Source organism: Mus musculus, chromosome 4 (genome assembly GCF_000001635.26).
Source record: "Mus musculus strain C57BL/6J chromosome 4, GRCm38.p6 C57BL/6J".
In the NCBI taxonomy this organism is placed as follows: domain Eukaryota; kingdom Metazoa; phylum Chordata; class Mammalia; order Rodentia; family Muridae; genus Mus; species Mus musculus.
In genome coordinates this window covers 98,263,383-98,387,881 of record NC_000070.6, presented here as the reverse complement: position 1 = coordinate 98,387,881, position 124,499 = coordinate 98,263,383, and the positions used below count along the sequence as shown (strand labels likewise).

Here is a 124,499-nt window from a genome sequence, read left to right as displayed (position 1 = left end):
TAGGAAAACTTTGTCTCAAAAACAAAACAAAACAAACAAACAAAAGAGTACCTGTGCTCTTACACAGGTCTTTGGGTTGATTCTAAGCACCCAGATGGTGGCTCACAGCCATCCATAACTCCAGTTCCAAGTGACCCAACAAGCATGCACATGGTGCACCACATGCATGCCAGCAAAACGTTCAGGTACATAACAAAAAAATGAAATCTTTAAAAATGCTTAAAGGAAGAGTTGGGTGCTTTGAATAGGTATGGTCTCCATAGTCTCAAGTGTTAGAATGCTTGGTCATAGGGAGTAACACTGTTAGGAGGTGTAGCCTTACCGGAATAGGTCTGACCTTGTTGGAGAAAGTGTGTCACTGTGGAGGTGGGCTTTGAGGTCTTCTATGGCGAAGCTATGCCCAGAGTGGCACATAATCTCCTTCTGCTACCTGCATATCAAGACGTAGAACTCTCGGTTCCTTCTTCGGCATCACATCTGCCTGCCTGCCTCCGTGCTTTCTCCCAGCCTCAATGAAATGTTTTCCTTTATAAGTGTTGTCTTATCATGATGTCTGTTCATAGAGATTAAACCCTAAGAAAGACAGCCTCTGTCTGTGTGTGTGTGGAGGGGGGTGGTAGTGATGGCTGTATATGTCAGAATGTGTGCACAAGTCTGCATGTGAAGGCTGGAGTGAACCTTGGGTTTATATATCAAGAGCCATCCCCTTTGCTTTTTAAGATAGGATTTCTCAAGGAACTTGGAGCCAGTTAGGCTAGGCTGGCTGTCTAGCAGGTTCCAGGGTCCAAGAATCAGTCTGTCTCTGGCCCCCTAGTACTTGAATTAAAAGAATAGCAATACATATTGCCACACACCTAGGTGCTTGTTCATTTCATGGCTTTTGGGGATCAAATTCAGGTCCTTGTACTTTTGAGATAAACACTTAGCGGAAGCCACCTCCTGAGTTCTGAACAGACCTTCAGTGGTGAGTCAGTTCATTTTAACTGGAGCCCATGTGGTTAGGGTACAGCAACAAAGTATACAATATGAAATGGGTGTGAAGCAGGAGTACAGTTACAGGAGAAAATCTTGTGCAGATGGACTAAGCATGTAGAAGATTCCTGATGTTATTACCAGAGGAAAATTTTCATATAGTCAAGTAAAAAAAAAAAAAGATTTGAGGAAAACCTTTTATCTCATAGAGACATATGTTAGGCTGTTATTCCTCAGATATTTTCTGTGTGGAAAATTAATCTTCAGTGAAAGTAAAATACACTTATATAAAAATCTTAGGAACCAATGTAGCTGGGCATGGGAGTGCATTCCTTACACGTAAATGTTTGGAAGCCAGAGACAGACAGGTTTTTCTGAGTCCAGGGCCAGCCTGGGTTTCATAGTGAGTTCTAAGCTAGCCAGGCTACATAGTGAGACTGCTATTCATGTCCTTTGCTTTCAGTAAAAGTCTGAAGAGTTTCTGTGGCACTTCATATAATAAAGAAACTAGGAGTTAAATATGTTGAGACTTAACCGAGGAAACTCAAATGGCCAAGAAACACTTAAATGTTCAAAATCCTTAGGCATCAGGGAAATGCAAATCAAAATGGCTCTGAGATTCCATCTTACTCCTGTCAGGATGACTAAGATCAAAAACACTAGTGACAGCTCCTGCTGTCAAGGATGTGGAGCCAGTGTCAGCACTCCTCCACTGCTGGTGGGAGTGCAAACTTGAAGAGCCACTTTGGAAATCAATATTGTGGCTCATCGGAAAACTGAGCATTGATCTACCTCTCTTGGGCATATACTCAAAGGTCACTTCATCCTACCACAAGGACACTTGCTCAGCTCTGTTCTTCAAAGCCTTATTAGTAATAGCCAGAAACTGGAAACAAGATATGTGTTCCTCAGCCAAAGAATGAATAAAGACAAAATGGTACATTTACACAGTGGAGTATTATTCAGCAGCTGAAAACAGTGACATGAAATTTGCAGGTAAACTGATAGAACTAGAAAAAAAAAAACCATTCTGAGTGAGGTGACTCAGACTCAGAAAGACAAACATGGTGTGTACTCACAATGACTATTAGCTGTGAAGTAAGGGGGGGGGGGGAACATAAGTGAGGATGCAATGAGCTCTCAGGGAAGGGGAAATAGAATAGACTTCCAGGAAGGATTGGGGCAGGTATGGAATAGGAGTGATGAGGGTCGGGGAGAAAAGACTGGGAGAAACTGTTGGAATTGAGATGTATTTCAGGGTCAGCTAGAAACCTAGTGCAATGGAAACTCCATAAAATTTATGAGAGTAACTCTAGCAACACCTCCTAGTCAAGTAGGACATGGATCCTGAGCAGGCCATCTTCTGTAACCCTCAAGTGGAGGGATTTAGGACACCAACCCAGTCACAAAACCTTCAAGCTACAGTTTGTCCTGACGTGAGAGTGTTCTGGGACAAAAGCCTAGCATAGTTGCCATCAGAGAGATTTCATCTAACAACTGATAAAAGCAGATGCAGAGTCCCACGGCCAAACATTCGGCAGAGCTCAGGAGTCCTGCAGATGAGGTGGGAGGAAGGGACTAGAGGCAACAGGGACACCACAAGAACACGATCCACAGGATCAACTGACCAGGATTTATGGGCACTTACAGAGGTCAGGGAGCCTGTAGGAATCTGACCTAGGTCCTCTGCACATAAGTTATGGCTGCGTAGCTTGATGTTTTTGTAGGAATCCCAGCAGTGGGATCCCTGACTCTTTTTTCTACTCGTGGGGGAAACAAGACATACTTTCCTCCTACTGGATTGCCTTGTTCAGCCTTGATCTGATATGAGCTATGTGCCTGAATTTATTGTAGTTTGTTATGCTGTGTTTGGTTGAAGTCTCTGGAAGGCCTCCTCTTTTCTGAGAGGAGGCAGAGCAGGGGCAGGATGTGTGTGTGTGTGTGTGTGTGTGTGAGAGAGAGGGGGGGGGTTGGGGAGAGAGAAAGAGAGAAGACTGGGGAGGGGAGGGAAACTAGTTGAAATGCAATCTATGAGAGAAGAATGAAAATAAAAAATGAGGCTTAAGTTTCTATCAAATTTAAATAATGTAGCAGCTATGTGATCATGGTAATTTATGTGATCATGAGACTGCAAAACAGAGAAGTTACTTTATTACAGACGTAAGAGGCTTGTAAGAGGAAGTGACACATCATCAATACTTTAATACATCATCAATTCAAGAGTCAATTTTCTGTCCATGGGATGCAGGGGACTATGTCCAGGGACTTGTGCTTGCTAGGCAACTCTACCACTATCCCAGCTCAGGAGTCAAAAGTTTTATAGTTTCATTGCTGTCTTACAGAATCCTTTTAATTCTTTTAAATTTACATATTGTGGAAGAGAATAAAGATAATCACTAAAGCCATAAAATAGATCCAGTAATGGGATTAATCAGCAAAGCATCAGCAGTTCTAAGTAATTGTTTTAAATCTGTATTAAAATTGATACACAGATCAGCAGTATTCTTGCACTCAGCAGGAAACCATCTAATTCTATCATAATTTCAATAATCCTGAGGCACAGAATTGCTTCCTTTAGTCCTTTGGGTTTATGTTGTATTTTAAAAAATCACTAGAACATTCTGAGTCCAAGTAGTAGTTAAGTGGAAAGGTTCTTTTATCATTGTGTAAGATGTATAACTGATATTCTGTCTTTTTCAATATTTATTTTTATTTTATGCATGTGAGTGTTTTGTCTGCTATTTCCACCTTGTGGGTCCCAGGGATTGAATTCATTTGTCAGGCAGAGCAACAAAGGATTTTACCCATGGAGCCAAATATGTGCATAGAGCTTGAGAAGGCTAGAAGGGGACCTTCAATCTGGAACTGGAATTACAGGGCTTTAGCCAATACATGGGTGCTAGGAACCTAACCTGGTTCTCTGTAAGACCAGCAAGTGTTCTCAACTCCTAAGCCATCTCTTCAGCCCAATATTCTGTCCTCGAACACTTGTCCACTATATAATGTCTACAGCAATCTAGAATTGCACTTGGGTCACTTCTAGATAGTCTAAATCTAAATTCTTCCAACCCTAGGGAAACCCTCATCCTTTAGAGCCTCCAGGATCAACACTGGTGCCCACCAGGAGCTGGGGCTCATCAGAAGGAGCAGTTTCTGTCTCCTTGTGAGGGTTCTCAGGGAAGCTACTAGAGAAGACTCCCAAACGTGTATTTTTTTATATAATTATTCAGTTTTTTAAAAAGTGTGTGTGTATGTGAAAATCCGTTTTTTTTTTTCCATCATGTGGGTTCCAGGGATTGAATTTAAATAATTTTCAGGCTCCGGAACAAGTGCCTTTACACTCTGAGCAGTCTCCCTGGGACATGGGCATGTTTTTATTATTATTATTATTATTATTATTATTATTATTAAAGTTTCCATGCTTGCTTTGGCAGTACATATACTAAAATTGGAACGATACAGAGATTAAGATGGTCCCTGCTCAAAGATAACAAGCGAACATATTTAAACAACAACAACAACAACCCTCGAAAACCTCGCTGATGTAGCTGTGCCAAGTTATCCTAGGGAGTAGCCTTTAGAAGCCCTAAGCTGCGCCACGGTTGCCAGGCCCCTTTAAGGCCCTTCCTTCTCTAGGAGGCGGAACCGGAAGCGCGAGGACGCGGTGCCCAACATGGCGGCCGCCTGGCCCGCGGGTCGGGCTTCCCCAGCGGCGGGGCCTCCGGGCCTTCTCCGCACCCTGTGGCTCGTGACGGTCGCCGCGGGACACTGTGGGGCTGCTGCCTCTGGCGCTGTCGGGGGCGAGGAGACACCCAAGTGTGAGGACCTCAGGGTGGGACAATATCCTCCGGAAAGCCGCCGTTCTCAGGCGGTCAGCTGGACCCCGGGCTGTGGGATGGGGACCGTGGCCTCCGCTGTGGCTCTAGTGACCATTGGACCCCGGGAGGTGAGGAGGGCTGTGGGGACGAAGGGCGAGCACCGTGGGCTTTCCCTGGACCGATCAGTGGTTGGCACTTCCTTCTCCGATTGACCATGGATTTTACCGGCTTGCCCACTTACTCACACACACACACACACACACACACATCTAGGTTGTGTCCCAGACACAAAAGATGCGAAAATTGTTCGACGCGTTCCTGAAAGTTTGCAGGTGTTGAGGGAGACAAGTAATTACTAGTGAACCAATGCATGTGTCTCACTTGTCATTAACGTAACATATATCACCTACAGCCATCCTCAGATGGCTTCACTTTGTGATTTTAGACAACTTATTATTATGTTTTAAAATTAGAGATCCTCTTGGATGTTTTAAAATGTAATATTTGTATTAGTTCTTTGTGAGAATTTCACCCAGTGGATTTTGATCATATTCAACCTCAAACTCCTTCTACATTGTCTTCCCTCCCACTCCCCCTTAACCTCGACCCCTACCACACACACTTAAAAAAAAAAAAGAAAACTAACACAGGGAGTCAGATATGTGCTGTTCATATCTACAGTGGTATGGGGCTATTCGCTGAAGCATGGTTGCCTTACCTGGGACTTAAACCTATGACTCTCTAACTTAGCAGCCATCAACTGGCCATAGTTAGGGGTGGGGGCTTTTGAATGAGCAAATAATTTAAGTCTAAAACATACTTATACCAGTGACTACCAACTTAAGGGAGCATTTATGCTAATTTAATTACCACAACAGTTTCGTTGGGTGTTTATTTACAGATGAGAAATCTGATTTAGGAATGGGTGAACTGTCTTATTACATTAGCGCACCGCAGAGCAACAAGGTGAAATTCGTGTTATACTCAAAAAACTATGTTTGAACAAAACTTTGGGTACTGACACAGTGCCTCAGACATTTGTGTACAGATCCTCAAACCTGCAGAAGCAAGAAAGAGTCTTAAGAAAAATCTTACAATTAAGAGAATCTGCCAGGCAGTGGTGGCCCAAGCCTTTAATCCCAGCACTCGGGAGGCAGAGGCAGGCAGATTTCTGAGTTTGAGGCCAGCCTGGTCTACAGAGTGAGTTCCAGGACAGCCAGGAGAAACAGAGAAACCCTGACTTAGAGAGAGAGAGAGAGAGAGAGAGAGAGAGATCTGTGAGTTAAGGAGAGCATGCATTAGATTTGCACAGATTACCTCTAATTTGCTTTGCCAACCCCATTATGCAGGGAGTTGCTGACATACTGAGTTTATCATTGTCTTAGGAAAGATGAGAGTGTCCTTCTAAGAAGTATTTGAGCTGATTATGAGCTATTGAACCCTTGTGAGAAGTGACTGAGCCTGTAGAACTCTGGTGACAACTGAACATTGCCTTAATGACAACTAACTAAAGATGACCTTTCCAGAAGTGATTCAGAAGTCCAAATAAGGGTCCACCTGTGACTAGAGACACCCTGTATGCACCATACCTATCCCATTGCAGTGTGAACCATACAATCTTTGGACAATAAAACTTAGAAACATTCTTATTGTTCTAACATCTATTCGAGAGTGGTTTTCAGTAACTTAAGATCCTACTGGAGCCACTGACCACAGAGATAACAACTACAACAGATGCACAGTATCCCAGCTTTGAGTCAACAGATCTGATTTGGCTGCCTGTCACTTACATGACTGGATAAGCCACTCAAAGTTAAACACTCAGCTAGTGCTTCTGTGGCATAGGAATAACAATATCTTCCTCATCTGTTTGTGTTACATGGAATTAAGTGTGAATTAGTTGAATCCAGAGCTCTGGAAACTGATCTGTTTTTAAAGTTAAAAATAATTTGGTGAAGATTTTTAATTTGATGCTGCTTTCTGTCTGTTCCCGGATTGATATTCTTCGAAGATGGCATCATCTGCTAGAACTTTTGATAGAAATTTATTTTATGACTTCTATACAATAATTTAACTTTCAACTATTTTCTAGGGAACACTAAAAAAGTGTATTTGGGTGTTTTGTTTTGAGATAGGGTCTCAACATAGCCCTGTCAGACCTGGAACTCATTCTGTAGATGATGACCTTGAACTCGAGAGATCTTCCTGCCTTTGCCTCCCAAGTGCGACTAAAAGCATGCACCACCACAGCAAGTTTAAAAGTGTAATTGTGTCTGAGTTTGTTGATTAGTACAAACTTAAAGCCTCTCTGTACATGTGAATCAGTAGGAGTATGTAAGACATTTAAAACATAGTGTTTTATGCTAGAAATATAATTCAAATTTCCTTAACTTTTTAAACATATATTTGTAAAGAACCAAAAATAAATGATGCTACGCAAGAACCAGTTAATTGTACAAACTACACAGCTCATGGTAAGATTTCTAGAATCATGTCTTTGAAATGTTTTATAAAATTTTACCTATTTCAAGTAACAGTGCATGACCCCTAAGGGTAATTAATAAATGTGTTTTATGTTGTGTTAGATAATATTGTTCAGTTTTTAGAATAATTTAGATTTGGAAATTGATTAAAATTGTCAACATTCAATTAATTAGTTGGTTAACTAACTAATTAATTTTGTGCTTGTGATTGAACCCAGGGGTCCTTGCATGCTCCTGCAGAGTTATAACCAGTGTCACTATTTAGGTTAAGAAACAAGTTTTCTTAATTATATAATCTGGGGTGTTTTTATGCATATTTATTGTATAGCATTAGAATCTGTTATATAGATCATGCTTTTAAGTTTTTAATTAAGTTTATGTTTAACTGATTTATAAAAACTAACTGTTGTATATTAGTTGTCTGATAAAATGGTGTGTGTGTGTGTGTGTGTGTGTGTGTGTGTAATACTTAAGTCAGGATAACTGTATTTATCCCTGTATTTCCTTCTGCTTCCCAAGCTTTGTTATAGAGATATAAATACAGTTATTTAGTTAGGTTTTGTGCTTCTGTTTTTTTCTTTCTTTCTCTCTCTCTCTCTCTCTTTATTTTTTGGTCTTTTCGAGACAGGGTTTCTCTGTGCATTCCTGGCTGTCCTGGAACTCACTCTGTAGACCAGACTGGCCTCGAACTCAGAAATCTGCCTGCCTCTGCCTCCCAAGTGCTGGGATTAAAGGCGTGCGCCACCACTGCCCTGCCTTCTCTCTCTTTTTAAGACAGGGTGTCGCTGTGTAAGCCTTGAAATCACAGCGATAGATCTTCCTGCCTCTTCCTCTACAGTGCTAGGATTAAAGATGTGCCCTAGTATGTTGTCTTAGTCACTGTTCTGTTGCTGTATAGAGGCACCATGACCAAGGCATGTCTCATAAAAGTGTTTACTTGGGGACTTCCTTACCGACTTAGTTCTTTAGCATCATGGCGGGGAGCATGGTGCAGATGCAGGAGCAGAAAGCTACATCATGATCCACAGGCAGAGAGCAAGACATTGGGGTCTGGAGTAGGCTTGTGAAACCTCACATCCTACCCTTAGTGGCATACTTCTTCCGACAAGGACACATCTCCTAACCCTTTTTAAATAGTGTCGATTACTAGTGATTGAGCATTCAAATATGTGAGCCTACGGGGCACCATGATGGAAAGGCTTGGTATAGGAAAATTGTTCATATTTTGGCAGCGTAGAAGCAGAGCAAGGACAGATAATGGGATAAGGGCGAGTCAGAGTCATGTTCCAGTGACCTACGTCCTCCAATCAGGTCCCACCCTATGAAGGCCTTTTAGAAGTGAGCTTAGACAGTGCACTTTACTTTTAATTGTTGCAGTTTGGTTTTGCTTAGATTTGATTGTGACTGTGCCCTGGCTCTTCTCATTTGGAGTAGAAAAGTATTTAACTTGTGTTTGAATTTATAGGAACACACAGTTGAGAGATTTTGAATATTTTAGATAGACTAGTTATTTTAGGGACTGAATATTTGACACAAACTCGGGTCATTTTGGAAGAGGGAATCTCAGTTGAGAAAAGCCTATGGTGAATTTTCCTGATTGATGACAGATGTGGAAAGCCCAGTTCACTGTGAGCTGTGCTACCCCAGGGCTGGTGGTCCTGGCTGCTTAAGAAAGCAGGATGAGCAAGCCATGAGGAACAGCAGTAAGTAGCACTCTTCCATAGTCTCTGGATCAGCTCCTACCTCCAGGTTGCTCACCCCAACTTCCCTTAGAGATGGAGTATGCTGTGGAACGGTAAGCTGAAGTAGACCCTTTCCTTCATGGTTGATTTTGGTCATGGTGTTTATCACAGCAAAGAAACTCTTAAGTCAGTGTGTGTAAGTGCAGATGCACATGAGGTCATAGGGCAGTTTTAGCACTTTGCCCATCTTTTTGTGGGCTCTTAGGGCTTGGAATCTGACATTGAAGCCTAAGTGTTTACAGAGCCTTGCTCCTTTCTGCCTCTAGAGCACAGTCCCTTTCCCTCTGCTGTACCGTCACTGATGGTAGCCAGTGATTCTTGGCATTGCTGTTTTGCACTTGTATTGGCTAAATCCTTGCCTCTACCTCCATGCATTCTCCCTGGGTGTCTTTACCTCCTCCCTTCATGTGCCCAGTTCCCTTCTTTATTGAGACAGTGTCTTACCGTGCAGCTTTGGCTAGTCAAGACCTCACCATGTAGACCAGGCTGGTCTTAAATTCACAGAGATCCTCTTGCTTCTGCCTCCCCAGTGCTAGGAATTAAAGGTGTTGTGCTACCAGATCTGGCCATTTTCACTTTTTATATAAAAGGTTAAGGCCTACTCTTAATAATGTCATCTTACCTCGATAAATCCACCAAGAACCAATTTCCAAATACGGAACCATTTTTAAGGCATAATTCAGTTTATAACAAATACTATTATGTATTTACATTATATATTCTTTTTCCTAAGATGGAAGTAAGTTTTTAAAAAATTTTACAGAAGAGCCTGTTCTCAGATGATGATGAACATCAAGTTCTTCTGGTTTTCCAATTTTATTTTAAAGAGTACTATAGCATTGTAAATTTTTTGTTTGTTTGTTTTTTTGGTTTTTCGAGACAGGGTTTCTCTGTATAGCCCTGGCTGTCCTGGAACTCACTTTGTAGACCAGGCTGGCCTCGAACTCAGAAATCCGCCTGCCTCTGCCTCCCAAGTAGCATTGTAATCTTAATGCAGTATTTAATGTTCTTTAAACTACGTATTTTTGCAGCTATTTAAATTCATAGTAAAAATCCAAATATCAGATATATGAAGCCTTAAAAAATATTTATGACTGAATAATGCATTAGAGCAGAACTGTTTGAAGCCTGTCCGTTGAGCTGGCTGTGTAGCCAAAAGGGTGACTTTGAACTTCTGATCTTCCTCCCTCCACCCGCTCAGTGCTGGGGCTGCAGGCATGTGTTACCATGTTGGCTTTGTTATCATTGGATAATTCATTATGGGGGCTGTTGTGCACAATGGGCTGTCTAGTAGTATGTGTGGCCACTATCCCCCATGCTAATAGCAGCCCACCAGTAGTTGTAACAGAATGCCTCCAAGAATTACCTGCTGTCTTCTGGGGACCAAAATCACCCCAATTAAGAATTATTGATCTAAGCCAGACATGGTGGCTCACACAATCTTAACACTTGGAGCCTGAGGCAGAAGCATGATGAGTTTGGGTACAAATTCATATTCTATCTCAAGAAACAAAGAGCAAAAGACAAATAACTATACTGTCCTGTCCATGTGTGGTGCCCGTGCTAGTTCAAGTGCTCAAAGCCTGAGGCAGGAAGACTGTTGGGGGCCAGCCTGTGCTACAGAGTTCTAGTGTTCTCCCCTGCTCTCGCTCTGTCTTGGAAGATTCCATCCAGGGCCCTGCTCATGCAAGCCAAGTACTTCACCTGACCACAATCCTTGCCCTTTGTCTACCTTAGCACTGTGTAAACCTTGTTGTATGTCTTGAGTCATAGTGAAATCAGTTGTGAAAAAAACAATTGTTTTGTAAAAGTTTGTATTGAAAGCTTTTATACTCTGAGTCCTTTGTGTCATGATTCAGAACAAGTCACTGCAGTGGGTCACAGGTGAATTGATATGTTTTCTTTCAATAACTGTACAGCTCTGGCCTTAACTACAAGAAGTCTCAATTATATTCTCTTTCCTCAGTGTAATATCCTAGCATGATTACTTCTGTTCTTTTTCTCTTCCCATTCATTTTATGTACTAGTGTTGAACTGAATTGAATCTGTGTCTTTTATCTTGCATGCCACCTTGTTTTAGATTTTTAAAGTGAATTAAATAAATAACAAATAAGTAAAGTTTATGGATTGTATGGTTTGAACTGCGAGGAGTCCAGTGGATATGGGCCTCTCATAGAGAGGGTTTTATTTATTTATTTTTTGATAGTTTTCATGTACTACTCTGCCCTGAAAAACAAAACAAAAAATTGATTTGTTGGAAACTTTAGAATAGTTACAAACCAAACAGAAAATATATTTCTTTCATAATAAAACCATCAGGTCTCAGTGTGTATTTTATTACACAAAGTTCTATTTTTAGCATTAAAAAAAACCCTATGATTATTGATGCTAAATATAGAGGTAAGTATTTGCTAAAACTATCCTAAAAGTATTAGTGCTTTTCATATTCACTGAGAGGATTTATCTCAGTAGTAGAATGTACATGCATGCACACAGATATTGAAGAAAATGTTTTTTCAGATAGGCATGGTATCACATGTCTTTAATCCCAGTTCTTGGAATTAGAGGTGGAAATATAATGGACTTCAAGGTGAACTTTTGCCACATGCAAATGAGTTTGAGGCCAGCCTACATGAGACCTGATCTCAAACAAAATGTGTTGAGTACCTATTAATGCTGTAGACTTTGTGGTATGTAGTTTCATATATTTAACCCCAGTGGCCCTATGATGTAGGTGATCTTAGTGTTATTTTTACCTATAAGGAGGCCAAGTGCTGAAAGAGACAAAAATAACCCAGAGAAGGTCATCCTTGATTCTAAATTCTTCCTTACACCACACAGCTGTACAGAAGCTTGGGTTTTAGGATGGTATCTACCAGGCTCGGGGTAACATCTGTACTGCTTGTCTGTATTGTGTCTTGGGTTATGAGTATAGATTTATATTGCTAAATGCTGAAATAACACTATACCAAGGCCTAGAATATATATCTATATGTTATTCTATACAATATAATACATATACACACACACAAATATATGTATGGCAGCCATTGTCTACAATAGTGTCATCAGTTACTTACCTTGTGTTGTGCAAAATACCTGATAAAACAAAGAGGGTTATTTTGGTTGCCCGTTTCAGGGGATGGAGTCCGTGGTGGCAGGGTAGGTGTGATGGCAGGGGCAGGAGGCAGCAGAGCCCACTCACTGTGCAGGAAGCAGTAGTGAGTGCTGCTGTTCAGCTGACTCCCTTTCCCCTTTATATCGCCATCTACCGTCCCTGCCTAGGGAGTGGCACTGTCCACACTTAGGGTGGGGCTGCCCTAACCAGGTCAACTTTAATTCAGGTAATGCCTCATATATGCATGGAGTTGACAGTCAGGATTAGCCACCACAAATAATTAATAAAAGCTGGGGATATAAACCATAGATCCTGTTAAAATAACTTGATAATTACCAAATGGATTGCCATCAAAAATTTAAGTATCTGAAAGATGAAAAAATTTTAAATCAGTAATATTTTGCAGTTCTTCCTTTGTTATCAGATGCAAGAGACTGAACTAGATGGGCCATGAGCACATCTAAAACAGTATAGCAATATTTGTATTATTATATAAAGAGAACATTATATTTATATTTATCTTCCATATAAATGCATTTCTCATATATATATATGTGTGCATATATATGTATGTATGTATATATATTATAATTCTTTAACTTCTGGTCTAAATTAAAGTCTTCTGTTAGATGTTACAACGGGGGGTAGTTTGTTGTAATATTATAGGTCCTTTTGTGCTTTGCCAGTCTTGAAAAACAATTCATTTTTTTTTGTCATTAGTTCAATGTTTTCCAGCACCCAAAATAACTTGTAAGGATTTGAGTGGTAATGAAACACATTTTACTGGAAGTGAAGTCGGTTTTCTCAAGCCCATATCTTGCCGAAATGTGTAAGTACATTACTGAAAATTAAAATGTTGTATCTTGATTTCATGGAGTGAATGATAATGAAATGTTATGGGAAGTCCTGCAAATATAATATGTGTCTTCTTGCTAATGTCAGATAACCTTCAATTTAAATTCATCAGCCAGAAGCTGGGTTAACTTGTGAGGTAATAGAGGATAGAAATTGACTCAGACCTCATAAAGGAAGTTGATATCACCAAGTGCATTATGAATAAACTTTTTTCAAAATATAAATGCAAATGGGCGTTTACTTATTGTTTCAGAAAAGCAGTGTTGTTAATTGTTTGCCTACTGTGTTAGTTACTTTTCTTACTGCTGTGACAAAATCCTGTACAAAAGCAACTTCTAAAGAAGGGTTATTTTCTCCCACAAGTAGAAGGGTCCAGGGCATCCTAGCAGGGACAGCATGGTGGAGGAGCTCAAGGCAGCCGCGTCCCTTGTGTTGGTAGTCAGGAGTGGAGAGACATGAAGGCTGGGCTCAGTTTATTCTTGCCTTTTGAGTCACTCCAGAACCCTGGCCCATGGAATGTGCTGTCCACATTTAGGGTGGGTTTTCATACTTAAACCCAGCCTAGACACTCTTCTGTAGACATGGCCAGAGGCTTGTCTCCTGGGTAATTCTATATCCTGTCAAGTTGATAGTATTAACCATCACACAATGGTTTCATTCTCTGTAAAAGATGAACAGTAACATGAGGCAGAATTCAGAAGTGGATGAGCATGTGGTAATAAAGGAATGGCCTCTATTTAGAGAGTGTTTTGTTTTTTTCCTATTGGAAAGCTTGCATTCAGTTTTTCTGCTGTGAACTAGAGACATGTCTACTTTTCCTACCTTCTTTCACTTCTGGCATCTTCTATATTAATTATAGGACTGTAAGTGGTTGTATTTTATTTGATGGTACATATTTACAGTTGTGTTAGGAAATAAGTAAAATTTGGATTTTTCTACAACTTTTTTCAGAATCCTTAGAATTAGCAATGTAAAAATTGTTGAAAGGAATTGCTTCCTAGCACTTAGGTATTGTTTGTTCAATTTTTAAATTCTAGGTTGGTACTTCTACCTCATGCATCACAAATGACAGAAAAAATAATATTATGTTCTGGTACAAGAAAGATTTCATGGCCCTTAATACAACTAAGAAACACATCTGCTGAAAATGGCACCTCTCTCAGATTGCCTGTCACAGTTATTATTCTCGCTACTTAGTTTCAAGTTAGTCTGAATTTTATTACAGTGTCTCAGGTTAGATTAAGCTGAGAGAGACTAAGCATTGCTAAATATGGCTATAACACACTGATATCAGTTTTAATAATGTGATCATTAAGGGAAACAGACACTCTAGCCTACCAGCCAATTTATTCCCCTCACAGTAAAATGAACAGATTCCAAATACACCTTTTTGATGAACATTGTATCAGAACTTGAGATCCAACAGTAGTTTTAATGTAAGAGCTGCACACCCAGCGTGTCCTATTGTGCCACAGTTCCTTCATCAGGATGCACAGCGTGTGTGCAGCAAAAGGCCAGCTGGGAATAAGCTCACTGGTGAACTCGTTTTGCTGGGTGTTTCCTTCTCATTGACGTGGGTTGTTTTTTTTTTTTTCCGTACTCTTGCTGACATATTTTTGAAAGTATATAATATTAATATTTAATTAAAGTTACATTTCAGTATTACAGGTAGCTTACTCTGTAAGTCTAGTAACCACATCTATTGATTACTAAGTCACTTAACTATTTATACTGGTCATCTATGTTAACTGAAGCAGGCTAAATTGCTGTAAATTTCAGTAGTTTAGCACAATAAGAATTATTTTTTCGTGAATGATGTGATCTAGTTTGGGTGGCCTTAGAGTTCTGGGTTATGATATGAGCAGGTGCTGGTGGTCCTACACAGCCATGCAGGACCCATGGCTTTGGTTCCTCTAGAGTCCTTTCCATTCACATAATAGTTCAGAGAGAGGAGATGGAACCCTTTGTAAGTATATTTAAGGATGAATACCAGAAATAGCATGTACTTCCACCTTCTCCCCATTGACCAAAACACAGTTCTAGCTGCACTCAATTGCGAGGCCAGCTAAGAAATGTGGTTTAGGTGACTGGAAAATTAGAAATGGTTTGGTGAATGACTATGAGTCTGCCATTCCAGGTGGCTCTTCAGCATGATTTGTATACATAACTAACTAATTGCTGTAGTGTTTCTTCCCTTTACCCAACAAACTTTTGCATAATGGTTTCTACAATACTTACTCATCAGCTATTAGACTTTCTGAGTAGACTCATTCTGGAATTTACCAGCAATACTTGCTTCTCTATCAAATGTTATTTATACACCGTAGTAAAGTCACTCTACAACATTGGCAGTTTCCTTCTTTAAAATGCCTTTGCTCTGATACTGTCTCAGTGAATGGCACCTGTTTTTTAAGGCATTGTTTAGTACTTGGTGGGCAGAGGCAGGAGGATCATAAGTTCAAGGCTAGCCTGTACTATGTGGTACGACCCTATCTCAAAGAAACATAAGACAGAGAAGCCAATCAGAAGCTTTGGAGTCATTCTCTCCATTTCCTTTAATCTCCACTGTAAGTCTGTTGCTTCTGCTTTCTTAGTGTCTGCTGAGTTCTTCACTTTCTTCTCCTGGCCTCATACCTGCCGTGTAGCCAGAGTTGACCTTGCAATCTTGATCCCCTTGCTTCCATCTTCAAATGCTGAGATTATAGCCACAGACCCTCAATCTCAGGACACTAAGGATTTCCTGTATGCTTGTAACTTAACTGTTTAATTTGTGTCTCCATCCTAGACTTAAAAATAAATCTACACTTGTATGTTCAGCTGATTTTTATTCGGCGCTGTTGGGGATCTCATAGATAGCGCAAATTCACATGTCCAAACTAAATTTGATTTCCTTTTCAAGAACCATCTACCTGCCTTTTTCCCTTCAACTTTCTTCACCTTTCTAATGCTTATGATAAAATCTGGAGTACTATTATTGCTTCTTTCCTTCTTTTTTTTCATACCCTAAATTTAAAATATCAGGAAATTGTACATACGTTCAACATATCCAGAACCTGATGACTCTCAGCACGTCTTTTGCTGTTACTCACACAAGCCGTTATTATTTCTCACCTGAGCGTTGGAAAGTATTAAAACACTTTGTCGTCATACTCACTCTTGAATGTGTTACAGGACAGTGTATATTTCACATTCCACTGTTTTGGGGCTTGCCTCTGTTGCTTAATTTGGCTTAAGGGTAATGGGTGGCAGACATAAAGAGGCTTAAGTGTGTTTGTGAAATCAGCTTTTCTTTTGCATTTTGATGAGAGTCCTCAAAAAAAAAAAAAAAAAAAAACTTGCTGCAAATGTCTGCCATGTTTTCATCTTGAACCCTAGAAAATCTTACTGACTCAAAGGGAATCTGTAGCTGTGATCAAGCTCAGGGCACTTCAGCCCAAGTCAGCTGAAGAAGGTGCCGCCATGTTGAACTGTACTGACCCACAGCCAGGCTGCCCGGATGGGTGTTAGAATAATAGCTTGCTATTTAGGCCATTGAGTGTGGAGCTTGTTTTATGGGATGCTTGTGACAGTCGTTGACAATTCTCCATTACAGTCTGTTTTTAGTGTAAGGACCACAGGATTTGAAAGTGTGAAGCATAGTGTGTCACAGTGTTATCTCATTGAAGTGTCCATTTCTCATCCTGTCAGAGGGTTAACACACTGCAAGTGTCCATTTCTCTCACAGTGAACGCTGGAGTGTTAGTCGTGGGTAGCAGCACGGGCACTGCTTTCTTGTGTCTCATGGTAGCTGCTCTTTTTCTTCCTCAGTCTGCTTCTGCTACACCGACCTTAGTCCGCCCCCAGCCCATACAGTGTACTGCTTTGCATTGGCTACTGCTTCTCTTGGGGACTGATACAGCATCCTACTTCACATTAAGTAGCCCCCAGAATTCAGGACTTTCTCTATACTTTGGCATTCTGGATTTGACAAATACCTGCTCTACCTTTTCTTGTTTCAGAATATCTGTAACTTTCTAACAAACTATACAATTAGATTTTAAAATGCCTGGATCGTTGCTTTTTGCCACTAAAATCTAAGTCTCTGAGGGAGAGAGGTCTATGTTGCTTTTATTCATTAAGAAACACATAGTGCATAGCATTCATCGTATACTATAAGCTTAGCATAGTGTTACTTAGCCTCCAAAACGGTAAATGAGTGAACAGATGAGTGAGCCACTGGGTGAATAAGTAATAACTGACAGATGTGTCCCCTACAACGTTCACCGGTTGGCAGTGCATGGCTGTGACACCGAGATTTTAATTCTATGCAGGAATGGCTATTCGTACAAAGTGGCAGTTGCATTATCTCTCTTTTTGGGATGGCTGGGAGCAGATCGATTTTACCTCGGATATCCTGCCTTAGGTGAGTATCCTTCACCCAAACATGAAAAAAAAATCCTTGTGAAACTTATTCAGAGTTTGTGTTAATGAACATTTGCCTATGGTTTAAGTCTCTCCATGTACAAGATTTGTGTGAGTTGCATAGGTACGTTTTTCTCTGAGTTTATACTATGCAGTTCTATATAAAGCAGGCAATATTGGCTGTTCCTGAGTAGTCTCCTTTTGGAAAACACACTTGAGTGTGAAGGCTTATCACTTGACTGTTGTGTTATGCTAGGTCCACAGTGCCTATGTAGTAAGCCTTTACGAGTGTGTTTTTTCTCCCCAAGAGTGTCATCTGCCAGAGTCACTCACTGTCACTGTTGCCCTGCTCTCGCCCTGAGAATAGCCGCAGCTCCTCTCAGGGCACATTGGGTTTTGGTGATCTCTAGGTTGGTTCCACAGCTTGGTTGTTGTGAACGATGCTGCAGGGATATGGATGTGCAGTGTCTCTGTGCTGTGCTGACTCGGAGTCCTTAGGATAAATATGCAGAGTGGTGTGGCTGGGTCACATGGAAGATGCACAGTGACCTTTGGGCTTTCATGGAATCTTTGGAGTTTGGGAAGGTGGCCTCTTTCAGTGTTAGTTCTTTGAATGCCTGAGCACAGGAGGTCTTTCTGTCTTCTAGTATCTCCTAGTAGTGTTTCGCTTTTTTCTTCAGTGTTTTAAATTTTCATTAGACCATTCTTATACTCCCATGGTTAGGTCTCATTTAAGGTATTTTACTTTTTCTTGAGGCAAATTGAGACTACAGTTATATTTTTTTCCTTAACATGTTTGTTAATAGAATACAGGAAGGCTTGTAGTTTATTTTTTTTCTTTCTTTTTCTTTTTTATCTTGTATTTTAAATTTTGGGTTTTTTTCCCATTAATTTTTTTATTTATTCACTTTACAGCCTGATCGCAGCTCCCCTCCTTCTTTTCCTCCCAGCCCCACCCTTATACCCCCTCCCCACTCTCCCCTCTCCTCAGAAAAGGGGAGGCTCCCATGGGTACCCACACACCCTGGCAGTCAAGTCACAGCAAGACTAAGTGCGTCCTCTCCCACCGAGGCCAGACCAGGCAGTCCAGCTATGGAAAGGGGAACACAGTCAGAGCCAGCCCCTGCTCCATGTTAGAGGACCCACATGAAGAACAAACTGTGCATCTGCTACATATGTGTAAGGGGCCTAGTTCCAGCCCACACATTCTCTTTGGTGGTGCTTCAGTCTCTGGGAGCCCCAATGGGCCCAGGTTAGTTTACTTTGTAGGCCTAATTGTGGTGTCCTTGACCACTCCAACTCCCTCATTCCTTTCCTGCCACTCTTCCATAAAACTCCCTGAGCTCCACCTGATGTTTGGCTGTGAATCTCTGCATCTGAAGACAGTTATGCTTGGCTCCTGTGTGCAAACATAGCAAAATGTTATTTTTCCCTTTTATATTGTATATTTTCTTTATTTACATTTCAAATGTTATCCCCTTTCCAGGTGTCCCCTCTGGAAACCCCCCATCCCATCACTGCCTCTGTGAGGGTGTTCCCCCACCTGCCCACCCACCCCTGCCTTCCTGCCCTGCCATCTCCCTACACTGGGACATCAAACCCCCTCAGGCCCAAGGACCTCCTCCCACAGATGTCCAACAAGGCCATCCTCTGCCACTTATGTGGCCAGAGCCATGGGTCCCTCCATGTGTATTCTTTGCTTGGTGGTCTAGTCTCTGGGAGTTCTGGGGAGGCTGGCTGGTTGACACTGTTGCTCTGCCCATGGGGCTGCAACCCCCCTCAGCTCCTTCAGTCCTTTCCCAATTCCTCCATCGGGGACCCAATGCTCAGTTCAATGGTTGTCTGCAAGCATCCATCTCCATATTTGTCAGGCTCTGGTAGAGCCTCTAGGAGACAGGTATATCAGGCTCCTATCAGCAAGCACTTCCCAGCATCCGTAATAGCATCGGTGTTTGGCGACTGTATATGGCATGGATCCCCAGGTTGGGCAGTCTCTGTATGGCCTTTCCTTCAGTCTCTGCTCCACACTTTGTCTCCATATTTCCTCCTGTGAGTATTTTGTTCCCCCTTCTAAGAAGCACTGAAGCACCCACTTTGGTCTGCCTTCTTGAGCTTCATAAGGTCTGTGAATTGTATCTTCAGTATTCCAAACTTCGGGGCTAATACTCACTTATCAGTAAGTGCATACCGTGTGTGTTCTTGTGATTGGGTTACCTCACTCAGGATGATATTTTCAAGTTCCATCCGTTTGCCTGCGAATTTCATGAAGTCATTGGTTTTTTTTTTTTAAAGATTTATTTATTATTATACATAAGTTCACTGTAGCTGACTTCAGACACACCAGAAGAGAGTGTCAGATCTCATTATGGGTAGTTGTGAGACACCATGTGGTTGCTGGGATTTGAACTCAGGACCTTTGGAAGAGCAGTCAGTGCCCTTACCCGCTGAGCCATCTCACCAGCCCGAAGTCACTGTTTTTAATAGCTGCGTAGTACTCCATTATGTAAATGTACCACGTTTTCTGTATCCATTCCTCTGTTGAGGGACATCTGGGTTGTTTCCAGCTTCTGGCTATTATAAATAAGGCTGCTATGAACTTAGTGGAGCATGTGTCCTTATTACATGTTGGAGCATCTTCTGGGTATATACCTAGGAGTGGTATAGCTGGGTCCTCAGGTAGTACTATGTCCAATTTTCTGAGGAACCTCCAGACTGATTTCCAGAGTGGTTGTACCAGCTTACAATCCCACCAGCAATGGAGGAGTGTTCCTCTTTCTCCACATCCTAGCCAGCATCTGCTGTCATCTGAATTTTTGATCTTAGCCATTCTGAGTGGTGTGAGGTGGAATCTCAAGGTTGTTTTGATTTGCATTTCCCTGATGACTAAGGATGTTGAACATTTCTTTAGGTGTTTCTCGGCCATTCAGTTTCCTCAATTGAGAATTCTCTGTTCCCCATTTTTTTTTTTTTTTTTTTTTTTTTTTTGGTGGACAACATGACTTTTTTTTTTTTTAGATTTATTTATTTATTTATTTATTATATGTAAGTACACTGTAGCTGTCTTCAGACGCACCAGAAGAGAGCATCAGATCTCATTACGGGTGGTTGTGAGCCACCATGTGGTTGCTGGGATTTGAACTTCAGACCTTCAGAAGAGCAGTCGGGTGCTCTTACCCACTGAGCCATCTCACCAGCCCTCCCCATTTTTTAATAGGGTTATTTGGTTACTTGGAGTCTTAACTTCTGGAGTTTTTTGTATATATTGGATATTAGCCCTCTATCAGATGTAGGATTGGTAAAGATCTTTTTCCAATCTGTTGGTTGCCGTTTTGCCCTATTGACAGTGTCCTTTGCCTTACAGAAGAAGCTTTGCGATTTTATGAGGTCCCATTTGTCGATTCTTGATCTTAGAGCATAAGCCATAGGTGTTCTGTTCAGGAAATTTCCCCCTGTGTCCATGTGCTTGAGGCTCTTCCCCATTTTCTTTACTATTAGTTTCAGTGTCTCTGGTTTTATGTGGAGGTCCTTGATCCACTTGGACTTGAGCTTTGTACAGGGAGATAAAAATGGATCAATTTGCATTCTTCTACCTGCTGACCGACATGTACTTGATTAGCCTGCATGTATTTTATTGAGAATTTTTGCATCTTTGTTCATCAGGAAGATTGATCTCTATTTGCTGTTATGTCTTCATCTGGCTTTGCTATCAAAGTAATACTAGCTTTGTAGAAAGATTCTAGAAGTATATTCTGTTTCATGACATAATTTGAGAAGGGTTAGTTTTAAGATTTATTTATTTATTTATTTATTTATATTTTATGTGTGTGACTTTTTCCTGCATGAATGTGTGTGTACAGTGTGTATACCAGTACCCTTGGAGATTAAAAGAGGGCATCAGAGCTGGGCAGCGTTGGTGCACACCCTTCCTTAATCCCAGTACTTGGGAGGCAGGGGGAAGTGGATCTCTGGGTTCAAAGCCATCCTGGTCTACAGAGCCAGTTCTAGGATGGCCAAGGCTACTCAGAGAAACCCAGCTCCCCCTGGGGGCAAAAACAAGAAGGAGAAGGGGGCATTGGATTCACTGAAACTGGAGTTGCAAGTGGTTGTGAACCACCATGTGGGTGCTGGGAATTGGACTTGGTTCTTACAAGAACTGCTTAACTGCTGATGCAAAAATTCTGGGCTCAAACTGGTGGAGATCCATCTCCCCTGCCTCCCGAGTACCGGGATTAAAGATGCGTGCCAGCACTCTTGATTTTGACTAAGGAGCTAGGAAACAGAAACTTTAAAAGCTCTAGGACGAATTGTATGCATTTGAATTACTACTCAAATTTTTGGAATTTTTAAATTTTTCTTGGACATTTTTTTGTGGCTTGATAGTATAGAGTTGAACTTTCTACTCTGCTCAGTAAGACTTATATTACAGAATGTATTTTATCTGTTCAGATCAATAAGGGGCTTTGGTGCTAGAAGGTATTCTGTAGCTCTGGGGTACTCAGGTTCGCTTGTGCTGCGACCCCTGTGCCTGCTGGCCAGGCACACGGAGCTCTCCTCTGGCCCTGGTGTGCGGAGGTGTAAACATTTGTTTTTCTTAAGTTTTGTGCGAGTATATTGCTTTTCATTTTCCTTAATATTTTGTTATTGTTAGGAATTTTTAAGCTATGTTGTGACATTTTATGTACATGAAGTTCCTTTAAAACGTTCTTGTATTTTTTTTAGGTGAGATTTGAAGTTTTAAGATTATTCTTTTTCTCATCATACTATAGAGTATATAATAGTTTTGTAGAAAACCTGAATCTCTTTAAGTATTTATGAGACTTACTGGACTGTAAACTACTTTTCCTATGTTTTCCTAGGCTTGTTAAAATTTTGCACCGTAGGATTTTGCGGAATTGGGAGCCTAATTGATTTCATTCTTATTTCAATGCAGGTAAGTTAGTTTCATTCTGGAACATAGACTGTCTTTACAGTCAGTGAGGAGTTTGGTGGTCTGCTGGTGGATACACTTAGATATATTAGAAAATAAATGCTTTACAGCTTTTCTGCAGATGCTGGACCTAAGTGGTTGCACTTTTAGTAAATATTTCTCAAGCTGTAGCTTTAAAAGCCGTAGCATACTTATTTCAAAAGGGACTCCATGTTCAGAAATGACTGTAGATACGGGTTCAAGTGGGTTAGAGATTTCCTTACTGAAGAATTTTCTGAAACCTTTCTGATTTTATGACATATTCTGGAATGAGCCTCTAAGGCAGGTTGCAATGGTTTCTCTGACTTGCCATTTATTTGCCTGATAATTGTGATCATCTTGTCAGTCAATGGGACTCTGGTGTACGTACCAACATGCCGGGGGCAGAAGTCAGGCAACATGCCGGGGGCAGAAGTCAGGGCTTTTGTTTTGTTTTTTTTTGTTTGTTTTGTTTAGTTTTATTTTTGAAATGCATAGACACTCTTTAAATTGTACTATGTGTAAATGACAGAAGTTGTAATCTAATCTAGTTTACTGGATACAGAACAAAGGAATATATACGTACTCTGCATGGTTTCTAGTAATAGAATAGCCTCAAGCAAAACCAAGTGCATTCAGATTCCATATTTCCTGTGATAGCCTCACCTTCTCATGCTGCAGTGGGTATGGTGAGTGGTACAGTTTATGACATGCCGCCCTTAAGCACTTAAAAGTACCCCCGATATTTTCTGTGATTACTCGTGAAACTTCTTCAATTATTGGCAAGGATGACTCCTGGCAGATAGCAGTTTGGCAAGTAGGTATGGAGCACGTAGTATTCTGAGTGAGAATGTCAGCGTGTACTTAAATCATTACGTGTTGCTCTGTGTTTTCACTCAGCACTGCCCATCTTCCGCTCTGGCTGCTTGGCAGTATTGCTGTTTTAAAGCCAGCCAGCATACTGTGAGGAAGGGCAGCATATGGACCAAAGCTAGAAGAGTTAAACATGGAAAATATTCGGTTTTCAAGTTAGACTTTTCTTGCCTTTTCACACAAGCCACATGCCTGGTCAGACATCCTGTGTCCTCTGACTCTGGAACGGGTGAATGTATGAAGAGCCAAAGGCTCCTATGCACAAATGATCTTGAGCTGAGGCTAAGCAGTACTGAATCCCAGAACAACCTGGACTACACTGGGAAACCGTGTTTCAACAAAACAAACAAACAATAAAGCTCAACCTGTATGTAGTGGCACACTTGTTTAATCTTAGCACCTGAGAGGCTGCAGGAGTTCTAGGTCAGTCTGGGCCACATAAACCCTGCTCAAAGAAAGAAAAAGAAAACAACAATTAGTGCTTATCTGTCCATTTGTTTGCGCTCTTTATTAATAAATGCTCTGTCACTGACCTACATTCCCAACTCTTCATTTTGTTTCTGAATCCATTCATGACGTTTGAAATTTACAGAATAGTTGGTTTATCTAAGGAGCCTGCTGTCAACAATTCAGTCTGTTAACTGGGGTCTGTATATGTTGCTGAAGTGTAGGTAATGAAGTACTTAGCTACCTACATTTTTTAAAAATTTAATTTATTTTTATTGAAATGCCACTTGAATATGCATAATGAAAAATTTGTTTTACAACAATAAAATCAAATACTTAAAAGTTGCAGACACATTAATAAAATTCAGGTAAAGTAAACTTTTTGTATGCAGTAAAATATTTAACAAAGTTGTGGAACTGTCTTACTTAAATGGATAGTTCAAAATCATTAATTACATTCAGTAATGCTGAGCAACCGTCACTGTATATACTTTAAGTATATTGGATGTATGCTCTATCTATCTATCTATCTATCTATCTATCTATCTATCTATCTACCTACCTACCTACCTACCTACCTATCCATCCATCCATCCATCCATCCATCCATCCATCTTGTCATCCTCTCTCTCTGTGTGTATGTGTGTTTTCTTGATTATGGAACTAGGAATTGAAAATGTTTACCCAAGTGTTACATAGCAACATGAAAATGCCTTAAAATCATAGTTTACTGTCACAATAATTTTAGCTAGATCTGGTGGTTCAGGCCTGTAATCCTGGCTACTTGGGAAGCTGAGGCAGGAAGATTGCAAGTTCAAGGCCTACCTGGGCTCTAGTGAGATCTGTGTCAGTTAATTAAACCTTGTATCCAGATAAAGTAAAAAGACCGGAGAGACTGCTTGGTAGAAAGGCCGACAAGTATGCAGGAGCCCCTGACTTAAACCCCTGGAACACAAACAAACAAGCAAAAAAGGAGGAGAAGAGTTCTCAGCTATGAAGATGAGTAGCACAATACTATGAGATACAATTTTAAGCAGTAATTTTTAATCATTTATTTGTATGTATATGAGTGTTTTGCTTGCATACATACCTGTGTACCAGATGCATTCCTGTGCTCACAGAAGCCAAAAACAAGGGTTGAATTGTGTGGTACTGAAGTTACAAAGAGTTATAAGCCACTCTATGGGCACTAGCAATTGAACCTGAACTCACTGGAAGAGCAGCCACTGATTAATTTCTACAGCTCCTGTACATATTTATTCAAAGAATTTCACATTTTTAAAATTAATTAATTTATTTATTATATGTAAGTACACCATAGTGTGTCTTCAGACACTCCAGAAGAGAGCATCAGATTTTCGTTATGGATGGTTGTGAGCCACCATGTGGTTACTGGGATTTGAACTCAGGACTGGAAGTGCAGTCTGCACTCTTAACCACTGAGCCAGCTCACCAGCCCCGAATTTCACATTTCTAAGAATAAGTACAGATCCAAATCACATGGCAGCCCAGTGTGCCTGTGAGTGGGAGGGTGGGTTGGGGGGTTATGAGTGTATATTGATGTGGGGAGGATTGTCAAGAATTACACCAAGAGCATCAAGGATAAAGAGCAAGACGTTCTCTGCAGCGCACCCCCATTTCCATGGCTATGCCAAAGGAACCTGTGAGTGTTACTTCTAATGCAAGCAAATTGTAGATCTTGCTCTGGGGACGCCATCTTGGTTTGCAGTGTGGGCCCTGACCTGGTGTGATTGCTGGCTGGAGATTGTTGGCCAGCTGGCTCCAGAAGCTTGCAGCTTGTTTTCCAGAGTGTAAGAGTCTGCTACCCCCAGTGTCTGAACTTAATTATTAGAGCAGCTACAAAAACTGCTGGGCTTGAGTTTGTGGCTTTAGGGCTTTGTATTTAGGAGACATTAATGTGTAGCATAGAAAGTTCTTAATTTAAATTTTCTAATTAAATTTTTTAAAATTTGAGCATGTGCTTATGTATGTGTGTGTAGGCACATATCATGACATACATGTAGAGGGCACAGAACAATTCTGTGGAGTTGGGTCTCCTTCCGTTGTGTGTTCCAAGGAGCCCTGGCTGTCTGGGTAGACAGGAAATGCATTTTATCCACTAAGTCATTTCATTGACCCGAAAGTGACCCTAAGAATGTGTTGGCCCTCTTGTTCACCTGCTTGTAGGACAAAGAGCTTTGAAGAACTAACATTAATAACTCAAGGGAAAATAAATGCTCTATAATATGATTTCTAAGATATATTGAACCACATTCTTGTAAACTGTTGTGAGTGCCATCTTCATATAGGAAGGGGAGGGGACTCACACTCTGCCTTTCTATAAGTCAGTGGCGATAGACACAGTGTAATTCAAGTCAGTGGCTGACACACTGTGAAGCACCTGCGCTTAAAACCAACTCACACGGCCTTATTAGAAATGCACGATATTAAAAAGTCACCCAATCATCTATCACCCTATTCTAACATTTGTGTATTGTTTTCAATGAGTAAATGCAATTATCAGGAAAAATAGTACAGGGAGACTGTAAAGCCAAAGGCTCAGCTCCAGAAGGAGCGCACTCTCCCAGACAGGTTTCTGCAGTGCTATTTGGCCCCTTTCCACCAGCTAAGCTTCACTTTTTTGTTTTCTTAATAAAGTCTCAGAATGTCGTCTTCTAATTACCCATTCTTCTCTTAGCTTAATGTTCCTAGTAATTCCTCATGACCCTAGCCACAAAAAATGTCACAGATGCATTCATTTTTACTTAAATTTACACATAGCATCCATAAATGTCAGACAAGTTAATTTAATCTTTAGGAATTAAGTCAACACGCACAGCAGCTGCTGACATCCATAAGCAGCTGGCTGTGTAGGTATTCGTTGAATCCACTAGAGAGATCTCCCTGTTGGCTGGCATGGTGATAGTCTGCTGCCTTTCTGGAGTAGTGTAGGAATTAAGTATTTGTTGAGCTGAGCTTTTGTTTGTATGAGATGGATTCTCATCATGTAGCCCAGGCTGGCTTTAAGGTCCTTCATTCCAGCAGTTCAGCTCCTGTGTATTCTTGCCTCAGCCCCCACTGCCAACCATCGGGGACTACAGCTGCAGACTCTACGTCCAGCCTTCTTAGTTTTTGCGGCTGAATGAACTATATATTTATATTTTTAAACTGAAGTCCTTTTGTTTTATGTGTATGAGTGTTTTTACAGAGAGTGTGTGTGTGTATACACCACATGTGTGTCTGGTGCTTGGCAAGGAGAGAAGAGAGTGTCAGCTCCCTGTGAGCTGATGGTGTGGATGACTGTGAAGCCACTGTGTGGGTGCTGGCAACCATGGCCAGGTCCTCTGCATGAGCAACAACTGCCTTTAACTTCTGAGTCATCTTTTCAGTCCCTGTTTGTTTATTTTTGTAAAACAGGTTTTTTGTGTGTAGCTCAGGTTGACCTTGAACTTGTGGTGATCCCCCTGCCTCCACTTCTCAAGTGTTAGGATTACAGTTTCTCATCACAACTCCCAGCTCTGAAATCACTTTTAAATGAGACGTGTTCGTGACAGCTTTTTTTACTCCAGTTGTATAACCCTTAGAAGAATATTTTTAAGTCTGTACCCTCTGCATATTTTTAAATTGACATTTAAGTTTTCCATCATAAATTTAAATAGTTTCATGGAATGTAATTTTAAATATTGACATGTTTAAATTAAACTGTTACATCAATTTTTAAATGTATCCAACAGTCTATAAATACCACAAAATTTAAATGTCATCTACTTTATAAAAAAAGTAATAAACTCTTCACAAACTATAATAATTTTGTTTTTACTTAAAATATTAAATGGCTTCATGTAAAGGTTCTGGAAGATGAGCTCTGTAACCAGCATGCAGACTGACACGGCCCTGAGGTAGACATACTGACAGGGCATGTGCGATGCACCTGTTCCAGCTCACTGCAGGCCCAAAGCATTTTGCCAGGCTGTTTTCTTCCCACATGAAGACTTCCCCACTACTTCCAGATACAATGCTGCTTTAACCACCTGAGAAACAACAGCCAACCCTAGCTTACTGGCAAACTTGGGAAAACTACCTTCAACAGTTATCAACAAGCACTGTATTGTGTGAGGTCTCTCAGCAGCGCATCCTTTTACTGTAGCAGTCTGATCTCTGGTTTCTGTCAGGTGCATGTGCAGGCTCCTTCCTTCGAGCTAGTCCCATTCTATGGTAGTGCAGGCTCTCATTTATTCATCTGTAAAATAAGCACAAGGACTCTCAGAGCCTTGAGACTTAAAAGTGCATGAAGCTACTGCTACACCACCCTGTTGCCACCGTGCCTGTCCTGATGCTGTAATGCTATGGCACTGCAGGACACCATGTCCTTACATATCCCTACAGTTTCCCTGTGCCATAGACCTGTAGGGAATACTGGTGTAAGCAGCCACAATACCAATAGCAGGGCATCCCGGCCTCATCGGCTTCTGTCAGGAGTTTTCACCCTGTGTTTGGATCTGAGGCAGCTGCTCATCCGGACTTTAGAGATAAACTCCCATGGCTCAAGGTCAGCCCGGGCCAGGTATTTTACAGTCGCAGTTGAGACCAAAGCCAGAGTTCTGTATAAGTTAGTGTCTGATTGGCCCACCAACCTCCAGGGACCAAAAATCCTCAGAGTTTTTTTTTTTTTTTTTTTAAATACTTGGGGGCAGTTGTTATTGTAATTTTTGGGGTAGGCTTTGATGTTAGCTTTTTTAGTATGATCATTATCTTTTTAGCATGATCATGATAATGATGGTACTGCTTGGAGAAATGACCACAATGAGAGGAGACACAGAACAGAAAATAGTGAAATATGTCTACTGAAGCCTGGTGCTAGTGTTAGTTTTACAGAGTATTGATACCTATACAACTTCCTAACTTAGCAAATTCTTGTTTACTACTGTTAAGGCTACAGTTGTTGTTGTTGTTGATATATGTGTGTGTGTGTGTGTGTGTGTGTGTATATACATACACACACACACACACACACACACACACACACACACACACACACACGGAGGGTCATGCCATGTAGAGGTTAGAAGACAAGCTGCTGCTAGAGTTGTTTTTCTCCTTTCACCAAGTAGGTTCCAGAGATGAAACTGAGGCTGTCAGGCTTGGTCAAGGCTCCTCTGGGCTTGCTGAGCCATCCCACTGGCCTGCTCTGGGCTTGCTGAGCCATCCCACTGGCCTGCTCTGGGCTTGCTGAGCCATCCCACTGGCCTGCTCTGGGCTTACTGAGCCATCCCACTGGCCTGCTCTGGGCTTGCTGAGCTATCCCACTGGCCTGCTCTGGGCTTGCTGAGCCATCCCACTGGCCTGGAGATTTCTGCCTTAAATAATAACCTGTAGAGTCTTGTTAACTCTACTGATGTGGTTAAGAGTGGACGGATAATGATGTAGTGGACACGCGTATTGTTTAAATAAATATATTTTTATGATTTTGTGTGATTATTTTGCCTCCATGTATGTCTGTGTGTCATGTACATTCACTGCCCGTGGCCTGAAGAGGGCATCAGATCCCTTGGTACTGGAGTCACACATGGTTGTGAGCCACTGTGTGGATGGTGGGAGCCAAACCTGGGCCTTGTGTAGGATCATCAGTCTTCACACCTGCTGAGCCTCCCTCCATCCCCGGTGTGGGAATGTTCTCTCAGCATCTTCCCTTGGCAGTCTAGGTAATCGTAGTCAGTTTCACTGCCATCTCACCTCCTTCTGGGAGTCTGGCCTAGGCAGTCAGAGGAGATTTTATTTACTTGGATGTAGTCATTATCCAGCCATAGTCATCAGCCACAAACATACCTGGGGAGAGAAGAGTATTGGAAAAGGCTGAGGTGGGAATACATGGTTCAGGCATTGCCAGCCTGCAGGGAGAACGGGAGCAGAGCATAGGGGCGGGAGGCCAGAGCAAGGGGCACACAGTATGGAGGTCGCACAGAAACCCAGTCCTGGCAGTGTTTCTTTTGATCCCAGGAGCCTCTTGCCACTTCACCTGCTTTGCTTTTTTCTTAGACTTGTTTTATTGAGGGGGCGGGGAAGGGAGGTGTTTGAAGGTCAGGTGGGTTGGGCCACTGAAGTAATTTTATTGCTTACTAACAAAGATAAACTCAAATATCTTTTGTAAGAAGACTAACTTAACATTTTTATCTTTTCTAGATTGTTGGACCTTCAGATGGAAGTAGTTACATTATAGACTATTATGGAACCAGGCTTACAAGACTCAGCATTACTAATGAAACATTTAGAAAAACCCAGCTGTACCCATAAGTGTTTAAAAAGATAAACAGTAAGTACTATGTGTGTCTCTCACTTTAACTCTGTGTTTCTCGTGGACTTATGAGACTGGAAGAGCCGTGGGAAGGTTGGAGAGATCATTTGAGAGGCTCCAAGCCTCTCTTTTACCTTCATCAGAAAGTTCAGATCCACATGTGTGGAAGCGTCTCCAGTCCACTGAAGATATTCTTACACTGCTCAAGCGCCTGCAGTGTCCTATACAGAGTCTTTCATAAGAAAAAAAGAACAAAGAAAATATTATACGGTGCTAATGGTGAGGTGAGCCGTACGGCTTCTGTGAGAAGTGCCTTCATTGGCCATTTCTCTGGCCAAGATAGTCTTTTGCTTGATTCTTGTTTTGAGAAGGATTTGTTGTTGTTGTTGTCGTTGTTTTTAAGAAACTAATTTTTTAACAATTTCACACACGTATATGATCACACTCCCCTCCTCTCACCTTCCTCTCTTATCTCTTCCCATCCCCGCTGATTCGCCTCCTTCCTCCTTCACAGGCCTCTCTCCCATTATCCTGTCTTTTTACTTTTGCTTTGTGACACTTTGGATGGGGCACTCATTAGCTTAGTGATCACACTGCTAGGGACAAGGATTCCTTCCCCCCATCAGCCATCAACTGCCGCTAGCTCTCCCGGGCTCCAGCTTCTTTCTCCCATTCACGACTCAATGTTTATAGCCTTGTTTCTTTTCTTTTTTTCAGTGCTTGGGATTGAACCTAGGGCCTAGCACATGCCATGCAAGTGTTCCACAACTGAACTCCATCCACATCCTGTTTCTTGGTTTTTTTAGATAGATATTAGTAAGTAGATAGTTTAGAGTGGCCTGGAACTGGCTATGTTGCTCAATATGATCTCAAACTCCAGGTCCTCATGTTTGCACCTACCAAATACTAAGATTGTGCACCAACATGCCCAATATTGATATTATTATTATTACTTATTATTATTTTTGGTTTTTTGAGACAGGGTTTCTCTGTGTAGCCCTGACTGTCCTGGAACTCACTCTGTAGACCAGCCTGGCCTCGAACTCAGAAATCTGCCTGCCTCTGCCTCCCAAGTGCTGGGATTAAAGGCATTCGCCACCACTGCCCGGCTTGATAGGAATTTTAATCTCCTTTTTTTCTTCCCTAAATTCAAAAGCTGGAACATCTAAACTTTTAATGTCTTTAAGTACTTAATCCAAGCTAATAATTAGGTCTACCCATTAGGTTACTGATTTCAGCGTTTAATAGGCCTACTGGCTAGACTGAGAAGTTGAAGTCTTCCTGGCTGAATATCTGCTACTACAAAGACTTACTCCAATTGCTGTATTAGTCTAGTCTAGTCCAGTGCTGTCCAGATTTTCTCAGAAGGACATGGGTAGGTCAGGAGTATATCTTCTGGTTATAGGATTGAACAGTGACCATCTCTGCAAAATACAAAACTGGCTCTATATAAAGTTTCCAGATTTTCACTATATAGCCCAGGCTGGCTTGAAACTCATTATATGGCTCAGAGTAGCCTCAAACTCTTCATTCTCCTGTCCCAGCTTCCTGAGGGCTGGGATAACAGGCATAAACCACCATGCTTGGCTTAAAATTCTTTCTTATAGAGCACATAGTACTCTCCCAAAGGACTTGAGTTTATTTCTAAGTTACTGCAGAGTCTCCAACACCCTCTCCTGGACACCTAGAGCATCTGCATTTGCATGGGCACTCCCCCTCCCCTGTTCCATGCATAAACATATAAAAATAAGATCAATCTTTAGATAGTCCTAAATACATTTTTCTATTTTTCTAATCTCTCTCTCTCTGTGTGTGTGTGTGTGTGTGTGTGTGTGTGTGTGTGTGCGCGCGCGCGCACGCGCGCGCGTGTGAATGAATGCATGTGCTTACCATGGCATATCTGGAAAAGTCTATTCTCACCTTCTGCCACGTGCATTCTGGAGATTGAAGTCACATCATCAGGCTTGTTGGCAAACACCTTATCCACTGAGCTGTCTCATGCACCTTGTGACCTTTTTAATAGCATATAACACTACTGTAAGAGTAAGGGGGAAAGTATGTTGATAGGATAAGGTGTTCCGATATCTATCATGAGCTAGAAGCTAAGTCAGTGATGGAGCACTGCCTAGCATGCATAAAGGCCTACAGTGCATCCCCAGTCGGGAAGAGAAACAAGCAGAAATGTGTCTGCGTAACTTGATGGGAACATTTTTAACCTTCATTTCTTTGTTTTTTTGTTTCTGTTTTTGTTTTAGGATTTGAGCCTCCCTGATTTCAATCAAGAGCCCTGTGTGTGGAATTCCAGATTTTTCTTTTCCTTTAATATCACTTTATGGGTTCTAGATGATGTTTTGACATGTGCTCAACCTTGATTTGTTGATTTAGTTAAAATATACTATTCCTAGATTTATTTAACAGTCTTTCTTAAAATCAGTATACTATTTTAGTGGACTTCTGTCTCTATGAGACAGCTAGTCCATTACTGTTACTATTGTATTACTGTCATGTTCTTTACATGTCACTTGTCATTTTTATTTGTGAAAAATAAAAAGATAATTTATTCACATTTTATTGACCTGTTATTAAGAAGACCATTACTAAATGGAGCTGTCTTACTCATTGTGGTCCTTCGAAAGCAGTTAATTCATGGTGTAAACAAACAGGGTTCATGCTGTGTGGCTTGCAGGCCCTGTGTGTCAGCCCACCTGCAATGCTGCAGCGCTCATTGTGCTGTATCCTAGGAGCTAAAGATGGCCAGTGTATGGGACTGTGAGGCACTTCTGGTCTCTAAAGTGTGAACTGTGTCCTATTGCTTGGAGAGTGACACACCAGCTATGGAAGGCCACGTGTGACTACTGCAGCTCACTGCAGTTACAGTGGATACTGGATGGACAATGTGGGAACACCAGCCAGCTATCACTGCCTGCCCTCTGAGCATAGCCAGGCAGCTGCCAGTGTGAGACCTCCGAGTGACACACTGGGATCTGAAGGAAGCAGTACCCGAGTGTTAGCACCTGGTCTTCTAACCACATTAGAGGGGCTTAAAAAGACGAAAATCTGTGAAATGTCAGGTCCTTTTAATGCCACCCCAGCCTGCCATTAGCAGTAGACATGCCAACGTAATGACTTCTAGGTCCATGGCTCCCCAAGGTTAACACCTTCTTCCTTGAGTAGTGTATAACTGCTCAGTGTGGTAGATATGCAGTATAATACCATTTTATTTCACAGCAGTTTGAGATGAAAACATTACCTTGATTCCTGTATGAGAGTGTGGTCATTGATTTCACTGGATGGGAAAGGAAATGCTTTTTATTTTTTTAAAAGACAGAATCTCACAACTCAGGCTGGCCTTTGAACTTACTGTATAGTCCAAATGACTTTAAAGGTTTCTTTTTGTTTTTGTTTTTGTTTTTTGTTTTTTCGAGACAGGGTTTCTCTGTGTAGCTCTGGCTGTCCTGGAACTCACTCCGTAGACCAGGCTGGCCTCAAACTCAGAAATCTGCCTGCCTCTGCCTCCCATGTGCTGGGATTAAAGGTGGGCGCCACCACCACCTGGCGACCTTAAAGTTTTAATACTCCTGCCTCTACCACCCTAGTGCCAGTTGATCATACCCACCACCATACCCAGTTTATGTGCTGCATTGATCAAACCCAGGTCTCCATGTACGATAGACAAGGAAATAGTCTACCTACTGAGCTGCATCCTAGGCCCCAGAGTGTCCATTCAAATATGCTGTACTGCAAAAGAGTTGCTGACTTTATTTTCAGTGTATCTTCCATGACCAGAACATCCCTCCCTCCCTCCCTCCCTCCCTCCCTCCCTCCCTCCCTCCCTCCCTCCCCCCTCCCAGTGCTTCGTATCCACTAGGTAACCTTGTGCATGCTTAGTAAGCTATGAGCTACATCCTTAAGTCTTCCCCCTTATTTTAATCTTAATGCATAAGAGAATGTCAAGTAGTGTGTTTGTTAGGCACCCCGAGAACTAGAATCTATTTTTCTTTCTTTTAGGAATCTTTAATTTTTTTATACTGACGGCCATCTTCATGCAATATACAGTGTACTTTGAGCATTCCCCCCTCACACACACACACAACCACCACCCTCCTCCACTTCACTCCCATTAGTTTCCTTCGTTCCTCTAGATCAGTGGTCCTCAACCTTCCTAATGCTGTGACCCTTTAATACAGTTCCTCATGTTGTGATGACCCCTAACCATAAAATTGTTTCCATTGCTACTTCATAACTGTAGTTTTGCTACTGTTATGAATAGTAATGTAAATATCTGTTTTCTGATACTATTAGGCAACCCCTGTAAAAGGGTCCTTCAACCTGCCACCCCCAAAGGGGTCAGGACCCAAGGTTAAGAACTGCTGCTCTAGACAGTATCTCATCTCCTCTCATGTCATCTGTATTTAAGGGAAGATGTGAGATCTGGTTTTCCTGAGATTTAGTTTGTGCTGTATGACAGTCTTTCATCCATTTTCCATTAAGTGATGCAACCTCATTTCTTTAAATGTAATCGTATTTGTGAATGTTATGTGTTAGTATAGTGTGTCCCTGTGAGTTTGTACACACTGCATTTGTGTATAGGACAGAGTATTAAGATGCTATGTGTTCTTTATTGCTCTCCACCTTTTTGCTTTAGAGATGGGCTCTCTTGCTGAAACGGAAGCTCTCTGTTTTGGCTAGGATGTTGACCAGCCAATGAACCTTCAGAGGATCGACATGTCTCTGTACCCAGTGTTAGGGTTGTGGGCACTCATGCCTATATCCAGCTTTTTGTGTGCGTGCTGGAAGGTTCAGTGCAGGGCTTGATGCCCTCAGAGGAGTCACTCTTAACTACTGAGTCATCTCCCTAGCCTTTCATTCTTCATGGTTGCAAAGATTCTACACCTTATCTTCTCTGTTTATATATAGGCAGGTTTCCCAGCTTGCTGTTCACAAAGGAGGATGGGTGTGCATTTTCCCAGTGATTTGTTGACTTGGAGTTTGGGGTAATACATGGGAGTGGTATAGCTGGGTCATTTAGTAGGTCTTTTGAGTTTGTGGGGGAATCTCCACATTAAATTTCACAGTAGACTTACTTATATTCGAATAGTGGATAAGGACTCCTTTCTGTCCACATCCTCACCATCATTTTGTTCTGGTTTTGTTTTGTTTTTTTGAAGCCAGAACATTTATTTTATGATTGATTGGAATCCTCAAGATGAACTGGGTGCTGCAACAGCTTTCCTCTTGGGTTTAGGTGTTGTTCCTTCATGGAGTCCGTATCTGAATCTGCAATAGACAATTTTTAGGTACCTCATCTGCCCAGCACTGGTAGCGTTCCATCTCTTAGCCTTGGCACTCCAGTTATACTTTCTCTTCTGCTTGGCAGGGGAGCCACATTTGCAATGGGTTGGCTTCTGAAGGTGGTAGGCCTTAGAGCCACACCAGTGGCACTGTGTGTGTGTGTGTGTGTGTGTGTGTTATTGTGATGCTTTCCAAAGGATGGCGTTCCCTTCTCCATCTTGCTTCCACTACTGAGGCCAGAGAACATTATTTGTTTTTTTTTTTTTTTTTTTTTTAATGGCTCTAAAAGATATTAAGAAACATCTAACAGCAAGAAACTGGCCGGGGAGAAAATGAGTTCTGGAAGTCCAGGCCTCCCTCTTTGGGACAGGGCATAAACAGGGCACTCCCAGGGCTGTGCCACATTCCTAATCACTCCGCCTGTTCACCAGCAACCTTTGTGCTCTTCCTGTTTGCAAAATGGACACAGATGAAGAAGTTTTGGAAAACACGAGAAATCACAAAGAAAATAAAGTTGTTCCTGTTAGTTTCTATGTATGTTTATACATCCTCCATGCAGAAATGATAGAACGGGCAAACTCTTATAACAGCTTCACCTTGTAAAGATTTTTCTATCTCAAATATTTTTTAAATGTATCTTACATTATTTATTTATACAAATAAAGATTATATGCAAATAAAATTACTGTTTGTATATGTGTGATGGTTTGTACATGCTTGGCCCAGGGAGTGGCACTATTTGAAGGTGTGGCCTTGTTGGAGTAGGTGTGTCACTGTGGGTGTGGGCTTTAAGATCCTCATCCTAGCTGCCTGGAGTTCAGACTTCCACTAACAGCCTTCAGATGAACATGTAGAACTTTCAGCTTCTGCACCATGCCTGCCTAGATCCTGTCATGCTCCTGTCTTGATGATAATGGACTGCACCTATGAACCTATAAGCCAACCTCCAATTAAATATTGTCCTTATAATGTTGCCTTGGTCATGGTGTCTGTTCACAGTAGAAAAACCCTAACTAAGATAATATGTATCTATTACATGTCTTATCTTGTATGCATGTATATATACATATATGTGTGGGTGTTCTGTGTACATACGTCATTGCCAATATATGAACATGAGAGGACAACTTGTAGAAACTTCTTCCCTCCCAGGATCAAACTCAGATTATCAGGCTTGGCAACAAATGCCTTTAACCACTCACAGAACCATAAATAAATATTCTTTTTAAAACTTTTTTTTGAGACAGTGTTTTACTGTCCTACCTGGCCTGAAGCTCTATGATGTAGACCATATCAGCCCTTAAACTCCCAGTGACCTATTCACCTGCTTTTGCTTTCTGGGTACTTGAATTAAAAGCATGTGCCATCATGATTGGCTACAAAATTAATCATTGTAGAATATTCTGTCTATGCCAAATTTATGTCATCCTTTATAACTTTATTCTAGCAATAGTGACCATTTTTTACTAGATTTGCAATCTATCTCCAGTTGCTAGGCTTGCAGGACAAACACTGATACAGAGTCATTTCATAAGGCCAATTTTTGGTTTGCTTTTTGTTTTAATATTCAAACCTGGTGTCAGGTAAGAGGGGTAATGGAGAAGAAATGAAGTTTAATAATCCAAACCTAAGTTAAACAAAATCATGGTAATTCCCAGTTTCCTGGTGCAGATGAAGTGTGAAAAATGCATCGCAGAAACCTTGGACTTCTCTCTGCTGTCCAGTAAAGCCACTGCTTATACTGGTGGACTTGCTTAGAAGTAGTTCTTTAGTTCTTTAGAGAGATGGGAACATCTCTCCTTGTCAGTATACCATCAGGCCAGTTCAGTAGTGTCAGTATACCAAACAAGAATCAGCAGCGGTGGCATGATCCAGCAGAAATCCAGGCCTCATCAACAGTGACACCAGAAGTGCTCTGCCGAGCCTTTCTCAATCGAAGTGAAGATCAAATGAAGCTTTGCAAGAAGGCCAGCTATGCAAGAGCTCCTGTCTCTTAAGTCCTAGTTATACTCTCTCCAAACATCACGTGGCCTCCCTTGGGTCTTGCTGCAGCAAAAATCACATGAGTATGCGTCACCTGACACATCCAGAAACTTCCACCTCATCTCATACATACAGTCATCTTTTTTTTTTCTGCTGAGAGGAAAAGAGGGGCAAATAAGTTTGAGAAAACGAAGAAAATTACTGATTAGAGAGGAATAAACATGGATGAGGAGAGAGAGCATAGCACATGGCAATAATCCCAGCATCTGGGAAGCTGGGACAGCAGCATCAAAGAGGTGAGGCCAACCTCGGATACAAACTGAGTCCTCAGCCACCCTGGTGTGCATATTAAGGCCCCCTGGCACATGAGCCACTGGTGCTCGTGCCAAACAGGTTCCCTCGCCACCGAGCTACACTTTCAAGTCTCTGAGTTCTGAGCTGCACGTCATAGCCAAATGAGGCTTACCATAACAAGAACAACTCTTCCCTGTGTCTTGAAGCCTCATGTTGATTCTTCCCAAATATACCAGTTTTCTTAAAGCTGAGGTACTGTCTAATAGAGGACAACAACTTTACATTTCTGGAAAATATTTTTAGGGAAAAACACTTATAAAAAATGAAGGTGTACAAATCTTAAAATTTCAAATGTTAGCTTCTTAAAAGTTGTTCCCCTTTCTGAGGGGAGGCAGAGGGGGCATGCATCTGGTTGACAGAGGAGGGGAGGGGAGAAAAGACTAGGGTGAGAGGAGGGAGGGGAACTCCCATCAGGATGTAATATATGAGAGATGAATAAAAAAAAAGTGTTCCCCATGTGCAAATCACTGTGCGCATCATGTTTCTTAAATGACTTGAGTCTGCTGTTTTGTGATTTGTAGTGGTGATTGTTTTGTTTTGAGACATACATGCCAAAATTTGGTATTTCATGAATACTAACACGAGGTTAAAAGATTATTGCCAAGATTCAAATGCTCATACTTTATCTATCATCTATAGCACGTTGATGATTGTTGTGTCTGGCCAGCAGACCACAACCTGGGTTCTAGCCTGGAAAGGCATTTTGGAAACCTGGAAGAGAAGAGGGGCTAGGTGGCGAGAGAAAAGAATGTAGCCAAGACAGTTACTCTGATCAAGGCTCAAACTTTATTGTTGCGACACTAGTTATGAAGGAAGGGGGAGGGGACCCGATTCCCGCCGAATAATCTCTGGTCCAGTAGAAAGGTGCACGTGTGTGGCTCCGCAGGTTCCAGCAGTGGGCGTGGCAGAACGAATGAGCAGGAAGCTCCACCCCGAGCAAGCAGGTTTCAGGCTGGGGGAGGGGAGACTACAGATGATCCAACAAGGTAGCCACATGAGATTTGTATTTGTATGGCAATGGGAAAGAGTCAGTAGGACCAGACTGCTTGGCTGGGCTTACTTTTGCTATGAAGGCAAATGAAGTTATCAATATCTGTAGGCGGTAGAGTTACAGGTCAGTCGTTTGACTAGTCTTTAACAATAGAAATGCTTTCTTCTCACACATACATTTGACATGGTGGAATTGACAGGCAAAGTAGAGTGAGGAACCTACACGTGTTTTATCTTGGTCTTCCCTCCTCTTTTCTCCAGATATATTCACCGAGCTTTTTGCCATGATCATTGAAAGTGGATGCCAAAATCCACTTTAGGGAAATTTGATCAGAGTTGGCATCCCGGTGGCAAAAGGAAAAGCGCAGCCCTTAGAATCAAATGAGCTTGAGTTTGTACCCTGTCTGCTACTTGGTGACTCATTCCACATGTTAGTTACATGTGACCATTATGAGTGCCTCTTGTCTTCATGTGGATAGAGCTTGTGACACCAGTTGGGTTATATTGAGTGGCTATATGATGCTGTAACAGTTGTCACTCTTGAACGCAGTGTAAAGGGGTGGAATAGACTTGGGAGTTAATAAACTCCACCTAGAATGAGCCAGTTTCCTTACACCTTCATTACAGTGTGCTTATGCAATGAGCAAATAAATCATCAGTTGGCTTAAAAGTCTCTATGGAAGGGAAGTCACGGGATGTGCCTTCTTTAGACGTGTTTACCTAAGTTGTCCTTATCTCTATTTCCTTATCTTCATAATTGTCCTTGTCTGCAGCTACTGGGTGTAATAAAGACCAAAAATGGCTCTTTTCTCAAGAATTAGTCTTAGCGGCACCTCACCCCTTTGAGAGTCCTTGAGTAGAGGGAGACTGCTGCTTGCAGCGCTTGGTACTGCTTTTAATCGGAAGTTCCCTGGAGATTTTTATCTAATCAATTTGTAAATGTTGCAGTGAGGCAGCCGTCGACTCTCTGCCTAAATTACCTTTTATTGCAAGCAGCCTCTGTGCATACAACACACTGTTGCTTTTAACTTGTCAATGCTATCAGACTGTGCCAAACATGCAGAGATTAAAACTTGAAAAATGATTGAGGTTAGAGCTATTTGGACTGCATATGCCAAAGAAAAATGTTTTACCAGAACCCTCCAGAAAATGTGGGTTTTAGAGGCTTTAATCACGTGAGCTAATATTCTGTGCAAGAGGGTGTGACAAGACAGTAAGGGGTGAGCAAGACAGCTCGAGGTCTCATCTCTGATTTTTCAGAAGGTTCAAAATTTGAATCATGATACAGTTATGAAAATCTTTTTGTAGAAAATCCAGCTAGAGCCTAAAGGAAGGTGGCATGGCTTCTCTATCCAGTCTGCAATTGAGAAATCTCGGAGTGTGAGACGTGACAGAAATTAACCTAATACTGTATCACATCTTTTTAGAGATTTCAGAAAGAAAGAGATTTATCCTTTATTAATTCTTATATGTTGAGCTATTATGCACATCTATGCTCTTACCTTTCAATAATATATTCTCTGTCCCATAGCGACAGTGATGAAATTAAATGTGTCACGATCCTGATACTTCTCCAGAGGCCATCTGTCATGCTTCGTACACGCCGGTGGGCTTCTTCCTCCAGGTGCTGTGCTTGCTTCCTTGAGACCTGCTTTCCTAGGCTCTCGGGGCTTGTACCCACACTTGTGCAGGTCTCTGCTGCGATGCCTGGTCATTCTCTAACATCCCGCCCTGTCCTCTTCTCTGAATGTCTACTGCTTTATTCTTTCTCACAGCGCTCACTTACTGTCATCTGGCATCATAGCTGGCTTTTTTTCCCTGTCTCCCACAGTATACTGTTGACTTGACAGGGCTAGAATTTTGTCCTAGACACTGCAGAATACTCCACACTTAGGATGATGCTTTGGACGTAACTGTTCACAAGACAATTTTTGAGTGAGTAGGAACGCTAAAGTTAGTTAATAGGAATGGCTTCACGGGCTAACAAAAATTCATTGTGTTTATAGCACTTTTCTTTTGTCTTCAGTCACCTACTGATGCAGCTCTGGGCCTATGAACTACAGTAGCCAGAATGGCAAGATAGCCCCAAAGGTGCAATAGTGACACATATTCTGGCCATAACCAACAGCTGTTTAATTGGACTATAAGGCCTATTCAATAGGAGGGAATTAGTGCCTGGTACTGTACTGTGGCCAAGAACCCATGGCTGGTGAGTCTGTAGAATCGAAGGTAGAGCCCACTGCTGCCGCTTTCCTAAACCAGGATGATTTCTAACTGTGGTCTAAATACTCACCCTTAGCACAGGTAAGTGTAGCTTTCACGCCTATCAAAGAAGGTTTTCTTTGTAGCAGATGGAGATGATTACAAATAGCCAAAACATCAAAATATGAATAGCAACTGAGCATGGGTGCCCTGCCCCAACTCCTACATCTATAGCACAACCCCTACATCCACAGCTCAAGGAACATCGTTGAAAAAGGGACAGAAAGATTGCAAATGCCAAGGGACCAGAATGTCTTGTCATGAGACTGTGTCTTGTAGACATGGCTTGGAAGACACACCCATGAAATCTCAACCGTATGGCTGCTTAAACAAGCTGAATAGTGACAACACCAACTAACATGCCAATGTAGATGTGGAGAATTTCACAAGGATCTACCCCTACAGGGTAGAAGAGCTACAGGCAAGTAATGACTGCCCAGAGAGGGAGAATCACCGCTTCTCAGGAATGGGAGCTCTGATTGGTTATCCAATACCAGTGGCCAGCCCCAAATGCATACACGGACGTGTGACCCTAAATGGACTTAGCAGGCTGTATTTATATATTTATTAGTATATATAGTATATTTATAGTATACACACACACACACACACACACACACACACACACACACACACACACAAAACAATCACACTTAAAGAAAAAGAGGCTTTGAGTTTTAGAGGGAATAGGAATGTAGGAGGAGTTGGGAGGAGGAAAAGAAGGGGAAATCTCTGTAAATACAGTACACATATTTGAAATTTTAAAAAAATATGCAGGGTCAAAGGTGGAAATCAACAGATAAAGCAAACAGAAGCCACAACAATCAGGTGTTGATGTGCTCTTGCGTGATAAAAAGGGACTTACAACCAAAACAAGTCAGCATAGATCAGGAGGGGGACTGCAGGATAAGGAAGGAGCAAGTCTCTGAGAACATAACTATTTCGAGAGCTTTCAAGTTGGCAGATGACGCTCAGGTACCATCTGCCAGAAGCAAAACTCCGTGTTCCGTCTATTGACAACTTGTAATACAAGCCCCGCTTTGCCTGATGCAGTCACTCAGCCCCTTCCACAGCAGTCCTCCCCGTTCCCCACAGAGCTCTGCGGATCCCTCTTGCCTGAGTGGAGATGTGCTCCTCCGCAGAGAGCGGCTGAGATTACTGTGGGTGCGAAAAGAGGCACCAGATTGTGAATCTTGGAATCAAAGTTACTGAGTCTGCCTTTTAGCAATTACTTGATTGTTCTGGATGTTTAATTTCTTCTTTTGTAAAAATGAGACTAATAATACTCACTTAGCGGAGGTTTCATGAAGATTAAATAACGTAACAAATGTGAAGATGCCCTTCAGGATGAAACGGGTCCTCTGTCAATGCTACCTTTCCCATAGGATAATTAAGTATTTTATCTTCTTATTTTTCTTCCCCTGATTTTCTCCAGGCAGGCCTTGATTATTATTTTCTTTCTCTGTCTCCATGTTTACAACAACCGTTCCTTTGTCCGCCCAGTTTTAGATAGAGAGGGAGTGTCCACAAGCTGGCAGCCCATGACCCAACGGTGTGTCACCGTCCAACTTCACCCCAAGGAGTCCATCTTTCTTGTGTTCTATTCCTCATTCAGCGAGTAATAGACCACTTCCCATCTGCCATATATTCTCTAATGGTGTTAATTCTAGATGGGTCTGTCCTGTGCTATTGATTATTTCAGGCCAGCGCTGTCTTAGAGGCTTATACCATTTTCTATGTTTCTCAGCACCAGGGTGAGAGATGGCACAATGTAGAGGCAATGCTTCTCTGCCAACTGCTAACTCTGTGAGCTTGATCGGGCTATATCACTCTTTACATTTTGGATTTCTTGACTATAACTGCAGCATAATAAGAACTATGTAGTCTTGAGGATCAAAATAAATATGACACGCCTGTGAAACATCTTGTACTGTGTGTTCCCCTAAGTCAGTGGTTCTCAACCTGTATGTTACAACTGCTTTGGGGGTTGAATGGCCCTTTCCCAGGGGATGCACACCAGATGTCATACATATTAGATGTCACGCATATCAGATATTTACATTATGATTCATAACAGATGCAAAATTACAGTTATGGAGTAGCAATGACATGATTTTATGATTGGGAGTCACCATGATGTATGGAACGGTATTAAAAGAGCCTCAGCGGACCATCTAGACACTGCCATATCCAGGGATCCATCCCATAATCAGCCTCCAAACGATGACACCATTGCATACACTAGCAAGAGTTTGCTGAAAGGTCCCTGATATAGCTGTCTCTTGTGAGACTATGCTGGGACCTAGCAAACACAGAAGTGGATGCTCACAGTCAGCTAATGGATGGATCACAGGGCTCCCAATGGAGGAGCTAGAGAAAGTATCCAAGGAGCTAAAGAGATATGCAACCCTATAGGTGCAACGGCATTATGAACTAACCAGTACCCCGGAGCTCTTGACTCTAGCTGCTTATGTATCAGAAGATGGCCTAGTCGGCCATCACTGGAAAGAGAGGCCCATTGGACATGCAAACTTTATATGCCCCAGTACAGGGGAACACCAGGGCCAAAAAGTGGGAATGGGTGGGTAGGGGAGTGGGTGGGAGGGTATGGGGGATTTTTGGGATAGCATTGGAAAAGTAATTGAGGAAAATGCCTAATTAAAAAAAAAAGTCTCAGAATTAGAGACCTTTTGATTGTTGACAGCTGAGAACCCTTGCCATAAGTGTGTAGTGAGTAGTAGCTACCAGTTTGATTATTTCTTATCGGTAGTAATTGCTATATGACCTACTGTTGGGGGTAATTGTATTCATTTACAAATGCTGCTTGTCTTAGTTAGGGTTGTACTACTGTGAACAGACACCATGACCAAGGCAATGCTTATAAGGACAATATTTAATTGTAGACAGGTCACCTTTGTGATTGAGGTATCTGGGTTGGGTGTTTACCTTTCTTTGGTAGAGTACAGAATACCTTCTAGTACCATGAACATGAGTTAGTAGGTGTTTTAGTCACTGTTCCTTTGCTGTGAGGAGACACCATGACCAAGACAACTCTTATAAAAGAAAACATTTATTTGGGGGCTTGTTTACAGTTTCTCAGGTTCGGTCAATTATCATCACAGCAGGTAGCATAGCAGCATGCATAGTGTTGGAGCAGTAACTGAGAGCTATATCCTTAGCCACAAGCTGAGAATGAAAAAGAAAGACACAGGCTAGTGTGTGGGCTCTTAAAAACCTCAAAGGCCACTCCCAGGGACACAACAAAGCCACATCTCCTCATCCCTCTAATCCTTTCAAATAGTGCCACTCTCAGGTGACAAATATACGAACCTATGGGGGCCATTCTTATTCAAAGCATCACTGTAGGGGCGAAGGCTCTGCTTAGGTACCACCAACACAGATGTCAGGATTCTTACTCAGCTTCTAGGTCACGTCTACTGTATTAAGCAATATAATCAAAGGTTCTAGGAATCTGCATGTGAATATCTTCTGGGATCATTTATTGTGCCTGCTATACCAACATTGTAAAACTCATGTGACCGAGGAGATGGCTCAGTGGGTAAAGCATTTGCTTTGTAAGCCTGACGATTTGAGCTTGAATGCCTGGAACTACCATAGACAGGGGTTGGTAGCATTTCTCAATATACCCTTAACTAGGAGATGAGGCAGGGGGACATAGGAAAATCTCTGGTAGGTCACTGGGCTGGTTAGGGTTTGTTTGTTTGTTTGTTTTCAAATTGACACAAACTAGGGTCATCTGGAAAGTGGGAACCTCAGTTGAGAAAATGCTTCCATTAAATTGGCCTAGAGATGTGCCTATGGGGCATTTTCTTGATTAATGATTGATGTGGAAAAGCTTACCCTACTACAGGTGATGTTACCCCCCACCCCCCCACCCCAAGCAGGTGATCCTGAGTTTTATAAGAAAACAAATTGAGCAAGCCATGCCAAACTGGTAAGCAGCATTTCCCCCATCATCTCTGCTTCCTTTCCTGTCTCCAGGCTCCTGTCTTGAGCTCCTGCCCTGGCTTTCTGTTATAGCAGACTGTGATTGCAATGTGTAAGCCAAATAAACTCTTTCCTCCCCAGTTGCTTTTGGTCATGGTGTTTAATCCCATGCAAACCATGGCACTAATGTAGTCCAGCTAGCCTGGCATACGGAGTAGAGAACAATAAGAGACTAGATTCTGTCCCAAATAAGGTGAGGACCAATACCTGAGTTGTCCTCTAATCTCCACGTGGTACCAGAACAGATGTGCACAAACACACACAAATGAAGATAGACACACACAGACAGACAAACAGACACACACTATGGACAATCACAAAATAAACAAAGCCCTCACTTGTCTATTGAACAACTACTCCTACTTACCCATTTTTTTGGGGCAGTTCTTGCTTTATTTATTTATTTTTTAAATTTATTTTGTTTTGTTTTTAAGACAGAGTTTCTCTGTGTAGCTCTGGCTGTCCTGGGACTCACTCAGTAGACCAGGCTGACCTTGAACTCAGAGATCCATCTGCCTTAGACTCCTGAATGCTGGGATTTAATGCATGCATCTGGCCTTGCTTTTATTTGAAACACAAAATGTCTGACCGGGGCATGGCATTCACATGCTATGAGGAATCTGAAGCAGGGGCATGGCATGGACATGCTATGAGGAATCTGAAGCAGGGGCATGGCATGGACATGCTATGAGGAATCTGAAGCAGGGGCATGGCATGAACATGCTATGAGGAATCTGAAGCAGGGGCATGGCATGGACATGCTATGAGGAATCTGAAGCAGGGGCATGGCATGGACATGCTATGAGGAATCTGAAGCAGGGGCATGGCATGGACATGCTATGAGGAATCTGAAGCAGGGGCATGGCATGAACATGCTATGAGGAATCTGAAGCAGGGGCATGGCATGGACATGCTATGAGGAATCTGAAGCAGGGGCATGGCATTCACATGCTATGAGGAATCTGAAGCAGGGGCATGGCATGGACATGCTATGAGGAATCTGAAGCAGGAGGAGCACAAGCTTAAGGCTGATCTGGGCAACTTGTTGACGTCCTGTCTCAAAACAAGATAGAAAAGGCAATGGGCTGGGAACGGAGTCAGCGGTTAAGAGCAATGACTGCTCTTCCAGAAGACCTGAGTTCAATTCCAGGACCTAAGTGGCGGCTCAGGAACATCTATAATTTCGGTTCTAGGGAACTGACACCTCTTACCTCTAAGGGCGTGCAGGCATGTGCATGGTGCACATACAGACATGCAGGCAAAACACCCTATACATATAATAATATAATTACATTTAAAATATAATTTGAACTTAAAAGGCAAAGGCTATAGGTACTCTAATACTGAAAGATAATATTTGATTTTCATGCTGTTTTACCACCTAGTTAAAAAAAAATTGTGAGTAGTGGATCAATTTTATGATAGTATTTCCAAAATGTGAAGGGGAGATGATAAGATCCCCCACTTAATAGTTATCCCCAATTTTAGTGGTCTTTTGAATGGTAGAGAAAAGCAAAATTTAGGGAAGGACAACAAACCAGAAACAGTGTCCCAAGTGTCTGGTTGAGTCCAGTAATTTTTCTGAACCTTGTATTTCCTACATAATATTCTCCTTGCCTCCCTTGGACCCAAACTTCTTTTCTCTCCCACAGTTCTCTTATGGGACCATCAAGAAGTTAGCTAATACACTGGGGGGGGGGGTTTGTGAAGCTCTCCCCCTGTCTAGTACCAGACAATATGACACTCTTTAATTGTCTTGGCACTTTTTGTCACTATCTAGATTTGTTTGTACTTTGTCTATTTTAGTTCAGAAAGGGCTGTTACGGCTGAACGAGCTTTCCCCGCCCCCCCCCCCCCCCCAGTTTTTTGTTTGTTTGGTTTTGAGACAGGGACTCTCCATGTAGCCCTGGCTGGAACTCACTGTGTAAACCAGGCTGGACTCAAACTCATAGAGATCTGCATACCTCTGCCTCCCTAGTGTTGGGATTAAAGACATGTGCCACCCCTTCTAGCCGAATAGGCTTTAAGATGCAGGAAGAGTGTTAGCTGCCCTCTTACCTATCCACTGTCCCCAAGGTGGAATCTCTATGAGTCACCTGGTTTGTAGAGCACATGAGCTCATTCTCCGAAGAGTCCACTGACACCCAGCAAATATTCTCTGGCCGCCCATTGTGCGAAAGGTAAGTACGGCTGTGCAGGAAGTAGGGCAGGGATTGACACCTCTTGGGCTCTGTGTGTGCATGCTCTGCCTGTGAAGTCTAAGTCGTTACACTCAGAGGCTTTAAATGTGGAAGACGGGTTTATCTGCACCAGCTCCATCTGTGCCTAAGAGTCTACGGCTGAGCTCAAGTGTAATGGGAATGATTTGGAGCCCATCAAAATCAATTTCCTCTCAGTGATCGTGGAGACAGTGGTGACAGGTACACCGTATAAACTTCCATCTTCTTATTAGACTTCCCTGACTACCAACTCTGTCCTTAAGCATGCGCACACGAATGTAGCAGAAGGCAGTATGTGGCTAAACGCAAGTTGGGGGGAGCAAACCTATCACGTCAAAACAAGGTAAAGCAACTATTCTGGGATAGTCCCACAATGCATCAAAGAATTGTAGCTGCACACATTGTGTTCAGGTTGGATCCAAAAGCAGAACTGTTGAGTGTTTTTGAAAAGTGATTTATTACAGTTTTTAAGGGCTATAAGAGGAACTGGGGCAATCAGGTCCAGAAAGGGGCCCAGGGATCAGAAATAATAACAGTCTCTTGCCTCTGCCCTGAAGTCGAGCGGGAACTGGCAAGGGGATTCTGGGAGGCCACGTGTATCCAGCTGTTACTGAAGGAAACTGCTGAAGAAGGCTTTCTAAGGTTCTTATGTGCCTGGTCAGCCGGGCCAGCTGTTGAGACCAGCTGATGGGGACAGAAGAGGGCAGAGATCAGGGGGAACCTGTTTGCAGCTCTGTCTACTTCTATTGGTCATCACGTGGATGAAGACTTTAGCCCTCCAGAACTCACTCTTGTGAGTTTTTCTTTGGGTCAGTGTGAATGCGGGAAAGATCCTAGGAAATATGTCCCTGCTTAGTCAAGTTAGCAGAGTTCAGAACCATCGCCTTCAAAAGCACGGGAAATTTGCATAGGTATGAGTAAACACGGACTGGTTATTATGGGCTGTGAGCAAAGGCTTGGAGGTAGGAATTAGCTTTTATGAAATTAGTGTTTATGAAAATGTGAGTAGATCAGCCTCGGGGCAAGGAAGGGTTCATTTCAGGAACAGCCTCGGAGCAGGGAAGGGTTCACTCCGGGAGACAGAGGAAGACGAGGTTGGAAACAAAGATTGGAGTCATTATTTAATTAACTTATTAACTTATTCAACCATTGCTTATTGAATGCATAATTCTACCAGGTTCTGTACTTGGTGCCGGGGGATATTGATGAAAGGACCACATTTTGAAAGGCTTTGAGTGTTACACTAAATATTTTTCACAAAGCTTTAGTTTATCTGATGGGAAGTAGTTGATGCTCTCATTTAGAACAGCTGGTCAGCTGAGTTTGCGCATTAATTCCACTGACATTTACATTTCTTTCTGGGTGAGCTTCTCCAGGCACCCAACCATGCTCTTCTCAGACCATCAAACGTGGCTGCATCCCATGCAATTGGCCAGAGTGGAAATACTGAGTCACTCCTAGAACCACTCGTGCGCACATTTTACTATATACTATGGGATCCTTGTTTCAAACTCAAAGTCCTTTATTAGTCACTTAAGTGCACTACAGAAAATGTAGATTCAATTGTTTAAGGCCCAAATGCTTGCTGAAACAAATCTTACTTCAGTGTTCGGTAAAAAATATTGATGCATAATTCATCGTTGTTTATCTAGGATAATATGTGAGCCCCCTGCTAGTAAATGGTCACGCTGCTTAGTGCTGTGTCTAATGCATTGCATGAATACTCCCATTTAACCCTTGCAAAGCCTCAGAAGGCTTCATTGTTTGGGTAAGGCTTCACGAGACTAAATGCTTTCCCTCAGGATATTAAAACTAGTAAGAAACCAAACGATGAATCTCTCCTTTAACCATTCCACGGTTAGCTCCTCTGCGGTTTGGTAACAGGTGACTTAGAAAGTCCTACAGATGGTTCCGAGGAATATTTGATAGGCAGGGAGGGTGTCAGAAAGAGAGCACCGAGTATTACTAGGTACTGCCAGCAGTAAGACATCTGTGCAAAGAAATCTGCAGAGAGCAAAGGGAATCTCTGAGGTCTCTGGGCTGCAATCCAAGGGTGCCAGCTGGCATATGGGCACTTTCTCTAGATCCCACGAAGCAGCACCTGCAAGGCAACCCCTCTTGGGATACTGGAGATTGTGTGTGTGTGTGTGTGTGTGTGTGTGTGTGTGTGTGTTTCTTCTTCAAAACCAACACTCAGACTTGTTGCTGGTTGCTGTGGCTGTCCTGTTATTTCTGCTGAACAAGCAACCTTATTAGGACCTCCTTGCATGCACTTGTGCATGTGATTCAAGAAAGTGCAACAAAATAAACACTGAAAGGCTGGCAAGGTGGCTCAGCCACCAAATCTAAATTACCCCAGTTTGATCTCTGGGACCCACATTGTGAAGGAAAGACGCAGCTCCTGGAAGTTGTCCTCTGACTTCCACGTGCACAGTGGCATGCACATATCTGTACACATAAATACTAAGTAAGTGTAATAAAATATTTTAATAAGAGGAACCAAAGGATTAGGGAGATGGCTCAGTGATTAAGAACATGTGCTACTCTTACAGAAGACCCCGGTTGGAGTCTCTGCACACAACTGCCTATAGTTTCAGGTGATCTAATGTCTTCCTCCAGTTTCCTCAAGGACTTCATGCATGTATGAAAACACACATACACACACACGCACACGCACACGCACACACACACACACACACACACAAATGCAATTATCAGAACCCAAACCAGGATACATCTTTTCAAGGGCTTCATCTCTGTTTTACCAGGTCCCACTGGTCTTGTTCAAACTGAAGTATTTGAGTTTGATAGATTCTTTGTCATCTATCTATCTATCTATCTATCTATCTATCTATCTATCTATCTGAGGAGAATTTGTGAGAGTCAGTCTTTGCCTTCTACTGTGTGGATTCTGAGGACTGGCATGAGGAAATCAGGCTGGGCAGCAAACACTTTTACTACTGAGCCACCTTGTTAACTCTTGATGGACACAAGTGTGTATGTGTGTGTGTGTGTGTGTGTGTGTGTGTGTGTGTGCCTGCTACAGGGTGTATGTGGAAGCTAGAGGATAATTTGTGGGAGGCAGTTCTCTCCTTCCACCATGTTGGTCCTGGGTGGTTAGACCTGCAGGGTAAGTTCCTACCACTCATCCGCTGAGCCGTGGCACCAGTTCCCTGTTTGGACTGCTTATGTCTTGGTGTGGAGGACACCATCTTCACCCCACTGTAGATTGTTCTTAGCTTTGACATCCATGTGCAGGTTGTTCCTGGGTCCTCATGACAGTTCTGTAAATCAGGCAAGACTGAGTGGGTCGGGAAGGAAGACATCTGCTCAGCAAGTTGATGGCAGAACCCAGAATAATGTATGCTTTGTCTGCTCTCCCTTGTAACTGATGCTGGTCTTGGGAAGGGCAGCTGCATCGCTATGAGTCAGAGTCTTCACATGCTGACGTCCTGCTTCCTCTTGGGCACATTTTGATCAGTTTTAGTGTGAAGACTACGTGAGATGGTGCTTGCTGTCCCTGCAGAAAGGTATATAGGAATCTTAAGGCGCCCAGGCCTGTGAGCCATGGGCTGCCTGCTCTATAGTGCAGCCTCTCCAAACCAAAAGTGACAAATGGGCAGAATCTCATAAGTATTCCGGCTCTTCACTCCCCTAGTTTGATTACATTGTACTGGATGGCATTTGGAACTCAGTTCAGGGTGCATATAGCTGAATTATGCAATTTGCTGATATGCAATTAACTGGAGTAGCAACACATTCAATCTAATGGGGGCCAGACAGAGACTGCATAATTCTTGGGAACACAAGCTGATTATGCAGTTAAGTGATATGCACTTAAGAGAAGTGCACACATCTCTCTGATCCCACTTCTCTCAATAGATTCTTCATGGCAACCCCTCCTCCCCACTCCTCCCTACCTCTCCTGCCCTTTCAGCTGCTACGGTCAAATGTATCCTAACCTGTATTCCCTTGAAATGAGAAGCTCATAGTTTGTACATAGACCTGGGGTTCATTTCTTTTTAAATCAACATTTTAAAATCCTAAGCCTTTAAATTCACAAGTCGGTAAGCAAAACAAGAAGGGCGGACAGGGAGGATTTGTGGATCTGCACTCCTGTCTGGGAGTTAGGAAACAGCATTTGAGTTGGACAATTTAGGGTACTCCGTGGGAGCTTTCGTTTCCTTTTCTTCTGGTTATGAAGTCATGGGTCAAATGCGAACGTGAGGTGCATGAAGAGTTTTCTTTTTAAAAGCAAAGGCTTGCACTCTGGTCTTCTTCTTCTTTCTAACTTGAAAATGGATACCATGGAGAAGGGGCCTTTTTACGAGAAACCCCAATTAAGTGGCAGGTCATTGAACGAGGCCGGTTTCAAGTTACCCTGATGATGATGGATTGTTCATTTCATTTGGCATGTTTTACTGTTTCCCTGTATATTGCTGTATACCCTGGATTGACCTAAATCCTTCAGGGGACCCTAAGAAATATAAAATATGGTGTCTGTCCGCAGCCTCATTAGGAGGTCGTGACCCACGGATACAAAGTAATTGAGAAACAATGGAACAGCATCAAGATCAGGTGTCAAAAATAGTTGTTAAAGGAAGCAAGAGATGACAGAAATCAGAGATGATAATGAGTTGGGCTAGTTTTCTATCGCTAGGGGCAGACAGAGTGTGAAGTGAAGCAAGCATGGTGCTTCAAGTTGTCACAGCAAACAAACAAACAAACAAACAAACACTCCGCGAAGGCGTCCACTGCCACCCCAGTTTGCAAATAAAGAAACTTGGGTTTCATGATGTTAAGAAGCCTGCCAACGACCCAAGGACAGTGTAGATTTTGAATTAGGTGTGTTTATCTCCAGACTTCCTCCTGGGAGGCATCCATGCAAGAGGCCAGGGCAGATGGGCTGTGGATGGCCAGACATTGACTGGGAGAATAAACTACATGCTCATCCCAATCCTCTGGTCTGGAAACATCTCAAGCAGCAGGTGGGGGATGTCGACCCAGTCGGGGTTTGGGCAGCCTTTTTCTTTCTTTTTCTCTTCTCTCTTCTCTTCTCTTCTCTTCTCTTCTCTTCTCTTCTCTTCTCTTCTCGTCTCGTCTCGTCTCGTCTCGTCTCGTCTCGTCTCGTCTCCCTCCCTCCCTCCCTCCCTCCCTCCCTCCCTCCCTTCTTTCTTTCTTTCTTTCTTTCTTTCTTTCTTTCTTTCTTTCTTTCTTTCTTCCTTTCGACTGCAGCAGAGGGATGCTGAGCTTATAGATATAGCCTTTCCTGACTTGAATCAATTCTGTAAATAAGTTCAACCAAAGCCACTGTAATTCAGTAAGGAAGAGGTTAACGCAGTGTTTGGGACTTTTGTTAGGGATGAGGAAGAAAAGATGGACAAAGATTAATGGGGTCACCTAGTCATCAAACTCCTTTTCCCCAGGGACACTCCAGGAATGGGAAGCCAAGTGTGGCTGAGCCTGCCTTGGTCTCAGTTGTTCCCTATACTTTAGATTCCTATCAGAAACACTTGACCTGTATTGGTTTTGTACTGCCTAGCAAATAATCTCCAATTGTGCAGGTTTCAACACCACCCGTTTCAGCATGCCTTTGAGTCTGAAATACAGGCATTGCTTAGCTAGTTCCCCGATAAGAATCATGAATGAACCAGGTATCAAGGGCTGTATTCTCATCCACAGGTTTGACTGGGGAAGATGTTACTTCTAAGGTTACCCTTTCACTCAAAAATCTTCCTGTGGTGACTGCAATTACAAAAAAAAAAAAAAAAAAAAAAAAAAATCCCAACCCCAGTCCCCTGTAACCAATCCCAGTCTCCTGTGACCAACCCCAGTCCCCTGTGACCAACCCCAGTCCCCTGTGATCTAGTCCAGTCCCCTGTGACCCAGCCCAGTCCCCTGTGACCAACCCCAGTCCCCTGTGATCTAGTCCAGTCCCCTGTGACCCAGCCCAGTCCCCTGTGACCAACCCCAGTCCCCTGTGATCTAGTCCAGTCCCCTGTGACCCAGCCCAGTCCCCTGTGACCCAGCCCAGTCCCCTGTGACCAACCCCAGTCCCCTGTGATCTAGTCCAGTCCCCTGTGACCTAACCCAGACCCCTGTGACCCAGCCCAGTCCCCTGTGACCAACCCCAGTCCCCTGTGACCTAGCCTAGTCCCTTGTGACCCAGCCCAGTCCCCTGTGACCCAGCCCTTACTTACTTTTCTGACTTAACTCCTAGCACTCTCCCTCTTCCTACTCAGGTCTCAGCCATGCTGCTTATCTCCGGTCCCTCAGATGCAGCCTGGCATCTCCTCAGTCTCTGTAGTTGGCGTTGAAGCCCTCCCACCCTCTCCCGGCCCTGTCGCTGTCTTTAGAACTGCATGTGGATGGGAACATTTATTAGTCCAGTCTCAGTCCTGTGCCATCGCGGTGAAGATTCCTGTGTGGCTTTCACAGAGTAAACACCTCCTTTCCACCATGGTCACCTTCACCCCACTGCTCAGTCTCCTTTGCCTTAGAATACTTCTTTTGTTCAGAAAATGTGCAAGCACTTTGGGATCAGTTTAGTAAACAAATTTTTTTAGAATAAATTATAAATCTTCTTAATGTTGAAAAATTACAGCTTTGTGGAATTATATTGGGTAAATACAAAACTGTTATGCCCAGAAACAACCCTGCCAACTTGTAACTTTTTTGTTTACTTTTCATATTTCTGTTTCTTAATATACTATGTATGCTGGTCTGCAACTTGTTTTCTTTTTCAATTACCACTAAGCTTAAAAAAGCCACTTCATGGGGTAGGAAAGATGGCTCAGCCACTAAGAGCACTCTCTGCTCTTACAGAGGACCAGAGTTTGGGTCCTAAGTCCATGTGGTGACTCAAAAGCACTTTTAACTCCAGTTCCAGGGGATTTGATGGTCTTGTCTGATTTCTGCAGGCATACACATAGGGTACATACATATATTCTGACACATGTGCATAAAATAAATATTTTAAAAATTGCTTCATGCCTGTTCATCTACTAAGTTTGAAAATATGAAATTATTACTCCTTCAGGTCAGTAGTAATGTAGAACTAGCAGTTTCTTGTGTAATTAACCTAACACATGTATTGCATCTATTCTAATCTTTTAATATGCACATACTAATATACATACTATTGTACATCATGGTTTTACAGGGATTTTCAAAAAATGGCATCTTGTTATATTGCCCAGCTTCCTGAAACTGCATTGTTCAAATAATTCTCCTGCAATCATTTTTCTAATCATTGCCTATTAATGGATACTTAAGTTGCTTGCGTTTTATGTTTGAGCATAAATGGATCTGCAAAGAATAAATCTGTGCTTATTTAGATGCGTGTGCATAGAGTTTTCTGTGTGTGTATGGAGGTGTGTATGCGCACAGTTGGGTCTGTATGGTTAGAGGCCAGAAGTTAACCTTGGGTACTGTTCCTCAGCACCTGTCCACCTTGTTTTTTAACAAGTCTCCCACTAGGACCTGAGGCTCACCTATGAGGCCAGCTGGCCATAAGATGGGATTTTTCTGTCTCAGCTTCCCCAGCACTGGGACGGCAAGCATGTGCCACCATGCCTGACCTTTTTATATGGCTGCTAGGGATCAAAATCAGATCCCCCATGCTTTCATGGCCAGCACTTTGATAATAGAGATATTGCTCCAGGTATTACGCATGCCTTTTTATACATATATTTGTGTACCTATGTCTCTGTCTTTATTTTTCTATATTATCTCTATGTATGTGTATATATACATTAGTGTTTCTGTATAACCGTGTAAGTAGATTCCTATGTGTGTGACTATGGATCAAGGGGTTCACACATTTCACATTTTGACAATTAATGACACAGCATCCTCTAAAACGATCCTAATAATTCCTTTTCCCAAGTGTTCATTCCTTTCAATTACCTGATGGGTAAATTTCTGAGGCACTCTGAAATTATTTTGTTTAACAAAAGATGTGTGGAATACTTGCCTATACCCAGCTCTTTGTTCACCCTGGGACATAAGGAAGGGCATACTTAGCATCAACACACACACACACACACACACACACACACACACACACTCAGACAAACACTCAGGGGCACACATAAAGTGACAATAATTTAATTGTTCTGACCACTCACTACCTCTAGTATGGTTAACTGAAAATATACCAACTGCGTAAGCTGAAGGGCCACTGGAGTTGGGAAGAAGCGAATAGCACCCTGCCTCCTCCACAGACCAGGGGGATGTCATCAAGGGCCCTTACCTGTAGAATGTGCATAATAATTGTGGTTACCCAGCAGGGTGTCTGGAAAGACAAAATGTTCAGATGCTGCACTTGCTGAGAAAGTTAGCTGCTGCCATTGCCCTCCTTTCCTGGACACTCACTCACCAACTTTGAAAGTCTGTCTCTGACCCCCTTACTGTGTGACATTAATCACTGGACACAAAGTATGCCTCGCCCTGAGGAAATAAGATCGATTGTTCCAGGACTAGTGAGATAACTCAGTGGTTAAGAGCACTGGCTACATTGGACACGCAAACTGTATATGCCCCAGTACAGGGGAACGCCAGGGCCAAAAAAATGGGAATGGGTGGGTAGGGAAGTGGGGGGGGGGTATGGGGAACTTTTGGGATAGCATTGGAAATGTAATTGAGGAAAATATGTAATAAAAATATTTTAAAAAATGTAACAATTCTAAAATGATATATTCAGTGAGGGCTGTCTTCAAGGCTAGTGGCATATTTCCAGGAGCAGGTTAATAAATCTTTAATGGTCAGTGCTCTTAACCACTGGGGGGGGGGGGGAAGCACTGGCTAATCTTCCGAAGGACCTGGGTTCAATTTCCAGCACCCACATGGTAGCTCATAACCTTCTGTAACTCCAGTTACAGGAGATCTGATGCCCTCTTCTGGCCTACAAAGGCACTACATGCAAGTGGTGCATATGATATCCACACTAGCAAAGACCCATACTGATTAAAAAAAAAAAAACTATTGTCTTTCTGATCTGAACATGACCCTCTTATGAGAACACCTAGTTGCTATAGTTTCCGTTTTGTTTTATTCTAAAAACGCTAAACATTCCTATACCTTAAGGGGGGTTCTTCTTTGCTATTTCATGGAACCCGGGTTCTAGAATTAGAAAAGCCATTTCAGTTGCCACCAGTGTGATAATTGCTACAGCTAGTCAGGGGAAACACTGTCAATGCTTCGAATATGAACGAGAACGATGCCAAACGGAGCAGTGGGGGTGTTTTAGCCACGACAGACAGATTTCCTGCATTTTTTGCAAATGCTTCAGAAAGTCTTGTTTCTTCCAGGTATGTAAATTTGTGTTCACTGTGGCAGCATAAGCAGGTGGGTGGGAAAGCGCCTGGTCTGCTATGCATGACCATGGAGGCACCTAGTCATGAACACAGCGCTCCCTTCCACAGTTCATTTATCAAGTCTGTTCCAATTAATTGCCATTTGATGCCCAGGCGGTCACAGCAACTGCCGCTCGGCGGAAAGTTTCCTAGAAAAGATCAGACAATGCAAAGAGTTGACATTCTTAACAGGAGAGTGCTGTCCTAGCTGGGAATTCAATAAGAGGAAGGACTTTTGCGAATATAAAGTGTTTTCAGGAGGAGGCATCTCCATTGCTGCTGAGGATCCCCGAGAAAAAGGGCAGACCCAGATTTAAAAATAGCAACGAAGAAATGCTAAAAAGCCATTTGAAAGCAAGCTGAAGTGGGTTCAGCTCACGAAGACCCAAGGTTTTCTGTGTTGAGATTCTACTAGCATGCTCATTTGTCATTACTAAGGGATCCATAGACTACTGACTCCACCTCCAGAGCATCTTAACCTATTTACGGTGATTGAATTCATTTCACCACTTCATGAATGTGAATGTTCTGGCCTCTTCACTAGAAAACCACACAGGCACAGTTAGAGCTTTGTACATACTCTCTGGGCTTCCATAGACCTTCCCCCTCCCCTGACCATGTACTAAGACAGATCTCGGCTGTACTGTGCCAACCACTGACATTGCATTTTTATAGTCATTCTTCTTTCAACACACACTCCATGAGGACTTACTATGTGCCAGGTCTTGATTTTACTGGATTTTAATTGGTATCATATAGTGCGACTTTCCTGTTTCCCTACTAGGCTCTGACCTCAGAGGCAAGGACCAGACCTTCACATGCCCAGTGACAATCCAGTAAATACTTGCTAACTAATTTTTCTCTCCTGTACTCCAAGCCTTCAAACATGCTGTTCCTTTGGCCTGAAATACCATTCATTCCTTTATGTGGTATTTGCAAATTGCTCTCACTAGGAATATCTCTTCTTCAGGAAAAGTGGGTTTTGATACTTAGAAGAAGTCTTAGAAGCCCTCACATGAATCTCTCAAAATGGCTTAACCTCTCTTATTACCATACATTAACTCTTTAAATGTTAGATTCACAGTTTGAATATAAGGCTCAAGAGAACAAGGGTTCCTGCTCCCGTTTGTGTCCTTATATCCAGGAGTTAGGATATGGTGTCATCCTTCACCACTTCATATGGCTTATGGTCCAGCAACACAAGCAATCCTTGGACACTGCTAATACAAGATCTCAGGGCCTACCCAGACCTACTGAATCATATTCTTTAGCTGGCTTACATACATATTAATGTTTGGAACTGTGGTCTTGGACAAATGTACTCTGGTAGTATATGCCAATATATTTCAGCAAATATAGTAAGTGTTGAACTGGACAAATGGAACCAGTTCAGTGTCAGGGTCCATATTACCTAGTACAGGGTTTAGTTCAAAGTAGGTAGCAAGTGCCTGAGGAATGAATCTTCCATTGTTCTGTGTTCGCTGTGTCCTCTTTAACTAACTTAGAAGTCAGATTTGGGGGTGGGGGTGGTGGTAGAGTCTTATTTTAATGTGTTCCTTCTTATCTCTATAGCTTGTGTTTCTGCACTAGTAAGTAATGTCTAGTAAGAATCCATAGGACTGGAAACCAACTTGATGCTTTGGTATTGTCTAGCACATTATCCTCTTGCGAATCCAGAGGGGATGTTTTGGCCTGTAGGGTATGTGTGGGTAGCTAGGATTGTTTGCAGTTGTCTGAAGACCTTGAATCTTCATGCTGTGCCTCTAGTCTTAAATTTCATCCCTGTGAGGAATATCCCACTCAGGGCAACAAAATGGAGGAGCTCTAAGGAGGAGAAGTTTGGATTTCCAGTCTCAGCTCTTTGCTCAGGACACTGTTTGGTTTGAAGAGGCCTAATTATGCCACTTACACAAGCAAACAGTGAAGCCGATCCTTCAGAGGAGTACGTTTTACTGTAATTGCCTCTTCCAGATTTTCTCAAGGCAAAAACATTGCTTTTTTGGCATTTGGTCTTAGTATTAGGACAACTTACAGACTGTGGGCAAAGGCTTTGTGAAAACAGGCATATTGGTGCATAAGGTTAGCTTTTTATTTTGAAATGGGGTATAAAAATTATGGCAATGTGTTTATTGAACACTTGATGTTTGGGGTGAACATTTCAGAGCATATGCGCGTATCTATCGAGCTTGATGCTACAAAGGCAACCTTTGAGCTTTGTGAGCTCATGTCTTCACATCAAGGTTTTATTCTGCTTTAAAAAAGGTTTAGTGGGGCTGGTGAGATGGCTCAGTGGGCAAGGGCACTTGCAACCAAGGCTGATGACTTGAGTTCAATGTCTGGGCACCCTATGGCAGAAGAGGAGAACCAACTTCTATAAGTTGTTCTTTAACCTGTCAACACACAGAAACATACATACATATGTACGTACATACATACATACAGAAATAAATGTAAAGATTTTAGTTAATTAGAATGTGAACATCTAAGCGTAGTTGCCGTTGCTCTGTTTCTTTAGAGCTATAGGGTTTTATTTAAATAATTATTGTTGTTATTGGTATGTATTGCACTGCATGTGTGTGTTTGGGTGGGCACTTGGGTGTTACTAGGATTTAACTGAAGTTCTTGAGCATTTTAGGTAAGTGTTCTACTACTGAGATAACACCAACCTTTTAAACACTTTTCATTTCGAGACACACATGTTCTACACTATAAAGGCTGGCCTTGAACTGGAGACTCTCCTATCTCTGTCTCCCGAGTAGCTGAAATTACAGGTCTGTGCTACCAGGACCAGTTCAAAGCTATGGAATTTTAGAAGAAAGAGTTGGAATCTTAAATCCTGCAACTTTGACCTTTAAATTCTAGATCACATGAATTTTTTCAATGTAAGTACACTGGAGTCACATAAGTCAGGAGTGATGACCAGAAAGCAGTGTCGCTGTCTCCAGCCTGGCCTCTCTGGGGGAGTAGCTACCTTCTCAGGTCCCATTGAGAGTTCTGCAATATTCAGGGATGTTCTCAGGTCCATGGGCATTTCTTCTCTAGCTTTCTGAGATACAGTTTTTTTTTTTTTTTTTTCACGACAAAAGCTTATTTTCCTAGGTTACCAAAGTCACTCTGCTTATACAGGTTCGCCAAAGACACACCATTGCTACTGGGGTCACACCTCTGTTGGTTCCCAAACCCACTGCAGTGCTGTCCCACTGTCTATAGATATGGCTGACACTTTGCTACTCCATTCTTGCCTCTGCCCAGAAGACTCTCAAACAAAAGCAGACTGCACACCTGGGTCTGGTTAGATCTGCTCAGGAGCTGTCCTTTCTACATCATGATTTCTGCATGCTGCCTCAGCACACAGGAGAGGCCATAACTCTGGTCTTTTGTTCAGACGTCTTAGAGCATGCCCGTTTGTCTGTACCACGTCATTGGAAGTGGGCAATGGAAACGGCTGTAGGTGCATTCATGATGGCTGACTGCCTTTGCTCCCTTTCTCCCACGTAATCCAAGAGAAACACCAGGCCTGCCATCAACTCTATCTTGTCAAGGAGCAGCAGGTTTTCTGAGGCTGTTTCTGGAACTTTTCCCCGTTTATTTGGGGACCTGAGTTGCTTACGGTTGTAGATAGGGTTGTTACTGTTGTGATGAAGCACCGTGATTAAAAGCAAATTACAGACGAAAGGCTTTGTTTGGCTTATGCTTCCACATCATAGTCCATCATTAAAGGAAGTTTGGGCAGGAACTCAAACAGGGTAGAAACCTGGAGGCAGGAGCTGATGCTGATGCTGTTGCTTACTGGCATATTCCTCTTTGTTTGCTCAGACTGTTTTCTTATGGAACCCAGAACCATCAGCCCAGGGTTGGCACCCCCCACAATGGGCTGGGTCCTCCCACATCAATCACCAATTAAGAAAATACCCTACAGGTTTGCCTACAGTCCAGCCTTATAGAGGCTTTTTTTTCCTTCAGTTAAGGTTCCCATCTCTTAAATGACTGTAGTCTGAGTCAAGTTGACATAAAACTATTTAGCTCAGATCCTGTAAAATAAAATATAAATGAAATACATTCTTACTCCAGGAAGGAAGAATCAGGGCACCACTAAAATCAAGCAAAGCCAACCCCAAAAGTGCAAATAACTCAATGTCTAATGTCTGGGATTCACTCACAATCTCCTGGGTTCCTCCAAGTAACTTGGGCTATTTCTCTTGGCTCTACTCTCTGCAGCGCACATAGCTTATCTTCTGGACTACAGTTGACTCCACTCCACCACTGCTGCTGTTCTTAGTGGTCATCCCATGGTATTGACATCTTTAAAATGCTGGCATTTCCTAGTGCAGCTTGGCTGCACGTTCACCAATAGCCTCTCCCAGATTCTCTTCATGGTGCCAAACCTCAGCTTCTCTCCATAACCCTTTCAGTTCTGGGCTCCAACTGCTACCGAGGCTGCACCTTCACCAATGGCCTCTCCTGAGCACTCACAGTGTTGAGCCACAGCTGCTCTCTATGACCTCTTCATGTCTTCAAAACGAATACCATCTGGATGACTCTTAAACTACCAAGTTCTGCCGCCAGCTCCTGATACAACTTTGGCCATTCCTAGAATATCACTTCTGTGTGCTGATTTGGAGGAAACACTTTCCAGAAGATTTCACCTTAGGGATGCTGGTCTCATCTTAGTAACCACTAATTTCTCAGTTCTCTCTAACCAGCATCAATTGTCCCAGTAAAGCAAAGGTTTAATTCCAGTGGTTTTGGTCTCTTGTTAATCGTGGCTGATTCTTCAGTCACAGCTGTCCAGAAACACAGATGTGTAATTTAAAATATGCAATGGTCTTGACAGGGTTATTAAGAGAATTTCAAACATCCCTATGAAATGTTTCCAGCCAGGCTTCTATTGCCTACATTGTTCTCAACGTAGAACAGCTCACCAAGCTTTGAACAATCAACTATTTTTCTCACCCAAAGTTTCAAGTCCCTTCACAATCCTTCCCAAAGTAACAATGTCAAGTCTGTCACGTTAGTACCCTACTCCTGGTACTAATTTCTGTGTTAGTGAGGATTACTATTACTGTGATGAAACACCATGTCCAAAAGCAAGTTGGGAAGAAAGGGTTTATTTGGCTTATACTTCCATGTCATAGACTATCACTGAAGGAAGTCAGAGCAGGAACTCAAACAAAGCAGGAACCTGGAGGCAGGAACTGATGCAGAGGCCATAGGGGAATGTTGCTTACTGACTTGCTCTCATGGCTTGCTCAGAGTGCTTTTTTATAGAATCTAGGACCACCAGCCCAGGGATGGCACCACCCACAACTGCTATCCACCCATCAATCATTAATTAAGAAAATGCTCTACAGATTTTGCCTGCAGTCCAATCTTATGAAGGCATTTTCTCAGTTGAGGATTCCATCTCTCAAATGACCCTAGCCTGTGTCCAATTGACATAAAACTAGCCAGGTCAACTGACCCCTTGTCACCTTGACACAAAAACATGTCACTATTAAGCTGTAACCCTCCCCACTCCAAAAAAAGAACAGATTGGTCTAGAGGTCAAGCATCCTAAGTTCTCAGCACCCAAAGCAACAGGCACTATAGGTTATAGTGGCCACAGATGGACGTCAGTTTCAATCTTGTTACTTCCTATCCATTCTGAGACTCTGTTGTCTCAGGTGACAAAATGAGGAAATTCTTAGAAGAGGCAAGGAGCATGAAGTAGGGTTATGTACACTGTGCTTATCAGAGGTTCTGACTTACTATTAGTGCTTGCCACTATTACTAAAATGCAAGAAGTATGGGCTGGTGAGATGGCTCAGTGGGTAAGAGCACCCGACTGCTCTTCCGAAGGTCAGGAGTTCAAATCCCAGCAACCACATGGTGGCTCACAACCATCTGTAACAAGATCTGACACCCTCTTCTGGAGTGTCTGAAGACAGCTACAGTGTACTTACATATAATAAATAAATCTTTAAAAAAATGCAAGAAGTATTTTTACCAGTAGACTGCGTAGCAGTAGTGTTATGTCTCCAGCCACTTGTCCCTTATCCACTGCTATCTATTTTTATTCATTGATTTGTTTCCCCCGAGACATTTGGGTCAGTATGATTCCCTACGTAAGAGTGACAGATGGGCTCTCATGACTTATAGTGAACTCCAGAGTCTTTCTCTTTGTTCTTAGGCCCTGTGATCTGACTCTAGTGTCACTTCCCTTTCTCACGTCTCTCCATATCTCTTCCTCTCCACTCCACTGAAGACAAGTCAACATTCCCTGTGTATAACCCCCACCCTGCATCAATGGAATGATGGAATTCCATCTGGATGATGGATGGCCCTTCATCTGGAATCTAGATCTTGTCTCTTTTTTGGTCTCCTGCTCACGTGCCATCTCCTCTACCAAACCTTGCTAGACCATAATAAACTCATGGCTCTTGAGACTCTTATCCTTTGTCATTGTCAAGGTGTCAACGGAAAACTTATACTTCAGATTTGCACCTGCACATCCTGTGTTAGGCACCTGGTATACCTATCTGACTCAATCTTTCTTTCTTTCTTTCTTTCTTTCTTTCTTTCTTTCTTTCTTTCTTTCTTTCTTTCTTTCTTTCTTTTTTCTCCCTCTTTCTTTTTAAAAAAATCTTTTCTCTCATATCTATCACATCCAGACTTCAGATTCCCCCTCCTTCCTCTTTTCCCAGTCCCCCACCCCGCTTCCCCAGATCCCCTCCTCCTCTGTTTCCCTTCAGAAAAGGGCAGCCCTCCCATGGACATCAACCAAGCATGGCATATCAAGTTGCAGTAAGACTTGGCACCTTCCCTCATATTAAGATTGGATGAGGCAATCACGTAGGAGCAAAAGGGTTCCCCCAACAGGGAAGAGTCAGAGATAGCCTCTGCTCCCACTGTTAGGAGTCCCACAAGAACACCAAGCTACACCGCTGTCACATATATACGCAGCCGACCTAGGTTAGACCAGCACAGGTTCCCTGGTTGTCATTTCAGTTTCTGTGAGCTCCTATGAGCCCCAGTTAGTTGATTCTGTGGGCTGTTTTATTGTGGTGTCCTTAATCCTTCTTGCTCCTACAATCCTTCCTCTCTCCTCTTCCACAGGATTCCCGAGTTCCAGCTAATGTTTGGCTGTGCAGTTTTAGATTTCTAAATAGAGTTTGTCAACACTCAGATACTGCATTTGGGGCTAAACAATTATTATTATTTTTTTCGTGGTGAGCTGCATTGTTTATCTAATGTGGTTGGCAGTTACTCTTTCCTCTACTTACTAGGGGCTTGTAACACCTTCTGCCTACATTTGTAGCCACTAAACCCAGCCCCACACATTGCAATTTGTCTCTGGGATGTCAGACTGACCTCCAGTTGAGAACCAGTCCCACTGAGTCCCTCCGTGAAACAGTGGAGGTGTGACCATGGCTGGATCTAGGAATATGCTTATGAAAAAGAAACAGGTAATTCATATCATGCCTTCACTAGCTGTCAATAGAAGCATGGGACCCACTCTGGAGCTTTGCACTGGAGATGGGGAAGTGAATGGAGGCAGTGCAGGGTGAGCAACTTATCCTATCACGTTAAGGTTAGGAGCCGGAGTCAATCAGGAGTTCGAGTAGGTAGGCTCCTCACCACTGGGGACTGAACCAGAGCTGAGCCTCTCAAACTCTCTGAGCTTCAACTATTTCATTCAGGATAAAATGAAAACAGGATAAAAATGGAAAGCCTCATAGTCCTTCTGTGAAGACAGATGAGATTCTATACATCATGTAGTTAGCCCAGAGCCTGGAATGTAGAATGTACTTAACAATCACGCATGGCTACCATTGCCATCACGATCAACAGTTAGGATGTGTTTCTATCCTCACAGTGATGTGATTTCCACTTGGTCAGTGGGTTGTGGTCTGAATCTGCAGCTTTGGATCCCAGCCTTCCCAGAATCATAGTCACCTGACAAAACGAAGTCAGAACCTTATGCTGGAAGGACCCTTTATATTATAGACTCTGGGTGTTAATTTCTACAGCAAAAGTTCTACTTCAACTGACTGATACTATCTTCACGTCTAGCTGTCATTGGGAAACTCAATAGCTGCATTATTGCACATCTTGGAGTAGTAGAGGTGCTATAGGATCAATACTGGATATCAACGTGTGTTGATTCAAAGAAAATGCACCTGCCTGCAGTTCACTAACACACAATCTCCAAGACTCCTTTAGGCTCTAAGAAATAGACTCTTACCTTTAGACCAGTTGGCATTAGCTTGGAGCAACACTTGATTTTTGGAACGAAAGTGTATGAGCAGCTGCTTTGGCTGAGAGAAGAAATCTGGGACAGAAGCTCAGGGATCAACCATAGGTAGTTGGTGGAGCCAGCTACCTCCTTTAGCCAGTCGGCTAAGAATATGTGTCAGGGCAGGCTAGCTTACAGAAAGATGAAATGATTCTCTTTCCTTACAAAATAAATACCAAACACGTCAATAAAATGTAGGTCTGAACTAGGTCTATGACCAGCAAACTGACATAGGAAAAAGCACTTAACGTTCAGGAACCCGTCTTTACGCAACTGTAAAGGGAGGCTATGGGATGAATTTGGCAGTTGTACATTACTGCTGCACACATTGGAGAGGGGATACACACAGTTATTGTAGACTTTACTAGCCACCAACAAAATGTCTGACAAACATAAATATATCTGAAAGTTGTTGTTGTTGTTGTTTTTTTTAAATAGGTTGGTTCATTCATTCATATGTTCATTCACGCTACTGTTGTGGGAGCACACACTCTTCGCTGAGCGTATACTGGGATCACAGACTGCCTTCGTCCTCAGGTTGGGTTTACATAAAGCAGTTAGATCAACTCCTAGGGCAGAGCACTTAGACAGGAGTTTCTGAGCTGGGTAGGCTAAGACGGGTGGCCTTTGTTGGAAATGCTGTTGCTAGTGGCTGGGACCAGGTCCAGCCAGCTCACAGCAGCTTGCTTTGGGGTCGCACTGACGCTTGCCTGGTCGCCGGTAGGTGGCGGCAGACGCCCTGGCGGAAGGCGTTGCGCTGCGCCCCGCTGGCTTGGCTCCGCCCGCCGGGTCCGATGCTTCGCGCTCCGCCTCCGGAGCAGCCGAGTGCGTCTGAGGCGATCCCGTGCCAGGCTTGGGGACGCTGCCAGGTTTCTCTCAAATCTTGGCCTAACAAAGGGAAGCAAATTACAAAAATGGAAATTTTCAAACTAGCGTTCAGTTGTATTGAAATCGACGTTTGTGTAGCACGCAGGCACAGACCACATTCATGCTATTTTGTGATTAAAACGATACCAAAAATACCTCCTTGCTTTAGTTTTCATCTTCTAAAACGGCCTCTTCCCCTTTTCTAATTGCTGCTTTACTTTGGGGGAGCAGCGAGCCCCCGGCCACCGTAGAATTGCTAACATTTGCATCAGGACAGTTGAAATCTGGCCCGGGCTGCTATTCTCTCTGTCGTCCCCACCCCAGTCTTTCCTCCTCCCCGTCTCTTAGACTCCGCTGTTTCTCTCGTTCTGTCCTCCCCCCAACCCCCCTTCCTCCTTTTCTTTGGGAGTTGAACTTTAACCCAACCTTGTGTGTCCTTTCAGCCTAGGGGAGTACAGATAAAGACATTGCTAGGCACTGTACGGGGAAGTTTTGTGTCTTGTGTACTCGGTTTCAAGTCTTAGGACAGCGCGTAAATCCTCAGGGCTCCTCTTGATTCAAGCAGCAAAACCTGACCATGGCCTCACCAAAGCTCTGGTTACCTTGCTCTCCCATTAAAAAACAAAAACCAAACCAAAACAAAAAAAACCCCAATGATTTTGAAGCGGCTCTTGAGCTGGCTCTTGAATGGATTTTACTTAACATGAAGTTGTATAGAGCCCGACTGTGTCCTCTTGGCTTGTTTTTGCAGTTGCTAGACAGGCCCAGTCCCCAGTGGGCTTGTGTGAAAGGCGCCCTCCTCCCACCCCCAGCTCTCCGCACCATTTCTTTCCTTGGAAGCTTTGACTGTCTCCTTCCGCAGCAGCTGTGTCTGCAGTGCCTGGAGACAGGTGGGGGAGTAGCCTCCCGCTGAACCTGCCAATTCCCTCTCCAAGGACTGTCTGAATAGCTATTAAAAATTAAAGGACACGCACACGTACACACACACACACACACACACACACACACACACACACACACACACACACACGCTTTCGTTCTTTGTTTTCTGGTGGAGGTCACTGTCACACCAGAGCAATGGTACTGCTTTGCCGACTGAGATTAAATTCTACAGTCCTTCTCTTGTCGGCACTCACCAGCCCACAAGAACCCATTGCCACATCTTTTGGGCCCTCTAGAAGATCTGAGTTCTAGGAGTGGTCAAGTGCCCACTTGCAATGGATCTGGAGAGAGAGGTGCTCCCAACCCCAGGAGATAAACACAGAGCTCATGAGACCATGGTTGCAGTTAGGGATCCCTTGTTTATCTGTATTTGAGTCTCAAAACTAGAACTTTCTAGGGCAGGTGTTGAGTATCCTCTGCACACTGGTAAGAGTTTAACAGGTTCCAGAAGAGAACCGGAAGTCACATTTTCGTTCCCAGCCTGGATTCAGGACCTTCTGCTCTTCCCTGGGGGCTTGACCCTCAGTACCCAGCTACCTCTCTGCTTTTCCCAGGGCTGTTGCCCGCTCTTAGAATTCCTCCTCCTCCTCTTCTCTGATTAGCAAACGTTTGGTCTCTTTAAAGACGTCTTTCAAACACACCCTCTCCAGTCTTTCATGGCTGTGCCTGTGCTTGGGTACCTCTGTAGTCAGTAATCCTGCCTTAAGTTAAATGGGACAAAGTTGCTTGACATACCTGCTGTGCTGTGCTGTGCTGTGCTGATCTCTCTCTCCCTCTCCCTTCCTCCCTCTCCCTTTCTCCACCCCTCCTCTCCACTCCCTACCTCCCTCTCTTTTCCTCTCTCTCCTTCCCCCAATCTCCACTCTCCTTTCCTTTCTCTTCCCCCTTCTCTCCCTTCCTCCCCTTTATCCCCTGAGAGAATATATTCTTTGCTCAGGCCAGGAATGTATCTTTATTTATCTCCTAGCCTGCACACCAAAGATGCCCGGGAAACTCTATGTGATGATAAGGAAACACACCTGGTTCTTAAATGATCCCAAAGGGCCAGCTTGTTTTTCTCCAGTTCTTGCTCCATTGGCAGGCATCTCTAAGTATGTCTGCAGAGTGGAAAGGAAAAACTTAAGGTTGTGTTCACACGTGACTTTTCCATAGTTCAGGGAGAGTCTTCTACTAATGAAGGTTTGATGAGCACACAGATGAAAACTCCTGTACCCCAGCGTGTGCACAGGAGCAGCACTCAAGGAAGACCTGCGACCCGAGAAGGTTTCAGGCATCTGCGTGGGCTCTAATGTATGTAACTTAAGGGTTAGAGAAACAAGTTGTAGTCAGCAGACTTGATTCACTCACTTGCTTAAGCTAGAAACCTGGAGATGGGCTTGAGAGCCTTCTCCTCCAACTTCCCACATTTAGTCTTCAAGTCATGTCACCTCTTGGAGACCCTCAGATCTCTTCACTGGTCCTCAGCCCTGCTGTGTTCCAAGTCATTATCACTTCCTACTCAGACCGTTGCAATGCCTCCAGCTTTCTCTCTAGTCTTCCAGTATCACCATCCTGGCATACTTAAGCCTTGTATAACTCTTTGCCTTAGTGTAGTCTCCCCACTCCTTAGCCCCATTTTTTGGCACTCTCAGTATATTGTGCTTCATGTCTTTGAACTTGCTGGACTCTCACTGGTTTTGAAGGCTTATCCTTGAGGTCTTCTGGGAATATCATTTCCTCAGTGTTCCGTCGTCAAGAGTGCATCCCTAGAGGTATAACCCATACTTCTCTCCACTCCATCCCTTCTGGATCAATCAGATAAACATTATTGTCATTCCTGGTGTCTGAGTCTTCCTTCATGCCACTTTTCACTGGTTATAAGTATAAAGTTATTGCATTTGATTTATTTTCTGTCTGCTTTTCTGTATATGATATATCACATGAAGTAGGGATCATTTCTCAGGCTCCAAAGCGTTCACCTGAACAGCTAGTACTCCACGTATATCAGGTGGTCAAGAAATATGTTTTGGATGTTGATATAAGGGGAAATGTTAGCAGGTCATTTGTCATGGACATGTGACATGAAAATAGTCACATGTAAAACTAGTTTCACACTGTAAACAAAGAAGCTCACCTGAAACAAGACTCAAAGATGTTTGTGTGTGAGAAACAAGGCAAGGGAAGACTTGAGCCACAGTGTGATATCCTCCAGCCCTTCCCTACTGCTATTTGAAAAATCAGAAGAGAAGGAGAGAAAACAATATTTGTTTTACAGCTCTACCATGATCCAGCCCTCCCTTCCCTCTTCCCCTGCTTCAAGTACATCCTGTACTTTTGGCAACATGTTGACTGGATATTTAAAAGCTGTGAACTGTTCTGAAAATTTCACATACTGGGTTATGAGCCATGTGTGTTTGATCAAAATTCAATTACTCCACTGTACCATACTTGGAAGCCTATCATCCCGAGTTATGAAGTATGACGAAATAGGGAACCTAATTGGTTCAGTATGGGAAGAGTATCAACCAAGCTTGTTATGATAAATAGCTTCCTGTGTTAAGGGTTCTCCAGAGCTTACAAGCATCTTGGCTTGCCTCCTTCGCTGCAATAGGGTTATTGCTCCTAGGGACCCCCTAGATCACTGTCCCTCCAGGCAACTGCCATTTTCTCCCACTTACTCCTTCCGTACAAGAAAGGTTCAGTGTGTTTCTCCCCTTCTTTATTTCTTTATTTAGAATTTGAGCATCTGATAACTTCTTTACCCTTTTTCCCTTATAAAAACAATATTTCAAATATTTCAGTTACAGAAAATGGTGAAATATACAGAAAATATCCTTGTAGCCACTACTTAGAACTAAGAAATAATCTTTTTTTTTTCATACTTTAATCAGCTTTTCTTATGATGTTTTTCTGACTTCTTGAGGGCCAGGTTGTATGCTAGTATGGTAGGATTTACTGGCTCATCCTGAGTTGCTTCACTCGGAAGGACATGCAGGTTATTATATTGACAAAGCTGCAAGTTACAAGTCTCCCAGGTGTTGACAGTTTGGCTGTGTTAACTACCCATTGCAGCACTGTGGCAAAATACCTGCCGGAAGCAGCTTAAGGGAGGAGGGTTCATCTTTGCACTTGGAGTCCTGTCAATCATGGCAGAGAAAGCATGGTGGTGGGAATGCCTGGTGGAGAGTCCTCAACGTTGCCGAGCAGGAGGCAGAGTGAGCTGGCTGCCACCTTCAGAGAATCTGCTTTCACCCTCCAGACCCTATAACCTAAAGGGCCTGTGGCCTTCAAGGTGACACAACAAGCTGGGAGCCAGACTTTCAGGACATGAGCCTGAGGGAGACATTTTGGACTGAAAACATAACTGTCAAAGAGTTGCTGGCTTATACTGTTGACAAGATTACAAGGACTCATAGAGGCTTGTTCTGGAGGTAAGAAGAAAAACCAAGAAAATTGTCTGAATGATTCAGAGAAGATTAAAAACAAAACAAAATATTTCCATGATTTTTGGTCATTGACAATCCATGTACACAACATTTTGGGGGAGTGACATCTTGGGTAGGGTTAGAAGTGTTACCTTTTAGTGATTTTAATAAAATAATCACAACTGGGTGTTTGCCATTTTCTTTTCTTATTATTTTAAGGGTCAGGGTTTTATGTAGCCCAGGCTGGCCTCCAACTCACTATGTAGACTTGGACCCTTGGTTTTCCATCCTCCCAAGTGCTGGAATTACCCCTGTCCAGTGGGTGATTGCCAATTTAAAACATTGTTAAAAAAATAGTCAAAACAGCAACATTGAGGTTGGTTTCCTTGACTGTCAGCCTCAGGCTCCAGTTATTTTGCCCATGTTTGGCCTTACTTCAAGTCTGCTACCTGGTTTACTTCTCCAAGTTTCCTTTCATTTTATCCTCTACTTGCATCTGACCATCATGTTTAGCTTGTTAACAAAAATACAAAATGCTAAGTGTGCATCTGTCTACTGGAAATTTTTGAGTGTGCGTGTTCCATAAAATGTTGTTTTGGTGAAAAGCAAGGGCTTTAGCTTGTCCTTGGCAACAATTCATTAATCATGAGTACTGCAGTACGCAACCAAGGAGCAGGAAAAGATCCTTGGTGCAGTAAGCTCTCAGCCTGCAAAAGCCAGATTGAGTGCCTTGTGGGCTAAGGAGCTTGAGTGGCAGTGTGCTCAGGACCAAGGTGGAGCTCTGTTCTGTAGTTACCAGGGTTGCCTTCAAGACTGCATTACCTGAACATTATGGATGCCAAAGAGGTCTGCTTGTCTTTCCTGTATCTTTCTGCCAGGTGGATATTAGTTTCCTGGCTCTTCTACAATTTTAATGTGGAATTTCCAACAAGGAAGCATCCCTAGGAGCTACACATTTCAAAAACTAAAATGACTGTGGACATTTAGATATAGCTCCCTTTTGGCAGATCAGTTTTTGTTTGTTTGTTTGTTTGTTTGTTTGTTTTTTGTTTTGTAGTAAATCTTCCCTGATTGGATAGCACCGGAACAGAGGGAATGATCGCTGTTATCCATGCATGGTGATTAAGCAAATAGTTCTTGTCTCTGTACTAGGGATAAAGCATAAAGCTCTGTTTGACTGTAAGAAAGTTAAGTGCTAGAGAATTTTTGGAATGCAGAGAATAATCAAAGGAATCCAGTTACTAGCAAGTGGTTATTTTAAAGACAAATAGTAGGTAAGAGATGCTTTTTCTTAGAAGTAAGAAGATGCTTAATGGAGACATTAAATATGTCTTCTCTGTGTGTTTTTTTTTTAAAGAGAGCAAAGTAACATTTAATGAAAATCATTTTCTCAAGAAAAGATACTCTTTAATTTTTCTCTTTGGGAAGAGTTTGCCACTTTTTCATAAGCTTCAATGTCTTAATATGTATTTGTTGCTGTTCTCAAACAGCAGGCCTTGAACCTGAAGCAGTTCTCTTGCTCCAGGCTCTTAAGTGCTGGGATTGCATGAATGTACCACCATACCCAACTTCAATGCATTAAGACTTAGTTTCACTAAATGCAGGTCAAACCTCAAAACAGCAAATGCCAGTGCTAACACATCTGTATCAATAATTACAATATATACTTCTTAATGCAATAAAAACAGTACCACTACGGAAGTACCAAATCGTATAAATTGAATTGGTGCTGACAGGAGAATTTCCCTCTCGAATTTCAAGTGCCAGATGTGGTGTTCTATGTCTCTTTCCCGTATTCTTTATCGGTCTTTGGTCCATCTGCATTAATCCACATAGGTTACCATATATCTCATTTTATCTCAAGCACAGCAGAGGAAAGCCTAGCCATGTGGACTAGTTTTGAGATAAATGATACCCTGGAGCAATGAGATGTATGGAAAACAGAGTTATTTTATTTCTTTAGAAAAAATTGGAGTGAAAGTTTTCTCAAAAGAACACAGTAATAATCATCTTCAGGACTTTGCTCTATTGGTCTGGGATCATGGCTCAGTGGTTAAGAGTACTAGCTGTTCTTCCAGACATCCCGGTACAATTCCCAGCACCCACATGACAACTCACAACTGTCAGTATCTCCAGTCCCAGGGGACCCAATGGTCTCTGACCTCTACTGGCACCAGGCACACATGCACTAGGCAGACAGACAGGTAGGCAAAATACTCAGACATGTAACAACAACAAAAATAATAATAAAAGAATTGTACTTTCTAGGCCCCACCCACCAATGGTAATTTACAGGCAATAAACCAACCACAGTTGAGCGTCAGTGTTCTCGAGGGAGGAGCCCCTTGACAGGCTATCTGATCGCAATGCTCATCCATGTGCATATACATGAATAATGCTAAATGGACTCAGTATGGTGTGTGTGTGTGTGTGTGTGTGTGTGTAACAATATGCACTAATAATTGAAGAAGTCATGCATTTGAGGAGGGATGGAAGGAGTTGGAATGATGGAAATTATGTAAATACAGTATTCAAGTGAAATTATAAAGGAGAAATGTGTTCTGAACACTGGGAGATGGGGAAGTCAGCACACTTTTCCTATAAAGAACCAGATAGTAAATATTTGCCTGCTGTAAGCCTCTGTCAGAGCCACTCAGGTCTCATGTGCAGTGCAGACATGCTTATAGAGCATGCAACATATGTGTGGCTGCTTCCAGTCTAGCTATGTTGACAGATACTGAACTCTGAATTTCATTTAACTTTCATGTATTAAAGAAGCTTTCTTTTTCTGCTCCCCCCCAACATACTACAAATATAAAGCATGCATACAGTAACAGGTTGGATTTGATTCACAGGTCTTCTCCATAACTGATCCAGGCTCTGATGCTCAGTTTCTTTTTATTTATATATCATCTGCCTGTCTGCCTGCCTGCCTGTCTGTCTGTCTGTCTGTCTGTCTGTACCTTTATCTTTGTCTCTGTCTATCTCTCGTTGTCTCTGTCTTTGTCTCTATCTTTCTGTTCCTGTGTCTCTCTCCATAGAGAGTATGGTGATGGTATTTTCTGTGGACATATACATGATAAATCCACTAAAACCCTGATGTAGGACTACTTTCTTGCTAGATGAAAACATACTCACATAGTACTGTCTGCTTTACAGGCAGAGAGCAAAGCATTTATCTAAATAATACTGGCTGGCATTGTGAGCACCAGCCTCTGAAATGATTTGCTATGGTAAGGAGACCATTTTTAGGTATAGAACCCTTCTTGCCTAGCATGTTTGAGGCTTTGGGTTTATCTCCAGCATCACAAAAAAAAAGTGGTGGTGGTGGTGGTGGTTGTGGTGGTGGTGGTAGTGATGGTGGTGGTAGTGATGGTGGTGGTGGTGATGGTGGTGGTGGTGGTGGTGATGGTGATGGTGATGGTGATGGTGATGGTGGTGGTGGTGATGGTGGTGGTGATGGTGGTGGTGGTGGTGATGGTGGTGGTGGTGGTGGTATGGAGAAAGAGGGAGGAAGGGAGGGAGGGAGAGGGAGAGTTAAAGTACTGCCATATAAAGGAATCTGTAATCATTTTACAAAATATAGGCACCTATATGAATGTCCATAGTGGTGAATTGTTGCCTGTGTCTGGGACTACTTGCTGCCGACCCTACTTGCCCTTTTGGGTTGGAGGTGAAGTGGTGTAGTCAATGACATAGACTCCACGAGAGCAGGTGAGAAATGCTGCAGCAAGCTCATCTGAAGACTGCTGCAAGCTCCTTAATACCCTCTACCCACTGGTCCCAAGAAAGCATCTCTTCTAAACAGCTGTTTCTAGTTGGCTGGCATTGTCTGTACTAGCAATCCTTGGTCTCTTAGGAAGTCCTCAATGAGGTCATTCTTCAGAAGATGCTTTTGCGTCTGTGTGCCCCCTGCACTGCCCCCTGTGTTTACATAGAGGTGACCCCACCATTCCTGATTCAGTGATTTAAGTAATAAAAATCTACCCCATGACCTATAATTGGGGAACAAAAACCTCTCTTGGCCAATATAGGTATGCAAATAAACAGGTCAGTGCCAAGCATGGGTTATATCTTTCCGAGTTGATGATCAGTAGGGCCCCATAACCCCCTCCAAACACTTCAGGCCATTGCTATTGGTCTTGACTACCCACCAGAACTTGATAGTAAGAGCCTTTTGTTGAACACACCATATGCTTGAATCATAGGACATGGGAATACCACGCTTGTATTGACCTGGAGTCTTCTTTCTTGCTGGCTAGCTTTTATAGTGTTAAAACATTCTATGTACGTTACCAGGGAGAAAAATGATTAACCTTCTTACCCAGATGTAAACCCTGCAAGTAGCAATAATGACTGGCTTGGCAAGATATGCTCATTTGTGCAAGGGTAGTATTGTAGAAACCGTCTTAGGGTTTCTATTGCTGTCAAGAGAAACCATGACCATGACAACTCTTACAAAGAAAAACACTTAATTTGGGGCTGGCTTCAAGGTCAGAGGTTCAGTCCATTATCATCATGGTGGGAAGCATGGCAGCATCCAGGCAGACATGGTACTAGAGAAGGAGCTGAGAGTTCTACATTTTGATCCACAGGCAGCAGAAGGAGACTGTGTGCTACCCTGCCTGGAGCTTGAGCATAGGAGACCTCAAAGCCCACCCCCAAAATGATACACTTCCTCCAACAAAGCCAACCTACTCCAAGATCTCACCTCCTAATAGTGTCACTCCCCATGGGCCAAGCATTCAAACACATGAGTTTATGGGGGCCATATCAGTTCAAACCACCATACCCTATGACGAAGCATTCAAACACACAAATCTACGGGTGCCATTCTTACTCATACGACTGGAGTAATCAACCACTTTCTGACTGGATTTAAGTTCTTCTCCGTAATGTTCTGCTCTCTGATTGTGTTAACCAGGCCCAAAACCTGTGACTGGCTAGGTCATAGGCTTAGGGGAGACCCTAATGCTATTATTCTATGAAGTAAAGAAAGCATCAAACTACCCCCTAAGTTCTTATCTTTATACTGGATTATTGCATTTCTCGACTCTCATTAGAAAAGCTTCTTTTTTTTCAGTAGATGGTGATTAAGATGGAGACCCACAACTGACCAGTGTGTAGAGAATAAGAGACCAAGAAGTGCTAACTCTAAATGGCATGTTTATGTCACACCGCTTGTCAAGGCCCAGGGCTCATATGGAAGAAGGAGTGGAAAGATTGTAAGAATCATAAAGTAGTGAATTTCTGCAGTATTCACAGTTGCTGTGACTGCATGGATGGGGTTGGGCCTCATGAAGTCCCACACTGAGCCTGAGGAGTTATTGAAAGTTGATAGCTTCTGGGGGAGGAAGAATAAGTTTTCTTTAGGGATATTCTCTTTATTAGGGTTTTACTGCTGTAAACAGACACCATGGCCAAGGCAAATCTTATAAAGGACAAAATTTAATTGGGACTGGCTTACTGGTTCAGAAGTTCAATCCATTATCATCAAGGTGGGAGCATGGCAGCATCCAGACAGGCATGGGGCAAGAGGAGCTAAGAGTTATACATTTTCATCTGAAGGCTGCTAGTGGAAGACTGGCTTCCAGGTAGCTGGGATGAGGGTCTTAAAGCCCACACCTACAGTGACACACCTACTTCAACAAGGCCACACCTACTCCAACAGGACCACACCTTTTAATAGTACCTCTCCTTGGGCTGAGCATATATAAACCATCACAGATATTAAGTCTGAAGGGTTCTCTATGCTCTAGTAGATAGTTTCCCACCCGTGGACACACAGGAAGCACTAAATCAGTGGTTCTCAACCTGTGGGTTGCTACCCCTTTGGCAAACCTGTATCTCCAAAAAAAATTTACAATTTCAATTCATAATAGTAGCAGAACTTCACTTATGAAGTAGCAATGGAAATAATTTTATGGTTGGGGGTCACCACAACATGAGGAACTGTGTTTGAGAGTCACAGCATTAAAAGGTTGACAACCAATACACTAAATGGATTCAATGTCTAAAATCAAAAGCAAGCAAGCAAGCAAGCAAGCAAGCAAACAAGCAAACAAACAATAACCAAATGAAGTGGATAGGGGCTGGAGAGAAGTTGAAAGGAGGAAATGGGAGACAGGATTGATCAAAATACATTATATGCATTACAAAATTCTTAATAAAAAAATCTATCCTCTGTAGCTTGGCAGTTAAAAGCACTTTCTGCTCTTGCAGAAGACTTTATTAAATTCCCAGAACCTGTTCTGTGCCCAGAGCTGATCCCATGCCATAGCACCCAGAGCTGATCCTGTGCTACAGCTCTCCAAACCCAAATACCGGCAGGGAGAGAGCTGGTCTCTCAGGAGTGCTGACACACGTGTGAGCACAGGTAAGACCACCAATTCTGCTCAAATTCCTGGCCCAAGAGGGACCTTCCCAGAGCCATAAGGACACAGGAATCAAGGAACAGCAGGGGACAGGACCCTTCCGATTTCCAGTTTCACACTGGAGCTGACCCTGTGCCACAGCTCTCCATACCCAAATTCTTCCCAGAGACATCTGGCCTCCCAGGAGTACTGACACACAGGCTTGCAGGAGGGACAAGCCACAGTCAGAGACAGCAAGACCAGGTAACAACAGAGATTACCAGATGTTGAGAGGCAAAAGCAAGAACTTAAGCAACAGAAGCCAAGGCTACTTGTCATTATCAGAACCCAGTTCTCCCACCAAGCCCTGGATACCCCAACCCACCAGAAAAGCAAGACTGATTTAAAAAAACATATCTCATGACAATGGTAGATGACTTTAAGAAGGACACAAATAACTGCCTTAAAGGAATACAGGAGAACACAGATAAACAGCTAAAAGACCTTAAAGATGAAACACAAAAATCCCTTAAAGAATTATAGGAAAACACAACCAAACAGGTGAAGGAATTGAACAAAACCATCCAGGATCAAAAAAGGAAATAGAAACAATAAAGAAATCACAAAGGGAGACACCCCTGGAGTTAGAAAACCCAGGAAAGAGATCAGGAACCATAGATGCAAGCATCACCAATAGAATACAAGAGATAGAAGAGAGACTCTCAGGGGGCAGAGGATACCATAGAAAACATTGACACAACAGTCAAAGAAAATGTAAAAGGCAAAAAGCTCCTAACCCAAAACATCCAGGAAATCCAGGACACAATGAGAAGACCAAACCTAAGGATAATAGGTATAGAGGACAGCGAAGATTCCCAACTTAAAGGGCCAGAAAATATCTTCAACAAAATTATAGAAGAAAACTTCCCTAACTTAAAGAAAGAGATGCTCATAAACATACAAGAAGCCTACAGAACTCCAAATAGATTGGACCAGAAAAGAAATTCCTCAAATCACATAATAGTCAAAGCACCAAACACACAAAACAAAGAAAGAATGTTAAAAGCATTAAGTGAAAAAGGTTAAGTAACATATAAAGGCAGACCTATCAGAATAACACCAGACTTCTCACCAGAAACTATGAAAGCTAGAAGATTCTGGGCAGATATCATACAGATCCTAAGAGAACACAAATGCTAGCCCAGACTACTATACCCAGAAAAACTCTCGATTACCATAGATGGAGAAAGCAAGATATTCCATGACAAAACCAAATTTACACAATATCTTTCCATAAATCCAGCCGTACAAAGGATTATAGATGGAAGAAAGTAATCTTCTTTCAACAAATCCAACAAAGCCACACAAACATAATCTTACCTCTAACAACAAAAATACAGGAAGCAACAATCACATTTCTTAATATCTCTTAAGATATTAAGGAATCAATGGACTCAATTTTCCAATTTAAAAAAAAACATAGACTAATAGACTGGATACATAAACAGGACCCAGCATTTTGCTGCATACAAGAAATGCACCTCAGTGTTAAAGACAGACACTACCTCAGAGTAAGGGGCTGGAAAACAATTTTCCAAGCAAATGGGCCCAAGAAACAAGCTGGAGTAGACACTGTCAGTAGGACAAAATGGCAAATACCGATTGGGAAAGATCCTTACATCTGATAGAGGGTTAATATTCAATATATACAAAGAACTCACTCAAGAATTTAGACTCTAGAAAACTCAAATAAACCTATTAAAAATGGGGAACAGAGCTAAACAGAGAATTCTCAACTGAGGAAACTCAAATGTCTGAGAAGCACCTAAAGAAATATTCAACATCCTTAGTCATCAGGAAATGCAAATCAAAACAACCCTGAGATTCCACCTCACACTAGTCAGAATGGCTAAGATTAAAAACTCAGGTGGCAGCAGATGCTGGCTAGTATGAGGAGAAAGAGGAATACTCCTCCATTGCTGGTGGGATTACAAGCTGGTATAACCACTCTGGAAATCAGTCTGGAGGTTCCTCAGAAAATTGAACATAGTACTACCTGAGGACCCAGCTATACCACTCCTGGGCATATACCCAGAAGATGCTCCAACATGTAGTAAGGACACATGATCCACTATGTTCATAGCAGCCATATTTATAATAGCAAGAAGCTGGAAAGAACCCAGATGTTCCTCAACAGAGGAAAGGATACAGAAAATGTGATACATTTATACAATGGAGTACTACTCAGCTATTAAAAATAATGACTTCATGAAATTCACAGGCAAATGGATGGAACTTGAAAATATCATCCTGAGTGAGGTAACTCAATCACAAAAGAACACACACGGTATGCACTTACTGATAAGTGAGTATTAGCCCCAAAGTTCGGAATACTGAAGATACAATTCACAGACCTTATGAAGCTCAAGAAGGCAGGCCAAAGTGGGTGCTTCAGTGCTTCTTAGAAGGGGGAACAAAATACTCACAGGAGGAAATATGGAGACAAAGTGTAGAACAGAGACTGAAGGAAAGGCCATCCAGAGACTGTCCCACCTGGGGATCTATCCCATATACAGCCACCAAACCAGGACTCTATTGTGGATGCCAAGTGCTTGCTGACAGGAGCCTGATATAACTGTCTACTGAGAGGCTCTGCCAGAGCCTACAAGTACAGAGGCAGATGCTCGCAGCCAACCATTGGACTGAGTTAGGGGTCTCAGATGAAGGAGTTGGGGAAGGGACTGAAGGAGCTGAGGGGGTTTGCAACACCATGGTGTATGTGTGTGTGTGTGTGGGGAAGCAATAGTGTCAACCGGCCAGCCTCTTCCCCCCTCTCAGCTCCCCAAGTTCCAGGGGACTGGACCACCAACCAAAGAATATACATGAAGGGACCCAGGGCTCTGGCCACATATGTAGCAAAGGATAGCCTTGTTGAACATCAGTGGGAGAAGTGGCCCTCAGGCCGGAGGAAGTTCAATGCCCCAGTGTAGGGAAGGCCAGGATGGGAAGTTGGGAGAGGGTGAATGGGTGGGTGAGCATCCTCATGGAGGCAGGGGGAGGGGCAATGGGATAGGGGGTTTCTGGAGGGGAGACCTGGAAAAGGAATAACATTTGAAATATAAATAAAGAAAATATCCAGTGAAAGACAAAAAAAAAAAAAAGATAAAAGAAAACTCAACAACAAGAAAAACAATTCCCAGAACCCACATGGTGGCTCACAGTCATCTGTAACTCCAGTTCCAAGGGATCTAAAGCCCTCTCCTGAGTTCCATCAGCACCAGGTATACATGTGCTGCACATACATACATTCAAGCAAAACATCCATATACATAAAATAAATAAATCTAAAAAATTTAAAATATTTACTTTAGACTCTTTCAAACATTAGCTTCTAATAGCTTAGCATATTACAATAGGGCGAATATCCTTCTAATTAACAATTGAGTCAAGGTACAAGTTTAAGGTTTAGGGATATGATTAAGTGTTTAGTGGTAGATTGTGGGAACAGGGACCGGGAAGTGGAGGGAAAGTGGAGACAAGCCCGTGATTCAGATTCTGGAGACTAACATCAGTGTGCACATCTAACTTAATTGTTTATAACATGAGCTTATATATAGCCTTTTAGGCAACTAGGGTATATTTATGTATTCGAGAGCAAATCAGGTAACCTGTGTTGTTTAGCAGAATCTGACTCCCCTGTCCAGGAGCATGTTGGGGAGGGACTAATTCCCTTTGGAAATTTCCATGAAGACAGTGGAAAGCAGCTGCTGCCCTGGCCTTGGGTCCTTTCTGTGGTCTCACTGGTGTGCTGGGAGCCATGTAAGATCATACACTCTGTAGAGTGGGTCAGGACTCTTCAAGGAGTTGTAGAAGCCTGTGGTGTCTCACTCTCAGTCCCACTTCTTTCTCCACCAGGTTTATCTCTACAGCCCTCACAGTCCATCACTTGCCAAGTATGTGATGGAATCTAGCACAGTACACACACACACACACACACACACACACACACACACACACACACACACACATTTATTCTAGACATTCCAGATTACTGTGTCTTGTCCCTGTCTCCCTTCACAAGTAGTCTATCTGGATGTCTATGTAACACTCTCTACACTTTAAACTATTATCATCTAAATTGGTCATCTAAATATGATTGTTGAATCATGCACGTATGTTGTGTATGAGTATATTGCTATAAATTGAACCCAGAGCTTAGGTACTCCCACTCCTTGATTTACAGTGCAGAAAGCAATTGAATGTGTTTCTTGACTGTTTAATTTCTGTAGTTTCCCTTTCCAAAGCATCAACTGGATTCAAAATCAGTTCCTTTGACACTACTGTAAGAGAGATTGTGCTCTTTCCTCAGAAGGTGTGTGTAAGCCCTGACTAGGGCTTGATGCAAGGCTGACCTGGCTACAGTTGCTGCTGAGTACAGATCTGCCAACAGAAGAGGCCAACACTGAGCCCAGGTATGGCTCCATTGCCCAGGGTGACTAGCTAGCAACCTGGTGGCGGGTTGACTATGTTGGACCACTTTCTCTGTGGAATGTAGATGCTTTGTCCTTACTGGAGTAGATACTTATTCTGGCTATGGATTTGCCTTTTCTGCCATCATGATATTCCACAAAGTATTGTTTCTGACCAAGAAACTCACCTTACATCCAGAGAAGTATAACAGTGGACCCATGATCAACGAATCCACTGATCTTACCGTGTTCCTCACCATCCTGAAGCAGCTGGCCTGATAGGAAGATGGAATGCCCTTTTGGAGACACAGTTATAGCACCAGTGAGGTGTCAGCAGCCTGGAGGCCTAGGGCAAGATTCTCCAGAAGGCAGTATATGCTTTGAATCGGCATCCAATTATGGTATGTTTTCTTCCATAGCTAGGATCCATGGGTCCAGAAATCAAGGGACAGAAAAGGGAATAGGTTCATTCACTGTCACCCCTAGTGACTCACCTAGACCCTAAGTTTTTTTTGTTTTTTGTTTTTTGTTTTTTTCGAGACAGGGTTTCTCTGTGTAGCCCTGGCTGTCCTGGAACTCACTTTGTAGACCAGGCTGGCCTCGAACTCAGAAATCCACCTGCCTTTGCCTCCCGAGTGCAGGGATTAAAGGAGTGAGAGTGAGGTGAGAGTTTGAGCTGGACCAATGCAAACCATCTAGGCAAACTCCAAGCTCTGCATCTCCATGCCTGATGTTGAAGTCCTCTCCAGATCTCCAACTCCTTTCAGCTTTGTTGACTGTGGTTCAGTATTCTTTCTTTCTATATATTTATCCAAACAGATTATTTTTGGTAGGTCATATGCATCTAGAAATTCATCTTTTTTTTTGTTTTGGATTTTCACTTTAGTAGAGTTCAAGTATTTTTAAATTTTATTTTATTTATTTTATGCACGTGAACACACTGTCACTGGCATACCAGAAGAGACCATTGGATCTAATTACAGATGGTTGTGAGCAATGTGGTTACTGGGAATGGAACTGATCACCTCTGGAAAAGCAACCAGTGCTCTTAACTGCTGAGCCATTTCTCCAGCCCCTATAGTACATGTTTTTAAGGTATGCATATACCAGGGGTTTCTTATTTCACTGATACTCGTTATAGTATCTGCCTTTAATCTCTAATTTTATTAATTTAGATCTACTCTTTAGTTTTGTTAATGATATGTTGATCTTGTTTTGATTTTTTCAAAGACACAATTCATTTTTCATTGATTTAAAAAAAAATTGTTTGCTTAAATTTCATTAATTTTTGTCATGATCATAATTATTTCTTTCTCTCTGCTGATCAAGGGTTTGGTTTACTCTTGTTTTCAAATACCCTAAGGGGCATCATTATACTTTTATTTAAGATTACTCTGGTTAATTATTTTTATTTATTAATATCTGGGCATGGTGACTCACACCTTTCATCCCAGCACTCAGGAGGCAGAGGCAGGTGGGTCTTTGAGCTAGGGGCTTCTCTGATTTATATAGTGATTACCAGAATAACTAGGGATACATAGACCCAGTACAAAAACAGCAAAATGTTGATTTATTAATAATTATTATTGCTACTGTACATGTGTGTGTATAATGAATATATGTGAATATGTGCCTGTGTGTACCATGGTATGAAGGTCAGAGGATCAGTTTGGGGTCATGGATCTCTTCCTTCTATCATAGGATATGGGGATTGAACTCAGATCATCAGATTTGTGTGATAAGCACTTATTACTGCTGAGCCATTTTGCTAGACTGAAGAAAGAGCAACAATCTAGCCGTGGTGCTGTGTGGTGGTTTTGAAGTGGGGCCTCATGTAGCCTGGGTGGATGAACTGGCTGAAGCCAACCATGAGGTTGAACTCCTGCTTGTACTTCTAGAGCAGCTGGAATTTCAGGTATGTGTGTCACCAGGACTGTCTGGGGAACCAAACCCAAGGCTTCTGGTTTGCCTGGCATGCATTCTACCCATCTAGCTACATCCTAAGAAGTGATCTTTTAAAGTAAGTCATTGTAAGTATATATTTCTCTTAGAGTTGGTTTTCCTGTATCCCATAGGTTCTAAAGTCTGTTCTGGTTTTGTTCTTATTCAGTTATAGGATTTAAAACTTTTCCTTCTTGATTTCTCTGATGACCATACATTATTCAACAGTGTGCTGATCAATCTCCACAAGTTTGTGTATAGTTTATAGTTTTTCTTGTTATTGAATTCTGGTTTCATTCCATTGTGACCAGATAGAGTATAAGAAATCATTTTAATTTCCCTGTATTTGTTAAGACTGTCTTGATGTCCTGGTTTGTGATATATTTTAGAGGAAATTCCATTGGCTGTGAAGAATATATTCTGAAGTATTTGGATAGAATATTCTGTAGGAGTCTGGAAAGTCTCTTTGATCTATGGTGTCATTTCAGTGGTTATGTTTTGTCAGGAAGAAGTATTTATTTGGGAGAGCACTGAGGTTGCTCTTTCTTGGTGGGCTGAGGTTAATCTGTGTATTTACACGCAGTAGTATTTGTTGGGTGCACCAGTGTTCAGTGTTCTTTCTATGACCAATTCCTTTGTTCAGGCTGACACACCTTTGCTTATCTCTTCTGATTAACTTTGGCAGAAGCCTACTTTGTCACATGTTAGAACAGTGACACATGCTTGTTTTAAAGTACCACTTGCTTGACATAACCTTTCCCATTCTTTCAGCTGCTATGCCTGTCTTTCATCATGAGGATCATTAATTAAGAGACAAGAAATTGACAGATCCTTCTTTTCCCCCATGTATGTATGTATGTATGTATGTATGTATGTATGTATTCACTTTACATCTTTTTTAAAATTATTTATTTATTTCATGTATGTGAGTACACTGTCACCGTCTTCAGTCACACCAGAAGAGGGCATCAGATTCTCATTACTGATGGTTGTGAGCCACCATGTGGTTGCTGGGAATTGAACTCAGGACCTCTGTTTGCTCTGGCCCCGCTCGCCCCAGCCCAAAGATTTATTTATTATTATATGTAAGTACACTGTAGCTATCTTCAGACACATCAGAAGAGGGTGTCAAATCTCATTACAGATGGTTGTTAGCCACCATGCGGTTGCTGGGATTTGAACGCAGGACCTCTGGAAGAGCAGTCAGTGCCCTTATCCGAATCAGTCTCCACTCTTCCCTCTCCTCCCATTCCTGCCCTTGTACCTCCCTCCCCCTAACCTCCCTTTCCCCAACCTTCCTCCTCTTCTCCTCTCAGAAGCCCCTCCTCCTTGCAGCAGTACTGGGCCACATCCTTTCTCACTGAAGCCAGACAAGTCAGTCCAGCTAAGGGAAAACCCAGTCATCTTTTTAACCTAACTTGCTAGTATGTTTCTTTTGATTAGGAAATTAAAAGCATCAATACTTGTAATTGTTATTGAAATGTGTATATTAATTTTCCATTTTATTGATTTTGTAGTAATTATTAGTTTCCTATTCCTCATTTTCTTAACTATTGTTTTAGTGTAGTTTATTTATCTATTTTTACAAGACTTCATAGATGTGTTTATCTTTGTTTTTTGTCTATCTATCTATCTATCTATCTATCTATCTATCTATCTATCTATCTATCTATCTATTATCTACCTACCTACCTACCTACCTACCTACCTATGTATCTATCATCTACTATTGTGCATGGATATTTTGCCTGCATGTGTATTTGTGTATCATGTATCATGCCCTAGGAGCCCACAAAGGATATTGGTTCCCTGGGACTGGAGTTCAGAGTATTGTGAGTCACAATGTGGGTGCTCGGAATTAAATCCAGTCTTCTGGAAGAGCAGCCAGTATTCTTAACTGTTGAGCTATCTCTCCAGGCCCACTTCTAGTATTTTCTGTAGGACCAGGTTTGTTGTCATGAGTTCATTTAGGTTGTTTTTTTTATCATGGGAACTTTTTCTTTTTCTTTCAATTACAGCAGATGGTTTGTGGGATTATGAATTTTTGGAAGAATCACATTGCCTTACTTTCTCCTGTTTCTTGTGTTTTTGTGTTGGAATATAGGCTGGATTTTTTTTTTAAATCTGACTTTCTTTTAGAGTAAAGTTCTCAATGCTAAAGAAAGACTAAGTTTTCATGGTAGGTAGGGTTGAGGTATTATTTTTCTCTGTGACACTCATGTGCCAGGCACCAGTCTTCTATACTAGTTTGAAAGCAGAATAATGTCTACAAAGACAGTGACTAAAGGGTAGGTGCATGACTTGCAATAATAGCAGTCCTTACGCTCCGGATATTTCAGGAACTTCAGGGGCATCAACAGTGTATTATACCATGAGCTGCTCCTCACGCTGGGATGAGTGCAGAGCAGAAAAGCGGAGCAAGGACAGTTTTAGCTCTGTCTTATACTCTTTGGAAAAGGGTATAAGCCGAGTCTTACTCATTATTCTATTACCTTGAAGAGGCACCATGACTAAGGAAGTTTATAATAGGGAACATTTAATTTGTCAGTTTCTTACAGTCTCAGGTTTGTCCACACCATCATGGTGGGGTGTATGTTGGCAGGCAGGCATGGTGCTGGAGAAGTAACTAGGAGTTTAAATCCTGACCTAAAGGCAGCAAGGGTAGGAAGGGAGAGAAAAAGAAGGGAGGGAGGAAAGGAGGAAGGGTAGAATGGAGGGAAAGAAATAGAATTAGAGATAGAGACTGCATCTCTTATGAAACTTTGAAACTCAAAGCTTAAACCCAGTGACACACTCTGTCCAACAAGGCTCCATCTCCTAACCCTCCCAGAACAGTTCCACCAACTAGGGACCAAGTATTCAAACATATAAGCCTGTGGGGGCCATTCTCATTCAAACCACCACAATAGGGAAATTCAAAAGGAAAGGATTGCTGGATATGGTAGCATACACTTTCATCCCAGCAGTTGGGAGGCAGAGGCAGGTGGAACCCTGTGACTTCTCTGCCAGCCTGGTCTACATATAGAGTTCTGGGCCACCCAGGGTCATAAATAACTAACCAAGCAAGCAAGCAAGCAAGCAAGCAAGCAAGCAAGCAAGCAAGCAAGCAAGCAGACCAAAAAGCACCAAGCCAACCTAGAAAAGAACACACACACATACACACACACACACACACACACACACACACACACACACACACACACACACACACTCACAGAGAGAGAGAGAGAGAGAGAGAGAGAGAGAGAGAGAGAGAGAGAGAGAGAGAGAAAGAGAGAGAGAGAGAAGTGCTTGGCTAGCTCAGTCATTAGCTCATGAGACACAAGAATCTGAATGAACTTTTGCCTGACTACTGATCGCCTTTTATACCCATGGATAACCATATCCCTGATTCTGGAGGTCCTTCAAGCGTCAAAGTTGTGAATGTTGTTCTTACCCCTGGACAGTCTGCTGGGAGGCCAGCTCACACATTCTTGCCCTGGATACTGACTCTAGGCCTTGGAAGTCCTTTGTATCCATTGCAATGTAGGTCTATGTTTCCCTAAAGATCCTCTGGATCTGACCAGTTTTCCACCTCACTGAATGCTGTAAATTTCCTAGAAATATTTTGAGATAATATAATTATATAATTTCCCCCTTTCTTTTCCTCTCTCCATGTACCTGCCTTTGCTTGATTTCTTTCAAATTTATGGCCCCTTAACTGTTGTTGTTATTGTTGTGTGTGCATGTGTATGTATAAGTATTAAATATAACCTGTTCAGCCTGTATAATGTTACTTGTATGTATATGTTTTCAGGGCTGATCATTGGATATTGGATAATTTATTGGTGTGGTTTTCCCTGGGGAAGAGAACTTCTGCTCTCAGCATCGTTTAGTTGCTTGTAGTTCTATTTCTAGTGCCCAAGAACACAGTCCAAGGATGGAGTTGTGTGAGAGGAATTCTGAGTACCTGTGAGAAAACTCCAAGAAAACAAGATGGGAGTCTTGTGACTTCAGTTTCTCCGAAACACATGCAATTATTCTTGGAATATGCTTTTGTGCTCCTCCCAAGTACAGCAGATAGGAGTGAGTTTACTTTAGATTATTCATTACAACTGGCTATTGTTATTGGTTTATATGCCTCCATGGAAAAGCTTGTTTTGCTACGTGTGGCTGTGATTATCATTGTGATTGCATACTTTACTCAATGTGATGTGAGGCCGGGAAGCCATGAGATGGGGATGGAGATGGAGGTGGGGGAAGCTGGCCTGGAGAAAGAGAGTTACAAGACATGTTGAAACCTTGGAAATCTCACCTTGACATTGGCAGGATTAAGTTCCCTCCCCTACTTGCCTAGGGCCTTCATGTCCTGGTGTTCATGGCCCTGCACTCCAACCTTTGCCTCACCAGACGCGTTCTTGTAGCGCCTTCCTCTCCCTTTATAAGTTCATGCTCAGCAGCACCTGGAATTCCTCCTTATGTAAATGAGGCATACGCTGCGCCTTGTTCCTGCCCAATAATGTACATTCACCCCGGAAACCCCTACTCACCCTCCAAAAGTTTAAGTAGTCTTTGTGTGTGTGTCCCGAGGTCACTGAAGCTGCCTTCCAAGAGTCTGTTCTAGTTGTGCTCACAGCTGCCTGAGGTCTCTTTGATCTCGGGCTGATCAGGACAATAAGGTCAGGGAAACAGAGCCTGAACAGCAATGTGATTGATTCTTCTTAAGTCTCAGAGTATAAATTGTCTGATGCTCTGAATAAAATTGGCTGTTGCAGGAAACTTTACTCTGCCTCATTTTTAAGTTCATTTTTCCAGGTTCCATTGCCTTTAGAGCAGTAACTAGTCTAGGGTTGAGGCCTTGTAAGCTTTCCCTTGTTCAAATTAGCCTGTTTATTGCTGTCACCCTTGTTCAGGTTTTATATATATATATATATATATATATATATATATATACACACACACACACACACACATATGCTGATGAGTCACCCTTGACATTTCTAGGAGACACAGTCTCATGGCAAACTCCCTGTTCCTCTGGTTCCTACAATCTTTCTGCTACTTCTTGAGCAATGAGCTGCGTTGTAGATGTATCCGTTGGAACTGGGATCCACAACTCTGGAGTTTGATCATTTGTGGAAGTTTAATTCTCAACCTCACCAAGGGAACTTCTTTTTGCAAGAGATGGAGACCATTACAGAAACCCACAACTTATCAAAACACTGTATAGTTTTGATCAAAGATCTTCCCTGCAGTCCACAGGTACTCTGCAGGCTTAGTTTTAGTGTACAGTACCATGACAATTTGTCTGAGTTTTCAGAGTCAGAGCTGTTTACAGAGGGTCAGGGGTTGTCAAGCTACCCATTATGCAGGGGCCTTTCAAAAATAATGTCCTGCTGCTGTGTCAAGAAAAGATTTTCTAGGTATTTCTTCTCCCCTACTGCCTCTGCAGGCACCTTTCTCTGACCCCTTTAATTTCCCTTCTTTAAAATGTCTGAACTGATAGCATAATGCCAGTTTTCTGAGTCTCTCTGCTGTGAGCATGGCTCTGGCTCCCCCTTGTTGGGAGTGGGGAATTTTCTATACCATGCTAATTCCTCCAGAGTAGATGATGACTTTTTCTGTTCTGTTTTTTCAGTGTTTCCTGTATCATTTTGCTATGAGAAAAGAGATTTCTGGTCACCTATCTCTTTTGATAACTGTTTTCCATGTCTATCTGTCACCCATCCACAATGTTGGATCCTTCACCAGCCAAATTCTTTACTTCAAAGAGTCCCCAGTGCCAGCTCAGTTCTCCTCAGATGCATTAATCTGCCCAGGGTATAGCTCTTATTTTTTGATAGCATATCAATATTAGGTAGCCCAGGATAGCCTGAACCATAAAATCCTCCTGCCTCCACTTTCAAAGTGCTGAAATCACAGGTGTCCATGGTCACCTCTGCTTTCCAGTTCAGACTAAAGGATCTTGTTCTTTTCTCCTTTGGTTGTCAGCATTTTCTTCTGCACTGAGACCCCAGATGGTTAAGTGCATGGCAGAACTGGAGTATTTCATAACTATATATGTCTTGTGATATATTGCAATACACATCATAGTCTCAGAATAGCAGTGGCTTCACTATATCTAAGTTGTAAGATTATAATTACATTCCATACTGCTCCCTTTATCTTTTAACCCTCCTGTGGTCTTTATTACTCACTGAAGTATATATTTAATACCAACCATCAGTCCTGTGTCAGGGTCCACTTAGTCACTTTGGTGGTCTCATTCTATAAGACCATGCTACCTACTGTTCTGTATGATGGTGTTAGCCACATGTGACTCCCTATCACCTGAGGTGTAGCTAATCTGGCTGAAGTGGTGAGCTTTTAATTTTACTGAAGTTAACTCATTACAATTAAAATCTATAAGGCCACATGTGTCTAGGCTAACATAATGGTCACCTTAGTACTAGAATGTTTCTTAGGAAAGGCTCACGGGAACTACATGTTTTGAGTTATTGGTGAATTGGCAACAATTTATCTTCTTGGTTTTTAAAGATTTATTTGGTTATATATGAAATCTTTGACTCATATTCTTTCTTTTTGAGAATTTTAAGTATGTTACTTCATTTTCTTTTGACATAAAATATTGCTAATGCTATAAGTTTCCCACTTATAATTATGTGACTGTTTCCCTAGATGACTGAAGAGAGTTTTTCTTTCTAGTCATTTTCTAGAATGTGTATTATTGCTTCTATAGACAGTCCATCCCAATAACTATAGACGGTAACTTTAGTAACTGTGAATACCACTGTGTCATGGATTCTGAGGATGCCAGTTTTCTTTGGTAGAGAGGTTAGTGCTTTTTTCTAGTTCATGGGTATTAAATGAATCTCTAAATCTAATCTCTGAGACTGTGGTGGTTTGGCCCACAGGAAATGGCACTATTAGGAGATGCGCTCTTATTGGAGGAGGTGTAGCCTTGTTAGAGGAACTTTGTTGTGGAGGTAGGACTTTGAGGTTTCATATATGTGCTCAAGTCTGGCCAGGGTGATCCAGACCCTTCTCCTGACTGCTTGTAAAAGACAGAGGTGAACTCCTCATGGCTGCTTTCAGATCAAGACGTAGAACTCTCGGCTCTTCCAGCACCACGTCTGCTTGGACTCTGCCATGTTTCCCGCCATGATGATAATGGACTAAACCTCTGAAACTAAGCCAGCTCCAATTAAATGTTTGCCTTGGAGGGGTTGGTGAGATGGCCCAGTGGTTAAGAAAACTGACTGTTCTTCCAGAGGTCTTGAGTTCAGTTCCCATCACCCATCTATAAAGGGGTCTGATGCTCTCTTCTTGCATGCAGGTGTATATACATACAGGGTACTCATACATTAAAAAAATACATAAATAAGAAAAAAAAAAAACAGAAGAGAATTGCCTTGGTTGTGATGTCTCTTCACAGCAGTAAAATCCTAACTAAGAAAGAGACCGTTAAGGATCTGTTGCCCAAGACAATTCTGGATACTGAGTTATGTATCAGTTGTTGTCTAGACAGGAGGCAGAAGCCACATCAATCATTACAGCAGGGAGCATTTCCTGTGTGAGAAACACAATAGCTTCATAGATGTATAGCTACTTTGAGTATCTTTACTCAGCCATGTGTAATTTCAAATATGGTTATTTTTGTTTCAAGAACTATATGCATTTTGTCTATTCTCCCTTGGGGTTCTTCAGAGTTTGCTGTTATCATATCTTGAACTTTCTTTGCTCAACTTCAATATTTGTCTCCCCCCCCCTTCGTTTCTCTTAGCTTTTCTTCATTTCTTCTTGCTTATAAAATTTCCAGTTTTCTTTACTCTCCAAATGCTAACATGCTACCACACTCATTTCCTTTTATTTTTCTCCTCTCATTATCATTATTTTCGTTAGTTATTAATTACTTTTTGAGACAGGGTTTCACTATGTTACCCTGACTTGCCTGGAACTCTATGTAGATCAAGCTGGCTTCTAATTTAGAGAGATATGCCTGCTTCTACTCCAAAATGCTGGAATTAAAGGCAAATGGAATTATTTTAGTTATTATTTTATTGCTGTGATAAGATACTGTGACCAAGGCAACTTATAGAAAAAAAGAGTTTATTGTCTCAAAGGGTGGGTCTATGGTTATTATAACAGGGATCATGGCAGCAGGCAGGCATGGTAGTGGAGAAGTAGCTGAAAGTTCACATCTGATACACAAGCAAGAGACAGATAGAAACAACTAGGAATGATGTGGGCTTTTGAAACTGCAAAGTATACCTCCAGTGGTACCTTTTCCAACAAGACCACACCTCCTATTCTTCTCAAACAGTTCCACCAACAGGAGACCAAGTATTTAAACATGTGAGCCTATAAGGGTAAGTTATCATTCAAACCACCATATCAAGATCATCTATATTTTTAAAAAGCATATATATATATATATATATATACATATATATATATATACATATATACATACATATACATATATACATATTTGTTTAAATATATTTTAAGAATATATATATATATATATATATATATATATTCTTTTTCTTATCCGTGTCATTTCTGCTTTTCTGGTTCTGATTTGTTATTTTACTTAAATTATCCTCTCAATGTTTTTTCACCTTATTTTGAAATACCACGCGTCGTCTTTATCTTTGATTGACAACTAAATAAAGCCTAAAGTAATTGGAAAGCAGAACATCAATTGAAGAATTGCCTGGATAGGATTCTTTTATGGAAAATTGTCTTGATTATAGCTGACAGTGTATGTGGTTCAATCCTTAGGCAGATGGTCATGGCTACATCATAATGCTATCTAAGCATGGGTCAGAGAGCTCAACAGCAAGCACAATTCCTCCATGGTTTCTGTCTCAAGTTCTTACTTGAGTTCCTGTTCTGTGTACTGTGGCGGTGGAAGTCTGAGCCAAGCAAACCATGTACTTTCCTAAGTTGCTTTTGTCAGAGTGTTTCATCATAGCAATGAAAGTATAACAGAAATCGATAACGAGAAGTGAAGTATTGTTGTGAAAGATCTGAATACGTGGCTTTTAGGCCTTGGACTATTTTATTGGAGGGTTGTAGAAGCATTTTTGAGCTCTGAGCTAGACAATAGGAGTGCTCAGAGCTTGGTGAGATGTTCTTATGAGAAGCCAGAGGATGATGTTGTGGACTGAACTAGGGACCATTCATATGATGTTTTGGTTAAGAACTGCGTGTGCTTGTCATGCTAGTGCTGAGGAATTAACTGTGATTTATGAGAGATCAGTATGTGCTGCTTCACTGAGAAAAAAGTGGGATGCTGATTGGCCAGAGCTCCATTTAAGCTATGATCAGGAAGATCAGCATCATTGAAGTGAAATCTTTTGTGAATTGGAACATATTTCCTCAGGACCAGAAAACCAATGCTGCAATCTGAGGCCAAGACTACCTCAGTGGCAGCAAGACTTCACACTGTGTAAGAGTCCCTATGTGGTACTGATTTTGAAGTCATGAAAGCTGCAGGGAATCTAGGACTGGCCCCTTGTATCAGGGTTATAGTTCATGGAGAGAGGCCATTGGTGAAAGAGCAGTGTCAGTTGTAGTAGAGAACCCAGAATATTGCAAACTACAGGACAGTGGGAAGTATGGTGTGGAACCAGTGAGAAACTGCATAGGCTATAGATGGCAGAGTTGGAAAAGTGGGATTGACCAAGCCTTCTGGAGTTCAGAAGATCGTTAGTGAGCTCCAGGATTCAGACACTGAACTATAAAATTGGATGTATATTCCGGTTTGTGTTGATTTAGTTGATCCTATGCTCCAGTTCTTCCCTTGGATAAGAAGCATAAAAATAGTTTCTAATTTTGTAAGATGTTTCAGTTAAGAGATTTTGGATTTTTGAAGATAATGTGAACTTTGTTGAAAAATTTAAAAGACCATGGAACTTTTAAAGTTGGTCTGTGTTTGTATATGATTCTAGCATGAGATCTTGAACTCTAAAGGAAAGATTATGGTTTAAAAATGGTATATTTTTGTGGCAAGGGGGACTATCAGGAAAATCTCAATGGAGGAATTGCACAGATCATATGGCCTGTGGATATGACTGTGTGGGATTGTGTTGATTTATTAACTAATAGAAGAGGCTCCAGAGCCGGATGTGGTGACGCATGCCTTTAATCCCAGCACTCGGGAGGCAGAGGTAGGTGGATTTCTGAGTTTGAGGCCAGCCTGGTCTACAAAGTGAGTTCCAGGACAGCCAGTACTATACAGAGAAACCCTGTCATGAAAAAAATCAAAACCAAAAAAAAAAAAAAAGGAGAAGAAGAAGAAGAAGAAGAAGAAGAAGAAGAAGAAGAAGAAGAAGAAGAAGAAGAAGAAGAAGAAGAAGAAGAAGAGGACCCAGACCACTCTGTTGAAGTGAAACTATCCCTAGGCAATGGTCTGGAGCTTCGTAAGAAAGCCAGCTAAGTATGAGCCAGAAAACAAGGTAGTGAGTAGAGTTTCCTCATGGTTCCTTGCTTCAAGTACATACTGGAGTTCCTGTTTCCTTCAGAGAAGGATGATGGCCTGGAAGAGCTGACCAGATAAACTCCTGAGTACCTTAAGTTGCTTTGGTCAGGATGCTTTATCATAACAACATGTTGATATGAGAACAGCCCATTAGAGTTTTGATTTGTCTTAAGTATATTTCTTAGGTGTGGGAATCTTCATTGTGTGCAGGGAATCGTCTATCGATTTTCTCTCTTCTTCTTCCATTAATAGCAGTTTTATATTGGAATTAATCTTGGTACTTTGTTTATTACCATTTTAATTTAAATTTGGTTTAATTGAACTTTTAGAATAAGGCTTGAGTTTCTCACTTTAAAGAGCTCTTTTCTGATCCATCAGTGTTAATAAGCATGATGGCCCACTTTCTGAGATTGCCTGGCTCAGTTCCTCTCCCATACTTTGATATAGTTCTTTTTAAAAAATTTAAAATTTACCTCTGATGTTTCTACCCCAGTACTCTAATTCAACTCCTAAAAGTTTCTTCTGTGGAGTTTTGTTCTTGACAAACTTGGGTCTGTATTAAGCACTCAGTGAGACTATTTCAGCCCCCTGTAGACCTCATTCTTGGCATCTTGTATTTACCCATTCAGTGGCCTGTTGTCATTTTAGTTATTGTGCTAATAATTTTTCAATGTTTTGACAATTATTATAGAAAACCAATTTATAGAAAGATTAATGCCAGCCTATAGTTTCAAAAGCCGCAGTCCATGGCTTGGCAGCTCCTTGGCTATGGGCACGTCACAGCAGCAAGGACATGTAATAGAAGAGGGTGCAAACTGCATGAAGGCCAGAAATGAGTAAGAAAGGGAGCAAGAAAGATGCCAGGGACAAGATACATCCTTTAAAGACACACCCTACTTTCACCTAATGGCTCCATTTACCTATAAACTCAACTAATCTATGGGTAAAGTTAGTAACCTTATGATTCAATCACATCTCAACACCACCTCCAGCAGGGCCAAACCTTCAATGGATGGGCCTTTCACTTGACACTTTAGATCCAACCCTCAGCAGCAAAGATCTGCAGAGTGAAGGAGTTTTAAGTCCTTCAGCTTCATCATCATTTTCTTTTTTTTTTTCCATTTTTTATTAGGTATTTAGCTCATTTACATTTCCAATGCTATACCAAAAGTCCCCCATACCCCCCCCAACTCCCCTACCCACCCACTCCCCCTTTTTGGCCTTGGCATTCCCTTGTACTGGGGCATATAAAGTTTGCAAGTCCAATGGGCCTCTCTTAGCAGTGATGGCCAACTAGGCCATCTTTTGATACATATGCAGCTAGAGACAAGAGCTCCGGGGTACTGCTTAGTTCATATTGTTGTTCCACCTATAGGGTTGCAGTTCCCTTTAGTTCCTTGGGTGCTTTTTCTAGTTCCTCCATTGGGGGCCCTGTGGTCCATTCAATAGCTGACTGTGAGCATCCACTTCTGTGTTTGCTAGGCCCTGGCATAGTCTCACAAGAGACAGCTATATCTGGGTCCTTTCAGCAAAATCTTGCTAGTGTATGCAATGGTGTCAGCGTTTGGAAGCTGATCATGGGATGGATCTCTGGATATGGCAATCACTAGATGGTCCATCCTTTTGTCACACTTCCAAATTTTGTCTCGGTAACTCCTTCCATGGGTGTTTTGTTTCCTATTCTAAGAAGGGGCAAAGTGTCCAAACTTTGGTCTTTGTTCTCTTGGGTTTAATGTTTTTAGCAAATTATATCTTATATCTTGGGTATCCTAAGTTTCTGGGCTAATATCCACTTATCAGTGAGTACATATTGTGAGAGTTCCTTTGTGATTGGGTTACCTCACTCAGGATGATGCCCTCCAGGTCCATCCATTTGGCTAGGAATTTCATAAATTCATTCTTTTTAATAGCTGAGTAGTACTCCATTGTGTAAATGTACCACATTTTTTTTTTATCCATTCCTCTGTTGAGGGGCATCTGGGTTCTTTCCAGCTTCTGGCTATTATAAATAAGGCTGCTATGAACATAGTGGAGCATGTGTCTTTCTTATCGGTTGGGGCATCTTCTGGATATATGCCCAGAAGAGGTATTGCTGGATCTTCCGGTAGTACTATGTCCAATTTTCTGAGGAACCGCCAGACTGATTTCCAGAGTGGTTGTACAAGCTTGCAATCCCACCAACAATGGAGGAGTATTCCTCTTTCTCCACATCCTCGCCAGCATCTGCTGTCACCTGAATTTTTCATCTTAGCCATTCTGACTGGTGTGAGGTGGAATCTCAGGGTTGTTTTGATTTGCATTTCCCTGATGATTAAAGATGTTGAACATTTTTTCAGGTGCTTCTCTGCCATTCGGTATTCCTCGGGTGAGAAATCTTTGTTCAGTTCTGAGCCCCATTTTTTAATGGGGTTATTTGATTTTATAGAGTCTACCTTCTTGAGTTCTTTATATATATTGGATATTAGTCCCCTGTCCGATTTGGGATAGGTAAAGATCCTTTCCCAATCTGTTGGTGGTCTTTTTGTCTTATTGACGGTGTCTTTTGCCTTGCAGAAGCTTTGCAATTTTATGAGGTCCCATTTATCGATTCTCGATCTTACAGCACAAGCCATTGTTGTTCTATTCAGGAATTTTTCCCCTGTACCCATATCTTCGAGGCTTTTCCCTACTTTCTCCTCTATAAGTTTCAGTGTCTCTGGTTTTATGTGGAGATCCTTAATCCACTTAGATTTGACCTTAGTACAAGGAGATAGTACTGGATCAATTCAAAATCTTCTACATGATAACAGCCAGTTGTGCCAGCACCATTTATTGAAAAAGCTGTCTTTTTTCCACTGGATGGTTTTAGCTCCCTTGTCAAATATCAAGTGACCATAGGTGTGTGGGTTCATCTCTGGGTCTTCAATTCTGTTCCATTGGTCTACTTGTCTGTCACTATACCAGTACCATGCAGTTTTTATCACAATTGCTCTGTACTATATCTTTAGGTCGGGCATGGTGATTCCACCAGAGGTTCTTTTATCCTTGAGAAGAGTTTTTGCTATCCTAGGTTTTTTGTTATTCCAGATGAATCTGCCGATTGCCCTTTCTAATTCGTTGAAGAATTGAGTTGGAATTTTGATGGGGATTGCATTGAATCTGTAGATTGCTTTTGGCAAGATAGCCATTTTTACTATATTGATCCTGCCGATCCATGAGCATGGGAGATCTTTCCATCTTCTGAGATCTTCTTTAATTTCTTTCTTCAGAGACTTGAAGTTCTTGTCATAGAGATCTTTCACTTCCTTAGTTAGAGTCACACCTAGGTATTTTATATTATCTGTGGCTATTGAGAAGGGTGTTGTTTCCCTAATTTCTTTCTCAGCCTGTTTGTCCTTTGTGTAGAGAAAGGCCATTGACTTGTTTGAGTTAATTTTATATCCAGCTACTTCACTGAAGCTGTTTATCAGGCTTAGGAGTTCTCTGGTGGAATTTTTAGAGTCACTTATATATACTATCATATCATCTGCAAAAAGTGATATTTTGACTTCTTCCTTTCCAATTTGTTTTGTTTGTTTATATACTGGATTACGTTGATGGATTTCCGTATATTGAACCATCCCTGCATCCCTGGGATGAAACCTACTTGGTCAGGATGGATGATTGTTTTGATGTGTTCTTGGATTTGGTTAGCAAGAACTTTATTGAGGATTTTTGCATCAATATTCATAAGGGATATTGGTCTGAAGTTCTCTATCTTTGTGGGGTCTTTTTGTGGTTTAGGTATCAGAGTAATTGTGGCTTCATAGAATGAGTTGGGTAGAGTATCTTCTGTTTCTATTTTGTGGAATAGTTTGTGAAGAACTGGGATTAGATCTTCTTTGAAGATCTGATAGAACTCTGCACTAAACCCATCTGGTCCTGGGCTTTTTTTGGTTGGGAGACTATTAATGACTGCTTCTATTTCTTTGGGGGATATCGGGCTGTTTAGATCATTAACCTGATCTTGATTCAACTTTGGTACCTGGTATCTGTCTAGAAACTTCTCCATTTCATCCAGGTTCTCCAGTTTTGTTGAGTATAGCCTTTTGTAGAAGGATCTGATGGTGTTTAGGATTTCTTCGGGATCTGTTGTTATGTCTCCCCCCTCATTTCTGATTTTGTTAATTAGAATGCTCTCCCTCTGCCCTCTAGTGAGTCTGGCTAATGGTTTGTCTATCTTGTTGATTGTCTCAAAGAACCAGCTCCTCGATTGGTTGATTCTCTGAATAGTTCTTCTTGTTTCCACTTGGTTGATTTCGCCCCTGAGTTTGATTATTTCCTGCCTTCTACTCCTCTTGGGTGAATTTGCTTCCTTTTGTTCTAGAGCTTTTAGGTGTGTGGTCAAGCTGCTAATGTATGCTCTCTCTAGTTTCTTTTTGGAGGCACTTAGAGCTATGAGTTTTCCTCTTAGAAATGCTTTCATTGTGTCCCATAAGTTTGGGTATAAAGTGGCTTCATTTTCATTGAACTCTAAGAAGTCCTTAATTTCTTTCTTTATTCCTTCCTTGACCAAGGTATCATTGAGAAGAGTGTTGTTCAGTTTCCACGTGAATGTTGGCTTTCTATTATTTATTTTGTTATTGAAGATCAGCCTTAGTGCAATGTGATCTGATAGGATACATGGGACAATTTCAATATTTTTGAATCTGTTGAGGCCTGTTTTGTTACCTATTATGTGGTCAATTTTGGAGAAGGTACCATGAGGTGCTGAGAAGAAGGTATATCCTTTTGTTTTAGGATAAAATGTTCTGTAGATATCTGTCAGATCCATTTGTTTCATCACTTCTCTTAGTTTCACTGTGTCCCTGTTTAGTTTCTGTTTCCATGATCTGTCCATTGGTGAAAGTGGTGTGTTAAAGTCTCCCACTATTATTGTTTGAGGTGCAATGTGTGCTTTGAGCTTTACTAAAGTTTCTTTAATGAATGTGGCTGCCCTTGTATTTGGAGCATAGATATTCAGAATTGAGAGTTCCTCTTGGAGGATTTTACCTTTGATGAGTATGAAGTGCCCCTCCTTGTCTTTTTTGATGACTTTGGGTTGGAAGTCAATCTTATCAGATATTAGGATGGCTACTCCAGCTTGTTTCTTCATACCATTTGCTTGGAAAATTGCCTTTCATTCTGAGGTAGTGTCTATCTTTTTCTCTGAGATGAGTTTCCTGTATGCAGCAAAATGTTGGGTCTTGTTTGTGTAGCCAGTTTGTTAGTCTATGTCTTTTTATTGGGGAGTTGAGTCCATTGATATTAAGAGATATTAAGGAAAAGTAATTGTTGCTTCCTGTTATTTTTGTTGTTAAAGTTGGCATTCTGTTCTTGTGGCTGTGTTCTTTTAGGTTTGTTGAGGGATTACCTTCTTGTTTTTTCTAGGGCGTTGTTCCCGTTCTTGTATTGGTTTTTTTCTGTTATTAACCTTTGAAGGGCTGGATTCGTGGAGAGATAATGTGTGAATTTGGTTTTGTCGTGGAATACTTTGGTTTCTCCATCTATTGTAATTGAGAGTTTGGCTGGGTATAGTAGCCTGGGCTGGAATTTGTGTTCTCTTAGTGTCTGTATAACATCTGTCCAGGCTCTTCTGGTTTTCATAGTCTCTGGTGAAAAATCTGGTGTAATTCTGATAGGCTTGCCTTTGTATGTTACTTGACCTTTTTCCCTTACCGCTTTTAGTATTCTATCTTTATTTAGTGCATTTGTTGTTCTGATTATTATGTGTCGGGAGGAATTTCTTTTCTGGTCCAGTCTATTTGGAGTTCTGTAGGCTTCTTGTATGTTCATACGTATCTCTTTCTTTATATTTGGGAAGTTTTCTTCAATAATTTTGTTGAAGATGTTTGCTGGTCCTTTGAGTTGAAAATCTTCATTCTCATCCACTCCTATTATCCGTAGGTTTGGTCTTCTCATTGTGTCCTGGATTTCCTGGATATTTTGAGTTAGGATCTTTTTGCATTTTCCATTTTCTTTGATTGTTGTGCCGATGTTCTCTATGGAATCTTCTGCACCTGAGATTCTCTCTTCCATCTCTTGTATTCTGTTGCTGATGCTCAAATCTATGGTTCCAGATTTCTTTCCTAGGGTTTCTATCTCCAGTGTTGCCTCACTTTGAGTTTTCTTTATTGTTTCTACTTCCCTTTTTAGGTCTAGTATGGTTTTGTTCATTTCCATCACCTGTTTGTATGTTTTTTCCTCTTTTTCTGTAAGGACTTCTACCTGTTTGATTGTGTTTTCCTGTTTTTCTTTAAGGACTTGTAACTCTTTAGCAGTGTTCTGTATTTCTTTAAGTGAGTTATTAAAGTCCTTCTTGATGTCCTCTACCATCATCATGAGATATGTTTTTAAATCTGGGTCTAGGTTTTCGGGCGTGTTGGGGTGCCCTGGACTGGGCGAAGTGGGAGTGCTGGGTTCTGATGATGGTGAGTGGTCTTGGTTCCTGTTAGTAAGATTCCTACGTTTACCTTTCGCCATCTGGTAATCTCTGGAGTTAGTAGTTATAGTTGACTCTGTTTAGAGATTGTTCTTCTGGTGATTCTGGTACCGTCTATCAGCAGACCTGGGAGACAGATTCTCTCCTCTGAGTTTCAGTGCTCAGAGCACTCTCTGCTGGCAAGCTCTCTTGCAGGGAAGGTGCGCAGATATCTTGTGTTTGGACCTCTTCCTGGCCGAAGAAGAAGGCCCAAAACAGGACCTTTCTCAGAAGCTGTGTTGCTTTGACAGGTCCCAGAAGCTGTCAGCTTCTGTGGTGCAGACTCTCACCTGTGCAGACTAATTTCCTAAATTCTGCGAAGTCCGGGAACCAAGATGGCGACCTCTGCTCCTGAGGCTGAGGCCGCCTTCCAAGCCAGGTGGACACCTGTCCTCTGGTCCGGACGGTGGCCGGCTGTCTGCGGCCCACAAAGGGTGCTGCCTCAGCGGCTCTGTGTCTCCGCCTGTCCCAGAAGCTGTCCCGTTCTGTGGCGCACCCTCTCACCTGTTCAGACTAATTTCCTAAGTTCTGCGGAGTCCCCCATCATCATTTTCTTTTACATCTCTGGCACAGATGCTAACAACATGTAGACCTTGTTACTATTGGTATTTTTTTCCTCCATCAGTCTGCATTTGGAGATTTGTGGGGTTACATTGCTGCTTACTTTTGTTGCAAATATCAGTTGAACTTGGTGTTATATACATTTTTAGTATGAGTAGACTGAGAAAGAACCGGACACACTGCCATTGGCATCCCCTTTAGCATCTTGAAGTACTGTGCGTATTCCTTAGGGTTGTGATTCAGCTTTTGACTTATTATTTGGCTTTTTATCCTTGATCTTTTCCTTCATGATGATAGAATCAATGTGGTGATTTAAAAAAATCTTTTTATTGATTATTTTCAAATTTGACATCACATACCTCAGTCCCACTCATCTCCCTATACCTCATATCTGTCCTCCATCCTTGCAACCCCCTCCCCAAAGAAAGAGAAGAAATGAACAAAAACCATTGTCCCATGAAAGCTTTTGTGTGTCTGTCACACAGTATATCCTTTTGCCCAAATAGCTTTATTTTTAAACGTTCATTGCAGTGAGCCACTGGTCCATTCCAAGGCCTCTGGCTTCTGCTACTCTATCAATACTGGATCCTCACCGGGACTCTTCTCAGATACACTGTTGTTGCCCTGTGTGTGGAGATCCTGAATCTTTGGCTCCACAGGAATGGTCCCTTACACATGCTCCCAAAGTTTATAGATGGGGTAGATGTTAGGGTGGGCCAACACAGAACTCTGGATCTGGGCCTGAGTGTTAGCGGAGATGGTCAGCCCACCAGTTCTCCTGTGCTTATGCCATCGGGGCCAGCTCTCTCAAACCCACACCACTGGGGTCAGCTCTCCAGCACTGCCCATGAAGGATGAGGCCAGCTCACCCGCCCTCATGACCTTGGGGATAGCTCTCCCATGTTGCCAAGGCAAGGGGTGGGGCCAGCTCTTCTGAGTGCTGCAGCTGATGAGGGACAGAGCCAGCTCTGTGAAAACCATGGACATCAATATGTTCTCAGGTGGCAGCCTAGACTAGAAATGTCTGCATGGTCCTTGAGTGTAACATGGGACTTTGACACAGACCCCTGCTGCTGCAGGGCCATGGACCCAGACATGGTCCTCAGTGGCACCTTGGGTAAGGACGTCACTATGGCTTCAAGTGGCAGCACAAGCTACATAAATGAGGCTGTCCATTACCACCCCCACATCTCCAGTTTCACCTCGAGTCATTGCGCACTCACCATTCTGCTTCTCTGTCTCCACCGTTGCTCAGCCACTTACTTGCTCATCTTAGTGGTGCCCAGGTTTCTGGTGTCTTCTGTCTTTCCTGTGCTGTGTGGCAGTGGACAAGGGCAATTTGCAGGCAGAGGTCATCTGGGTGTGCTTCTCCCTGCCTATGCTGCCTTGATATGGTGATTTTATCAGCTGCCAAAACTTGGTGTTTAGTAATTGGAAAATATCAACTGAATGAGCTAGTGAACTTTCTTGGTCTATTGCAAGAGGGAATCTAACCCAAACTTCATATACTGCTTGACACTCCCAAGTCCTTAATCTTATCAACGGATTATAGTTGAGTTGATTTTTTTGTGCTCCTAAGGAGCTATGTATCACTGTCTAGAAGTACCCTAAAGCTTAGATACCCCTTTTATTCCAATGTATATTTAGCTTGGAAAATGGCTGTTTTGTTTTGTTTTGTTTTTTTAAAAGAGACAAGGGAGTAGTTTACAGTAATCCTTTGGATAGTGGCTCTTGGTTGTTCTATCATCGCCACTGAACCCAGGGAGCTTACTGCAAGAGCAGCAAAATCAAATTCAACATTGTCATAGCACAATGTGGTTTTGTGAAGTGGGAATCCAGAATTTGGCACAAAGAAGTGGCTGGTGTTACAATGAAGCATTATGATAGCACAGTGGCTCTTTGTGATTTTGACATTCGGTCCTGTGATGTCAAAGTTCAGTATTGTACTCTATCAATGAGCAACATGATATCACAATGCAGTACTGTGATGCCACAACAGAGTTTGTGATGTCAAAGTCCAGCATTGTGATGGCAAATAGAGTGCTGTACTGTCATAATACAGTATTGTGGTGGGACAACGAAGCTTTGTGGTATCACAATGGCTCATCATAATATGACACTGCATTGTAATGGCACAATGGAACACTGCCATATCTCAAGGTGGATTTTGAAAGCATAATGGAGCATTCCTTTAAAATAATGTCACATAGGATTATGCTGACAAAATACAGCATTATGATGGCATAGTGGGTTCTTGTTATGTCATGATGCATCATTCTTATAATACAGTGGATCATGATGGCAGATTTGCTATGGCACAAGAAGTCATTATAAGATCACAGTTGAGCTTTGTAAGCATTTCAGTGACACACTGAACCATTACAGTGCTGCAATGTGGTATGACATTATGTGATGGCATAATGGATCCTTGTGATGTCAGAGGAGAGCAGTGTAATGATGCACTGGATTGTTATGATGTCACAATGAATCATTATGATGTTACAAAAGAACAGTGTGTTAACATAGTTTGCACTATGGTGGTACCATGGATCAATATGATGACGACAATGTTACATTGTGATGGCATAATGTAGCTTTATGACGGCACAATGAGCCTTTATAATGTTGCACTGCATCATTATTATGCCACAGTGTGGCTTTATGATGATACAATGGGGGACTGTGATAACACAAAAGACAATTGTGATAACAGAGATTAGTACTGTAATGGTACAGTGAAGGTCTGTGATGTCACGCATTGTTTTATCACAATTGAGCATCATGATGGCACATTGGTTCATTGTGTTGTCAAAAAGCACTATTGTGGTCATGGCAGGCACAAGGCATTTTTGTGATGGCAAAATCCGTCATTATGATGGTGTAATGGTCAGTATAACCTTGTACATTCTAACAACAAAGAATACTCATTAGCTATGGTTAAACCATAGACACACTTTTCTGTGTCTTAGTGGAGGGAACGTTCTTAGAATCATTTGGCATGTTCCATGGTAATCAAATTATGTAGAATACTTCTGTTTTAATAATACTAGCCCTTTAAGTCTTTGAATTTTGTTTGAGACAGGGTTTCTCTGTGTATCCCTGGCTGGCCTGGACTCACTCTGTAGACCAGGCTGGCCTCAAACTCAGAGATCCACCTGCCTCTGTCTCTCAAGTGCTGGGATTAAAGGCATGCACCACCACCAAGTCTTTGAACTTTTAAATTTTACATGTTTCATTTCACTTGGAGTGAGCTTCTTTTGAAGCTACATTTCAGCTGATCAACTAAGACACATGGCTCTTGAATTAGATTGTCGAATTAAAAATCTCTAGCAAATATATTTATGTTCATGATTCCTCTTTCTTTCATTATCCTTCCTTCAATATAAATCTATTATGACACATATTTCCAGTTTCTGTATGTGTAAATAACCAGGAGTTGCAAGTATTTAAATGAAGACTCTTTTCTCTTTGAGATATGATTGATGTGACTCATAGGTCAAGATACAATACATTGATTAAAGCCCATTGTAAACACAGTTCCCACTCACACATGTGGTGGCTGCTGGATGAAAGCCTGGAACTGGAAGAGGGGCCAGAGGGCACTTGCATTAGTGTGTCAGGGCTGGTGCTGAAGTCAAAGGGCAGAATGTGAAGGATTCTTAGCATCTCTAGGAGGATGGTCATGGAAGAGTCCACACACAGGCAGAATTAGCTTATTGGATGGGAGGAAGGACTGCTTTGGCAGTGAGAGAAGCCTAGGGATGCTGAGCACTGTGGGGATTTATATGTCCCTGTATTTACCAAAATATGCTCATTTTAGATTTCAGGTTTCATCCTTTTCAGAGTGAGGTCTTACTCAAACATAGATGACTAAGTAAGAATATAAACTCAATTGAATTTGAATTCAAAACTCAGTCTTGGTATCTAACTTTTGGAATCATTCTATTGGCTTAAGAGATTTTGGAGTTTGTCTGAGGGCAATTAAAGAACTGTCTAAGTTTCTAATTTTGCCTAGCCTGCAGGCATGTCTAACCTTTTGACATTGTGACTCGAGGTTACCAAGTTCACACTCAAGAATCATGCAATCTAGTTACAAACAAAAAGCAAGGGAATAAACAAACAAAAAGCATCCAAGTATTTTAAGTAAGTTTATTATTTTGTTGAGTATAACTGTTCCCTCAGAGGCTACAGGTTAGACACATCTTAAAGAAAATTTAAAAACCTTAGTTTATAATTTCCTTTCCTGAGCTCTTCATTGCTTCAGAAATGTCCTACAGCCCCTTAGTCTCTGTTTACCCTATTCCTACTACCCTGATCCACCAAGCTATTGCCTCTTTGAAACACACAATTAAATGGCACATTGGAACATTATGGTGGTACATTGTAGTACCACTAAAAAAAATGTCGTGATTTAGCTAGCTATTTTTGTGACCATGCCCTGAACTGATTTTTTTGTTGTTGTTGTTCTTCAGGAAGAATTGAATTATACTTGTCTTCAGCCATGTGACTCTTCCCAGGGAGATGTAAAGAAATGCTTGCTTACACCAAACAGAGAGGGTGTCAACAGATTAAAGAAAGGACTGCCATCTGAGTACATTTGGTGAATCAATGAGTTTATTAGGATTACTTACAAGAGTTGGGTAACTCAAAGCAGATAAGACACCAGGATCTTTGCCATAGACACTGTTAGTAGAGCCGCTGGTGAATCCTAATCCTTCGTCAATGTTGTACTTACTATACCTTCAATCAACTCCCAACACCTAGTGAAGCTGGAGAAGGAGGAAGCAGTGATTGGTCTCTCATGTGAAGACTTGGACTCTCATTATTATTACTATAACCTAGCTGTGACTATAGACTAAGGTATTCTGTAGGTCACCATAGCAACTCTGTTTCATGGTGGCAATGGCCATGTCAATACCTAAGAAAGAATACCTCTATATCACCTTCAAGCCAACAAAGTCATGTAACTACTGTCAGTCAAGTTCCTATTGTTGGGAGTCTGTTGTCTATAATTACTTCTACTTCTGAAATCTATATTAGTCATAGCACAGTATAAGAGAGAAAACACTCTGGATATTTTAAGCATGAAAGGATTATATACAGGAAATGAAGTGCCTTAAAAATATTTGAAAATGTTAGATTAACATGAATCAGGAAGCCACAAATGGAACTATTAAATTTAATGCTCATCATCATAGATTCTATTTAGAGATAAGGTAGCTGGGTAACGAAGCCACTTCCTCTGTCACCAACTGAAAGTTTCTTGACACCACAGAAGTGTTAACCATGCACAGAGTCTGGTCATCAATGCCCCAAAGTCGCTTGTAATACTTATGTTTTTGTGAGCTTGCTTGTTAGCAGAATAACAAAAAGACAGCAACCTGTTTTATATTCAAAACTTTTTCAAATGCATCAATCCACAGAATCTAATTTGCATATAAAATGCTAGCAGTCTAAAAGCCTGGCTGATGTAGTTTTTAACCCATAGGCTCTCTAAGGAAATGGGAAGGGGTGCTATCCAGAGTGTTGATAACCTGTTTTGTTAGCAGGTGTCACAGGTAGCTTCAACTTGACACAAACCTAAAGTCACTTGTGAACAGGGAGCCTCTGCTAATTATATAGGAGGGCTCAGCTTATTATGAGCATTGTTGACCCTGGGCCAGTGGTCTTGGGTTGTACAAGAAAACAAGCTGAGCAAGACAGGGGGAGCAAGCCTGTAAGCAGTGTTCTGCCATCATCTTGGTTTCAGTGCCTGACTCCAGGTTGAGTTACAGCCCTGGCTTCCCTCAGCGGTAGGCTCTAAGATGAAATAAACCCTTTCCTCCACAAGCTGCTTTTGATCAATATTTTATTACAGCAATAGAGAAACAAATTAGAACAGAGTTGGTATCAGAGAGTGGGATATTGCTGTGACAGAAATGACTATGGTGTTTTGTGGAGGACCGTGGAAGGATTTAGAATTTTGACCTTGGAAAGCCATTGAGCACTCATTGAGAGCTTAGTAAGCTCTTCTGTGGATGCTTAGATGTGAAGGTTGGGAGAAATGCAAACAACGGGGGCAGACTTGTGAAATTTCAAAGCAAGGTAAAACTCTGTCAGACCTGTGTGTGTGATTCAGTGTCTGGCAAACACAGAAGTGAATGGTCACAGTCATCTATTGGATGGATCACAGGGCCCCTAATGAAGAAGCTGGAGAAAGTTCCCAAGGAGCGAAAGGCATCTGCAACCCTATAGGAGGAACAACAATATGAACTAACCAGTACCCCCAGAGCGCGTGTCTCTAGCTGCATATGTAGCAGAGGATGGCTTAGTCGGCCATCAGTGGGAGGAGAGGCTCTTGGTCTTGGGAAGATCATATATCCCAGTACAGGGAAATGCCAGGGCCAGGAAGCGGGAGTGGGTGGGTTGGGGAGCAGGGCAGGAGGAGAGTATAGGAGACTTTGGGGATAGCATTTGAAATGTAAGTGAAGAAAATATCTAATTAAAAAAAGAATCTATGGACTTCAAACCTTTGCTTTACTGGGATGATATATATTGGCTAGCTGGGGATCAAAAGTCAGCTGTGACTATCAAGAGGTCATTGTGGCAAAATCTTCTCAGAAACATTCCTCCAGGGTCATCTAGCAGAAGCTGTGGTCCAGGGACACCAGTGCTGTCTATCGAGCTGTAAGCTGAACTTAGCAACGTTTAAGAGTCTCCCTTAGGACACTGGTTTTAAAGGAATGGAGTAGTCATGGAGAGCAGGTAAGAAGATGTGGCACTGTGTAGCAGGGTTGGAAGAGAGGCCATTGACTGAAGGTGCAGCCTCAGTTATAAAGGAGACACCAGAATATTGGAGGTGCCAGGACAGCAACAGGAGGTGCAGGCTAAGTCTGCAAGACAAGTGATGTTTGCTATGGATGCAGAACTAGAGAAGATCTGGCTGAGCCCTTTTTTAGCTACAAGATCATGAGTCCTATTTGCTGGACATTGAGCTACAGAATTTGATTTATACTGCTAGATGTTCAGTTTTGCTTTGATGTCATATTAACCATATTCCAACTTTTCCTTTTTGAAATAATCAAGTATTTCACATGTTCTTTCTTCATTTTGCAGGAGCCTACAGCGAAGAGACATCTGATTTTTAAAGAGTCCTTGGACTTTTAAGTGTGGAAAACTTTAAAGACTGAGATTTTTAAAAAACCAGACTGTGTTTTATAGTGTGGTACTAACATTAGCATGAGATCTTAGAGATGAACAAGACAAAGACAAGGCAGGCTATGGTGGACTCGTGAGAGCTAATCTTGGTTTTCAACTTGACAGACTTGTGAAGAGAAACCTTATCTGATGAACTACTTCAATGAGATTGGCCAGTGGGCATGTCCATGAGGCATTTTTTTAAAAGTATTTTTATTCTTTGAGAATTTCATGTACTGTGCTTTGACCATATTTATCGCTTCGGCCCCTGACCCCCACCCCCCACGACCGAGTGCTGCCCATTCTCACTGTAACTCCTTTAAGATCACATTCTGTGTGTGTGTGTGTGTGTGTGTGTGTGTGTGCGTGTGCGTGTGCGTGTGCGTGTGCGTGTGTGTGTGTGTGTGCGCGCGCGTGTGTGTGTGTGTGTGTGTGTGATTCTGATGCTCGGATCAGGAATCTGCATGTGAATACTGATGGTCCTGTTCCCCAACTAGCTCTTAATTGATCAATAAAAATGTTAGTGGCCAGAAGAGGCGGGACTTCCAGGTTTCCACAGGCAGGCTGGCAGATGTAGGAGGAAGAAAAGGATTTGCCATGCCACCAGTCATGTCGGGTGGAGTGGCCAATTGCCACTTCCCTGACTTGGCCTGGGGTAGCAGCTGGGAGATTAGAACTAAGTTGAGGGCAGAATTAGAGGTATTGAGCTGGGAGTGAAGATAAGGGCAGGTTAGCTGCAGGAGGCTTAGAAGTGCCTGGCCATTGAGCTAAAAAGCATGCTAAAAATGAGCTTGTGTGTGTGTGTGTGTGTGTGTGTGTGTGTGTGTGTGTATTTCATCCAAGGGAACCAGGGCTGTGACTGGTAGAGCCGTCTGCCTGGAGCTTAAAGCAGAGTAGTAGAAACTACATGCTACAACACTCTATTTTCTTTCTTATTCAACAATTTTATGCCCTTTTAAAACAATTACCCATTGAGTACAATTTATACATCCATGAATCTGTATCTGGACCATCCACTGGATCACAGTTGATCAGCTAAGGGCTACACCATTAAAGAAAACTGACTTTCTCTTGTTCACTCTCTCTCCCAGCAGCTATTTATTGCCAATAGCTCCTCAGTTAGGAAGGGCACTTGTTGACTGGCTCTCCCTCCATGCTGGAATTTTGTTTGTCTTGATTTGGTACAGGTCTTGTGCAAACTGTTACAGCCACTGAGAGTTCATATGTGCAACTGTGCTGTTGTGCCCTGAAAACACTATTTTGAAGAAAGTTTACTACCTCTGACTTTTATAGTCTTTCTTGCCTTTTTCTGTGGTAATCTCTGAGCCTTGGGGGCAGAGTGTGTGTGATAGAGATGTCCCATTTAGGGCTCAGTGCTTCACTGTCTCTTATCCTATACACACTGCAGACATTGGTCTCTATGCTAATTGCCATCTACTGCAAAAAGAAGCCCCCCTGTCAAGAATTGAGAGATACACCAATACAGGTGTATTTCTGATAAGAACCAGTGGGTGTTATTAAAGGCACACATGCCTTTCATCTGGATCTTTATGACTTGGAGGACAAACTGGTCTACATAGTGAATTTCAGGCCAGCTGAGACTATATAATGTGAGCCTATCTCAAATAATAAAAGAAAACCAACAAAACAAAAAGTGTGAAGAACTAAGGGAGCACTTTTATTCCCCCTAGGGTCTATGATCTATCTAGACAAGTTCTTGGCCTTGATAACTATACCAGGAATGCTTTCTATCTTATAGAGGGGGTTGTAAATGGGACAAATGGAAACTAGTTGATTAATTCCATAACATTTGTGCTTTTACACCCATGGTTAAATCTTGTCACGTCAGCAATTCCTGTAAATCTCAGGGTTCATTCACAGGTGGGTAAGCTGATGATTGCTTTTCTAGTTATATGCATTGCATCTTCCAGTACCATGAAAGCCAGTAGAAAATGAAGTTTCCAGGTTGGTAGCTATTCAAAATTTTCATGTTCTATGACTTGAGTATATGCTATTTTCAGCAGTAGCACATTACCATGAAGTTCAGGAGGTTAACTAAGAGCAATGGAAATAGCCTGTAACATTTGGGGTCTAACATTGGGGTTAGGTCTACTGCCTGATTTTGTGTGTCAACTTGATACAAGCTAGAGTCAGCTGAGAGAAAGGAGCCTCCATTGGGGAAATGCCTGCATGAGATTCGGCTGTAAGGCATTTTCTCAATTAGTGATCAATGTGGGAGGGCTCCAGCCCCTGGTGGATGGTGTCATCCTTGGGCTGGTAGTCTTTAATTCTATAAAAAATTGGGCTGAGTAAGCCATGGAATGCAAGCCAGGAACCAGCACTCTGTCATGGTCTCTGCATCAACTTTTGCCTTCAGGTTCCTGCTCCATTTGAGTTCCTGCTATGACTTCCTTCAGGTATGATCAGCAATGTGGAATGAACTCTTTCTTCCAACTTGCTCTTTGGTCATGGTGTTTCGTCTCAGTAATAGAAACCCTGACTAAGACAATGGGTTTTCATTTCCTGAAAGCTCCTAAGGCAGTAACCTTGATAGACATCGTCACTCTGTTAGAAGGTGACTCTTTTTAAACTCTTTTATATAAGTTTGGGAATATATTTTAGGAAGCTTTTACAGTAGGGGGTTTCCATGTGACATTTTCCCCTAAGACTTTTGTTGTTAGTTATTCCTCCCTGTTCAGTGAAAACCCATCCTCATTCCTCAACAACGCTGTCAGTCGAGGTAAATCTATCGTTTAATCAGAAGTAGTTTGTGTAAAGGTGACACAAATGTATCAAGACAGGTCTCTGAGCTGCTCAAGCCCTTCCTGAAACAGCCCCTGGAGCTGCTACAGCCTCTGATCTCATTACATGTCCCAATGCTTCCTTCAGACAGGAAAGCTGAAAGTATGTTAAAACTGCATCCCTGACTCTCCATTCTCTCTGATACCTTCCCCAGATTCTCAACACCTTTCATTTTTATTTGCTGAGATCACCTTTCATATCATCCACCCCTAATCTAGAACCCTTCCCTTCCTCTTATTGTTTGAGAAAAGCCCCACCTGTGTCTCTTTTCCCTGGGGCTCTGCAAGGTGACAGGCTAGGTAATTTAATTAACTAATTTAACTAATACATAATAAAGTCCCATTGGCTTCATGTTTCACCCTTTGAAAATAACATTTGCATTTTAAATGAAGCATCATAGCAGCGGGCCTGACAAATTGCTTAGCGTTCATCAGGACAAATGTACTAATTTTACAGAGGAGGCTATGCAGGCTCTGAGGGCTAGCTGGACGTCTCTGGACAGATGAAAGGTAGAGCCAGTTGTGGTGTTGGTTTAGCTTTTGGTACGCCCTGTACCATTTAATACTGACTTTCACAGCACGATCAGTTAATGGAGGAATTTTCAGGTACTATGTAGACAAAGATTTGAGTCACAAAGATTTTCAACATGAGTATCCCTTCTTTCTTACAATTAATGGTCTTGGCACTGCTTATCTGCGCAGCATGCAGTACACTTAATATAGAACACTGCATCTCTTACTTGCTTGTGTGTTTTCAGTGTCCAGACCAAGGTGAGCAGAGTGGACAGTCATTATAAATTACTGAAAGAATAAATGGGTAGATGAATGATCACCAGCCACAGAAGGCAGAATCCTTGGAGTGGGACATCTGTGCCTCTGAGCAAGAGTATTCTGTTAACAGCTATCTTCCTAACATTCAAGTCACAGAAATGTTCACTATTCTCCCCTTCCTCCATCTCCTGCCCTCCTCTCCTGCCCCTCTCATCTCTCTCCTGGTGCTGGAGACTGAACTCAGGGCCTAGTAGACGCTAGGCCAGCATTCTTCTTGTGAGCCCCCCCCTTCTATTTCCCGATAAGGCATTTCCTGCCTTTAATTTTTTACTTTTGTGTCTAACTGCATATGCTGGTATTGCCTTTCTAGCCTCTTCTCCTTCATCATAGTTCTTTTCTTCATAAAATTATCCTCTTCCTCTTGCATGATTGGGAAATGACATACATAGAGAATACCAGATTAATCTGTTCTCATTTTTTCCTCAGATACGGATAAAAAAAAAGGAGCCTTTGAAAAGCCTTCAAATCAACAGTAATTTTAAAATTTCACAACATGAAGAGGCAGATTGCAAAATGAATTTGACACTTTGAAAAATCCTCCCAGAAGACGGATGAATGTGTTCCCACTTCATGAAGGCTTGATCCATAAGTATTCCATAAATATCGATGTCAGGGTTGTTAAGCAATTAATATTAACCTATTGAGAAAGCATTTCTTTTCTACACGGTTGACTTCCAATGGGGAGACTAATTAAATATTAAGGACCATGTTAGATATTTTCTATAATTACAGTTTCTGCTGTATTTACAAATGATGTGTCTACATGCAGAGAGAAATAATCTCCAAACACAATGCAGATCTTTTCAACGTGGCCCTCCTCGGCCAGCCTGCCTGTGCGCAGTGACTTCCCTGTGCTTCTCAGATCTAGTTCTGTAAGGGTCCATGATTCACCAAAGGATGACAGCCTGGACTCAGATAGTATGTAAAGGTGAGGAGTGTTTTATTCTGCAGAATCTAGCATGCTCGGGGGCTCCCATTACCAAGATAGAGAGACCCCCGAAGTCAGTTCACAGCCCCAATTTAAAGCCCTTTTAGGGGAGTTCCGGGTTGGGAGGCTTTGTCTTACGCTAGCTCTAGTCAAGCGCAGTAGTGAGAAGGAGGGAAAGCATAGAGTAGGAAGGAGTTCAATGTGTAACTGACTGAGCAATCAATTGAGACAACGCACTACCTTAGGACCAGCTCACTCACCCCTCTCAGTGCGACAGATCTGAAAGGCGCCAGCCTGCATACTCATGCCTCCTTGGTATTCTCTGTTGTTACTTAGTTTTCTGTTTTGTTTTATTCATACAAAGCCTCTGTATATGTGATAAACTAGGACTGGCTAAGATGAAAGGGAGACATAGCAGTAGAGATAGTCCATAATAAAAGTCAGATAAAGAATATGCTAATGCCCTCACCATAGATGGATTGTAATTAGGCATGGTAAGGCATAGATAAGTTAATTAGGTTTTGCTAATCTCTCTCTTTCTTTGTCTGTGTGTCTCTCACACACACTTACACTCACACATACACAAGCTCACACTCACAAACACACATGTATATCCACACACTCATATCCACTCACATACACTCTCACATGTGCTGAGGCAAGACGTGGTGGACAAGTGATATTTGGGGGGGGGGGGTATAAAAAGTTCTTGGCAGACAGGACAGCGGCTGAGGCTGAGCTAGACTTGTTTATAGAGCTAGCTGTGAAATGCTTGTGGGTCTCCAGTCCTTGATGATCTTTGATTCCCTGAGAGGCAGAGCAGAGAACTTTCCCTGGCTTCCCTCCTGGTCCCTCCTGCTGTTTTGAGCTAAAGCTGAAGCCTGGATGTCACTGCTAGGTAGTGCCACCACTGTGATCCTGACTCTATCCAATTGGATTGCTAGTGTATCTATGAAGTGTTTACCAGTAGATCAAGCTGCTGCTGCTAACCTGTGAATGGGGCGGATGGGATGAGGAACTGTGGGAAGGGGTGTTGGGAGCCGCGCCCACATTCGCCGTTACAAGATGGCGCTGACAGCTGTGTTCTAAGTGGTAAACAAATAATCTGCGCATGTGCCAAGGGTATCTTATGACTACTTGTGCTCTGCCTTCCCCGTGACGTCAACTCGGCCGATGGGCTGCAGCCAATCAGGGAGTGACACGTCCGAGGCGAAGGAGAATGCTCCTTAAGAGGGACGGGGTTTCGTTTTCTCTCTCTCTTGCTTCTTGCTCTCTTGCTTCTTGCACTCCTGCTCCTGAAGATGTAAGCAATAAAGCTTTGCCGCAGAAGATTCTGGTCTGTTGCGTCTTTCCTGGCCGGTCGTGAGAACGCGTCTAATAACAATTGGTGCCGAAACCCGGGACGAGAAAAAACTCGGGACTGGCGCAAGGAAGATCCCTCATTCCAGAACCAGAACTGCGGGTCGCGGTAATAAAGGTTCCCGTAAAGCAGACTGTTAAGAAGGATTCAACTGTATGAATTCAGAACTTTTCAGCTGGGGAACGAGAGTACCAGTGAGTACAGCTTTACGAGGTAAGTCTGATCTTGAACTTTCTAACGAAATTCAAGACAGTCTATCAGAAGTAAAGTGGAATATGTTTGGCCTTGAATTTTTTCTGGTGTTAGGAGCCCTTTTGTTCCTTTTCACATGTTATCAAGTGGTTAAGATAGGGAGGATTCTAGATGAAATTCAGGACAAGCTATCAGAAGTAAAGCGGGGAGAGAGAGTAGGAGCAAAGAGAAAATATGGTACACAAAATAAGTATACAGGCCTTTCCAAGGGTCTTGAACCCGAGGAAAAGTTAAGGTTAGGTAGGAATACCTGGAGAGAGATTAGAAGAAAAAGAGGAAAAAGGGAAAAGAAGAAAGATCAATTAGCGGAGGTCTCTAGAAAAAGGAGCCTGTGCTCATCGCTGGATGGGCTCAGGAAGCCAGCTCTTAGTAGTTCTGAAGCAGATGAAGAATTCTCCTCTGAGGAAACAGACTGGGAGGAAGAAGCAGCCCATTACCAGCCAGCTAATTGGTCAAGAAAAAAGCCAAAAGCGGCTGGCGAAAGCCAGCGTACTGTTCAACCTCAGGGCAGTCGGCTTCAAGGTCCGCCCTATGCGGAGTCCCCGCCCTGCGTAGTGCGTCAGCAATGCGCAGAGAGGCAGTGCGCAGAGAGGCAGTGCGCAGACTCATTCATTCCCAGAGAGGAACAAAGGAAAATACAACAGGCATTTCCGGTCTTTGAAGGAGCCGAGGGTGGGCGTGTCCACGCTCCGGTAGAATACTTACAAATTAAAGAAATTGCCGAGTCGGTTCGTAAATACGGAACCAATGCTAATTTTACCTTGGTGCAGTTAGACAGGCTCGCTGGCATGGCACTAACTCCTGCTGACTGGCAAACGGTTGTAAAAGCCGCTCTCCCTAGTATGGGCAAATATATGGAATGGAGAGCGCTTTGGCACGAAGCTGCACAAGCGCAGGCCCGAGCAAACGCAGCTGCTTTGACTCCAGAGCAGAGAGATTGGACTTTTGACTTGTTAACGGGTCAGGGAGCTTATTCTGCTGATCAGACAAACTACCATTGGGGAGCTTATGCCCAGATTTCTTCCACGGCTATTAGGGCCTGGAAGGCGCTCTCTCGAGCAGGTGAAACCACTGGGCAGTTAACAAAGATAATCCAGGGACCTCAGGAATCCTTCTCAGATTTTGTGGCCAGAATGACAGAGGCAGCAGAGCGTATTTTTGGAGAGTCAGAGCAAGCTGCGCCTCTGATAGAACAGCTAATCTATGAGCAAGCCACAAAGGAGTGCCGAGCGGCCATAGCCCCAAGAAAGAACAAAGGCTTACAAGACTGGCTCAGGGTCTGTCGAGAAAGGGGGATGGGGGGCGACAATGGCTAGAATGTAAATAAATTAAATAATTAAAAGAAAAAATCCACGATGATGATGATGATGATAAAATAATAATAACTTTTTACTTCTTTTTAGGTATGTCAGGTTGATAGCCAAGATTAGCCATGACAGTGGATAAATTAGCAGGACAGAAGTTTCTAGACTTTTTAAAGATGACTGGATAGGGCATGCCAGTGTTCAGGGTGAGAGTATAAAGCAGACAGGATGGCTTTTCCAGTTCTAAGGAGGATCGACTAATAACCAAGATTAAACCTAAGAACTCCATGTCTTTCTGCCAACCAGAGAGCTCTGAGTAACCAGGCCTCCAGCTCTTGTGGAACCAGAGAGCACCTGGTGACCAGATCTCCATCCCAGTGGCTTTGGAGGTCAATGCAGGCCCAAGTGCCCACAGTCCTCTGAGAAACCGGAGCTTTGGTTCCAATGGAATCTGAGGTAAATATGCAGTAGGGTTCTGATGTCTGAGGTGCAATTGACTCAATTGAGTCTGTGTAATGATTGATTGTGTAGGAGCATTGCCAGGATAGGGGTATTGGGAATCAATAGAGAGTGGACTGGCAGGGCACAAGTAATGTGATCAGGGAAATGGGAAAGAGGGAGGTTCTTAGGGATGGGGAGGGATGTAAATACAGCGAAAGGTAGGAGGAGGGGAAAGGGGATAGCAGGATACATTGATCTGATGTGGGACGAGGTGCATCTTAAGGGAGGAGAAGGGTAAATACAGAAGGAAGTAGGTAGGTAAAATAACAATGTGGATTAAAAAAAAAAAAGCTGAGCTGGAACTGATCTGAATGCCTCCTCCCTGAAGACTGGCATTCATGGTACCAGAAGGTGCCATGTGAGCTTCCAAAGGAGAAAGGCACTCAAGAGTTCCACCCAGTTATGACATCATGAGTCACCTTAATGACCAACACGACGACATAGCCCTAAGGGTACATATCTTGTTGATAACCACCTGCTCTTTAATTAGATGTGTGACTCCTTCAGCAGGACTAAAACCATGCCTGGCACTGGAGACCTGGTTAACCACTCAGTGCCAGTGAAGTCAGGGTTGTTGGAGGAGAATCCACAACCACTAATTTACTAAAACAGCATAATCCCTAACAACACTGTATAAACGTTTGTCATTTAACCACAGATAAGTCCAGTTTTCATCCCTTGTCCAGGAAGCTTCTCTTAGCAACAGACAGAGACTAGAACAGAAAATCATAGCCAATCAATATGCTTAATCTATATTTTAAAGTGTTGTGTTCTACATTATAGATAAACACAGTAGACATTGATTATTTATTTGAGAACATGTCTGCCTTTGTTATCCAAGCTGGTCTTTAACACATGGCTCAAGCAATCAACACCCACAGTCTCCCACATATCTGGGATTACAGTATGATGTATTGTTTCAATAAAAAGTAAATATATAAAGCACAGATGTTCTTGAATCTTTGTTTAGCATTTTTAATCTACCTGCCTATTTCCTTCCTCTACATCTTTGCAGAAACAAGAAGGCTTTTTCAAGTACTCCCAAAGGTTTAGCCCTCTGTACCCTCCTCCAAATCCCCATGGTCCCTGCCTTTCCTTGTGAAGGCAAGAGCTCTGTCACAACTGCAGTCATTCCAGGTGAGCCATGCCCACTCTTCTGATGGACTTTTCTCTCCAGTAGGGCCTTGTCTGTTTGGACATTCTTACTACAGAAACCACTATACAGCTTGAGATTCTCCTAACCATTTTGTGGTTTTAGGTTATGACATTATCAAATGATAGAAAAAGAAAACAGTAGAAGTATTATTGTTGACCTTGAACAAACAGCTAGGTAAGTTAAGAAGATTGAAGTAGGATTAAGAAAAAAAATACGTATTATTGTTTGACAATTTCATACATGTATATATTTTATCCTTTTACCTCCTCTCTACCCTTTCTGTTGCCCATCTTAGTTGTTTGTTTGTTTGTTTGTTTGTTTGAACTGTCCTGGAACTTACTCTGTAGACCAAGCAGGCCTCAAACTCATAGAGATGGATCTCTATAATACTCATATAGCTGCTTTCTGAGTGCTGGGATTAAAGGTGCACATCACCATGCCTGGCTGTTAAAATACCTTTTTGTAACAAGCCCCCATCTATTTTCATGTTTGTTTGTTGGTTTTTTTTTTTTTTTTGTGACCTTCTGAGTTTAATTAGGATTATACCTGTGAGCATGGGTGTGGGCATTTGTTGGAATACAAGCAACTTAGCAATGCCTACATTATTGCAAAAGATGACTTCCCAACTATTAACTGTCAATAGCTCCTCAGGAAAGGGTAGGGTCTCATGAACCCTTTGTCCACTCATGACAATGTCTTGTACAAGTAACATACTGGTAACTATAGCTGCAGTGAGCTCATGGCTGCAACGACTGTGTCATGTACAGAGGACAGCATTTCACAGCACTGCCCCGTGTCTTACCACTCTGACATTCTTTCTGTTCTCTTTTATGTGATGTTTCCTGAGACTTGTAGGGGTGGTGGTGTCGATATTCATTTATGGCTGAATATCCAACAATCCCCTTTTCTAAGCATTTTGACCAGTTTTCAGTCCCTGCATTAATCATCACCCATAGCAAAATGAAACTTTTCAAACCCAGACTCAAGAGTTGGGCTGATACGAAGATATACACATAAATATTTAGAAGGCTGTTGTTTGATAATACATTCACTTAGCAAAACAATAATGGGAGGTTCCTCCCTGGGGAGTCTGGCCTTTCCAGCTCTGGGCCTTTGACCGGGTTTATAGTACTAAGCAAGGTTTTCCTCCCATGGAGTGGGTCTCAAAATTAATCAGAAAGTGGTTGATTGCCTACTTAACAGTCATGTCAATATTGTATGGAGAGCACATCTTGCCTGGCAGGTTGGTTTTATGGAATATGAGTAGCTCTGCCTGTCAGGTTGGTATTGTAGCTTTCAGGATTCACCGTCGATGACTTCTCCTTTAGCAGCCTTCAAAATACCCAGTAGTACTCTAAAGACTCACCACCAGGGAGGAAGCTTCCAGTTCGGTTATAGCTATATTTCTTTATATCCTACAACCAAAGTGTGTGCTATCTTCAGCAATAGGATTTTACCATCTAGTTCTTGGGCAAACAAGAGGGATGGTAATATACTCTATTCAACAGAGTCTGTTGTTTGGGGGGTGGGGGGGGGCTGGAACTTTCTTGATCAACAACTCATAGGAAGACATCTCATACCTTGCACTGGGAATTTGTTTAATAAACTATGGCTTCTGGGAGCAGCGTTATTTACTAACACAAGACGCTGCCATTCAAAATCTTTACAAAATATATTAAAAGTTTTTATGTTCTCTCTCTCTCTCTCTCTCTCTCTCTCTCTCTCTCTCTCTCTCTCTGTGGAGGTCAGAGGTCACAGGCATCAGTTTTCTGCTTCACCATGTGGATTCTGAGGATTGAACTCCATTTTCCAGTCTTGGTAGCAAGTGTCCTCATTGGCTGAGCCATCACACCAGCCCTTAATTATACTTTCCGTATGGTTTTCTCATACATGCTTAGTTTCTGTTAACCCTCCCCCACCTCTTACTCCCCCCCCCCGCCACTCTCATCTCTGCTTAAACCTTTGCCCCCCCCCCCAATACTCTGATCTTCACTTTCATATCCCAGGTACTACTATCCCCATCCCCTAAGGCCTCTTCCCTTCCCTCAACAGTTTCTTTCCAGCTTCCTGGCCTTTACAGGCATACCAAGCAAGAGACAAAAAGGCTTCGGATTCAAAGCTAGGATCCTCAGCTGAGAGAGAACATGCAGTGTTTGTCTTTCTAGGCTTAGGTTACTTCACTCAGTGTAATATTTTCCATTTTCATGCACATTTAATAACTTCATTTTTCTTCACAGCTGGATAAAATTCCACTGTGTATATGTACCACATTTTCATTTTCCATTAATCAGCTGATGGATGTCTGAGCATATTCTATTTCCTAGCTCTTATGAATTGAGCAACAACAAAACACGGATGAGCAGTGTCTCTGTAGTAGGATGTATAGTCTGTTGATGGTGTGTGCAGGAGTGTCATAACTGGCTTATATGATAGCTCTATTTTTAGCTTTTTTGAGACACCTCTGAGCTTAGTTCCATAGTGGCTATATAAATCTCTTTCTACAGCGTGGGTTCCATGAATGAAACGTAGGTTATCAGCCTTGGCAGCAAGTGCATCTACCTGGTAAGATGTCTCACCAGTCTGCTTCAAAAAGATCTGTTAACCAGTTGGACTCCTTTTGACAGCTCTCAAGCAGAATTGCTTTTAACTTGAAGAACCATAAGTGATCTTAGAATGTAAGATGTTGTGATTTTTACATATGTGTTGGAAGATGATTAGATTCCTTTGAAAATGGAGAGATAAGTCCCATCATACCTTGTGCGCTGCCACCTCTTCCTTCTTCTGCGCTGCCTGCGAGGAGGTGGCCACCATCTGTTTTGTGGCATCACGGCTGCCCTCCAGCCTCTGGTGAAGCTCAAGATCGTCAAATAGAGGACCAAAAAGTTCATCAGGCACCAGCCAGATCGATAAGTGAAAATTAAGTGAAACTGGCAGAAATCCAGAGACAACAGGGTACGGAGAAGACTCAAAGGCCAGATCCTGATGCCCAACATCAGTTACGGGAGCAACAACAACAACAAACCCAAAAAACCGAAAGACAGACCAACCAACCAACCAGCCAACCAACCAACCAACCAACCAACCAACCAACCAACCAACCAACCAAAAAACAAATAAGCACTTGCTGCCTGGCTGCTCCACAAGTTTCTGGTCCAATATGTCAAAGGGCTGGAGTTTGCTGCTGATGTAACAAACCTACTCTGCTGAGATTGCTCACAGTGTGTCCTCTAAGAACCGAGAAGCCATTGTAGGAAAAGTAGTACAGCTGGCCATCAGAGTCACCAGTCCCAACGCCAGGCTACACATCAAAGAAAATGAGTAGATGGCTTGAGTGCATGGTTTGTGTTTAAATAAAACCACAAAACCTGCCAACCCCTCCCCTACCCAGAAAAACAAAACAAACAAACAAACAAACAAAAAATGGAGAAATAAATTTGAGTAGGACATTTACTTTGTATGGAGAAAGGTGGAAGTCAAAAGAAATTTGCTCACTAAACAAAATGTACTTCTACTTGCTCAAAACCAATGAAGCAGATTAGCCCACCAATGCTCTGAAGTTCTACTACATTATGAGTGAGGCTGAATTCTTGGTCTGTAGACACTTGGGGACTTAGTTGTCAGAAAGGAAACTCAGTTCCCACACTTGGGCCTCCTTCACAGGGCTCAAGCACACGTAGTCAAGGCTGCTCTCCCCAGCACTGTGGGGACACAACACTCTCTTCAGTGGTCCTTGATCAGACAAGATGGCTTTTCTTTTCATTGCTCACTTTATTTTTGTTTATTTTTTATTTTTTTTTTAAAGTTTAGCATACAAGGTAGTGGTATGCAATGAAATAGGAAATAATTTCATACATGTGTGTCACTATACTCTATTCTCAGCCCTCCCCTGTACCCTGCCCTCCCCTGCACCTCTGTCCCTTCTCATTTATCACACCAAATTAGGGAAATAAGAAAAAAAATGTATCTTTTCAGGTATTTTAAGCAATGTGACTTTGGAGATTCTCTTGATGTCTCTTTAAGGACTTCCCAGCTGATGAGATGCTGTTAGTGTGAGAAAGAGGTGTTTGGAATAACTATTACTTCCCGTGCTTTGGTAACTCAATAGGGGGTACCACGATTCACCATCAGAATAAACCTGGGGGAGTATGTGGTAGAAGACCACAACGAAAATATATAACACATCCCAGAATCTGGGTGGCTTCATCATGGATAATGTCAAGGACTTTTCTGTCTACAGAACAGATAGGAACAAAAAGACTTCCTATGACATTTTATACTCCACCCGAGTTTTTAAAAAAATCCACTTATGGGGTTAGAGAGATGGCTCAGTGGTTAAGAGAGCTTGTGGCTCTTACAGAGAACCTGGGTTCAGTTCTCACCATCCCACAACTGCATGCAACTCCATTTGTAGGGAATCTAGAACCCTCTTTTGATGTCTGTGGGTTTCTGCATGCATATGCTGCATATACATACATATAGACACTCGTGTGTGTGTGTTTGTGTGTGTGTGTGTGGCATGTATGCACAGACACAAATATATAATTCTAAAAATGCAGTCTAATTACTTTTAGCTGCATTTACCTTCTTGTTGGCAGAAGCTCCATGGTCTTTTTGTCTCACAAGACTTGGATGCAGATAGCTCCTGTCCACTTTGTACAGTAAGGAGCACATGCCCATTGACTTAATCTTTATAATTTTGAAACAGGAGCCCAGTGTTATGAATTGTGGAACAGTACTTAGGAATCTTCTCCAGTGACAACACTGGGAGGAGGACAGAAGCAAATGTTACCCCCTCCTACCTTCAAGGCGTTTCCTACATTTTAAGCTTTCCTTCAGGGCAATCGCTTTAACAGCTAAGAGTCTAAGCTCCGGGCTAAATGCTACTCGGTCCACCTGTCTTTCCAGCCAATTTTTCTATTGATTCTTTTTTTTTTATTCTTTGATTCTTAATGAAATTATGACTCTGATCAAGTTGGCAGACTGTGACAGTGCCTGGTTCATTTCATTGAATAACAACTGTGAAAAACTTTACAGGAAAACTAGGAGAAACCAAGCACCTCTCTTTTTGAAATCATATTCTATGGTTAATTAACATCTTCATGGTAAAATTAAGATATACAGAAAAATAAAGATGAAAACTAAAAAAATATTGATGAATTCATCACAGGATGAATTGACCTTCCAATCTCTTTCTGTATACAGAAACTTAAATATGTAGACATAGCTGTCTCTATACATGTTTACATACGTATGTAAACAAGTGTCTGATTATATAAAGGACTGAAATGTTACATTTTAACATTTAGATTAAGGTTCCAATATCTTTGACATTTTCTTGTTATGAAGGGAGCTGAACCCAGGGACTCAGTGCATCCTAGGCAAATGCGTTATCAGTGATCTAGCACAACTTTCCCACGTATCTTTGAGAATTCCTTGATGAATATGCTTTGTTGTTGTTGATGGCACTGTGATTACTAGTGTGTGCGTGAGTATGTGAGGGTGGATACACACACACCATGGAGCCCACGGGAAAGTCTCAGGAGAACTTTTAGGATCTCCTTTTCTACCTTGTTTTTGTGGAAGGGCCTCTCAGTTTTTGTTTTTGTTTTTGTTTTTGTTTTGTTTTGTTTTATTTTGTGTTTTGGTCATACAGACTAACTGGACGGCCCTCAAACTTCCAGATGATCCTCTGGTCCCTGACTCCCATCTTGCCATAGGTATGCTGTATTTATAGATGTGTGTGTGCTACCACATCTGACTTTTAAAAAACAAAACAAAACAAAAGAAAACAAAAAACAAAAAATAAAAAACAAAAACAAAAAAGAAACTCCATGGGTCCCAGGTATTGAACTCAGGTCATCAGGCTTGTGTGGCAACGCTAACTCCTCTTGCTGGCTTACTGATCATTTCTTCAGATAAAAATTTAAAAGTAAAATTCTTCTTCAAGATATATGAGCATTTACACTAGTTTTAGATTGATATATTTAAATTGTTTTCTAGGATAATTTTTTAAGATGTATTTTAGTGTGTGTGTGTGTGTGTGTGTGTGTGTGTGTGTGTGTGTCTATCTGGATATGGATGTGGATACCTGTGGAGGCCAGAAGAAAACTTCTGGAGCTAGAGTTACAGGTATTTGTGAGCTGCTCAACATGTTTCTGGGATCCAAACTTGGGTCCTTGTGATTGAGCAACAAGTTCTTCACTGCTGGGATATCTCTCTAGCCACAGAGGATAATTTTATCAGCTTCTTTTCTCATCAAATTACATGAGAATGCTTATCTTTCTGGATATTTAAACATATATTAGATTAAAATTGTTTGCGAGTTTTTTCTCTGTAACCTTATTAAATATTTTATTAAGTTGGGAAATAATCTATATTTATTTTAATCTTCTAATATATTATTATTTAAGTGCTTACGTTTGACTTTTTAGATTTTTAAGTTTTCGTCATCTCTGCAGGTCTTATCTTTTTCTTGTTAAGTTTATGTCCAGTTATTTCTAATTTTGAGATTGGCTTTATTTTCCCTTTGTATTTTCTAATTTGTTACATCTCTTACTTGAGAAAGCTATTGATTTTATAGCATTTATTTATTTGTTTGTTTTCTTTTTTGTAAGTGAAAGATAAAAGAAACAGATGATCTGATTATTTTCTGAACAGGTGAGATTCACTGTCCTCTAAAGTTTGGAGGAAACTTGAGAAACCTCCAGCTCCTCTGTACAAAGTTATGGAAGCTGCATATATACCAGCTCTACTCCAAAGTGAGGCGAAAACCTTTATAACCTGGGGGTATAACTGGCCTGCCTGCCTGGAAGGATGGGATGTTTTCTAAATCGAAACACTGGTGATCCTCTCTTTGGCTATCAGATGATTGCAACAATGGACTCAACAAATTAGAGTTTCCCCAGGAATCTCCCACTGGTACAAAAATAGATTGCAGTCCTGGGGAATTCGAGACGAGGACCTTGTTTCCTGGAGATTTACAATTTGTCGTATTGTAAGAGACTCTTGGACCTGAGACATTGGTGGGTAGGACCACACCTTGACCGGACTATTTAGTTATTTACATCTTTGCCCTTCTATTTATGTCAGAATCCCAAAGATGGGACTGGGGGTGGTCACTGGGTCTTTCTTTCCATCTTTTCTTCCTGCTTTTCATTACTGTTTTGGCTCTTTTAATAGACTTATAGAGGGTGGGTGGTTGAACCTGGCTGGTTGAGGCACAGGTTGTGAGTCTAAGCCACTTACTATCAATGACATCATGTCCTGCACATAGGCTGTCCAAGGAAAGAATATGACCTTGGACCTGGGGTTTTTTGCAGCTGAGGCAAATCCAGAAGGTCTAATCCTGGAGGATATCTGTAAGCACCAGGCCTGATAACTAAAGCAAAAGCCTTTCGTTGAAGTGTGATTAGGACAATGCACACCTGTCCACACAACACATCTCTGCATTCAAAGGTCATCTTATGACCAGTATTCAGAGGCTTAGCATCTTTCCTCTGGACTATTGCAGGAGCCTCCTAACTTGTCTGGTGGCCTTTTGTCCCCATGCCCAACCTGCACGTTAGTGTGCTGCCACAGAATATATATGAAATGTAAATCTGACCTTAGTGCTTGAAGGCTTTTCAATCTCCCCATTTATTCAACCATTTACTTAATAATGGATTCATTCACTTGGGAGAACTGAACAGATCCCAAATTTTGTGGTCAAAAAAACCCTGCCTTTTCTTGGATACATCCATTAAATCCTATGCACACCAGCTTCAGATATATTCTCATACTTCCAATACTTCTGAACATGTCCTCTTATGTCACCTTTGTCCAATGCATTATTGAACCTCCTAGAGACCAGAGACTAAGCACAGCCTCTGGTGTCTTCCCTATGGTTTCTCAGCTGTCTTTTCTTCACATATAAACCAGAATAAATGATGGAAACCAGAACAAGCTTTTTAAATACAAAATGAGATAGCCCAACCACTGATGGTACTCTAGGGTGACATAGAATTTTTCGGATAGAGCAATGTC

The 124,499-nt window shown here is 42.1% G+C and overlaps 1 protein-coding gene, 1 long non-coding RNA gene and 1 pseudogene across 3 annotated transcripts; 2 read left to right on the top strand and 1 right to left on the bottom strand.

Moving 5' to 3' along the window:
- Window positions 1–4,616: 4,616 nt before the first annotated feature.
- On the top strand, window positions 4,617–32,512 carry Tm2d1 (TM2 domain containing 1). Its single transcript, NM_053157.2, has 7 exons — window positions 4,617–4,812; window positions 7,191–7,264; window positions 12,854–12,962; window positions 17,299–17,390; window positions 22,246–22,319; window positions 29,835–29,964; window positions 32,202–32,512. The coding sequence occupies exons 1-6, from the start codon at window positions 4,646–4,648 to the stop codon at window positions 29,943–29,945; spliced, it is 627 nt and encodes a 208-aa protein (NP_444387.1). The 5' UTR covers window positions 4,617–4,645; the 3' UTR covers window positions 29,946–29,964; window positions 32,202–32,512.
- A 23,409-nt stretch (window positions 32,513–55,921) lies between these two features.
- On the bottom strand, window positions 55,922–66,526 carry 0610025J13Rik. Of its 2 annotated transcripts, none has more exons than XR_376450.3 (3): window positions 66,375–66,526; window positions 64,635–65,573; window positions 55,922–56,559 (listed from the first exon to the last, which is right to left on the bottom strand). It is a non-coding gene; the product is annotated as an RIKEN cDNA 0610025J13 gene (long non-coding RNA). The 2 variants fall into 2 exon arrangements; XR_376451.3 differs by lacking the exon at window positions 66,375–66,526 and adding an exon at window positions 65,709–65,924.
- Window positions 66,527–116,595: 50,069 nt separating this feature from the next.
- Gm12787 lies at window positions 116,596–119,799 on the top strand (annotated as a pseudogene).
- The last annotated feature ends 4,700 nt before the right edge of the window (window positions 119,800–124,499 follow it).

Excerpts from the sequence above, each read along its gene's own strand:
- Tm2d1 (NM_053157.2), top strand. The coding sequence starts at position 4,646 with ATGGCGGCCGCCTGGCCCGCGGGTCGGGCTTCCCCAGCGGCGGGGCCT. Across the intron at positions 4,813-7,190 it reads GAGGACCTCAGGGTGGGACA|ATATATTTGTAAAGAACCAA; the intron begins ATATCCTCCGGA and ends AACTTTTTAAAC. Across the intron at positions 17,391-22,245 it reads CCTCGGATATCCTGCCTTAG|GCTTGTTAAAATTTTGCACC; the intron begins GTGAGTATCCTT and ends ATGTTTTCCTAG.